Genomic DNA, 121,961 nt, shown 5'->3' on the forward strand with positions numbered 1-121,961 from the left:
AAAGAAAAAACTAAACTCATAAACTCAATAATTGTTTATAAATATGCATGTGACATATGTAGAGAAAAGTATAGAAGACTAAACACCAGACTCTTTTAACAGTGGCTTCTTTGGTGGAGGGAAATAGGGGAGAGGCACTTTTTCTTTTTACAATTATGTTAAGTTTGATTTTTCCTTCTAACAGATATGTTTCTCATTTGAAATTGAAAGATTTTTTTATTTTGAAGAGAGGGCTAGCCACATTCTGTTCACCAGAAAATGTTGACTAGTGCATTGAGAATACTCAGTGGGTTACTAAGGAAAAAGATTATTCTCTTAGTAAAACAAGACAAGTAATCTGCCTGTATTGAGGGGAGAGCTTGAAGGTGAGCTGTGTACATCAGACTCTAGATTTTATTACCAAGAGAGGATTTCCATTCATTTCTCTCCAGTCTGTTTCCCAGTCTGAGAAGAAATATCTTTACTCAGTAAAATTTTAAAACTGTGCTATTTTCCACCTGTTCAAGCTTTGGGATGTGCTTTATTATTATAGCTGCTTTTTATGGAGTTAGATGGCAGTAATCTTCTATTTCTAAAGATGCAGAAACCAAACTTAAATTTTTTATTATTATTCTGCATCAAATTATTGACAGAAACACAAGGAAAATTAAGGTATGAGTCTAAGTCCACAAAGAGGGAGCCTCAAAGGTATATCCTTTTGACTAAGGCTGAGTACTTAGTTATCTTTTATGATCTTTTCCCAAGTTACAAAAACTTTGAAATAAAATAATTATATATAAGCCATTAAGTATTTTCAGAAAATAGGAAGATACCAGCTGAACTAGTTGAACTGCTACATCTAAATGCTTTCAGTTATGCTTTGGAAAAGTGCTGTAGGATTTTATTTTGTAGTTATTGTTAGCTCTTTAGACCAGGGGTTGGCAAACTATTGGCAATGTGTCTGTCCTACCCCACACCTATCTTTGTAAATAAAATTTTACCAGAACATAGCCACACTCAGTCGTGTATGTGTTGTTTGTGGTTGTTTGCCACTCTAATGGCAATGTTGAATGGTTGCAACAGACTGTGTGACCCACAGAGCTTTAAATATTTACTGTCTGGCCCTTTACAGAAAAAGTTTGTCAACCCCTGAAATAGATTATTGAAACTTATAGAATAAAATATCATAAGGATTTATTCAAGATTTCTCTTTACTTCCATATCCATGTAATAATTTACTTATTTGACTGCTTATTTACTTATTTCTCCACTGGATTATTAAGCATTGTGAAAGCAAGAGACTCTTAAGTTTTAGGCACCATCATGTCCTAGCCCCTAGAATAATCCCTGAACATCGGTGTTCAGTAAATGTCTATTGAATAAGTGAATTACATGGAAGAAAAAATAACAATGTCATCTTTGTATCCTACAGGACAATGGCCAGTAAATACAACTTTTGCATATTTTATGGTTTGTTTAGAAATACCGTAGAAAGAGAAAGGAATACCACTGCTTCTTTATTGGTCATCTTTGCACGGTTTTTTTCCCCCAAACATACCAAATTTGAAATTGTCATCAAAAGTGCTCTGTTGCTCAGTGAAATATAAAGTTGATCCTTGAACAACTTGGGGGTTGGGGTGCCGATCCACCACGCAGTTGGAAGTCCACACATAGCTTTACAGTCAGCCCTCCATATCTGTGGTTCCACGTCCATAGGTTTAACCAACCGCGGAGCTCTTGTAGTACCTATTTATTTTAAAAAATCCGCCTGTTAGTGGACCTGCACAGTTCCAGCCTGTGTTGCTCAAGAGTCAACTGTACTCCCAAATTTTCTTGTATCCACAAATAACAAGTTTTCTTTTTTTTCTTCTAAATTTACGGAAGATTTGCCAATTAAATTTTCTAGTTTTTTTTTTTAAGGTGAGAATACCTTTAACATTTTTCTGATTATACATGTTCATTATAAAATTAAAATTTAAAAAGAAGATAATATAAAACATCCTATATTCTACCACCCAGAGTAACAACTGTTAAGATATTTTTGGTGAGCATCTTGATAATCTTTTCAATCACTTTCTAATTATCTTTGCAGTATCTCATATATGTTTAAACACCTGAGTGCTTTTACCAGCAGAATGTTATGTCAAATTATAATTTTGCCTATTTACATATCTGACATTGTCTAAAGGACGGAGCCAAATATAAATACAGAAAGAAATGCCTGTATACAATATGATATATAATAATACATAATATATTCACAGTATATGTAATGCTATGAAAGTCTTGGGAAGCCACAAAATATTTCATCGCAAAGAGTTTTTAAAGATTGAGGGACTTCCCTGGTGGCGCAGTGGTTAAGGATCCACCTGCCAATGCAGGGGACACGGGTTTGAGCCCTGGTCCAGGAAGATCCCACATGCCGCGGAGCAACTAAGCCTGTGCACCACAACTACTGAGGCTGCGCTCTAGAGCCCATGAGCCACAACTGCTGAGCCCACGTGCCACAACTACTGAAGCCCGTGCACCTAGAGCCCGTGCTCCGCAACAAGAGAAGCCACCGCAACGAGAAGCCCGCACACCACAACAAAGAGTAGCCTCCGCTCTCCGCAACTAGAGAAAGCCCGCGTGCAGCAGCAAAGACCCAATGCAACCCAAAAAATTAATTAATTAATTTTTTTAAATTAAAAAAAGAAAGATTGAAAAAAGTATCAGAGCACAAAAACAAGTCCTATGGGAAAATGCCAGGATTTCTAAAATAACTGTGAGTGACCATGTAACATTTATAATAATTTGCTTTAATTCATTTTTCCTTTTTAAATTGTGGTTTTACCACATGAGTAGTTGCAATAGAGAGAGTACTGTGGCATGTATGATTTCTGTGTTCTACTTTGTTTGTTTGTTTGTTTTTGGCTGCACTGTGTGGCTTGCAGGATCTTAGTTCCTGACCAGGGACTGAACCCCCAGGCCCTTGGCAGTGAAAGCCCAGAGTACTAACCACTGGACTGCCCGGGAGTTCCCTATTTCTGTGTTCTAGATATGGAAATAGATTCAGAGAAGTTAAATAACTTCCCAAGGTCTCACAGCAAATAAATGGTGGATTTTGAAGTAATATTCAGGTGCTTTTTTGGTAAACTTAATTTTTTCTGATTGCTTACTATCCTAAGCACATTATGTGCCCCCCCTTTTTTTTTAATTTAAATTCACATTTTCTGGTGTCCGTTCTACTATTCTTCTCTGCCTCTCGAAGAAGAAACTCTGTTTAAATGGGAAAGGAGACATTCCATATCCCTCCAGAAATATATTTTCAGTGGTCTTTATGAAAAAAAACTGGGATATGGAGGCATAATCCTGTATTTTAATTTTTTTCTTGAGGACACTGGTGTATGCTTCTTAGTGCCTTTTTATTTCCCTCTTCATTTATAGCCAGGATTTACCAGACTTTTTAGTCTCATGACTCCTTTACACTCTTAGAAATTATTGAGAACCTAACTTTTGTGTATATTTGTTATATACATTGTTATTTACCATGTAGAAATTAAAACCAAGATATTTTTAAAATCATTTTTTAAATAAAAAATGTTAATATAAGTAACATTTTTATGAAAAAACTTTTCAAAAAAATTTAGTGGCAAGAGTGGTATTGTTTTACATTTTTCAAATCTCTCTAATGTCTGGCTTAAGAAGATTGCTCTTTTCTGCTATCTGCTTCTTCATTCAATCTGTTTCAATATCTAAGTTGTGTAACCTCTGGAAAACTTCATATACTCGTGAGAGGAGAGTGAAGAAGGCAGATAACATCATTTTGGTATTATTGTGAAATAGTTTTGAACTTAAGAGCCCCTGGAAGGGTCTTAGGGTCCCTGTACCATACATTGAGAGTTGCTGCTCTAGACAGTAGGCACAGTGATGCGTGTTGAAGACACAAGGCCTAATCTGTCCTCTGGAATTAATGGGATCCAAAACCAGAAAAACAAAGGAAACAATTGATTTACAAAAGAGTCTAATACATTCATTCTATAAATTTGTAGTGAAACTGATCAAGACCCAAAAAACAGACAAGATAACTGCAAGTTTCGATAAGTGCACTTAAGAGTGCAAAGGAGAAAGAATAGAAGACCAAAGATATCTCCTTTAGACAGGGTGACCAGGAGAGGCCTCTGAAGAAGTGACACTTAAGCTGAGACCCAGCCACGTGGGGAGAGAGAGTCCTCTGAACTAGGAAGTAATTTAGAGCTGCCTTAAGTTATTTATTTCCTTGTTTATTATCTGCTCCTCCCACAAGGATATAAGCTCTCTGAGGAGAGGGTCTGTTTCTTGGTTGTCCATTGTTATATTCCCAGCACCTCGTACAGTACCTCGCACATAGATGCACAGTGCAGATTTCTGAATCAGTGAAACAAGTCCTAGAGAGCAGCAAGCAGAGGGAGAGGGGCACAAAGTAAGGCTCAGGGAGCAGTCCCACGAGGCTGTGTAGGCCATCAGAGGTTAGGGTTGTATTCCAGGCACACTGGGAACTTAGAGCAGAAGGAGGACATGTCCCACTTTGGTTTAAGGCTACTTTTTCAGCTGTATGGAAGATGGGCTGGAGGGGAGCAATAGTGGAGTGACACCACGTAGGCTTTTGCAGGACTCCAGTTGAGAAATGACAGCCTGTACTAAGAGCAGTAGTGATAGAGAAAAGGGGCAGAATCAAGGTGTATTTTGGACCTGGCACTGACAGGACTCGCTAATGGAATTAATTTGGAGAATGAGGATAGGAAGTGACGACTAGATTTACTTCTTGAACACCTGAGCAGGTGGTACCAGTGTATGGAGATGAGATGGTTCATGGGCCTAGCGTGGAGAAGGCCAGGTCAGGAGGCAAAAATCAAGGGTACTCTTATGAGTACAGTTAGTCCCCTCACTCAAGGCTTCACTTTCCGAGGTTTCAGTCACCCACAGTCAACCTTGGTCTGTAAATACAAGATGGAAAATTCCAGAAATGATCAATAAGTTTTCAATTGCACACTGTTCTGAGTAGCGTGATGACATCTTGGCCGACCTGGGACATGAATCATCCCTTTGTCCAGCGTATCTCGCCCCTTAGTCATTTAGTAGCCGTAGGGTTATCAGATTGAGTGTCACAGTATCACAGTGCTTGTGTTCAGGTCACCCTTATCTTACTTACCAATGACCCCAGAGCACACGAGGAGTGATGCTGGCAATTCATATATGCCAAAGAGAATCCATAAAGTACTTGCTTTAAGTGAAAGGGTGAAAGTTCTCGACTTAGCAAGGAAAGGGGAAAAAGTCATATGCTGAGGTTGCCACCATCTTCAGTAAAAACAAATAGGAAAAAGAAATTTGTGCTAGTTTTGCTGTCGCACCTCAAACTGCAATAGTTACGAACACAGTGAGTAGTCATGCAATATATTTTGAGAGAGACCACATTCACATAACTTTCATTACAGTATAACTGTTCTATTATTGTTGTTAATCCCTTAATTGGTAAAATAAACTTGATCATAGGCATGTATGTATAGGAAAAACCATAGTATATATAGGGTTCAGTACTATCTGTGGTTTCAGGCATCCACTGGGGGTCTTGGAACTTATCCCAGGTAAATAAGGGGTATGTTCAATTTGAGATGTTTGTTTAACACCTAAGTGGATGTGTCAGCTAGACACCGTGGATATTCAAGTCTGGAATTCGGAGTAGAGGTCAGGGCTGGAGACAAAAAGTTGGGAATCTTAACCATAAAGATATTTAAGTTCATGGGAATTGAGGCAGTCACTTAGGGAAAAAGCATAAGAGAAATGTCTCAAGGCCAAGCCTTGAGGAACCCCAGCATTTAGGTTGGATAGAGGAAAGGGAGCCAGAAGGGGGAGTGAAGAGTGGCCAATGAGGGGGGGGGGAAACCAGGAGGGCAGTTGGTGAGGATGGATGCTCTCCTCCTTCCTAGGTGTAAGAACACATATGAAGAGCAGAGAGTACATTCGGGGGCGGGGGAGAAGCCCCAGAAAGAGGCTTGGCTGGAGGTGAGCCTCTGTCCAAGTCTTAAAGGGTCTGTAGGAGTAATCCTAGCACAGACGGGGAAAGTAGGCATTTTCTAGGCAGAGAGAACAGTCCTGCAGACAAGGAGCAGGGAAATGAATATTCGAGGAAGTTACGAATTAGAACAGGAGGAGATGTTCTAATTGCGAAAGCCTCTTGAGAGGCTTGAGAATGTGGGCAGGAATCCCCATATCACAAAGGGCCTTCCATGTAATAAGGTTGGAGGACTTTTTATTCCTTATTATCAAGGTAATAAGATGCTCATTATAGAAAATATGTAAAAACAAGAAGTCAAAAAGGAAACTACTTCCCAGAGATCTTATTATCTATCTTCCTATACATTTCCTTACATAGTTGAAACTCTGTATGTTTACAGCTTTTTGTTTTTATGTTTTCCTTAAGAAGTTCTGTTAAACACTTCTCCATGACACCAAAGGCTTCATAAATATCTTTTTAAATGACTAGACACTATTTAATAACGTAATCAAAACAAATTAATTCCTTTAATGTTCTGTGTTTATTTCCAACATGTCAAACTTACACAGGATGCTTTAAAATATTTTTTTATTTTACACAAATTTCTTTTAAAAATCCTTGGTAGACGTCAAACGGCTTTCTACCGAACTTTCGCAATTTACTCTTGGCAGGCTTCTGCCTCAGATTGTTTAGAACAATCACCATGGATGCGGTGCTACGGCTGGATGGGGGCGGGCTGGGGGGTGGAGACCGGTGTGGGCCCGGTGAGAGGACCTGGGCATCCCTCAGCCCGGCTACTGGTGTGGGACGTAGCCTGGGAGCTCGTCAGAAACGCAGAACCTCAGGTCCCAGTCCAGACCTACCTAATTCGAACCTGCATGTTAACCAGATGCCCAGACTCCTCTGCCCATTCAAGTGTGAGAAGCACTGATCTAGAACAGTGGTTTCAAATTGCACACTTAGAATCACCTGGGGAGCTTTAAAAAATTCCAACGTCCCGGTTGCACCCCATTCCTATCAAATCTCCGAGAGTGAAACCAAAATACAAAACCTGTAAGTGATCCCAACGTGCAGCCAATTTTGAGAACCTGTGATCTAGGTGCGTAGGGTGGACGGAAACGTTAACAATGGCCAGTTGGGCTCAGGTGGCTGAGGAGCAGGTGTGAGAGCGAAACGTACTCTGCACCGCATAGCTCCTCTCTGCGTTTGCAATTTTGCACAACGTACACGTAGCGCCCGTGTAGAAGAACTAACAAGCGTGGGAAGGCCTAATGTCGGTACCCTGAATCAGGCGCTAAGCCAGCCAGGCCAGGGCAGGTGGCCCTTCACCTAGGGTAGCGCTCTCCACCCCCGCGCCCCGCCCCTCTGAGCGCCCGGAGGAGACTTGGGGCGCAGGCGCACTCGCCGCCGCGGCTGTGTCGGCCTCCGCTGACGTCAGGACGCCTCGCGGGTTAGTCCCCCGCCCCGGCCCCCGAGTTCCGCGCGGGCCGGGCTGGGGCGGGGCGTCAGGCCAGCTGAGCTATCCGGTCAGACCGCGCCAGTTTGAATGAAAGCTCCTCAAGATGGCGGCGGCCGGGGCCGAGGCGCGAGGAGGTGAGGGCTGGAGAGCGGCGCTCCGCACTGTCCCCCGTCCGCCGGGCAAACTTCCGAGGCCCGGGAAGCGGGGCCGGGACGCGCGGGCCGGCCGGAGCGCGACGCGGCGAAACGCCGCCTCCCGCGCCACTGACACCGCGGCCCCCAGACGCGCGCCTCGGGCTCCTCCCTGCCCCCGGCCCCTGACCCTCCTCGCGGCTCGGCCCGCCCGCTGCCCTCAGTCCCCTCCCGCGCCCGACCCCCGCGAGGCCCGGCCCGCGCGCACCGCTGCCGGCCCGCCGACCCGGCGGCCCGGCCCCCGCCGCCCGCCGCGCCCGAGCCCCCTCCCCGCGGGGCAGCCGTGCGGTGGCGTCCGGGCGGCCCCGGCGGAGCCCGGCGCGGCTCGAGGTCCGTGGGCACGCTGGGGGCGCGACTCCTTTGTGGTGGTTTGAGCGGGACGTTTGCGGTCGGGCTGGCTTCGGAACTGGGGAGCGGGAGGACCCCGTGGGGTGAGTGTGACCACAGTGTCAGAGGAGCGGAGAGAGGTCGGGGCAGAGGTGTGAAGGCTGAGTGAGGATGCACCCCGATGCGGACGCACCGGGAGGGGCGGGTCCCCGTTGCAGAGAACCCCAGTAAGTGGGTACTGGCGGCGGCAGCCCCTGGCTTACGGGAATCGGTTCCCCCCCACCCCGGTAACTTGCGAGGTATTTATGTGGACGCCGAAGAATTCGGTGCCTAACGTGTGTTTGTGCGCGCGCTGAAGGACGGGAACTTTCACTGCCTTATAGAATTGAAAGGTATTTTCCAGCGCTGCGCCTCTCTGCGTGGATTATGGATTCATTACCCCCCAACTTTTCCTCCGCTAGGGGTTAGTGTGGAACTAGTGTCAAGTTTTCGTGGTGGTCATGAAATGTTTAATCTTACCAATGAATTATTTTTCTGCCGTGGGGGCAGGGGGTTTGCAGTTTTTTATGTTCCAAGTTTTCTTATTTCCCAAAACAGCATTTCCGTGGAGGGTCGCGTCTTGAATCCTCGTGTAACTCGGACTGGGTGAAAATGGTAGGAACGGCAGACAAATCCACGCTGGGTAGATAGCCCAGAGGAACCTCCTCTGCATGTGATCAGCATAATGAGGTTACCTTTTACACAAAACATCCTGAGGTTATGTCAATACAGGGGTCTTAAGGGGTCGTTTCTATTCTGCCGCTCCCCTCCCCCCAAACCACCACTCCAAAACCAGCAGACTCGCCCCCCAGATATTTTGGGGGAAAATCCTTTTCGCTTTCTTGGTCTAGAATCATGCATCCTTTTTTGGAAGGGGTTGGGGGCACGTGTGGAAATCGTACTTGAGGGTTTCTGACCGTGAAATCCCGGTGTGAGATGGGGAGGGCGTGGGGAGATTATAGGAAGACCAGCTGTTCTCTCCTCTCTGGAAATTACCTCTAACCCAAAAGGTTATCACCACTACCTTGGAGAGCTACCAAGTAAAGCCAGCGTTTACTGATAAATTTTGTTTGGTAATCCCAGTTTACTCCAACCCTGCCATTTTTTTCAGCGAAGCTGAAACCCAGAAAGATGGAAACCTCCCTAAAATCATGCAGCTCGGTGGCCTGGCGGAGGCTGGGGCAGAGGACCTCTTGATCCTCCCTGGTGCTTCTACTAGCGCTAGCCATAAAGCCAGGTTCATTACCTGTTTCTAAATATCAGTTTGTGTTAACATACTTTAAATGCAGTATGGTAGCATACTGTTTACGGGAATTTGAGGGTAAAATCTTCCGCAGCAGAGTTAGTTATTGGCTTCTACAAGGTTGATCATGAGGACGGCTGACTTTCTTCAAGCTTGGTGTGTGGATTATGTAAATTGAATACTCTCTGTATTGTCATTCTTGGCTTTGGAAGCAATATAGGAAATGAGTAGTAACAAAACTCAATATACTCTCCGTTGTTTTATTTTAACTCCTGGGTTTATTGACCTTGATAATAATACATTGCAGCATGGGCAAAATCGGAGTTAAAATTTTATGCAACCTTCCAAAATGGGAAAAGTAGGCCATGTGATGTATGAGTATGTAACTATAGAATTAGATTTCAATTAGATTTCAGTTCTTATTGTTCAACTAAGAATCTTACATTGTTACTTTTTAACAATGTAAGATTATTTTAAAATATATTTAAGATGTATTTCTAACAATAATGAGCGTGTCCTTGAGATCTACATTTTATTAAATGAGCAATTCTGTGTAGAATACAATGAAAAAGTCAAAAATATTATCTCGACTTTTGCATCTATATATAATCTAATGCAAGCTTATAGACATGAAACATTTTGTTCAGGGGGCCTAGTAGAAATTGACATCAGTTAAACATGTAGGATAGAGACCCATGAGAAAATCCAGGAAGACCAATTTACCAAGAGAGTTCTTTAATGGTTAACTTTTTCTTAAAGACGTGTATATGGTTCCTTGTCATATGAATTTTTAGTCTTATAAAATTGCCACTTGAAGGGTGGGGATATAGAGGTCTTGAGTTTTCCCCTTCTTTTCTTTTGGTTTTTTGTTTTGTTTTATTTTAATTGAGTAGCTATTTCACTAGTAAAGAATTCTATTTTCTTATTGTAGCTTGGTGTGTGCCTTGCCTAGTTTCACTTGATACTCTTCAGGAATTATGTAGAAAAGAAAAGCTCACATGTAAATCGATTGGAATCACCAAAAGGAATCTAAACAATTATGAGGTGGAATACTTGTGTGACTACAAGGTAGAAAAGGTAAGGCAAATATCTAGACCCTTAAAAGAGACCTAATCAGACTTCAATTCAGTATTTCATATTTCTGTGACATAAAAAGAACCTTAAAAGTAAGCAGAACTCTTCTTAATGGTTAAAATTCTTGGCCATAATAAAGTTGTGTCCTATCATCTGTTTTGCCAAATAACATTGAGAGGATTTTGAAGCATAAAATGTTCTTATATTAGAATATTTCAAGGTGCTTATATCAATATCATTCTACATCCAACTCTTGATTATCTCCAGGTGGATTACCAGAGCAAATGTTTTATCTGAGATTGGCTTCTCCTGTCATTCATTTTGTTCCTGAATCATGTTTCCCCACTATCACCTGAGATGAACCTAGAAATTCAAGCCAATTTTAGTGGTACTGAATCTCCTCAAGAAGCACCACCGTTTGTATTTCCTGCCATCCTGTCAAACTCCTGCTAGCAGTGAGGTTCTGTTGTGCAATAAAATGGCCTGGAGTTCACAGTCATTTCTAGGCTTCGTCTAGAACCTCATGACTTCAGTAAAGTCATTTAACTTCTCTGGGCCTCACTTTGTTTCTGTTCCTCTACAGGGTTGTTCTTCAAGAAGCTCTTTCAATCTAAACCTTACAATGTATTTTTGAGTAATTCACCTTTCTGTAGTCTACTTCCTCTACAAGAACTCTGTTTCAATTAATTAATCTGTCCATTCTTGCAGATGAATGAATCAGGAATCCTGTTTAATTCTTTGTTTTCCTTCTTTTTCATCCTCCATATGAATTCAGTCATTAAATCCCATTCTTCCTTTGAAACAGCCATCTTCTTTTTGGTGTCACTGACTTCCCCACTCAGTGGGATTTTATGATGAAGCATTTCACCTACACTCTCAGCAGCCTTCAACCCCAAAACAACCCTGTCATCTGCCAATTCAGTTTATAAACCCTGGCCCGACCAGTCTAGCCACAGGTGTCATATAATCACACTTCTTGGTTCCGTTACATATTATTTCTATTCTTGCACTGCTCAGTTCTACTTGACAAGCTTTTTATCTTTTGCTTGCTCCTTCCATTTTTGTCATCAGTCTCCCCAAATTTTATTACTTTTCTGGACTTCTGACTGTATCCCTCACCCTCTCATATTCAGCTGCAGACTTCTGCCTCACTGGATCCTTCAAGGATGAACTTTCAAGTTACCTTCACACCAGTTATCTGTATCTTTGTTCATTCTTTCAGAGGTGTCACCATTTTTCTTTTTTCTTCCTACCCATCCCCTTTAGGACTTTGCTTAATCTCTGATGTCCTTTTTTTTTTGCGGTACGCGGGCCTCTCACTGTTTTGGCTTCTCCCGTTGCGGAACACAGGCTCCGGATGCGCAGGCTCAGCGGCCATGGCTCACGGACCCAGCAGCTCCGTGGCACGTGGGATCTTCCCGGACCGGGGCACAAACCTGTGTCCCCTGCATCGGCAGGCAGACTCTCAACCACTGCACCACCAGGGAAGCTCTCTGATGTCGTTTTTGTATCAAGCACTGTTTTTCCACTGCTTTATCTTAATCAATAAACCTATTCAGATCTTCCTTAACCTTCCGAAATCTTTCTTACGTCTTCCATCCCCACTCAAGCATTTCCTGTCTTTTCCTTCTACTTCATTTCCCATTAACTTTTTAAAAACAGCTTTATTGACATATAATTCACATACCCTACAATTCACCAATTTAAACTGTACAATTCAAAGGTTTTTGTACCCTCTCAGAATTATTCTAAAACTTTTTGTGGAGATGGTAGCACATTTTCATTACCCTAAAAAGAACCCCATACTGCTTAGCCATCACCCCCCAAACCTCCCCATCTCTTTTCCCCGCTAACCCTAGGCAACCACTAATCTACTTTCTGTCTCAATAGATTTGCCTATTTGGACATTTCATATAAATGGAATTGTACAATATTTATGTGATCCTTTATGATTGGCTTCCTGCATTTAACATAATGTTTTCAAGGTTCATTCATGCTGTAGCACGTATCAATACTTCATTTTTTTTGTTGCCAAATATTCCATTGTATGGATATATCACATTTAATGTATCCATTCATGGCTTGATGGACATTTGGGTTGTTCCTGTTTGGGGGCTATTATAAGTAATGCTGTTATGAACATTCATGTACAAGCCTTTGTGTGGGCGTGTTTTCATTTCTCCTGGATATATACCTAAGAGTTGAATTGCTGGGTTATATGGTACCTCTGTGTTTAACCATTTGAGCAGCTGTCAAACTGTTTTGCAAAGTGACCGCCCCATTTTACATTCCCCCCAGCAGCGTATGAGGGTTTCAGTTTCTGCATGTTCACCAATACTTGCTATTATCTGACTTTTGGATTATAGTTGTCCTTGTGGGTATGGAGTGTCTCATGGTTTTGATCTGCATTTCTCTGATGGCTAATGATGCTGAGCATCTTCTCAAGTGCTTATAGCTCTTGGTCCGCAGCCTGTTAGGAACCAGGCCTCACAGCAGGAGGTGAGTGGCCGGGGAGTGAGCGAGGCTTCACCTGCCGCTCCCCGTCGCTCACGTCACCGCCTGAACCATCCTCCCCCCCGCCTCCCCCACCCCAATCCATGGAAACATTGTCTTCCACGAAACCGGTCCCTGGTGCCAAAAAGGTTGGGGACTGCTGCTTGTAGCCATTTGTGTATCTTCTCCGGAGAACTGTCTATTCAGATCCTTTACCTGTTTTCTTAAATTGGGCTGTTTGTCTTTTTATATTGAGTTGTAACAGTTCTTTGTGTATTCTAGATAGTCCCTTATCAGATACACAGTTTGCAAAAAATTTCTGCTGTAGCTTGCCTTTCCACTTGTTACTGACTTTTTAACCCTCTCTGTCTGATTGACGGCTGTCAGTGGCCTCCTCAAGGCCAAACTCGAGGACCTCAGATCTTACTGTGCCACTTTGCAACACCTAACACTGTTGGCTACTCTTTTCTTCTCTGAAACTCGTGTCTTGGAGAGACTGCCTAGGTTCTGGTTCACATTCTGCTTCTACCATGTACTAGTTGCGTGACCTTCAGCACATTGCGTAGGTTCTCTCCTTCGCTGCTTCCCGTACGGGATGAGGATCTTTATAGCACCGGCTCGTGGGGTTACTGTGAGCGGAGACTGACCTGCGGCGGTCATGCCGTAGAGGGGTGTACTCTCATCATTGTTACTCACCTCTATCTCCACTTCTTTTCGCCACCAGTTTTTCTTACTGTTCTTTCTGAATCTCCTTTACAGTCTCTTCCCTGTCCTTCTCAAGTGTTAATACATAGTCTCCAAGGCTCTGTCCTTGGCCCCCTTCTCACCTCGAAGCTGCTCTGCAGACGACCTCTTTCCCAGTGGTTTCTACTTCTGTCTATTTGGCTCATGACCCTCAGATCTTCGTGAGGCATTGACTTCTTTCTGAGCTTCATTTTAAGCTGGACACCCTACAGGTACCACATTCAGCGTATTCAAAACTGTACCCATTTTCCTCCCTCAAATCTGTGTCCTGATCTAGTGTTCCCTACCTAGTTTGACAGAATCATAATACTCCCAGTTACCTAACCTTATAATTTCATACTTTTTTAATTCTTCCTTCCTCCCCACCCTCTAAATCTAATAGGTCATCAGATTATGTAGTCTCTGCCTCTCTGTCTTTTCCTGTTCATTCCTGTTATACTTTGACAGACAGAGTAAGTTACCACGGAGTCTGTGCTTACATTGAAGGAGCTGCCAGTTTTCTTTCTTATGCTACAGAATTCTGAGTATTATAGTTCAGTTTGGGTAACTTTTGCTGCTAGTTTCTCCTTCATCCTTCTCCTGTTGGTTCCTTGCTTTGGAATAAGCACGCTTTGCACACTTATGTCCTCCTACAACCCACTTATATTCCTCACTTCTTTTTTTTTTTTTTTTTTTTTTTTTTGCGGTACGCGGGCCTCTCACTGTTGTGGCCTCTCCTGCTGCGGAGCACAGGCTCAGCGGCCATGGCTCACGGGCCCAGCCGCTCCGCGGCATGTGGGATCTTCCCGGACCGGGGCACGAACCCGTGTCTCCTGCATCGGCAGGCGGACTCTCAACCACTGTGCCACCAGGGGATCCCTATTCCTCATTCTTATCCTGCCTAGCACAGATAACTGAATCTGTAAGCCAGTATTACTTGAACGTACCTCTACCTTTTCTGTCTTTCTGTCTGTCTGTCTCTCATGTTCAGGGCAGGTGAAAGATCTTAACACCCTATCCTTTTCTTATGTGTTCCCCTCCATTTAGCTCATGAAAGACACTGTCTCAGTACCATATTCTTCAAAGCCATTACAGTTGTTTCTGAAACACAGCTCTGATTGCATTAGGACCTTCCTTTAGCCCTTTAAATGGCTCCCTGGTGTCTGCCAGTCTAAGCTGAGACCCTTTGGACTAAGGCTGTTATCATCTGGCCACCAGCCCCCTTTCCAGCTTGTAACATACCCTACTTGTAACATATCCTACTTGTATGTTCTCTTGTAACATTTCCTACTTCCTTAGGCATTGATATACTTGTAAATTCTTCCATGTAGCTAAGGTTTACTGAGTATCTACTAAGAGCTGAGCACTCTTCTAAGCATTGAGAATCTAGCTAAAAAACAAACATAGCTTATATTCCAATATCTGAACACATCATGCACCTTTGTGCCCTTTTGCTTTTCTCATCCACTTCCCTCTTTGAAATATTGTTTCCCTTCTCTCCTTGCAAAATCTGCATGGCCTGCAAAGTTCAACTGAAAGGTTACCACCAACCATAGAGCCTTCTTCCCTTCCCCACCTCTAGCAAAATTAATTGCTTTATATTCAGGACTTATAAAGCACTGTTCTTGTCATTATTCTAGAGCTGTTCACATTTTGTAGCTTTGTTTCATACCTGCTGAACTGGCAACAATTTGAGGGCCAGGACTGTGTCTTACTATAGCCCCTAGTACGTAATGGATATTTAGTTCATGGTTGATGAATTGAATTGGGCTTTGCGTCAGTGATTTCTCCAGTCCTCACCGTCACTGTTAGACTAGACCTCCATAGCGTCACGCTTAAATTGTAGCAGCAATTTATTGCCTGATATCTCTGGTTTCACCTTTCTGTTGTCTCACTCAGTAAACATTTGAGTTTCTTCTGTGTGTCAGGTACTACATTAGGCAGTGGGAAAATAAAGGTTCATGAGAAACTGTCCCTAACCTTAAGGAACTCACAGCCCAGTGAAAAAGATTGACAAGTAAATCACCCAATGCAATAGTATAATAAGTGCTAGGGCAGACATCATGATGTGATCTGTGAGAGGTATGCCTGGGCTGGTCAGAGAAGGCTTCCCAGAAAAGATAATATCCAGCTGGGGCCTGATAAGATGAGTAGAGTCTTTCCTTAAGGCTTTAACATAGAGAATGGGGTGGTAGGATCTGGAAGTGGGAGACAGTGAGAGACGAGTAGAGGAACTCCAGCCGTCCTGCAGCAGTGGGGAGTCACCTGAACGGTTCTGAAAAGAGTGACGCTATCAGATGTGCAATTCAGAGAGTTTTCTCTCTGCAGTGAGGAACGTGGATTGGCAGGAAGGGGAATGACATATGTATAACTTACACATTCTGAAAGGCTGTTGCAGTAATCTGGGCAAGAAGAGATGGTGCTTGAACTAAAGTAGTAACAATAAAGATAAAGATAAGTTGGTGATATTTTGAATTATAGCGGATGTAAAATTTAAGTCTGTGGTTTAGTGGTCAGGGGGTTGGCTGGGGATCCAGCAGTGAGGGATCCACATCTAGGAAAGCTTGCCATGGCGTGGAGAGTAATACTGTTCACCAAGACCCAGGAATATAGGAAGATGAGGATTAGGATAGGAAGACTAGATTGAAGTTGGAGAAGAAGGTTGAGAGCATTTAAGTGTAAGACGACCAGTAGATAGTTGGAAATGTGGCTCCAAATCACGAGTGAGAACTAAGTGGAAGCATTGCTCTTGAAGCGATTGGCAAGAAGATGGGGATTGAAGCCCCAGGACTGGGTACAGTTACGCCTTCATTAACTCTGCAGATATTTCTCCAGTCTTCTACCATCTACCATGTCACGCACTGGGCACTAGCAATCTCAGCAGAGAATGACACAGAGGCGTGGTCCCTGATATCATGGGGTCTATCTTTCAGTGAGAGTAGAAAAACCTTAAATATCATTGTACGAAGGACTTAATTATAGTTGAGGTAAGGCTAATGTAACAGAAGGCTCTAGCTCATCCTGGAGAGAGTAGGCAGGTGTCCGTAAGGACTGATGTTTAAACTTAGTACTAAAGGGTGAAAAGATAATGGGGGAGGGTATTGAGTCAGAAGAGAGCCTGACTCCTTCAAGGAATTTGCAGTGTGAGTGGAACATAGAGGGATTGAAATGAGGCTGGAAGGATGGGGCAGGCCCCAGAAAGTGCATTTTCTTGTAGGCCAAGAAAGGAATTTTGGACTTAATCTTAAGGGCAATAGGGAAATATTTTGTAGTTTTGAGCAGGGGAGTGACCTGGGGAGAGAGGAGTGTTGAAAATATCACTCTGGCTGTTGTGCCGTGAGTGGATTGAAAGGGTAAGAGGCCATTGCAGTGATCCAAGTAAAGAAAATGGGTGAAGAGCCAGGACTGAGGAACAGTAAGTGGTACTCCCAGGAAGAACTGTCAAAGCAACGGAGAAAAACTGGCGGGAAAGGTAGGAAGAAAATCAGAAGAGTAAACACGGCAGCCTGAGGAGGAGATAATGTCAGTAAAATAGAGTCATACCCAGTGGGTCAAAGAAGTATAAAGCTCCCTCTGGATTGAGCAATGGACGGGTCATTGACCCCCTTAGAGCATTTCTGTGGTATGGATAGAAGAAGCCGAAATAGAATGAATTAAAGAATTAGTTGGAGGTGAGAAAGTAGGGTCAAGTGGTATGGGTGACTCTTTCCAGAACTCTAGCTTTGAAGAAGGGCTATGTAGGGTCTAAGGGTGTTTATAATTTTTAATTTAAAAAAAAATCCGAGTAGATAATATGATTTTAAAAATTGCATGTTATAAAGCATCTTATACTGAGACTATACCTTAGTCTCCGATCTCTGACCTTTTAGTAATTTATCATATCTTTTCAAGATCCCTTACTTATTCAAGCATTTATATCTCAAAGGAGATTTAGTTTAATTTTGCCTTTAAAAAATAAGGGAGGGCTTCCCTGGTGGCGCAGTGGTTGAGAGTCCGCCTGCCGATGCAGGGGACACGGGTTCGTGCCCCGGTCCGGGAAGATCCCACATGCCGCGGAGCGGCTGGGCCCGTGAGCCATGGCCGCTGAGCCTGCGCGTCCGGAGCCTGTGCTCCGCAACGGGAGAGGCCACAACAGTGAGAGGCCCGCGTACCACCAAAAAAAAAAAAATAAGGGAGATTCAGATGCTAGAGAGGATCAGGAGAGAGCAAGAGACTGAAGGGACAGGAGATGGGGGTAATTGACGGAGGAAGGGCCTCTCTCCTGTTGTGTCTGTGGTCCCCTTCTTGTCTAGCTCCACGCTAGGGTCACGTGCTACTAAAAATAACGGGGGAGGCGGTGGGATAGGGACTCCTGAGGGAAGTGGAGGAGGTCTGAAATAGCCAGCTCGGGAAGTGGAAAGAATGCTAGCTGGGGGAACAAGCAGGTGGTTACCGTGATGAGCTCATGTCGGGTCCAGTGGAACTCAAAGGATGTAAACTGTGGTAGTCTCACTGCTGTGTGAGTTTCCTGTGCCGTGTTCTTGCCATGTCACCCCTTCATACAGAAAAATTTCTGACAAAACTGGGTTCTCTTTATTAACATCCTCATCTCATCAGTGAAGAACACCCATGCACATCAGTGGGGCTTCTCCCTTAGGAATCAAATATTAAAGAAATACTACCCAAAGCTTTGATTTCTTAAAGTATCCAGATCATTCTGTGTCTCTAGGACTACCACTATACTGCACGGCCACATACTACCACATACTAACACGTACTACCACATACTAACAAAATAGCCACATTTAACAATAGAGTCATACTCCTAAAAGACTGATTGCACTTAAGAGTGATTTGTTAAGAACTGGAATAACAGAAATCATTAGACTAAAACCTGAATTTTAGAGACCAGGAAAGCAGAGCTCCAAGAGGGACTTCTCCAAGGTCATGTTGTTCATTTGTGTCAGCCTTGGGCCTCTAACCCAGGCCCCCAAACTCCTACCCTCTGTCAGTTACTGGTATGGAAATCTAGTGACTTTCCATTGACTGTAATAGTTCTCAAACTGTGTTCTCATGGAACACTGGGATTTTCATAATCAGATTAAGGCTGTTCTACCACTAATAGTGAATACTGTGATTACTTCAAAACTTGCAGGGGAAAAATAGCTAATGGGAAGGCAGATTTTTGTTGTTGTTCTTTTTTGTGCCCCCATATATATATGTATTTTAAAGTGTTTGTGCTAGCTACCACTTACTGGCTACAGACAGCAGATGACAGAACAAATATTGAAAAACCATGAATTGCTATCTCCAGGTTAAGTTGAGCAGCCTGTATTTCTTTTAAGGATTCATATCGTTACTGTTGTGATTTTTATATTGCATACGTGTTGGTAGTTGTATTTTTCGTTATACATTCAGAAACATTTAGTCAAAGCCTAGGATATAGTAGGGAATTGTGCTTGGTTCTGGGGCTGCAAAGAATAAGATTCTTTCCTTCCCCACAAATGGCTTATAGTTTAGATTAGAAATGGGAACACGAGTTGGCAGTAATCAGAGGGAGGGAAGACTTCACGGGAGAGATGACATTTGAGCTGAGTTTTAAAGATGAGTAGGTTTTTCTGCATATAAAAGATGAGACTGAAATAAGTGTTCAGTAGGCAAATGGAAGAAGACATTCTAATTAGAAATAACTGTGTGAACAAAGCAACAGAAAAGTATGAAAAGGCCTGGCATGTTCAGTTACTAACAGCAGTTCAGTGTGGCTGGAGGGTGGTGTGTGAATGGGGCCACATTGGAACGTTGAGTCAGGGAGGCATCAGGGACCCAGTCAAGAATGATCTTTGTTATAATAGGAAGTTTGAGCTTAATTCTTTAGGCAGTGGGCGAGCCATTAAAATTTTTAAGCAAGAAAATAACAGAATGGCTGGCACTGTGGATGTTTTGTTTTTATAAGAAAACTACACGTTAGTAGAGAAGGACAGAGTGGAGTGTTATCAGTCTGGTGGCAGGGAAACCGGTAGGAGATCAGTGTCCTAATCCAGGCAAAGCTGAAGGCTTGCAGGAACGGGCATTCTGGCGAAAGAGGTGGGCCAGAAGAAGCATGTGGAGAAACTTGGTGATGGGTTGGGTTGAGAGGAAGGAAGAGATGAGATTGACGTGGTTTGCGACTTGTGTGACTAGGTAGATGGGGATAAGGCTGCCATTGATGGCGAATACAGAGAGAAACCATTCAGGAACAACAGTGGCGAGTTCCATGTAGATAGATTGATTAAGAACCTGTGGGACAGACATCCAGTAGGCTATTGTGACTATATGGGGTTGCAGCTAAAATTTTGGGAGAATCAGCATACAGTTAAAACCATTGGAGTGAAGAGGTTGCCCAGAGAGAACATTTGGAGCAAGAATTCTTAGTCTGGAATCCACATATCCTGAATTTACCCATTGTATCATACATGTGACTTTTGATAGGGGAAGGTCTGTAGCTTTCTTCAGATTCTCAAAAGAGATGAACCCTTGTTTAGTGTGAAAAGGGGCCAAAGACAGAGCCCTGAGTGTTTGCATTGTGTAAGTGCAGTTCCTAGTAGACAAGATGGAATTAAATGTATTTACATGGAATGAAGCTCCCCACAGAAACACCATGGTTTCTAAGAATTGTAAAAACCATTGGCCTACGATAAAGTCAGGTGTTCAGAGCTGTCCGGAATTTGCTCTTGCCTTGCCGTTACCGTTCTCTCTCTTGCTTCAGTGTTCTAAACTGTAAAGCTGGCTAAGTCCATCTCTTCACTGTTTTCTGGATACTTCACGCAAATCTTAGCTCCAGGCTTCTGCTTGTGTTTTTCATCCTGCCTGCCCTGTGCCCTACCCAACAAATGCTATCAATCTTTCACAGTGTAGTTTGTTCTACTTCCTCTGTACCTTTTTCTCATTGACCTATATTGATTTCCCTCTGTGTATTTTAGTGGTATCTATTGTCTTATTTGTTTTGGCATTTAAAATTGTACCACCTTGCACTGCTACTTATTTTACATACTATTGCCTTCCTTTCCCAGCGAGATTTTGCTCCTAAAGGCTAGTATTACCTTGCATCTCATCACACCCTCTAGTGACCAAACTTTCATATGCTCATAATAGATACTAAAATATTTGAATGAATTTAACCTAAGCTAAACATAGTGGGGAAAATGTCTTGAAGAAAAAAATTAATAAGATGCATTCCAAATTATACAGGAATGATTAGCAGACCATTTTTATGACTCCACTCCATTTCTATAGGTAATCAAGAGTTGATTGCATATCTGAATAAGATACTGATATCCTATGAGACTTAAGAAATTTTTGACTTTTATTTGAAACTTTAGGGTATTGAAGTAATTGAATTTGTTAAGTCAAACTGATTTTTCTGTATAAAATTATCTTATTTTTCAAAATGGAAAGATCTTTTTTTGATTTTAAAAGTAAAACAAGGCTTATAAAATAAAAGGAGTCTACAAAGTAGAAATAAAACGTTACTAATATTTCTGTAGCACTCAGGTTTTTGAAGCATCTTTACCATCCGTAAATTAGGTAGGTACAACGTGATTAACATACCAAACTTGCAAGCGACTCATCATAAAACATTATTTTGGAAGTTGACTACAGTGGCATAGTGTTTTTAGTTTTGCTGAATGATAATTTAGCTTAATCATCTGACTTGAAGCCACCATTTCTGTTTCTTTCATTGTTTGCTGGTAACTTTGGTATAACCCAGGGCTATGGTAGGAAAAACTACAGCAGGAAAAAAAAAAAAGAGGACCAGGGTTGCATTGCTTTATTTTGGAATCAGAAACATTTTTAACTTTCATAATTAAGGGGAATCGGTAATGTTAGATACTGCCAAGTGGATCTCATTATTATTGAGCATATATCTGCCAACAGCAATCCCGAATTGTAGTAGTCACCTCAGGAGGGAGAAATCCATGTTACGTTTTAGTGAGCCAGTATGACTGACACTTCAGTATATGTCTAGGCTTTTTTTTTTCCTGGAATCATAGTATATATTTTCATAGAAGTACAGTTTTTGTGCATATGCGCACACCATAATTGAGCCACTTTTTTTAACAAAACATATTTTGACCGTTTTCACAAAGAAGCAAAGGTCTTTTAATTAACAAGCATTACTGCTTATCGGGTAGAATATAATAAAACCTCGAGATGAAGATAAGCCCTCTCACTCGTCAGGTGACCTCCTGCAAAGCTGCCTCAGTGCCCCTCCCCCAGTGGTGCCTCCACAGTGCGGCTTATACCACATTGCCTAGACCTGCCAGGCCACTTGGCGTTAATAAACTATGACTAGTAAAACATCCTTACTTTATAATAAAACCTTTATTAAAAATTTCAGGAAAAAGCAAATGTATCCCAGTTAAGTTTTTATCAATATCTATGAATTAAAATAACTAAAAACCGTAGAATGCAGTTTAATCACTTTCATATTTCAGAAGGCCTTTTACCCTAGCACTCGTGGATATATGTTCACTATTCCAGAGAACAAAGACAAAATTGAGAGACTTTACTTGAAAAATTTTTTTCTTACGTACACTAGACTACCTTTTTTAAGAGAAACTTAACATAGCATTGCCTGGCTTTAAGGGCAGAAAACGTAGCCAGTCACTGGGGTGGGAAGGCAAGATTTCAGGTACCATGGTGGCCAGCAGCAGTCTGAGGGATAAGTCAAAGTATTTGATCTTTGGTGCCTTGAGGGCCTGCCACCTAATCCAGCCGCGGGTGAGTCTAAGGTAAGAACTCTCTGGAATTATGCTGTTCAATAGAAATATAGTACAAGCTACATATGTATACAGTCGGCCCTATGTGTCCTCCGGTTCTGCACCCCAGGATTCAACTAACCCCGGATCGAAAATACTTGCAAAAGAAAAACATTCCAGAAAGTTCCAAAGCAGAACTTGAATTTGCCATGTGTTGGCAACGATTTATATAGCATTCACATTATATTAGATATTGTAAGTAATCTAGAGATGATTTAAAGTATACGAGTAGGTTATATGCAAATACTGTGCCATGTTACATATGAGACTTGAGCATCTGTGGATTTTGGGTTCCGAGAGGGGTCCTGGAACCAATCCTCTGGTGAATACCGAAGGACGACTATGATTTTAAATTTCCTTGTAACCACGTTAAACAAAATGGAAAGAAACAGGTGAAATTGCTTTGAGTAATACATTTAATTTAACCCCAAATATTATTTCAACGTGTAATCGATATTTACACATTAAGAAATATTTTTTAAAAATTAACAAATATTGTGCGTTATTTTTTTGTGCTGAGTTGTTGAAGTGCAGTGTGTATTACACTTAGAGCACATCTCAATTCAGACTAGCCACATTTCCTGTGCTCCATAGCCACATGCAGCCAGGAATGACTGTATGGAACAGTTCACTCTAGAAAATCTAGGGGATGTGTGCTCAGGACATTGAGAAAAAGAACTTCCCTCACAGCCAGTGTAAAATATGAAATTACGGACCTTAGAGGATGCCTACATCTGTGCTGGCCAAGCAAGCCACTGAGCTGGGTCATAAATTATTCATTTTGGGACAACGTATTTCCATGATCAAGATCAATATATTTTGTGTCACTTGATCACTGTTTGGTAACATTCATGACTTTCAGTACTTTTATCTTTCTCCAGGTGCGACTCTTTTGTCTCTGGTCAAACGTCATGCCACATCTAAATTCTATGCATAGTTTATGTAATATAAAGAAAAATAGTTTTATTTTTATGATTTGTATTTCATCTGCTAGTAACTTGTGACTGTGTATTCTGAACTTTATTAAGAAAAATGATAATACCTTACTCTTTAAGATATTAAATTCTTTTCAGTAATTGGGTCTGTCATAATCTGATTTGCATTTTCTTTTATATTTTAAGGATATGGAATATTATCTTGTAAAATGGAAAGGATGGCCAGATTCTACAAATACTTGGGAACCTTTGCAAAATCTCAAGTGCCCATTACTGCTTCAGCAGTTCTCTAATGACAAGCATAATTATTTATCTCAGGTAAAGAAAGGCAAAGCAATAACTCTAAAAGAAAATCACAGAGCTTTGAAACCTGCCATTGCTGAATACATTGTAAAGAAGGCTAAACAAAGGATAGCTCTGCAGAGGTGGCAGGATGAACTCAACAGAAGGAAGAATCACAAAGGAATGATTTTTGTTGAAAATACTGTGGACTTAGAGGGCCCCCCTTCAGACTTCTACTACATTAATGAATACAAACCAGCTCCTGGAATCAGCTTAGTCAATGAAGCCACCTTTGGTTGTTCGTGCACAGATTGCTTCTTTGAGAAATGTTGTCCTGCTGAAGCTGGAGTTCTTTTGGCTTATAATAAAAATCAGCAAATTAAAATCCCACCTGGCACCCCCATTTACGAATGCAACTCAAGGTGTCAGTGTGGACCCGATTGTCCCAACAGGATTGTCCAAAAAGGCACGCAGTATTCACTTTGCATCTTTCGGACCAGCAATGGCTGTGGCTGGGGCGTAAAGACCCTCGTGAAGATTAGGAGAAGGAGCTTTGTCATGGAGTATGTCGGAGAGGTACGCTCGCTTCTCTCATAGCGCACAGTGTGCGGGAGGCTCGTGCTCTTGAGGCGCCGCCTTTTACCTCAGTAACAAACACGCTTGGTACGTTTTGCTGTTACCGTTTGCAGATATGTACAGACTTCAGGTTTGAGGGAAGGGTTCACTGGCATCATGAGAAATACAAACTTGAATGTGAACAAAAAAAATTATACGCAGTGACAAATGAAGTAGAGTCGCCTTTCAACAAACACCCACTCATAGTCATTGAAACTGGCGTTTGCAACTTTGAAAATATGACCAGTATTTTTACACAAAAGTCCTAAGAAGAATATCAGATCTAAATACATCCTGACTTAGAAACACTTAAATTGTAATTTACTTCACCCATTTGACCAAATATGATTAAGTGTAGTTGGCAAAACTCAATTTTGCATCAGCATGAATGATACTGTAGAGTACATGAATGTTTTATGAGCAAGTATTGTAAAGTACACATAAAAACATTTATTGGGCTTCCCTGGTGGCGCAGTGGTTGAGAGTCCGCCTGCCGATGCAGGGGACATGGGTTCGTGCCCCGGTCCGGGAAAATCCCACATGCCGCGGAGCGGCTGGGCCCGTGAGCCATGGCCGCTGAGCCCGCGCGTCCGGAGCCTGTGCTCCGCAACGGGAGAGGCCACAGCAGTGAGAGGCCCGCGTACCGCAAAAAAAAAAAAAAAAAAAAAAAAACATTTATTGCAGCCACCGATAAGAAAAATCCAAACTCTTTGCATCTGTAACTCAGCTACAAAGACCATTCTCTAAAATACCAACTACTGAGCACATTTATTTTTATACATATAATGCTTATATACAAAAAATAGTGTTTACCACATACTATTTTAGGCATACTATTCTAAGCACCTTGCGTTTCAACTCTTACTAAATTCTCTCAACAACTCTGTGAGGTGGTAGTATTTCCTCCATTATTGTACAGCAGGAAACTGAGGCACAGAGAAATTAAGCAGCTCGCCCAAGGTCACTTAGTTAGTAGTAAAGAAGAGCCGAGGTTCAAAACCAAGGCTGCAGAATCGCTGCACTTCACCCGTACACCACACTTCCTCAAACTGAGTGGTGGGCTAAGCTGTGGCTAGAACAATGAGTGTGACTGCATGTCTGGGGTTGTCAAACCAGGTATTTTAAAAGTTGTTTGGAATTAGATCCCCTTTAATTATCTGTATTCATCCAGAATTCTGAGGTTAAACTGCATCCCTATTTTGATCCTGAAATTTTTAGATAATGGCAGATTATTATAAATCACTATTCAGAATACTAGACCTTGTATAATCAAATTGTTCTCTTCTTTTGGTTTACTGAATGTGGCAGCTAAATTTGGTTGACACCATGAATCACTTGAGCCATTTTTGGTTTCTTGAGCTGAGCGTGTGGTCAGGCTGTGTTCTTCAGAGCAGAACTGTATAGATGATGGTTGTGAGCTACAGAATTTCATGAAAACCACGTATTCTACAAAACTAAACTTTCCAAACAGTTGACCGCAAATTTAACGTACCTTCTCTCCTGTATTTGTAACAAATTTCCATTTGTAACTGTACACAGATTCGTTATAGGAAAAATATGCCTTCAGAGCCTATTTAGAGCATACCTACTTCTAAATTTAGTCCTTTACACTCTGTTATGTCTTACACAGAGCTGTAGTTGTGTAGCTTTTTTGAACATATCAAGTAAATGAGAATCGAAGGTGGGTACTGTTTCCGCTTGCTGATTGTTGGGTTGTCCTCACTCTCATTTGAACAGTCATACTTCGTTTGCGCCACCCGTTCTCCTCTCTGATTGCCCTCCTCTGTTCATCTAGCTCTTTTAGTTTATGTGACTGTTTACTTTGATGGCACTTTTACTTCTTTTTATGCACCTGAAGGCATTAATATGTTAACTAATAGATTTATGGATGGGTGTTTCTTCAGCAATAGCTATATAATATACTATAGTTTTTTCTTTTTAGGTTATCACAAGTGAAGAAGCTGAAAGACGGGGGCAGTTATATGACAACAAAGGAATCACATATCTCTTTGATCTGGACTATGAATCTGATGAATTCACAGTGGATGCAGCTCGATATGGAAATGTGTCTCATTTTGTGAATCACAGTGTAAGAGAGAAAGTATAGACAGGACTAATTAGTACTGTTTTAAAAGATTTTCCATACTTGAGGAATAATTGTCTTTAAATTATATACTCTTTTATTATCTCCAAAGTATTTTAATACAAGGGCCTCTTCTGTTAATTCCTGGTATTATTGCTGTTTTAGGAAAATTCATCGAGGTGCCTACCAAATAACATCCATTTTGCAGGACTCTTTACATATGTTACTTCATTTACACTTTCCAACAACTTTATGAGATAGGTATTGTCCTCGTATAGAGGAGGAAATTAATGAGCAGAGGAGTTAAGAGGTAAAAAGTTTAAGAATTAACACATAACTATATGGGTTACAGAAGTAAACACAGCTAAATTTAGGATACACAACTAAAGAAGGGTAGATTTGCCGTGTTCTCTTAAAATGTAAACATGTTAACATTTTTATAAAATTTAAGAATTTCTAGAGGAAGTATTTAGGGCTACTTTTCTAAATTATGAATTAGTATTCTTAATTCTTGTTTGAAAAGAACTTAGAATACACTTGGACCCTTAACTCCAGAATCTTATACTCTATAAAAACTATTTCCAAAAGTAAGGGAGGTTAGGAGTTACTGGACACCTCCTAAGTGCTAGATGGATAACATAGTATTAGGCTTGTGAGACTGACATTATCTCTATTCTATAGATTAGATGACATTATCTCCATTTCATAGATTACAAGGAAAATGTTTCTTGGAGCATAAGTTCTATAGCTGATCATATAAGGAGGTAGACCATGTTAATCTTTTGATGGATTTTATACCAAAAAACTAGTTTATGATTAGTAACGAAATGTCAGGGACCTTCTGACTCCTTTGTTTCCTGGTTTACTTACATGTTGAATTTTTTCTTAACGATAAAATTGAGATACTCTCCAAATAGATGTATTCTATTCAAGGACAATTAAATAGTTACTTTGATTTCTCAGTATGATTCACCAGATCTTTCTTGCATATGCTAGAATGTAGTGCCGAGTTCTCGAAATGCTGAGCAATTCCAAACAGAAGTTTAAGAAATGAAACCCCATGCAACATGAAATTTGAGCTCTACAGTGCTGATTTGATTTTTTTAAAAGTTACTCAAGTTCTTTAAATATGCCTTACTAGAGCATGTTTTACTTTTAATTTCAATAATTCTATTTCTATGTCTAGATGTTCTACTTGGGCATTTTTTGAATCTTTCTAGGCTCTTCAATAAATTTTGATACAGTAGTCCCTCCTTATCTGCAGTTGCACCTTCTGTGGTTTTAGTTACCGGCTGTGAAACATGCTCCAAAAATATTAAATTAAAAATTTCAGAAACAAGCAAAAAACAACAACAACAAAAAATATATATATATACCTTACTAAAATATTTACAGGTGAAATGATAATGTTATCTAACATTTGCATTAAAATTCCCCAAAAACAATTAAGAAGTTGGGACTAGATGAAACAAGATTGACAAAAATGTTAATAAGCTTTGAAGTTGCATAGTGGATATATGTGGACTTACTATATTATTTTCTCTAGTTTTATGTATGTCTGACATTTTCTGTAAGGGAACACAGTATTTTTAAATGTGCATGCCTCAAAGACCTCTAAACAATAAGCAAGTTAATTTCTAGTAGAACTTAAAACTAATACTTTGGGAAATTAAAGATTTTATATAGCATGTAGAAGAGCTCGTTCATGTCAATTTTACTTCAGTGGGTTCTCATGTTCCTTTTTAGTGTGACCCGAATCTTCAGGTGTTCAACGTTTTCATTGATAACCTCGACACCCGTCTTCCCCGAATAGCATTATTTTCCACGAGAACTATAAATGCTGGAGAAGAGCTCACTTTTGATTATCAAATGAAAGGTATGATTTTCAAATACAGTTTCTTTGGTGGAGTTTCAGTGTGAAGAATCTAATCAGAATAGGAGAAGACCTTAGAGTATCTGAACCAAACTCATGTTAAGGTTTTAAAAAATGAGGCTATAAGAGTTTGTCTTTTTGCTGAGGGCACAAAGCTAATCTGACAGAGCTAATACTAGAATCCAGGTCTGCCTGATCTTGGGCTGAGTAATGCTCTTTCTTCTACAGCATGTTGCTGCCTGCTTTTTTCAGAACTTCCATACAGAAGCTTATTTATTATAACATCTTTTCTCAATATTACTTGTATTTAAAAAATTTTAAGCCTACATTTCTGAATATTTACTGAAAGATGTATATTCGTAAGATTGAAAATATGATTTAAATCACATATGAGCTTATTCCATTCCTAACTGAATCTGGCTTTTAAAGAGAACATTTAATTCTGTTTGCTTTACTGTGACAACATGTCTTTTCTTTTCTTTGTTTTTCTAAGTATGATGCCCTTTACGTATTGTTACTACTTGACCTTGCTTTATGGCTCTTAAGCAATTTATGAAATGAATGCGTGTATACTGGATTTTACTAGTAAGTTTCATCATTTCACAAATCCATTCTCATAAATATGGACTAATAACGTACACTTTACCTCTTACTAGCCCACAGCATCCTTTCAAGACAGTTTGTAAAGATTCTGTCAATTTACAACTGAAAGAAAATTTGAAACTCATTATGAATTGTCTTAACTCTTCTGTATTTCTTTTTCTACGTATTCAGGTTCTGGAGATATATCTTCAGATTCTGTTGACCACAGCCCAGCCAAAAAGAGGGCCAGAACTGTGTGCAAATGTGGAGCTGTGACTTGCAGAGGTTACCTCAACTGAATTTTCAGGAAATAGAACTGATGATGATTATAGTTTTTTTCCTAATGTTACCATTTTTAAAAAATAAGTATTTGGGACTCTTTTCATATTATCAAGATTATACACTATGTTAATTTACAATTCGTGTTTCAGACTATTGGCCAAATGCATTACTGATGCTTCTGAAGAGAGGAACACAGGGTCACATAGACTAATTTGAAATATACATATTCAGACTGTTTACAGATCTGTGTAGAAAGAAGTCTGTGTGAATAGAGAACTGCCTCCTTCAGTGTTTAAGTGTTAAACTAATGATGTAATAGTCACTAAGATCAAATATTCGACTTGCCATACACCTTGAATTTAGAGAAATAGAGTTAATTCTTATTGGACAAATACACAAGTTCTATTTTTGTTATTGTCATTCCTGTTTACCTACTTACTACTCATTGTACTTGTATTTGAGACAAATAGGTGATACTGAATTATACTCTATTTTCTACTTTCATTAAAACATTGAGGTCTTAATGATATAGAAATTTAAGGTCTAAAATTAAATGTAAAAAAGTTTAATTACAGCTTGATTTAATATTTTGAAGCAATCTAGACCACTAGGAGCGGTGGATGTCTGAACCAGTAATTCTAAAATATTTTTTAATCCTGTAGAAGAAAAATACCCAAAATGTTCTCCCTAAAATTCTAGAATGGCTAGCTGTTATGCTTCTTTGAAAGGATGGGGCGGTTGGGACCAGGGGGGTTTTTTGGAGTGCCAGGCAGGGGGGATGCAGCACTTGATAACATGAAGTAGGCGGTCCATGCTGAGTAGCTCTGGCCTCCACAGTAAAACGAGATGCCCCCTGAGAGCGGCTGTATGTAACGATAATGTTCCTCACTATAATTAACATTACATTTTCTGAATTTTCAGGTAATTTTAACATTTCCTTTCCACCAAATTTAATTATTTTTATAATAAATAAAGGGCCTGCAGGCCCTTTTTAAGAAGTGATCTATATTTTGAACTGATACTTATTTTATACATGAATTTTTTTAATGTGATAAAGCTAAACTTGGCTTGGCCAAAGTGCGTGTCTGAATTATGACCATTTATTACTTGAACTATGAAGACTGAAATGGAATATATTCATTGTTTGGGGTTTTTTTGTTGTTTTTGTTTTTTCCTATGTAGTGAAACCTCAGTCCAGAAAAACTATATTTTCATCTCTTTCTGATCCTGGGACTTCTAATCACGGTGTCCAACATGAAGGCGAATGCAGCAGATAAGTCTAAATCTTGGTATTCTTAATTAAGTTCTGCCAGAGGTCCCTGCCCGAGGCTTTAATGACCTACAGTAAGCTTGGGTAAAGCTGAGCTGACTTTAAGAAAGCAGCACTTCACATCTTCATCCTTAACCTCTTTTTTGGGAGAAGCTACACTTTGTTATATTGCTATCACGGGATTTTGCTCTTTCATAACATAGGGTAAATTGTTTACATGTTTGGAGTCTCAGAGTATATTCTGTCTGCTCACCAAAATTTGCCGAAGGTGTCAAGGAAAAATATATATTTTTAGTGCCATTTTTTTCTTTATGAAAAAATAGTCACATGGCGTCAGTGGTAAAAAAGCATCACAGGTTTACAGGCCAAACTTGCTTTGAATTATAATTCTCACAGGTTCAAAGATGTAATTGTACCATTCTTTTTAAAAGGTCAGTGTTTTACTGTCTAGTTATTTGATCTTGTCTACTCTCTGTTAAAGAAATGTAAAGCTGGAGGACAAAGGGAGGTTGACTGTTTTCGGTAAACCCGTTTTGTCTTGTCCTTATTAATAGAAACGTAATGAACCTTTGAAATTTTTAAAAACCTGCATTACCCTTAAGTTGTTGAAAAGCTGAACTTAAGCAGTAAAATGATAGAAACTATTTAAACGAAGCTGTTCGGAGCTTTAACTGTTTTAAGTCAACATTTAGCTTCTTTAGTTCCCTAAGTTGTCAGAATTTGTTCTCTCAATATAAAGCAAATATTCAAGGGCAATATTTAGATCAAGTTTAAACTGTAAATTAATCCACTGTTCAAGTTGTATTGGTACCGTTGTTCTCGGTATCTCCAGAAGAGGATTGTGATACACAATTGGTAATCTCAGGGTTTTTTCCCCACATATGCACAAAATCTAGACTGCACTTATTTTTCTTATAGTTCAACAGTTTCTCTTTAGCAAAATAAATTTAGTTTGGCATTTGACTTTCTATTTATCATGGCTTAGCTTTATTTCTGAATATTTTACTGTCATTTCCAGTAAGGCTACAAAAAGGGCAGAAAAATATTGATGTATTCATGACTACCTGTTATTGAGATTAACCAAAGGTTTATATACCATTCCTTTAAATGTTACTTTTAAGAAAGTCTATTATTGTCATGATTCATGCATTTGAATATCAAAGTAGAATTTTACACTTAGCATAAAGTAGACGGATACTTTTTAAAAGTTTTGAGCATTACTATTAGTCACCAGGTACTTAAACATATTGTGCTAAGTACTGCCTGGAAGTACAGAGGAATTTTAGAATTAGAGCTAATAATCTCTGAGCAAGTCTTAAGCCCTTTATCCGTACTCCTGTGCTTCTCATGAGTCTGTGAGGTTGGTGCCGTCCTCCTTATAGCAGCATACTGAAAAAACAGGCTTAGACCGGCTAGGGAACGTTAACATCCCCAGGATCATAAACTAAACTTGACTACTTTTAAAATATTTGACCAACTTCAGGCAGACTGTTTTAAAAAATCCATTTCTACTGTTTGTTAGTTTAAACAAACTTCCAAGTCCTGGATTCCTCTCTAAGGCAAATGTAGCTAGCCACTGGGTTTCTTTTGTGACGTATCTTGGTATCTTGAAACTTGTTTTTCACTTCTTCATACGTCACAGTTCTTGAAGTAAAAATCAAGTAGCCACTGTAATTAACCCTGCCCACTTCTATGCTCTTTTTGAGAGGCATTAGTGCAGAGTGGTTAAGAGCATGGACTTGGGGGCCTGAAGTGCCTTGTTTGAGTCGTGGCTTCACCCCTTACGAACTACACGGACTGACCTCCCTGTGCCTTCACCTCCTCATCTGTGAGTGGGGATAGTAAGTGTACCTACCTCAAAGGGCGGTTGTGAGGAGGAGAGAGTGTGTAAGAGAATGGAGCATTGTCACAGAGTAAGTACCATATATAAGAATTAGCTGTAATTACTCTGTACTATAAACCTGTACTTTAAAATATTTGGTGGTCACTACAGGTTTTTTGATCGACGTCTGTTCTAGTGCTTAGCGCTTAAATTCGTTCAGCCAGCGTTTATTATGCCAGGCTTGCCTATGAAGCAACAATGAAAATGTGGCAGTATGGACTATTAAATTCATGGTGAGATTATAAAATGCTAAGAATATATTCAGAAGAATGTTTACAGGCATGTTTTAAACACCCACCTTGGATCATAAGCTATACTATTAAAATGAAGTCTTAAATGTCAGTGAATATATACAAATGTATGTAGTAGTGACATTTGATTATGTGATGTGTAATTATGAAGTGTAACTAGTTTTTAGAGCCTAAGATTAAAAATGAAGTCTCTGGGTTCCTGTAATAGGCCTGTTGTAGTTATGAGTATTGAACGTTTTGCAGTCCCTACCGGTTCTCTCCAGTGACTTACACATTCATCACCTTGAATTTAGGTAATGGTACTCATAGGGGAGCTGGGCAAAATGGAGTAATATATAATCCTGCCCCAGTCATACTGAGTCTGTAGAGTGTATTTCATCAGAAGCTCAGGGTAGCATCTGAGCTAGAAAGAAAGGGGTCAGTGTTCCCTTTAAACTTCACATTCTTGCTTACACACCTCTGCCCTCAGCTACCTTACTATGCTCAGACCAGTCTGTGTTGGTGTACATATTAATAAAACTTACTGTTGAGTAATTTAGGGCAGAGACACTTGCTATAAATTGTGATTCAACATATTCCTCAGAGAACAGTCAGAAAGGAGTTGCACCCTTACTCTCAGCCCTGACCCTTAATAATCGTGTCGGTTCCTTCCCCTCACCCCTCTCTGGTGCCAGTTTCTTAGCCGAAATTTGAAGTGTAGTCGCCACTGTCCAGTTTTTCTCCCATGTCAATGGACAAGGGCTAATTTATCCTTCTGCCAACATTTGGGAATGGAAAATTCCCTTCTGGACAAGTGAGAGGGCTGGCTTCCTGGGTCCACTTGACATTGGTTCCCCTGAACACCCAGTTTATCTTCCTTTCCCGCTGACTCTAAGTCTTGCAACCTTAATTAGTTTTGTGGCTCCAGTACTGATTTTTGGTTTAATTACAATGTAGCATGGTGATACTGCATTTCATTGTTTAATTGATCCGAAAATTGTTTTTTAGAGACTCTGCTTAAACTTGTTTGAAGTGAAATCTCTGCTTTTGCTTTCTTAATCTATGAAATATCAGCAAACCAAAGGGTTTATGAATATTTGCTAATAACTTTATTAAATCCACATACATAACTATGCAAAAACATAACCTATCGATGGACTTTAAGGAAGCTGAATGCCTTTTAAGTAAGTATTTTCTTTTAGGTTTTGATTTTACCACGGTATTCACATCAGTACTCTTAAGTGATGGAACACCTGAGATAGGTAAGGGGCTGACTTTCTTCTATCGCCATCAGTTTATGGTAATAGATCCAAGTTTATTCTTTAAATCTGAAGTATTTTTACAACCCAGGATATGGTCTGTCTTGGTGAACGTCGTCCTTTGTAAACTTGAGAAGCGTGTCTTCTGCTGTTGGATGAAGTGAAGTGTTCTTAGTGTCAGTTAAATCCAGTTGGTTGACGGTGCTGTTCAGTTCTTCTGTATCCTTGCTGATAGTCTGTAGACTGATTGTTACAGCTGTAATTGTGCATTAGTGTGTCTTTCTCCTTTCAGTTGTTTTTGCTTTGTATATTCCAAAGTTGTACGGTACTTTTAGGCTTCTGTCTCAGTGAACTGGATGCTTTATCACTAGTAACATAGCCACTCCATCTTTCTTTTAAGTAATGTTTACATGGTAAAGGTTTCCATCCTTTCACTGGTAAACCTACCCAAGTCTTTTGAAGTCAGCTTCCTATAGACAGAATATAGTTGGTTTATGGTTTTTCCTGTTTTGATGTAATTATTGATAGGTTTGGATTTAGTTCTCCCATATCTTGTTTCCTGTGTTTTCCCTCTATTTTTTGGTCCTCCGTTTCCCCTTTACTGCCACCTTTTAGGTTATAGGAACATTTTTAAGTATTCCATTTTAATTTATCTATTAGGATTTTGACTGTTATCTCTTGGTATAGGTTTTTTAGTGGTTGCTCTAGAATGAAGTGAGCGTTTTCCTTTTTCAACTACTATCCTCTCCCCTGTTGCCAACTTCTCATAGAAATACTGTAAATGCTCTCGTGTAGGTAGCTCGGCTTCTGGAGTGGCGGGAATTTCAAAATCAGAGGAGCTTTGTGAATCTGCGCTGCTGCTAAGATTTAGTGGCCTTTTCTCCTGAGGCATGTGCTTCCCACTGCTTAGAGTAGTTGTTTCTCCAACACTAGAGGCTATACTTACATCTTGATCTCTGCTTTTCAAATCAGAATATGTGTCCTTTGGGCAAAGTACATTTTGTTCGATCTGAGGGGCAAGAGTATTGTTGATTCCTGGCTTATAGACGCGTCTGCTCGAGGAGGTCATACCCCCATTTCTCTCTTGGGAAGATAACAGAACAGTGTCAGACTGGCTGTCCCAGCCTTGACTTCCTTGTTCTGATATGTGTGTTGACTGGGAAGACGTCTGGGAAGAGATGTGAGTTGATTCCCCATCAGAGGAGTCACTGAAAAGCTTCGGAGACTGAGAGCCCCCTGCCTCTGTGGAGGACGGGAGGTTTTCCAAACAGTCATCATCAGTGAGGTCAGCACTTCTTTTAAAGAACACTTCCCACTGTGGTACTTCCCCGTCAGCCTTCTTCTGGAGCTGTGGGACAGGACCCATGTCTCCTTGAGCTGAAGCTGGGATTTCTGATTCTTCACTTTCACTGTTGGATTCCTCACAATCTATAAAGTCTGCCCAAAGAAAAGTTGGCATACTCTCTGCTCTGAAGCATCCTGTGCTTTCTCTCTGTTTTTCAGGCTGGTTTTGTGATATCGCAGTTGTGGGAAATACCTCAGGGTGAAGAGTTTGCTGGTTTGGAATCTTGTGCCTTAAAGGTACTGGCAGAGGATCATCAAAGAGGTCACTGTCATCGTCCTCCTCTGTGGGATAAACAGAACAGGTGTGTAGGTAACACAATGCAAAAGGAACCAATTTGTGCTTCTAATTAAAAATCCAATTTGTAGCTCTTAGCTACATTTTTTAATTCATGGAATTGCAATTAGTGGGTGTTCACTCTTCTTCCAAGAGAAGTTAAAAGGCCCTGTATTCTTGGGCTATTCTGAACAATTTATCTACCAGCCTTCAACCTGTCATAAAGCCAGACTGTGCGTTGAGACTAAAGATCTGTGCTCCCCAAATAAGGCCACAGAGCCTTAATCAGTGGTTCTCCTCTGGAGAGCTTTTTAAATAAAACAGCTTTCTACATTTCATTTCACACCTAGTGAGTCCCTGAAAGTAGGACCGAATAATTTACTTTTAAAGTTAAGTTCTACAGCCGATTCTGTACGTCAGCTAGGTTTTTGAACCACCCAGACTAAGAGAGACGTTTGCAAACTCGCTGTGCTCTGCAGATAGTAGGTGCTCAAGGAGTTGGCTGATTGACCTAACATTTTCCTTCTGTGAACATTTTCTGATACCTACTTTATGCATGTTATAGGCTGAATGTCTGTGTCCTCCCAAAATTCATAATTTGAAATTCTGACTACAGTGTGATGGTGGTATGTGAAGGTGGGGCCTTTAGACGATAATTAGCTCATGGCGGGGGGGGACCCGTGTGATGGGATTTTAGTGTCCCTGTGAGAAGAGGAAGCAGATTTCTCACCTTCTCCATGCCCATGCACAGAGGAAAGGCCATGTGAGTGCACAGTGAGAAGGTGGCTGAGAGCCAGGAAGTGGGCCCCTACCAGGAACCACATCTGCCAGCACCTTGGGCTTGGACATCCCAGCAGCCGCCAGAAGTGTGAGAAGTAGCCACCCAGTCTCTGGTGATTGTTATGCAGCCCTATGCCAAGAGCACAGGCCATGAGAGACACTGGGGGACACACAGATCAAGTCAGCTTTAACCAAGACACTGAATAAGCCACATCTAGTGTCATTTTACTGTCTTAAGCATGCTGCACTAGCCTGGAGTGAGCCCCGTCCACTTACATTCTGAAAATGAGGACCTTACGTGGAGGATGAAATTTACATAAATTAAAATGACATGGCACGGAACTGGGGGGAAGACAGATACTTTCCTGCGCCCTAATGGCACCTAACCTAACCTCGAAGAAGGAAATAAAATGCTCATGAGGCTACTTACTGTAGAGGGCAGCTTATGTTCTAGTGCAGAACCTTGTGTTAAGAAGCAGGTAATTATAAGTTAACTGTTTTCCCACTGATAAAGGATGTAGCTTAAAACTGCATTTTTAAAAGCTGCTTTTAAAGGGAGGCGGATGGGGAATAGAAACCGTCATCCAGCTCCCATTTTACCAGTGAGGAGGGAGGCCCGGAGAAGATGTGTGACAGTGTGCAGTCAGGAGACCGAAGTCCAGTGTTCTGTATTACAACTACAGTTGTTTAAACAAACAGCTATTTATCTTCTTTTCTAAAGGACTTAAGGTGACTAAGATGTCTAGGGTCTATACTCGGAGTCACCCTGGTCTCCAAATTATGGCTTCATTTATGAGCCACGGATTAATTTGTTATAGCTCCTCCACTAATGTGCCAGTTACCTTTCTGTGGAACTTTTCTGTATCACCTCTAAGTTGGACAGTTTCATGTTCTTCTGGATCAGTGACTATACCAGTATCGTGGTATGTTTCAACTGTAAAAATAATCTGTCAAAACATTTTCACATTAACTCACCTGTATGTATCTGAAAAAAAAGTAAAGTTTCTATACTATTAGAAGTTTATTCTGACGACATGTATTCTTTCTGTTATGACAATATAAAATTTTGAAATTTCTCTCTATGAAAATGGGAAGGCATATAACAGAAAACATCACAATAAAGTGTTGAAATCCTTAACATTTACACAAACTGATAACACACCTAAACCTAATAAAAAAAGACAAATGTCATAATTCATAGGTACTTTCCACCATCGTGTACTGCTGATGTCTGTATAAACTGGTATAATCTACTGGAAAACAATTTGGCAATATGTATGTGTCAGGCACTGTAATTTCTACAATTTCACCCAATAATGAGAGCTGTGAAACAGACTTACATATAATGCCCTCATCACAATATTTATAAAAGTGAAAAGTTCAAAATAACCTAACATGTACAACAGATTAAATATACCATTATATAGTCACGGCATTCAAAAAATTACCACAGACGTGTACAAAGGTGGGAAAATACCCTATATAATAAGGAAAAAAGTCACAACTACCCAGAAATGATAAAATATGAGAGTAAATCTTCATTACCTTGGGTTAAGCAAGAGGTTCTTAGATATGACACCAAAAGCAAAAAAAGCACAAACTATAAAAGAAATTAAATTGGACTTCATCAAAAATTTAAAATTTTACACTTCCAAAGACATCATGAAGAAAGTAAAAAAGACAGCTTTCACAGACCAGAGCACCCTGAAAAGCGGTCTTCCAGGGAAACCCACACCTGGGACTCCAGGTCATTCTTCTTACCTGAGTCTAGGTGGATTGTTCTTGCTCTCTTCAATTTTCCAAGTGGTTTATACTTTGGCTCAGTACTTTGGGAAGATCGGCATAAAGGCTTTAAGCTGAAATGAATATGAATATTTTATTTTTCCTGTTGGGAAGTTGCTGGAATGTAAGCATCACTTTTAGAGATTATAAAAACCTAACTATGGGGGAAACCATACCACTACTTTTCAAAACTGAAAAGCATTGTTTAATAATTAAAAATTACTTCAGGGACTTCCCTGGTGGCACAGTGGTTAAGAATCCGCCTGCCAATGCAGGGGGCACGGTACGAGCCCTGGTCCAGGAAGATCCCACATGCCGCGGAACAACTAAGCCTGTGTGCCACAACTACTGAGCCTGCGCTCTACAGCCTGTGAGCCACAACTACTGAGCCCGCGTGCCACAACTGAAGCCCACGCGCCTACAGCCTGTGCTCCGCAAAAAAGAAGCCACCACAATGAGAAGCCCACACCCAGCGACAGAGTAGCTCCCTCTTGCTGCAACTAGAGAAAGCCTGCGCGCGTGCAGCAACAAACACCCAACGCAGCCAAAAATAAAATTAGGGGCTTCCCTGGTGGCGCAGTGGTTGAGAGTCCGCCTGCCGATGCAGGGGACATGGGTTCGTGCCCCGGTCTGGGAAGATCCCACATGCCGCGGAGCGGCTGGGCCCGTGAGCCATGGCCGCTGAGCCTGCGTGTCCGGAGCCTGTGCTCCGCAACGGGAAAGGCCACAACAGTGAGAGGCCCGCATACCACAAAAATAAATAAATAAATTTATTTTTTAAAAAAATTCGGTATAATAAAGTGGTAAATACAAGCACTTAAAACAACCTGGTAGATATTCATCTAATTGTAGGATTGGGGGGAAAGCAAAACTTTTATCTTTGTTCTTATGCTGCAGAAAAGCAGGTCCTATTCTAATAACCTATTAAGCAATAGAGGAACACGTTCTGGCATTCAGGGAATTCAGTATCGCAATGGCTTCCTTATGCCAGATTCCCAGAAGCGTTTAGGATTTTATGTTAACACACTCACGTGAGGAAAGCCCATATACTCCCAACCAGTACCATATTTACAGCCACACCCATTTTACATCCTTGCCCCTGGTTTCCGGCCCAAAACTTCTCTGGATCCATCCCGCCCAAAAACACAAGTCCCACAAGTAGTAACTACTCACATTTCTTGAACTTTACCCATAGTTGTGCCTAACGGAATGACATTTGGATATACATTCACAGGATAGATGTAGCTCAAGAAATCTTTAATCTGGAAGAAGGAAAATAAAATGCATCAGTTATCTCTACGGTGAAGAGCCCTGGCGTTAGAGCAGCAGATAAAGGGATGCGGGGAAAGAGAAGTAGAAGTCTCTCAAGACTGTGGTCCCAATGCCAGCTGCACATGGGGAGCACCTGGGGACCTCCTAGGAGAAGACAGACCCAACCCCAAAAGTCCCCTAACTGAGCTATGATGGGGCCTGGAGGTCAGTAGGTTTGGATGTTCTTCAGGTGATTCTGTTCCCCAGTAAGGAGTGAGGATCACTGATGAATGGGATGCAGAGGCTCCGTTTCTTCAGATGACATTAGTTCCCTCATCTAGGGTCACTCACCCGTAGTTAACCAATCCCCTTCAAGGAAGTGAGAATTCATCTGAGTATTTAAGACGCACAAGGAAACAAGGTCTTAGAGTTGCATTTCTTTCCTCCGACATAATCGTTAGCAGTACCAAGGGGAACCACATCTTTGAGACTGCTTGATTAGTTCTCAGGGTTTATTCTAATCTAAACAAGGACATGCCAAAATGTCGTGAATACCTTGATTTTCTGCAAAGCTCAGAGTGCTAAACAGGAGGGCTTCTGTCACTATTCCTCAAAACACCTCTAACAACCCAGAAGAGCTTCTGCTTTGCCACTTATTAGATCTTGGTGAGCTTGTGGTCTCGGTTAAGTTACCTAACGTCTCTGAGTCTTAGAGTCTTCATCTAAAAGTATAAATGAGATAATGTGGGTAAAGTGCTTAGCCCTGGTACCTGGCACATAGTTGAACATTCAATAAAACTGTCTATTACAAAGTTGGTAATGACAACACAAAGATTTTTATTCCCTTCTGCAAATGGGGAGACAGAGACACAAATTATTAGCACCCAACTTTTTCAAATAAAGCACCAAGTCAAAACAGGTAGGGAACCCAGGAATTATTAATAACTCTATATTCAAATAAAATGGGAACCTGAAGACAAAGGGGAAAGGCAGGAACAGATACATTCTTTGGATACTTCTCATAAACAATTTCCTTTGTACTTTCAGAGTAGGCATGCAAAAAGAAGCCATTATTTACCTTGCCCACAACCTATATGATTTGCATAATCAATCCAGAGTCGAGGCTGGTAGAAATCTGAGGCTTTTGAAGGGAATAAGAATGAAGAGAGTCTGCTCAGACCCACACCAGAAATGGCCCCTATCTACTCAGAGATGAAGTGGCCACAAGGAGACAAGAGATACCCAGGAGAGGGCATCCTCTCCCACTGGTCCACACCGATGCCCTTTCTTCAGATGCCTGCCTTAAAACTACCCATTAACACAGTCCGTTCTGGTTCTGTGCAGTAGTTCCACTCCATAAGCCACTGCAGACAGTAGACCACTGTTCCTGGGGGAAATAAATACAGTGTTTCCCTGAACCTCCAGTCACAGCGCTTTGTCAACAGATCAAGTACACAACCTTCTTTTATGTGTGCTTCTCTTTAAAGATACCGTCCGTAGAATACACTGCTGATCCATGAACACTGAGCTCATAGCCAGTGGCGCTGCAGCTCACGCCTGAAGAGAACTTATCCGACACAGGCACCGCCTCAGCAGGGCACATCTCGGCCTTCCTGGAGCTTAGGAACACTTGAGAGCACTTCAGCGCTACACTTGGAGGCTGTTTCAAACGGCAAAATCACCCCAAAAAGCACACAAATATGGAAAACGCAGCAGTAAAGAGATGGCAAAGAGGACACTCGTTTACAGCCCGGGAGCTGAAACAAGAAGGCAGGAGGCCACCGTGTGCGACCTGAGTCGGGAATGTGCGTGTCGGGCGACTCAAATCTTTTGCGGCCCTGCTGTGCACGTCTGCAAATGACCACAGAGCGCCACTCGCGCTGATGTGGGGATTCAAACAAATGTCAGTGAGCAGGCAGATTTGTAAATGAGGAATCCGCAAATAATGAGGATCAACCGTACTTGGGGAAAAAAAAAAAAAGGAAATGATCTTTAAATCTATTCACATTTGTTTTCCTTTTTTTGGGGGGTCTCGCCACGTGGCATGCGGGATCTTCCTTCCCTGACCAGGGATGGAACCCGTGCCCCCTGCAGTGGATGCGCGGAGTTCTAACTACTGGACCGCTGGGGAATGCTCCCTACTATTTACATTTTTAAATATAGTTCAGCGTGTTCTATACACAGGATATAGGCGTATTAATTAAAGCAGTTTTCCGGAAAGCCTCTCTCTTCTCACTGGACACAGTGAGAGAAGATGAGTAACCAGAGCTCAGGGTAACCCCGCCACAAGCAGGGTAACTGCTGTCATCCGAGGAGAGAGGGAAGAGAAGAAGCAGGTCAGCTGCTCCACCCCTCTACCCAAGCAGCAGGGAGATGCCTCCCCATTGGGAGCTAACTTTATAGAATCCCAGGAAGGCTGTGCTTCCCAACTTGGCTGCTAACTATACTGAAGAAGAGAAATAAGAGCAGTTTTGACTGAAAAGTTTTCCCCAATTAGAAGCCCTCCCTGTGGCTGAGACAGAAAAGGATGCTGAGGGGTAAGAGGAAGGTTGAGCAACAGTGATGCTGGGCCAGATGCCTAGCCCAGGACAAATCACCAGGAAGGGGCTTTGACAACAACCTAAAAGGATAAACTGATAAAACGTTAACTAAATTATACCATCCAGATGAATTACTTCCAGGCTACTCTCAAATAATCCATTTGCACCTGGAAGCTAAGCCCAGCTATTGAAGAGAGATGTCACTGGGATACTTTGATACCAAATAATCATTTACAGTTTTCTGGCTGACTTGAAAAGAATGCTGCTACCTGACCCCAATGTTCATAGCAGCACAATTTACAATCGCCAAAACATGAAAGCAACCTAAGTGTCCATTGACAGACGAATGGATAAAGAAGATGTGGTACATATATACAATGGGATATTACTCAGCCATAAAAAAGAATGAAATAATGCCATTTGCAGCAACATGGGCGGACCCAGAGATTATCATACTAAGTGAAGAAAGTCAGAAAAAGCCAAGTATTATATCACTTATATGTGAAATCTAAAAAGTGATACAAATGAACTTATTTACAGACATAGAAAACAAACTTATGGTTACCAAAGGGGAAAGGGGGCAGGGGAGGGATAAGTTAGGAGTTTGGGATTAACAGATACACACACTACTATATATAAAATAGATAAACAACAAGGACCTACTGTATGGCACAGGGAACTATATTCAATATTTTGTAATAACCTATAAGGGAAAAGAATCTGAAAAAGAATGTAGATAAATATATATATTTATATATATATAAATAACTGAGTCACTTTACTGTACACTAGAAACTAACAACATTGTAAACCAACCATACTTCAATAAAAAATTTTAAAAAAATGCTGCTACCTGGAGCTCTGCAAGAATCCACCTGTTCAAATCATCACCATGCCCATCCTCACTGCTGCAGAGCTATATCCATGTACCCCCAATACAAAAATAATCACTATCAGGGAAATGTGTTAAGTGCAGAAAGGGCAAAACTAAAATTATGTATGACTTAAAGTGTCATAAAAAGCCAGCTTTTATATTGCTTTTTCTCCAATACATGAAATTACTGAATCCCTGCACTTGTAAGATGCTAGCATTTACTTTGGAAATGCATGAGGATTCTGCAAATAAATTACATATGTCAGGTTCCCATTCTAGTATGTCAATTTCCTATATAAAAAGTACCATAACGGGGACTTTCCTGGCGGTCCAGTGGTTAGGACTCTCAGCTTCCACTGCAGGGGTCACGGGTTCGGTCCCTGGTCGGGGAACTAAGATCCCGCATTTCGTGTGGCACAGGCAAAAAAAAAGTACCATAACAATACCATTTTAAGCCCTCTTCAACTGAATAATTCTACTATACTATGTCCTAAGGACAGGGTCTACACCTCAGTCACCTTTGTTCTTCCTCATTGCTGAATATTCAGGACAATTTTTTAAACGGCTTTTCAGTACAATCAAATTTTGGAAGAGGCCAAGAATCTGCACAGTACCCTAAGGCTACCAATAATGAGATCTTATCTGTAGTACTCCTTCAAATAAGATTTACGATTATTTTTTTTCAATCTTCTTTTTTTCTTACTGAAGTATAGTTGATGTACAATATTATATGTAAGTTACAGGTATACAGTGCAGTGATTTACAACTTTGAAAGGTTATACTCCACATATAGTTATTACAGAATACAGGCCATATTCCCTGGCTTGTATAATGTGGGAGTATCTTCTTTTATCTTCTTAACTATTACTTCCTTGGGGAAGCTTTTTATGTTTTGCTTGTTTGCTTTTTAATTTTATTTATTAAACTATAGTTGATTTACAATATTGTGTTAGTTTCAGGTGTACAGCTTCAGATTCTTTTCCATTATAGGTCATCACAAGACACTGAATACAGTTCCAAGTGCTAAACAGTCAGATTTACGATTTTTTATGACACATGAACAGAAATGAAGTGGGGAATTTAAAATACATTTAGAAAGCAAGTTGGAAAGAAAACCTTAATCATATGTTTTCTTCAATGTTTAGGCTGAAAACAAGTGATGATAGCAATTTCCTTTAGACTTAGTAACACAGCTCATCCACTGAGATGTCTTCCCTAAATTTCTTTAGGAAAAGCCACAACCTGTCTTAAGCGGTAGAAAAAGAGATGCCCGCAGAAGCCACGAAGGGGAGTATATGAGGTCCTCTTACCTCACTGTAGGAGGAGTGAAAAGAAAAGCAGGCTCTGTACGAACTCGCTCCAGTCCTAAAGTGAGATGAAAACACAAAATTAAAGGTCACTTATCAAAACTAAGCTCAGTTCGAAATTTCAAGTCTTCTTATTCAGGCTTCTGCAGTATGAAATCACCTTACCAAAAAGAATTTCTTCCTGGGACAAGGGGGAACTCTTTCCAGAAATGTAAATTTTTGTAGACATTCTGAATGGCCAACGTTAAGGAAATTTGCTAAAACGTGGTGATCAGTATGGGACTCCTCTACTCCACCAAAGGCTTCTACTTCATACAACGTCAGTTCCTAACTCTCTGCCAGGCAAGAGGCCCTGTCTCTAACCCTCTCATCTGTCTAACTCAAGTAAACCCCAGGAAATACTGGCTAATGGTATTAGCCAATAGACAGCTTTGAAAGCCGCATCTCTTTAGTTTAAATAGAGTTTAAATTTCAGAAGTTATTTTCCACAATTATAATATATCCTCTTCTTAGGCTTAGGCTAGATTGCATTTCAACTATCGATTTACCTCAAGGCCAGGTTTCTCTCGAAAGACACTGCTTTGCTTACCTCACAATGACATTGGTTTTTCTGGCTCTTTCTCCAAACCACATAGTGGATGGCTTAATGCTGATTGTGTGGAGTGGAATTCTATTTTTGGAGGTAACGCCACAGGGTAACTTATTCCACTGAAAATATTCCTCTGCCTAAAAAAGATTTTAAAATTATAGTAAAGCAGTTTAATATTTTCAACAAATCTGTTTGTAGGCAGGGCCTCAAAAACAAATGTAGATGAGTTTTCAGACATGAAATATATATATATAGAGAGAGACATGAGGAAACAGGTAAGCCCAAATTGAGGAATGTTCCACAAAACAACTGACCTGAACTCTTCAAATATGTCAGTGTGATGAAAGAAAAGCAAAAGGTTTGAGACTTGATCTACATGAAAAGAAACTGAAGAGGCCTGAGCAAATGCAAAAGATGATTCTTAATAAAATCCTGGATGACTGTATTAAGAACAGGAGGCCCTGCTCTTCCCTCCACAAGCCATAAAGGACATGATCGGGACAACTAGGGAAATTTGAATATGGACTCCATCACATCCAGTAGGGTCGTATCAATGCTAAACTTCCTGAGTGTGGGAACTGTACTGTGGTCGTGCAGGAGAACATCCTTGTTTACGGCAAAGTGTCATGGCATCTGCAACTGACTCTCAAGTGGATTGGGGGGTGGGGGTGCTAGTTACACAGAGACAGACACAGAGTACGTCAGGGAGCAGACGTGATGGTGTTAACACACGGGAAGCCAGAGGAAGAAGACGTGGTGTTTGTATGGCCCAGTGATTCCACACCGGGTATATATCCAGAAAAAAAAAAAAAACACTAATTTGAAAAGATACATGCACCCCAATGTTCATAGCAGCATTATTTACAACTGCCAAGATATGGAATCAACTTAAGTGTCCATCAACAAATGAATGAATAAAGAAGATGTGGTTCATAAAAATATATACAATGAACTACTACTCAGCCATAAAAAAGAATAAAATTTTGCCATCTGCAACAACATGGATGGACTTGTAGGGTATTATGCTAAGTGAAATAAGTCAGACAGAGAAAGACAAATACTGTATGATACATGTAGAATCTAAAAAATACAACAAACTAGTGAATATAACAAAACTCACAGATATAGAGAATAAACTAGTGGTTATCAGTGAGGAGAGGGAAGGGGGAGGGGCAAATAAGGGCATGGGACTAAGAGCTACAAACTCTTAGATTTAAAATGAGCTACAAGGATATATGGTACAACACACGGAATAGAGCCAATATTTTATAGTAGCTATAAATGGAATACAACCTTTAAAAACTGAATCACTACATTGTACAACTGTAACATATAACATTGTACATCAACTACACTTCAATTTAAAATAAAAGAGTACATGGTGTTCTTTGTACTAGTCTAACAAATTTACTGTTTTAAATTTTTTTTTTTTTTTTTTTTTGCGGCATGCAGGCCTCTCACTGTCGTGGCCTCTCCCGTTGCGGAGCACAGGCTCCAGACGCGCAGGCTCAGCGGTCATGGCTCACGGGCCCAGCCGCTCCGCGGCATGTGGGATCCTCCCGGACCGGGGCACGAACCCGTGTCCCCTGCATCGGCAGGTGGACTCTCAACCACTGCGCCACCAGGGAAGCCCTGCTTTAAAATTTATCAAAATAAAGTTGGAGAGGAAAGTAACATGTGTTTTTAAAAGGTTGAAAACCAATGTGACTATTTTCCCAAAGACATTACATTTAGATAGGAATCCTTCGAAACCATGAACACTCCATCCAAATCAAACATCATTGGAGCACTTTTGGTGCTGTTTCCCACGAGGCTGTGGATGAGAGTGCTCCAGGGCTGTGCAGGCTGCTCTGTTGAATATTTTTAAGGCTATGTGACCTGAGGCACATACCTTAAGCTGCTAGAAGTAGTGTTTCAAGGCGAGTAGCCATGTGGGAAATGACAGGGGGTTAGTTAAGCTACTTTGTGGTTTGTGAGAAAATTTAGACCAAAAAGAAATCTGCCAATTAAAATAGTTACGGGGCATGGTAGGGGCAAAGACTACAAGTCCAAAAGAAAAAGGACAAAATAGTTTCTACTTTGTATCTACATTGTTTTTATCCATCCATTAATTCATTGCATGTGTATGTGTGTGTGTACATATACAAACAGAATGATGAAATAAATTCATGATGCAAATTATAGTATGCAGCTGACCAATCATCAAAAGTAATTTCTTACCTAGTAGCTCTCCTGCAGTGGTCTGAAATAGAATCTTCCATGCTATGGATAAGAATCGTTTTTTGTTGTTGTTGTTTTTAAATTTTGCTTTACTTTAGTGCTGAGCAAATTTACTTTAGGATTTTGGCTGATGGAGCTAATATCACTGGTTTTTTTTAATTTATTTATTTTATTTATTTTTATTTTTGGCAGTGTTGGGTCTTTGTTGCTGTGCGTGGGCTTTCTCCAGTTGCGTCAAGCGGGGGCTACTCTTCGTTGCGGTGCATGGGCTTCTCATTGCGGCGGCCTCTCTTGTTGCAGAGCATGGGCTCTAGGCATGCAAGCCTCAATAGTTGGGGCGCACGGGCTCAGTAGTTGTGGCGCACGGGTTTAGGTGCTCCATGGCATGTGAGATCTTCCTGGACCAGGGCTCGAACCCATGTCCCCTGCATTGTCAGGCGGATTCCCAACCACTGTGCCACCAGGGAAGCCCTAATATTACTGTTACAATGATTATCTAAATGTATAAATGCACTGTTTACCAAAATAAAAATTACTCAGCATATGAATGCTAAGATTAAAGATTTAGAGAACAATTAGGATCACACATACCCCTACATGTGAAGATGACTAATTAGTAGCAGTGACATTGAATGACAATATAAATTAAAATGGAAATGTTGAAGGCCAATTTAAAATTTAACACCTGGCAGGTAATAAGAGAAGGGAGTTCTATGGTGGCATCAGAAGACCAATTACCAGCGAGTTTCAAAGACACTAAAAACATTCATTTGAAATTGGACCAGCAATACATGTAACTATTTCAAAATTCAAAGCAAAGTTATATCTAGACATTTATCTCAAATGAGGAGAAGGAAAATAAAGTTTATAAATGCGCACGTGTCATGAGTCTCAGAAGTAAATCACGGGCTTTCCTGGTAGCGCAGTGGTTAAGAATCTGCCTGCCAATGCAGGGGACACAGGTTCAAGCCCTGGTCCGGGAAGATCCCACATGCCGCGGAACAACTAAGCCTGTGAGCCACAAATACTGAGCCTGTGCTCTGGAGCCTGCGAGCCACAACTACTGAGCCCACGTGCCACAACTACTGAAGCCCGCACACCTAGAGCCTGTGCTCCGCAACAAGAGAAGCCACTGCAATGAGAAGCCTGCGCCTCGCAAGGAAGAGAAGTCCCCCACTCGCCGCAACTAGAGAAAGCCTGCACAGAAACGAAGACCTAAGGCAGCCAAACATAAATAAATAAATAAATATATTTTTTTAAAAAGTAAATCACAACGGGTTGTGATTGTTTTCTTAAATTATAAGCTCTAACATGTTACTAATTTCCTTACAAATAAACTGTTCATTACATAAGTCATTACAAATAAACACGTATCAATTGTATAAATATATTTCATTAATAATTAAAAGTACTGAGACTCTGGGAGGGCTCATGCCAAGGGGTACTTCCCACAACTTCTGCTGCCAGTGTCCTTGCCCCACGGTGAGCCACAGCCCCCACCCCCCACCACCTCTGCAGGAGACCCTTCAACACTAGCAGGAACAAAAGCCTTAAGCCAAGAAAGAAAGGACACCAAACCCTGTGATCCTCATGCCACAGCTGAAGACCCATTGTGTCTCAGGAAATGGAACAGAAAAAAGAACCCAAAAAACCTACCCTTTGTAATAGAGATACACCAGAAATACATCTACATGGGAACAACTCCTACAGAACACCTACTGAACGCTGGCAGGAGACCTCAGACCTCCCAAAAGGCAAGAAACCCCCCACGTACTTGGGTAGGGCAAAAGAATAAACAGAGACAAAAGGATAGGGATGGGACCTGCACCAGTGGGAGGGAGCCATGAAGGAGGGAAGGTTTCCATACACTAGGAGCCCCTTTGCGGGCAGAGACTGCGGGTGGCGGAGGGGGGAAGCTTCGGAGCCGCGGAGGAGAGCGCAGCAACGGGGGTGTGGGGGCAAAGCGGAGAGATTCCCGCACAGAGGATCAGTGCCAATCGGCACTCACCAGCCCGAGAGGCTTGTCTGCTCCCCCGCCGGGGCGGGCGGGGCTGGGAGCTGAGGCTCGGGCTTCGGTCCGGTCCGAGCGCAGGGAGAGGACTGGGGTTGGGGGCGTGAACACAGCCTACAGGGGGTTAGTGCACCACGGCTAGCCGGGAGGGAGTCCGGGAAAAGTCTGGAGCTGCCGAAGAGGCAAGAGACTTTTTCTTCCCTCTTTGTTTCCTGGTGCGCGAGGAGAGGGGATTAAGAGCGCTGCTTAAAGGAGCTCCAGAGACGGGCGCGAGCCACGGCTAACAGCGTGGACCCCAGAGACGGGCATGAGACACTAAGGCTGCTGCTGCCGCCACCAGGAAGCCTGTGTGCGAGCACAGGTCACTCTCCACACCCCCATTCTGGGGAGCCTGTGCAGCCCGCCACTGCCAGGGTCCCGGGATCCAGGGAAAACTCCCCCGGGAGAACGCACGGCGCGCCTCAGGCTGGTGCAATGTCACGCCGGCCTCTGCCGCCGCCGCAGGCTCGCCCCGCCTCCATGCTCCTCCCTCCCCCCGGCCTGAGTGAGCCAGAGCCCCCGAAGCAGCTGCTCCTTTAACCCCGTCCTGTCTGAGCGAAGAACAGACGCCCTCCTGTGACCTACACGCAGAGGCGGGGCCAAATCCAAACCTGAACCCCGGAGCTGTGAGAACAAAGAAGAGAAAGGGAAATCTCTCCCAGCAGCCTCAGAAGCAGTGGATTAAAGCTCCACAATCAATTTGATGTACCTGCATCTGTGGAATACCTGAATAGAAAACGAATCATCCCAAATTGAGGAGGTGGGCTTCGAGAGCAAGATTTATGATTTTTTCCCCTTTTCCTGTTTTTGTGAGTGTGTATGTGTATGCTTCTGTGTGAGATTTTGTCTGTATAGCTTTGCTTCCAACATTTGTCCTTGGGTTCTATCTGTCCATGTTTTTTTTTTCTTTAAAAAAATTTTTTTCTTAATAATTATTTTTTCTTTTAATAACTGTATTTTATTTTATCTTTATATTATATTATTTTATCTCCTTCCTTCCTTCCTTCCTCCCTCCCTCCCTCCCTCCCTCTCTCTCTCTCTCTCTCTCTCTCTTTCTTTCTTTCTTTCCCCTTTTATTCTGAGCCATGGGGATGAAAGGCTCTTGGTGCTGCAGCCAGGAGTCAGTGCTGTGCCTCTGAGGTGGGAGAGCCAACTTCAGGACACTGGTGCACAAGAGACCTCCCAGCACCACATAACATCAAATGGCGAAAATCTCCCAGAGATCTCCATCTCAACACTAGCACCCAGCTCCACTCAACGACCAGCAAGCTACAGTGCTGGACACACTATGCCAAACAACTAGCAAGACAGGAACACAACCCCACCCATTAGCAGAGAGGCTGCCTAAAATCATAATAAGTCCACAGACACCCCAAAACACACCACCAGACGTGCACCTGCCCACCAGAAAGACAAGATCCAGCCTCATCCACCAGAACACAGCCACTAGTCCCCTCCACCAGGAAGCCTACACAACCCACTGAACCAACTTTACCTACTGGGGACAGACACCAAAAACAACAGGAACTACAAAGCTGCAGCCTGCAAAAAAGGAGACCCCAAACACAGTAAGATAAGCAAAATGAGAAGACAGAAAAACACACAGCAGATGAAGAAGCAAGATAAAAACCCACCAGACCTAACAAATGAAGAGTAAATAGGCAGTCTACCTGAAAAAGAATTCAGAATAATGATAGTAAAGATGATCCAAAATCTTGAAAATAGAATAGAGAAAATGCAAGAAACATTTAACAAGGACCTAGAAAAACTAAAGATGAAACAAGCAATGATGAACAACACAATAAATGAAATTAAAAATACTCTAGATGGGATCAATAGCAGAATAACTGAGGCAGAAGAACGGATAAGTGACCTGGAAGATAAAATAGTGGAAATAACTACTGCAGAGCAGAATAAAGAAAAAAGAATGAAAAGAACTGAGGACAGTCTCAGAGGCCTCTGGAACAACATTAAATGCACCAACATTCGAATTATAGGGGTTCCAGAAGAAGAAGAGAAAAAGAAAGGGACTGAGAAAATATTTGAAGAGATTAGAGTTGAAAACTTCCCTAATATGGGAAAGGAAATAGTTAATCAAGTCCAGGAAGCACAGAGAGTCCCATACAGGATAAATCCAAGGAGAAATACCCCAAGACACATATTAATCAAACTGTCAAAAATTAAATACAAAGAAAACATGTTAAAAGCAGCAAGGGAAAAACAACAAATAACACACAAGGGAATCCCCATAAGGTTAACAGCTGATCTTTCAGCAGAAACTCTGCAAGCCAGAAGGGACTGGCAAGACATATTTAAAGTGATGAAGGAGAAAAACCTGCAACCAAGATTACTCTACCCGGCAAGGATCTCATTCAGATTTGATGGAGAAATCAAAACCTTTACAGACAAGCAAAAGCTGAGAGAGTTCAGCACCACCAAACCAGCTTTACAACAAATGCTAAAGGAACTTCTCTAGGCAAGAAACACAAGAGAAGATAAAGATCTACAATAACGATCCCAAAACAATTAAGAAAATGAGAATAGGAACATACATATCGATAATTACCTTAAATGTAAATGGACTAAATGCTCCCACCAAAAGACACAGATTGGCTGAATGGATACAAAAACTAGACCCATATATATGCTGTCTACAAGAGACCCTCTTCAGACCTAGAGACACATACAGACTGAAGTAAGGGGATGGAAAAAGATATTCCATGCAAATGGAAAGCAAAAGAAAGCTGGAGTAGCAATTCTCATATCAGACAAAATAGACTTTAAAATAAAGACTATTAGAAGAGACAAAGAAGGACACTACATAATGATCAAGGGATCGATCCAAGAAGAAGATATAACAATTGTAAATATTTATGCACCCAACATAGGAGCACCTCAATACATAAGGCAAATAAGGGGAAATCGACAGTAACACATTCATAGTAGGGGACTTTAACACCCCACTTTCACCAATGGACAGATCATCCAAAATGAAAATAAATAAGGAAACACAAGCTTTAAATGATACATTAAACAAGATGGACTTAATTGATATTTACAGGACATTCCATCCAAAAACAACAGAATACACATTTTTCTCAAGTGCTCATGGAAAATTCTCCAGAATAGATCATATCTTGGGTCACAAATCAAGCCTTGGTAAATTTAAGAAAATTGAAATTGTATCAAGTATCTTTTCTGACCACAACGCTATGAGACTAGATATCAATTACAGGAAAAGATCTGTAAAAAATACAAACACATGGAGGCTAAACAATACACTCCTTAATAACGAAGTGATCACTGAAGAAATCAAACAGGAAATTAAAAAATACCTAGAAACAAATGACAATGGAGACATGATGACCCAAAACCTATGGGATGCAGCAAAAGCAGTTCTAAGAGGGAAGTTTATAGCAATACAACCCTACCTTAAGAAACAGCAAACATCTCGAATAAACAACCTAACCTTGCACCTAAAGCAATTAGAGAAAGAAGAACAAAAACCCCCAAAGTTAGCAGAAGGAAAGAAATCATAAAAATCAGATCAGAAATAAATGAAAAAGAAATGAAGGAAACGATAGCAAAGATCAATAAAACTAAAAGCTGGTTCTTTGAGAAGATAAGGAAAATTGATAAACCATTAGCCAGACTCATCAAGAAAAAAAGGGAGAAGACTCAAATCAATAGAATTAGAAATGAAAAAGGAGAAGTAACAACTGACATTACAGAAATACAAAAGATCATGAGAGATTACTACAAGCAACTCTATGCCAATAAAATGGACAACCTGGAAGAAATGGACAAATTCTTAGAAATGCACAACCTGCCAAGACTGAATCAGGAAGAAATAGAAAATATGAATAGACCAATCACAAGCATGGAAATTGAAACTGTGATTAAAAATCTTCCAACAAACAAAAGCCCAGGACCAGATGGCTTCACAGGAGAATTCTACCAAACTTTTGGAGAAGAGGTAGCACCTATCCTTCTCAAACTCTTCCAAAATATAGCAGAGGGAGGAACACTCCCAAACTCATTCTACGAGGCCACCATCACCCTGATACCAAAACCAGACAAGGATGTCACAAAGAAAGAAAACTACAGGCCAATATCACTGATGAACATAGATGCAAAAATCCTCAACAAAATACTAGCAAACAGAATCCAACAGCACATTAAATGGATCATACACCATGATCAAGTGGGGTTTATTCCAGGAATGCAAGGATTCTTCAATATACGCAAATCAATCAACGTGATACACCATATTAACAAACTGAAGGAGAAAAACCATATGATCATCTCAATAGATGCAGAAAAAGCTTTCAACAAAATTCAACACCCATTTATGATAAAAACCCTCCAGAAAGTAGGCATAGAGGGAACTTTCCTCAACATAATAAAGGCCATATATGGCAAACCCACAGCCAACATCATCCTCAATGGTGAAAAACTGAAAGCATTTCCACTAAGATCAGGAACAAGACAAGGCTGCCCACTCGCACCACTCTTATTCAACATAGTTTTGGAAGATTTAGCCACAGCAATCAGAGAAGAAAAGTAAATAAAAGGAATCCAAATTGGAAAAGAAGAAGTAAAGCTGTCACTGTTTACAGATGACATGATACTATACATAGAGAATCCTAAAGATGCTACCAGAAGACTACTAGAGGTCATCAATGAATTTGGTAAAGTAGCAGGATACAAAATTAATGCACAGAAATCTCTGGCATTCCTATACACTAATGATGAAAAATCTGAAAGTGAAATCAAGAAAACACTCCCATTTACCACTGCAACAAAAAGAATAAAATATCTAGGAATAAACCTACCTAAGGAGACAAAAGACCTGTATGCAGAAAATTATAAGACACTGATGAAAGAAATTAAAGATGATACAAATAGATGGAGAGATATACCATGTTCTTGGATTGGAAGAATCAACATTGTGAAAATGACTCTACTACCCAAAGCAATCTACAGATTCAATGCAATCCCTATCAAACTACCACTGACATTCTTCACAGAACTAGAACAAAAAATTTCACAATTTGTATGGAAACACAAAAGACCCCGAATAGGCAAAGCAATTTTGAGAAAGAAAAACGGAGCTGGAGGAATCAGGCTCCCTGACTTCAGACTATACCACAAAGCTACAGTAATCAAGACAGTATGGTACTGGCACAAAAACAGAAATATAGATCAATGGAACAGGATAGAAAGCCCAGAGATAATCCCACACACATATGGTCACCTTATCTTTGATAAAGGAGGCAGGAATGTACAGTGGAGAAAGGACAGCCTCTTGAATAAGTGGTGCTGGGAAAACTGGACAGGTACATGTAAAAGTATGAGATTAGATCACTCCCTAACACCATACACAAAAATAAGCGCAAAATGGATTAAAGACCTAAATGTAAGGCTAGAAACTATCAAACTCTTAGAGGAAAACATAGGCAGAACACTCTATGACATATATCACAGCAAGATCCTTTTTGACCCACCTCCTAGAGTAATGGAAATAAAAACAAAAATAAACAAATGGGACCTAATGAAACTTCAAAGCTTTTGCACAGCAAAGGAAACCATAAACAAGACCAAAAGACAACCCTCAGAATGGGAGAAAATATTTGCAAATGAAGCAACTGAAAAAGGATTAATCTCCAAAATTTATAAGCAGCTCATGCAGCTCAATAACAAAAAAACAAACAACCCAATCCAAAAATGGGCAGAAGACCTAAATAGACATTCCTCCAAAGAAGATATACAGACTGCCAACAAACATATGAAAGAATGCTCAACATCATTAATCATTAGAGAAATGCAAATCAAAACTACAATGAGATATCATCTCACACCAGTCAGAATGGCCATCATCAAAAAATCTAGAAACAATAAATGCTGGAGAGGGTGTGGAGAAAAGGGAACACTCTTGCACTGCTGGTGGGAATGTGAATTGGTACAGCCACTATGGAGAACAGTACGGAGGTTCCTTAAAAAACTACAAATAGAACTACCATATGACCCAGCAATCCCACTACTGGGCATATACCCTGAGAAAACCATAATTCAAAAAGAGTCATGTACCAAAATGTTCATTGCAGCTCTATTTACAATAGCCCGGAGATGGAAACAACCTAAGTGTCCATTATCGGATGAATGGATAAAGAAGATGTGGCACATATATACAATGGAATATTACTCAGCAATAAAAAGAAACGAAATTGAGCTATTTGTAATGAGGTGGATGGACCTAGAGTCTGTCATACAGAGTGAAGTAAGTCAGAAAGAGAAAGACAAATACCGTATGCTAACACATATATATGGAATTTAAGAAAAAAAAATGTCATGAAGAACCTAGGGGTAAAACAGGAATAAAGACACAGACCTACTAGAGAATGGACTTGAGGATATGGGGAGGGGGAAGGGTAAGCTGTGACAAAGCAAGAGAATGGCATGGACATATATACACTACCAAACGTAAAATAGATAGCTAGTGGGAAGCAGGTACATAGCACAGGGAGATCAGCTCGGTGCTTTGTGACCACCTAGCGGGGTGGGATAGGGAGGGTGGGAGGGAGGGAGACGCAAGAGGGAAGAGATATGGGAACATATGTATATGTATAACTGATTCACTTTGTTATAAAGCAGAAACTAACATACCATTGTAAAGCAATTATACTCCAATAAAGATGTAAAAAAAAATTAAAAGTACTGAATATCTGTGTCTGTTTCCTAATTAGGAAGTTTACGGTAATGGAATACAGTGATGTGTAGTTGCATGACCTTGATCTACGAACACGATCTCAGCCTCAGTTTTTACGTTTGTAAATTGAAGAGCCAACAAAATGGAATTTGAGATTCCTTCTGGACCTAAAATTCTGTTTTTCATGGATCACACAAACAGTAAGAGAAACACTTCACCACATACCTTTGGATGCCGACACGCATGGATCTGAGTGTCACGGTCTGTTGTGAGATGATGAAGAATGTCAGGCATGTTTCGAAACATGTCTAGTTTATTCACGTGAACCTGAGGAAAACAACACAAATAAAGCACATTATTGGAACTGTATTTCCTGTAAATAAAGTGTTCAAGGGTAATTAGGCAAGGGCAAATCATCCAGTTAAAACTAAGTCTTTCTTCTTCCTCGAAGCCTAGTTTTCAGCTATTTCAACGCAGGACGCTGAGATCCCATTTCCAGCAGTCTACGTTACCACCCGTTGTGGGTGGTAATGAAAAGTCTGGCGACTCGGCTGGTGGATTTCATTGGATCGATCCATCAAGAGTCATTCGATTCATATTTATTGTGCACCTGCTCTATGTCAAGCTTTATTCTAAATATGGGGTGTACTGCAGAGAACAATCAAGAATCACTTGCTCATGGAATTCCCTGGCGGTCCAGTGGTTAGGGCTTGGCACTTTCACTGCCGGGGCCCGGGTTTGATCCCTGGTCAGGGAACTAAGATCCCACAAGCCATGAGGCACAGCCAAAAAATAAATAAAATAAAATACTAAACAAATGAATCACTTGCTCATGAAGACACACACAACATGCTGCATACGGGCAGCTGGGGGAGAGGGAGGCCAGTGGGACGAGGAAGTGGAGACCCAGGTCCTCCCTTTCCACACACCTTTTTATTGGATGAAAAGGAGGAGGGCAGATGCAAAAAAGCAAAACAAAACAAAACAAACCTCAGCCACCGTTAGAATTTTAAAGCGAATATGTTTTAAATTGTTAAAACCCACATGTCGGTTTTACTTGAATCGTTTTCTGGGTAGTTTTGAGTAAATAGCAAATACTTAGATTAATACAAGGATAATGAAATAGCACTCCTCAAAAAAGTATGCTCATTTTGAAGTCTGGATAACAAAACACTTTAGAATAATGTTAAATCGCTGTGGTAATTAATACCAAGACAGCTATAGCAAGAACCCGAGCATGAGACTTCCCTGGTGGCGCAGTGGTTAAGAATCCGCCTGCCAATGCAGGGGACACAGGTTCGAGCCCTGGTCCTGGAAGATGCCACATGCCGCGGAGCAACTAAGCCCGTGCGCCACAACTACTGAAGCCCGCGCACCTAGAGCCCGTGAGCCACAACTACCGAGCCTGCGTACTGCAACTACTGAAGCCCACGCACCTAGAGCCTGTGCTCTGCAACAAGAGAAACCACCGCAATGAGAAGCCTGTGCACTGCAACAAAGAGCAGCTCCCGCTCGCCGCAACTAGAGGAAGCCCGCGCGCAGCAACGAAGACCCAACAGATCCAAAAATAAATAAATTAATTAAAAAAGAACCCGAGCATGACTTCTTACTTATCCTGTGAAATCCTGTAACTTATCCTTATTCCTCTCACTACCTGTTTACTAATGAGTAACAAGAAGTAACAAGGAATTGACGTTTCTGGCCTAAGAAGGATATAAAAGAGGCAAATTCTGAGATGTACAGAGAGACAGGGAGAAACTTTCATCCTCACAAAAATGAAGATGCTTGAAAAGGTTGCCATAAATCATCTCTTAGGTCCCTCTATCAAAAGACCTCACCAGGGCCTTCCCTGGTGGTCCAGTGGTTAAGACTCCACACTTCCACTGCAAGGGGGTGCAGGTTCGATCCCTGGTCGGGGAACAAAGATCCCGCATGCCGCCCGGCATGGACATAAATAAATAAATAAATAAATATTTAAATTAAAAAACCTCACTGTTCTCCCTTTTAAAATTCCTTCTCTAGAATTGTTTCTAACCCCTACAGAGGGATTAAGAGACTTGAAAGAGGGCTCACTCTGGGGTGCTTCCGGGGTCACCTTCCTAAGGCCTGCTTTCTCTTCCCCCACCCCCATCCCTGGACCCCTCCTCGGCCCAGGGTTTCTCCCTATGAGGCCTCAGAGCTGGAGGAGCTTCCAGTCTTTTCGATTTCACACACCACTAAAATTCACAAAACAAATTTGGGACTGGTAAGTGGTTGCTACCTTTATATTTTGCCAAGAGAGGACGTGAGAAAAAAAAAAAGCAAATAGTAAAATGTGTGCAACATACAACCTATTACCACTGTGATTTTAATTTAAAGGACCATTTGAACACCAAAGAACATAAGAACGACAATCTCAGAACGAAAGCAAGTCCTTCCCCAAAGAGAATTGGCAGGTTTACACCAAAAACATTTGGACACAAAAACTTAAGGAAGGAAGAAATTAAGGAAAGAAGGGCTTAGGAAGTAAGGGCTTAGGGAGGGAGGGAGGAATTTTCTAAATTGCAAATGCAGAAGCACTAGATCTTTTCAGTTTTACTAAATTACGTTGTATATAAGTGCTAAGTTCTTAGCACAAGTCTGTTAGCTGGGGGATAGATAGTAAAAGTTGACGAATGAAGTAGAATTTAAATGTCCGACTCGTTCCAGCGTTTCGTTTTGTCCAGAGTCGCCACCAAAACTCCATCTCCTCTCATGGGAAGCGGGCGCTGCAGGAAGCACTTGGCATGCTCACCCGGCTGCCCGGGGTCCCGAGAGCCCAGCGTCGAGCCACCTGGAAGGGACGGGCGAACACTGGCTCCCAGCCTGACCTGACGTGAATCGTCCATTGGGAGGAGGCTCAGTGCCTCAGGACAGCGTTCTTCACACACTTCTGACCATGACCCCCAGTAAGAAATATGTTTCCACGGCAACCGAGGATGCACACGCAGCATGTATGTAGAGACGGTCCCAACTTGGGATGCTCGACCCAGGATTATTCGGCTTTGCGATGGTGAGAAACCAATATGCATCCAGTAGAAAACGGACTTCGGATTCTGAGTTACGATCTTTTCCTGAGCTGGCGGTACGATCCTCTCTCATGATGCTGGTCAGCACCGCAGCCAGCTGCCGCCCCAGTGAGCCACGCGATCCCGCGGGTGAACGGCCACCGTCCACAAGCCGACCACCGTTCTGGACCCAGGCAACCCTTCCGGTTTTCACTTTCACTACAGCACTCAATAAATAACGCGAGACACTCCCCACTTTATTGTAAGATAGGCTTTGCATTACATGATTTTGCCCAACTGTAGGCTAATCCAAGTGTTGTGAGCGCTTTTTCTTTTTACATCTTTATTGGAGTGTAATTACGTTACAATGTCACGTTAGTTTCTGCTGTACAACAAAGTGAATCAGCTCTATGTATACATATATCCCCATATCCCCTTCCCTCTTGCGTCTCCCTCCCACCCTCCCTATCCCACCCCTCTAGGTGGTCACAAAGCACCGAGCTGATCTCCCTGTGCTATGCGGCTGCTTCCCACTAGCTATCTATTTTACATTTGGTAGTGTATATATGTCCATGCCACTCTCTCACTTCGTCCCAGCTTCCCCTTCCCCCTCCCCGTGTCCTCAAGTCTGAGCAGGTTTAAGGTAGCTGAGGCTAAGCTATGGTGTTCAGTGGGTCAGGGGTATTTAAATACATTTTGACTCAATGAGATTTTCAACTTACGATGCATTTATTGGGCCGTAGCCCTGTGGTTAAGTCGAGGAAGATCTAGATATGTACGTGTCTGATTCCCCAAATTTTCACAGGACAATGTTTATTCTGACTGTAAGCAATACACTCAGATATTTCCTAGTTCAATTTTATTCTCATTGCTGGTCACAAACACTGAATTTATTTCATGACCCACAGTTTTGAAAAACTACTTCCTTTAGGAGACTTTTCACCAAAGGGCTCTTCCCACTGTCAATTCCTCCTAAGAGGAAGCGAATAAACAAAGACGACAAAGGCTGTCACGGTTTCCAGTCTTGGGGGGGGGGGCTTTGGGGGGAAAGGGGGAAGGAGGGGAAAGGCAGAGTTGGGAGGATGGACAGGACCAAGAGGAAAGAAAGAGCCGTCAGGCACCTGGACTCCGAACTCCTCGCTGAGGTTGGTGAAGAGATACTCGTACCCGTAGGCGGCCTTGCAGCTCAGCCACACTACGTGGTATGGACTCCGCGTGATCCAGCTGCGAACCAGCTCCAGGATCCCGTGCAGACACTCCTCCTGGGCAGGAAGGTTCAAAGGCAGTTAACGCTTTTCCATTCTCAGGATTCCCAGATATTCACGCAAATGGAGATAATCACCATGCGATCTGTAATCCCACAAGCTTCCCTCTAAGAAATGCGGGCCGTGCTCCAGGGAGACGTACCCGACTAGGAATTTGGTAATATTTCGGATCGCAGAAAGTCGTGTCTAAGTACACACTCTGGATGTCTTTCACTCTGAAAACAAAAATGAAACAAGGGGTGTGACTCACCTCATGGGAAATAAAATATGGATAAAATCTAAACTCTTCGTTAGAGAGAGAAAATCTAAGACATCCAAATGGATGTTCCATTTGGAATTTTTTTTTTATTAACAACTTTGTCAGGAAATGATTTCCATATAACAAAATAACACAGATTTTGCATATGTGGTTCAGTGACTTGTGACCAATTCACGTAACTACTACCGCAGTCAGCACACGGAATGTTACCATTACCTCGTTTCAAGAGGAAAAGTTTGCTTTACTGTTACAAATATTATTATAATCGAGTTAGAGTTCTAATAGAAACAAAGGCTCATATTTGGGGGGAGGGGGGAGAACAATAAAACCTTTAAAACAGTGCAGCCTTAACATTCAAGAATTACGTAAAGCCCAGAGTACCTGCCCCCGGAGTGCAGAAGCTCCATTCGGGCAGCTTCTCCTTTTGCCAATCTGAAGTCTCCCGTGTACAAGACGGTCCCATTGTTGCCCTGAAATAAAAACCTGAAAAGGGTACAGACCTCAGTGACTTCTAAGTCTCAGACAAAATCCTAATAAAGCAAATATATACTAAATCCACAGCCCATGTTGCCTGCCAAGCACAGCCACTATGATAATGGAACTTCCACAGCACTAAACCACACCAGGCACTCAGCTGCACCTCTTCCCAAAGGGGGAAAATAATAACATGATGGAGATATCGCTGAGTTTGCAAGAAATGTCCTCTGAAATACATCAGCACCTTCCACTGTGTACTGAGATCATCCCTGCTCATGGAGAGAAAAATCCATGTGATGGGAAAATGCAAAGCCAGTGGAAAGACTGCTACTGAAGACTTCCATTGTAAGAAAGCCACGTTTCGAACGTGACCTGCACCTCAGTCCCCCAAGTTCAATTTGGAAGCAAAGATTACAGGAATTGCCATCATAAGACTCGAACCTCCCCGTACAGGTTATTTTCTAGACCCTACAAGTTTATTTCTACAAATATAATACATATCTATACAAAATAAATGGGCAAAATAGATGAGCCCCCTTACATAACTGATCCTGGGCAATGACCAGCTGGTAAGAGAGTCACAACAATCTCTTCCTTCTAAAAAGAAAATAAAAGAAGAAAATAATAATCATACAAGTTATCATTAGGACCCAGCTAAACAAAGCCCTCCTGAATACAACACACACAACTACTTCCCAAGAACGTGGTGTGCCTTTCTCCTCATTTCCCCACTCTCCAAACCCTGGAAACAAGTGGAATCCTCACCCACAAACAAATGGTTAAACGGAGAGTTACAGTGTGACACAGCAATTCCACTCTTGGGTATACACGCGAGAGACGCGAAAACTCAGGTCCACACAAAACGTGAATGTTCACCGCAGCGTTATTCACACTAGCCAGAGGAGAAGCAGCCAAAATGTCTATTGGCTGACGACTGAACCGGCAAAATGGGGTCTAGCCACACGATGGAATATTCTTTGGCCAATAAAGGAAATGAAGAACTGATACATCCTACACCATGGATAAACACTGAAAGCATTATGCAAAGTGAAAGAAGTCACGAAAGACCGCACACTGTATGAGTCCATTTAAATACGATGTCCAGAATGGGCAAATCCACAGAGACTTACACTAGACTAGCAGCGGCCAGGAGCTGGGGGGAGGGAGAAGCAGGGTCCCGTATTTCTTTCTGGGCAATGAAAATATTCTGAAATTGATGGTGGTGATGGATACACAACTCTGTGAATACACTAAAAGCCATTGAATAGTGTACTTTAACTGGGGTGAATGGTACGGTATGTGAATTATGTCTCAATAAAGCTGTTATTTAAAAAAATAAAAATAAAAAGGAATTCCCTGGCAGTCAAGTGGTTAGAACTCCACGCTTCCACTGCAAGGAGCACGGGTTCAATCCCTGGTCAGGGAACTAGGTTCCTGCAAGCCGCACGGACAGTTTAAAAAAAAAAAGTCTGATGCAGCCTGGTCCCAAGTCACCATGCAGCACGCTGTACTGTCCTGTTAGGCGGAGCCTCATGGGCACTACAGCCTCTCGGGGCTCAGTACGTGGTGGGGCAGAGCTCTGGATGCGTCAGCTCTCCACTCGACCATGGTAACTCCCCCTGGATGTCTGACATCGTTCGTTCCAAAGGCCCTTTATAAGGGGCTTTCTCGCTGGTTGGAGCTGGAGACACACAAGTCTCAGTGGGAGAGGAGAAATGGAAAGGACAAGAGCGGGGCGGCTGGACTCAGCTCACCAAGAGCCACCTGCTGCCCGGTGCCCGATTCTGAGAAAGCCTTTCACCAACACACATTACAGGCCACCGGGCACTGACAGCATATCCCCAAAAGTGTCAGCTAACTGAGCTCAGGATGGCATTTAGGAAGGTTCAGGCCATCCCTTTCCCCTCCCTCAGGACAGTAAGTCTAGAAGTACTCCAATGCCTGATCTCCTCCAGGGAGGACATGTGAAATGTCGGCCCCTGTCCCATCACAGTCACACCACCAAGGACACCCTTCAGAGTTAAACGTGTCCACAGAGCAGGTTCTAATCGGGCTACGGAACAAATATTAACTAGATTTGCCATAAGATAGGAAAACACCACCTAGCCTTAGGTATAATTTGAGATAAAAATAAATAAATACAGAAAAGGTGGGTTGGCACTCCTACTTACTATTAAAAAAGATAAATGCACAACACAAAAGTACCTGCCTCTAAATTTAAGGACAAAAAAATAAATTGGATCCACTTGGACAACGTCTTTTTCTTGAATACGAAAATGATTCAGAAAAAAAAATCACAATATACATAAATTTGCTGCAAAAACATTAAGCACGGTTTTATATCCCGAACATTATAATAAACTTAATGAATGTGACAATCACACTGTATGGTAACATCATTTCTATGGAGCTCCTATAGTTAGCATGTGACACTAAACAGAAGCAGTTCCCACATGGTCCAGTCCTTCGGATGTAGAAAACAAATACATCACAAACGTTTTTTCCCTACAAACTCACGCATTTACTATAAATTTTATTTCTGGTTACATGAGCAATCAAATCATGGAGAAAGACAAACAATCATTTAATGATCGGTATAATAATAATTTTTAAAAACACAGTATTTAATATTTAGTTACCTCGCCTGACGCTTCATCGACTAAAGATATCTGGGTAGGAGTTTCAATTTCAATGGATATCTATTAAAATAAAATAAGAGGTCATGTATACATTGCATTATACATTTTCATGGGTTTTCATGGCTTTATATGCCTTTGCCATCTCAAACACAGAAAGGGAACTAAGAGACGTTACAGACTCTCTGTGGAACAATTTCTGATTTCACTATAATAATGGTTTAACAGCCCCAAACATGATAAAGCTAATACAGTACCTTTCCTGAAGTTGATGCGGCAATATGGATTGAATGGCTTATAAACTTACACATCCTCAGACACAGCAATCCTACATCTATGAATTCAATTTTCCTCCCTTCACCTCTCCATGTATTCTATGTGTTTAGGTTTTCTGCTGCAGAACACAGTCTGCCATCAGTCCATGGTGCGTTGGCCTAATTCACAGATTTGAGCTGCTATGAAAAGGTCGGCGTGTACGTGCACATTTTACTAGAAGAGCGAGGAGCACAGAGAGGCATCCAGTAAGTAGCTGTTGAATAAACAGAATTTCCCACCTTTCTAGCCCACTGATGTCATAAGATTTACAGTGACTGAAATTCAGGTGTGAAAATATCCTTGCATTTCTGGAATAAACACACCGTATTCGTGATACACTATTTTTTAATACTGCGAGATTCAGTCAGCTATGACCTTAATTAGGATACTCACACGTGAAATGGCCCTTTTTCCCCCACTTACTATCACTATCCATTCTGCCAGTGAGGTTGAGCAGCTTATCTTTTTAGTCTCTCCTACAGCAGGGATCATTCGTTCTTTGAACATTTGGCAAAACGCACCTATAAAACCATCTGGGTGTGGGGCTTTTTTGAAGAAGAGTTCTTTGAAAACTGTTTTAATGTCTTTGACGCCTACTTCTTTATTCAAGTGGTCTACTTTTCTTCCCTCAATTTGGTATTTTCCTACTTTTCCAGTATTTATCCACTGTGTCTAAATTATTGAATATACTATCATATTAATTTTCAAGACAAGGCACTGCTATTATTAATAGGTATTTTCCTTTTTATCATTCTGTATTTTTATATGCATCTTTGTTCTTTTAATCGATCTTGGCAAGATTTATCTCTATTTCGTTTTGTTTTCTTTTGTTTGTTTTGTTTCTTTGCTTTGGCCACACTGCGCGGCATGTGGGATCTTAGTTCCCCAACCAGAAATCAAACCCGCATCCCCTGCATTGGAAGCACAGTCTTAACTGATGGACCACCAGGAAGTCCCTAAATTTACCTCTATTTCTCTAGAAACCAGCTTTTACTTTTGTTAATCTTCCCTTTTATTTTCTGTGGTAGTTAGTCTCTATATCACTAACCTGTCCTTTTCTCTCTATTATTTTCTTCTTTCACATATCCTTAGGTTTGCTTTGTTGCTCCTTTTCATTCTTCTTGAGTCAAAGACTTATTCCATTTAGTTCCAGTCTGTTTTCTAAGAAATGCATTTAATGCTCTCAATTTCCCTTCAAGTACTAACTTAGCTGTGCTCCACACACTTTGACATGTCACACTTTCATTGTCCATCAGTCCTAAGTATTGTATGTTTTTCTTTACAGTTTCCTCTTTAACCTAGAGTTGCTTGTGGTATGCATTTAGCTCCCATATGTATGGGATGATTTTAACTCTCCTTGTATGTCTGGTTTCCAACATCATTGTATTACCATTGTATTACCATCTTTTACCATTGTATTATGGTAAAAGAACAGATCACTAGGATTTCTTGAAACTTCTTTATTGACGTAGTACATGCTCAGTTTTGATAAACCTTCCAAGTTTACCCAAAGATCTCCTCTCTGTTCGGTTTAAAGCTCTGTGTTTCGTTTGGTTCGCATGTATTAATTAGGCCATTTAAATCTTCTGTACATTCACTTACTTCCTGTCTCCCTCATCTCTCAGCTTCTGAGAGTGGTCTGGGTAGCTCTCCAGCTACCCTTTCTCCCTTAGATTATGAGGTGGCCTTGAACTACATCCACTCAGCTGACCTGGAATGATCCTACAAGCCCCTTCCACGTACACTTCCAGGTTAGCAGTGGCCACAAGAAACACCTGTGTGAGATTTGGAAGGCAGACGTGAACTAGCAGCCATTTTTCAATGCTCTGAAAGGCACCAGAAATTATAACAGCCCAGGTACGCTGTTGACCTGTTGGCTTACCTCACTGACATGGGCAGTATGGCGGCAGCTCCGTCTTCCGCTGGGTATCCTCCCGAGCTTCTTGGAGCCCTGGGCCACGTGTGTGGAACTCAGTGACCAAGGAGTGGGAGGCAGACATGGGTCCCCATTTGTCCCTGTGGACTCCAGCCTATCTCTGCTCTTCTCTCCTTTTTCAGCTTTCCTTCCTGACTGCTGGCCAGATTGACCCACAGTAACTTCAGGTCTAATACCAAGGCCAAGGTTACAGCCTTGCTGTTGTGTCCCTCTGCAGAGGGGGGACGGATCCCACCCCAACTGATAGATCAGAGGCTAAGACTGAAGATGCCACACATGAACGAAGAGAGTGTGAAAACACTGCGGTATGTTCACTGTGGGACCTTCTGGGGAGAGCAGGCTGGGAGGAAGTGGTTTGTGTGACCTGAGAAAATGGGAGCAGGTGGCCCTGGTTTTTATCGTGGTTACAGGGTGGGCCTGGGCTTGCATGTTTGAAATCCATGTAGGCACCAAGGAAGGGGCAGGCTTTTTTTTTTTTTTTAATCAGTTTGCCCAGATGTGGGGCAAGTGGAGGTGGGAGTGGAAAGCTGCCAGCAATCAGACATCAAACATTCTTGGTGATGCTTGTTCAGACTTCTCTGCCAGCACCCCCAGTTCCTGACGGTTTAATCCATATCACAAACCCTGATGCTATCTGCTCCTCGTGGTTCTTCCTCTGCTCAAGCACTGGGTGGTCAGGTACTACTGCATCCAGGTTGAGGCTACTTTGTCAATTGCATTTATGTTCATATCTTCTTGATACTATTAAAAGGTTGTTCCTTTTAATAGTAAATAACATCTTCTTTGACGCTTATGATATTTTTTTTTGCCTTCAATCTCTGTATGATATAAAAGTTGCCACTCTGGCATGTTTAGCTTCTAATTGTTCATTATATTTTTTCCTTTTTATTTTTTCCCCTTTAACCTGCATTTTTCCTTTAGAGTAATTTATGTCTCTTGTAGACCAAGACTGGTGGATCTTTTTTTTTTTTTTAGCCCAAACCAAGAATTTGTCTTTTGATCCAGGGTTGAAGTAAATCCATTCATATTCATAGCAATTACTGTTATAATAGAACTTGTACCACCATCTTCGCATTCTCAACGTGCCATGCTTTTTTCTCCCCTTTACCTTCTGTTGGATAGATCCATTTTATTCTGCCACATTCAGAAGTATCCATTCTATTTTCATTCTGATTGTTATCCCTTTCTTATTATAACCCATAAATTCTGTTTGTTTTTCCTAATCTATCCCATGATCTAAATAAGAGGATTTATCAATTATGTTAATGAATGTTTTATACTTTAAAGTAATAAAACGTAACTCAGCAAGAGAGCCTGTGAGATTAGACAAAACTAAGAATCTAGGTCAACATGTTGAGGGACAAGAAAGAAAAATCAGCAGCGATAAAATGCCAACCTCTTCCAAGCTAATGAATTACAAAGGCTAACCAGCAACACTGTAATTACTGTGGGTAGATACAGTGTGGAGGAAGCGGGCTGTGAATAATGCCAATGCTTTTCTCAATACACCTCAAAACGTATTTCCCACTTGGAAGGAGAATTAGTGTCATTCAAAAAATAAAACTTACGATTCGTTTCTCCCAAAATCTGTACCTCGGGCTCGTTAACAACAGCTCTTTAGTAACAGGCGAACAGTATAAGTACACCTTCAAGCTGAAAACAAGAGACCAAAAAAATCGAGAATGAGACATCTGGGTGACTAGGAAATATGTTTCAAAGTATGTCAGTTGCCTCGAATAATTGCCTCGAATAATTCAGAGCTGGCAGGCCAATACTCCAGTGCCCACCTCAGTCCCATCGAGACTATAAAGGGACGGGCAAGAAGCAGAGGAGGGAAAATACTGTGTCCTCTGACCTCCTCAAAGGCTGGTCCTCACCATTCTCATCTTCAAGACACAGGTTTTAGACAATCAGGTATGTCTGGAGAGATACCACCCAATGGTAAACTACCTCTGCAGAAAGGGAAGTGGGACAGGAGACGGCTGCCTTTTACTTCATATAAATCTATTCTGTTTATGTTTAGTGGGCAGAAATCAACTTCATGACAATCTTTAAAAATTCAACACTCCAGTTCAGAGGTTAGGAATACAGTCTACAGCGGATCATACTTTCCAGAGATGCCCACACTGACGTATACACCCTAACCACACACCGTCTTCTTACAAAGTGGTCATGGAAATTCCCCCACTGACAGGAGGCGTCTGTGTTAACCTCCCCTTGAACCCAGACAGAGCTTTGTAACTGCCTTAGCCAACAGAATGTGATGGACATAATACAGCAGGCCTTTCGAGGCTAGATCTCCAGGCAGTGTGGCTGCTGCTGGCCCCCTCTTGGGACATACACTTTTTTTTTTTAGTTTCCATTTAAGAAGTCCTGCTATTCTGAAACCACTATGCTGAAGAGCTATTTTTTAGAGACAGAGATGCCCAAAGTGCCCCAACTGTTTGAGTCTCCCCAGCCCAGATGTCAGACATTGAATGAATGAGCCTTCAGGTAATGTCAGCCCCCATACGACACCCAGTCAGGCAGAAACCAGCCATCCCCACTGTACCCTGTCAGAACTCCTGACCCATAGAAACAGACAGAGAGAATACATGATTAGTGTTGTTTTAAGTCACTGAGTTTGGGGGTAGTTTGTTACGCAGCAATAGATAACTAATACATAGGCTCTAAAATCAGACAGACCTGGTGGGAATCCTGGTCCTGCCACTTACTGGCTGCGTGACCTTGGGCAACTAATTTAACCCTTCTGGTTCCTCAGTTTCCTCATCTGTAAGATAGAAATAATAATAGTATCTATTCAAAATATTATCAAGAGGCTCTAAGGAGAATGTCAGCTCCAAGAAGAGAGGGATTTTTGCCTATTTTCCTCACTACTGTATCTTCAACATCTAGTATGAATATATATATTTTTTCCTCTTTTTTTTTTTTTTTGCAATACGCGGGCCTCTCACTGTTGTGGCCTCTCTCGTTGTGGAGCGCAGGCTCAGTGGCCATGGCTCACGGGCCCAGCTACCCTGCGGCATGTGGGATCTTCCTGGACTGGGGCACAAACCCGTGTCCCCTGCATCGGCAGGCGGACTCTCAACCACTGCACCACCAGGGAAGCCCATGAATATATATTTTTAATAAATATTAGCTACCATTATCAAAAACACAGACTATTGATATCACTTAGCAAAGAAGCCTGCTAAGTCAAAGATCAAATAGTCAAAAAGTCAATAGGGTCCTTTCTATATACAGTTGACCCTTGAACAACATGGATTTCAACTGGGAGGGTCCACTTACGCACGGAATTTTTTTCTTCACTAAATAAGTACCATAGTACTACACAATCTGCAGTTAGTTGAACCCATAGATGCGGAACCAGGATAGGGAGGGCCAACTATAAAGTTATATGTGGATTTTTGACCTCATAGAAGGTCGGTGCCCCTAACCACTGTGTTGTTCAAGGGTCAACTGCATATATCTTGAGAATTTGGAATCTGACTTAGGCAATGACTGCAGGAAAAGAATGCAATGACTCAGCTTTAAGAAAGGATCCAACAATATTATATGACTCTTTATAAAGGAACAATCATTTACGCACACACACAGACACACTCTTACAGAAATAAAAATGAACAGACTATTACTGCACCCAATAGCATGGATGAATCATTCAAATATAACGTTAAGTAAAAGAAAACAAGTAGAAGAGTCTATTCAGTATGATTCTATTTAAATAAAGTTCAAAAACAACCAAAGCTAAACGATGATGACAAAAGTCAGAAGAGAGGTTACCTGTGGGTGGGGAAGACTGACTGGGGGAGGGACAGGGTTCTGTCCCAGGATATTGATGCTGTTCTATTTCTTGGACTGGGCAGACACTACACATGTGTTCACTTGTAAAAGTTCATCAGACTATTCCCATATGATGTGAGTACTTTTCTACGTAGATGTTACGGCTCAATTAAAATTTTTACTTAAAAAAATAGAACACACAAATAAATAGCAAAGGAAATTACCTGGGGACCTCCCTGGTGGTCCAGTGGCTAAGGCTCCGCGCTCCCAATGCAGGGGACCTGGGTTCAATCCCTGGCCAGGGAACTAGATCCCACATGCCACAACTAAGAGTCTGTATGCTGCAACTAAAGTTCCCACATGCCGCAACTAAAGATCCACATGCCACAACGAAGATCCCACATGCCACAACTAAGCCCCAGCTCAGCCCAGTAAATAATTTTAAAAAAGAAAAGAAAAGAAATTACCTGCACTCCAACCTTCTTTTCAAGGTAGGGGCTCTTAATCCTTTCATGTGATCTGAAAACAAAAGAATCAGAAATCATAAATACATTATCTTTTTCAGAGGATTCCTTGGCCCAAGGAAACTGAGCTGTCTGTTCTTTTTAGGCTTCCTTTTAAGAGAAAATAAATGAGAGGTTCACTTTGATAGGAGCACTGATTTGTATGAGCTACTGGCTCTTGCTTCTGCAGATGAAGAATCCACTGAAAATAGGAAAAGAACCACTAAAAGTTGACCATCTCTGAGCCAACAGAAGCCATTTAAAAGGAGAATGATCCTCCGCATCTTAGGGCAGAGTCTAAATCACTCAGAGTAGCCACAGGAGAATGCATGACCTCATTCAGAACTGCTTCCATCACTTTCCTTTACTCTCTTCTTTCATTTCAATCCAACCACATGCTCTCTGTGACCTCTTCAATTCCAGTCACTAAAGTTAGTCCATCTAGAAATTCAAGTTTGCTTCCATGGAATCCTTGAGAAAACCATTCAGGCTTAGGCCAGAATAAGAAGAGTTTCATTATCTTCTCAGCCTACTGTGACTGCTGTGTTGAAAGGTGGGTTATTGCTACCCACAGAGGCTTGCTCCACAGCTTGCCAAATTAACAAACACAGAAAGGTGACTTTTAAAGAAAGGTAACATTTAAACCAAATGGTACATTAAATATATAGTGCATTATAATATTACATTTTGAATCTTTAGCATGCAAAAGCCCAGATAACAAGAACCAAACATTTTGAAATTGCTTAGTTAAATCAAACCAATTCTAATTATCCTAATTCCAAATAAAACCCAAAAGAAAGCTGGAGTAACTATACTTAGACAAAACAGACTTTAAAACAAAGACTCTAATAAGAGACATTATCATATTACATATGATAATGTAATATTTACAAATGTTATATCCTCTTGTTGGGTCCATCCAACAAGAGGATATAACGTTTGTAAACATTTATGCACCCAACAGAGGAACATCTAAATACATAAAGCAAATATTAACAGACTTAAAAGGAGAAATAGACAGCAATACAGTAAGAGCAGGGGACTTTAATACTGCACTTAAGTCAATGGATGGATCATTCAGTCAGAAAATCAGTAACAAAACACTGGACCTAAACAACACATAAGATCAGATGAACTTCACAAATATATAAAGAACGCTTCATGCAAAGGCAACAGAACACACAATCTTCTCAAGTGCACATGGAACATTTTCCAGGATAGACCATATATTAGACCACAAAATGAGTCTCAATAAATTTAAGATGATTAAAATCATATCAAGCATCTTTTCCAACTACAATGGTATGAAACTAAAATTAATTACAAGAAGAAAACTGGAAAATTCACAAATAAGTGGAGATTAAACAACATGCTACTGAACAACCAATGGGTCAAAGAATAAATCAAAAGAGAAATTTTAAAATACCTTGAGACGACTGAGAATGGAAATAAAACATACCAAAATTTGTGGGTTGCAGCAAAAGCAGTTCTAAGGGGGAAGGTCAAGAGACAAATGCCTACCTCAAGAAACAAGAAAAATCTCAAATAACCAACCTAACTTTACAACCCAAGAAACTAGAAAAAGAAGAACAAACAAAGCCCAAAATTAGCAGAAGGAAGGAAATAACCAAGATTAGAACAAAAATAAATAAAAAACAGACTAAAAAGGCAACAGAGAAACTAAGTTGTGAAACTAAGAGCTGGTTCTTTGAAAAGGTAAACAAAATTGACAAGCCTTTGCTAGACTAAGCAACAAAGGAGAAGGGGGGGGAGAGAGAGAGAGAGAGAGAGAGAGGGGGGGGGGGAGGGGGGGAGGGGGGGAGGGAGGGAGGGAGAGATAGGACTCAAATAAATAAAATCAGAAATGAAACAGGAGCTATTACAACTCTTAAAACGGAAAAGAATGGGTAAGAGACTACTATGAACAATTATACACCAACAAAGTGGACAACCTAGAAGAAATGGATAAATTCTTAGAAACATACAACCTACCAAGACTGAATCATGGTAAAACAGAAAATCGGAATAGACTGATAACTAGTAAGGATACTAAATATCTCTACTAATATCAGTAACTTTAAAAATCCAACAAACAAAATTCCCGGACCAGATGGCTTTGCTAGTGAATTCTACAAACATTCAAAGAACTCAATTTATGAGGCTAGCATTACCCTGATACCAAAACCAGACAAGGACATCACACAAATTACAGACCAATATCCCTGATGAACATAGATGAAAAAAATCCTCAACAAGATATTAGCAAACAGAATTCAACAACACATTAAAAGGATCATACACCATGATTTAGTGGGATTTATTCCAGGGATGCAAATTGGTTCAACATCCACAAATCAGTCAATGTTATAATCACATGAACAAAATGAAGGACAAAAAACCATATAATCATCTCAACAGATGCACAAAAAGCACTGGACAAAACTTGACATCCATTTATGATAAAAACTCTCAATAGATCAGGTATAGAGGGAACAAACTTCAATATAATAAAGACCATATGTGACAAGCTCTCAGCAAACATCATAATCAGTGGTGAAAAGCTGAAAGCTATTTCTCTAAGATCAGAAATAAGACAAGAACACCCATTCTTGCCCTTTTATTCAACATAATATTATCAATTCCAGCCATAGGAATTAGGCAAGAAAAAGAAATAAAAAGCATGCAAAGTTGAAAGGAAGAAGTAAAACTAGCACTATTTACAGACAACATGACACATATATAGAAAATACTAAAGACTCCATCAAAAAACTGTTAGAGGAATATTGGTCAAGATGGCAGTGTGGGAAGACGCAGAGTTAGCATCTCCCCACAACTAGGGTGCCTGAAGGCCGCGGGTGGGGAACTCTGACGCCCAAGGAGACGGGAGGAACTCCAAAGTGAACCGGTAGGATGTAGGGGGACTGAGAGGGGAGGAGAAGTGGGTGCCAGACAGGATCAGTGCCCCTGAGGCCAGGGAGATCAGGAGAGGCAGGAGGGAGGGGCCCTCTGGGAAGAGCAGGAGAGGAGTGGAGGGCAATCTCCCAGCCCACTTGGGCCAGGGAGCCTGCTGAGCTCCCAAACCAGTACCTACCCCCCCAAAGCCTGATCCAGGCCACATGGGTCCTGGAGGCATAAGAGGGAGGCTGGGGAGATCAGGAGAGGCAGGTGGGAGGGGTCATCCAGGAGGAGCGGGAGAGGAGCGGAGGGTGATTGCTCCACCCACTAGAGCCCAGGAAGCCTGATGGGCTCCCAGGTGAGGTCCCCTGCCCTCTGAGACCAGGGGTGGGGGGCACGCCTGGGCCCCTTCTGTTCCTTGAGCCTAAGCCCCACCCCACACGGCCCTCAGGACCTTTTCCAGCCCTGTGGGTCCTGAGCATAGGCCCCGCCCACCACCCAAACCTCGCCCTTGCTTAGGCCCCGCCCTCCACAGCCAAGGCCTTCCCCCCTTTTTCTTCTTTTCCCTCCTCCTCTTTTTTTACTATTGTGGTACTGATGTACCTTCCAGTTGTTGATTCATCTATATTTTTATTTTTATATTCTTTCTAACATATCTGTTAGTTTCCTAGTCTAATTTTATTTTTTACTTTGTTATTGTTCTTTTTTTTTTTTTTTTTTTTTTGCCGCCCCATGCAGCTTGCGGGATCTTGGATCACAAGCCCAGGGTCGGGCCGAAGCTCCTGCAGTGGGAGCTTCAAGTCTGAACCACTGGACTAACAGAGAACCTCAGACCCCAGGGAATATTCATCAGAGTGAGGGCTCATGGCGTTCCTCATCTCAGCACCAAGATCCAGCTCCACCCAATAGCCTACAGACTCCAGTGTTGGAAGCCGCAGGCCAAACAACCAGTAAGACAAGAACACAATCCCACTCGTAAAAAAAAAAAAAAAAAAAAAAATGAGACAGCACACAAATATGTCACAGATGAAGGAGAAAGGTAAAAACCTACAAAACCAAATAAATGAAGAGGAAATAGGCAACCTACCAGAACAAGAATTCAGAGTAATGACAGTAAAGATGATCCAGAATCTTGGAAATAGAATGGAGGCATGGATCGAGAAAATACAAGAAATGTTTAACAAAGATCTAGAAGAACTAAGGAACAAACAAACAGAGATAAACAACACAATAACTGAAATGAAAAATACACTAGAAGGAATCAATAACAGAATAACGGAGGCAGAAGAACGAATAGGTGAGCTGGAAGACAAAATGGTGGAAATAACTGCTGAGGAGCAGAATAAAGAAAAAAGAATGAAAAGAATTGAGGACAATCTCAGAGACCTCTGGGACAACACTAAATGCACCAACATTCAAATTATAGGGGTCCCAGAAGAAGAAGAGAAAAAGAAAGGGTCTGAGAAAATATTTGAACAGATTATAGTTGAAAACTTCTCTAACAGGGAAAGGAAATAGTCACCCAAGTCCAGGAAGCACAGGGAGTCCCATACAGGATAAACCCTAGGAGAAACACACCAAGACACATATTAATCAAACTAACAAAAATTAAATTCAAAGAAAAAATATTAAAAGCAGCAATGGAAAAACAAAAAATAACATACAAAGGAATCCCCATGAGGTTATCAGCTGATTTTTCAGCAGAAACTCTGCAGGCAGAAGGCAGTGGCAGGATATACTTAAAGTGATGAAAGAGAAAAACCTACAACCAGGATTACTCTATCCAGCAAGGATCTCATTCAGATTCGATGGAGAAGTGAAAAGGTTTTCAGACAGGCAAAAGCTAAGAGAATTCAGCACCACCAAACCAGCTTTACAATAAATGCTAAAGAAACTTCTCTAAGCAGGAAACACAAAAGAAGAAAAAGACCCACAAAAACAAATCCAAAACAATTAAGAAAATGGTAATAGGAACATACATATTGATAATAACCTTGAATGTAAATGGATTAAATGCCCCAACCAAAAGACACAGACTGGCTGAATGGATACAAAAACAAGATCCATATATATGCTGTCTACAAGAGACCCAGTTCAGACCTAGGGACACATATGGACTGAAAGTGAAGGGATGGAAAAAGATATTGCATGCAAATGGAAATCAAAAGAAAGCTAGGGTAGCAATACTTATATCAGATAAAATAGACTTTAAAATAAAGACTGTTACAAGAGATAAGGAGGGACACTACATACTGATCAAAGGATCAATCCAAGAAGAAGACATAACAATTATAAATGTATATGCACACAACACAGGAGCACCTCAATACATAAGGCAAATGCTAACAACCATGAAAGGAGAAATAGACAGTAACAAGTTAACAGTAGGGGACTTTAACACCCCACTTACACCAATGGACAGATCATCCAAACAGAAAATAAGTAAGAAAACACAAGCTTTAAATGACACAATATATCAGATAGATCTAATTGATATTTATAGAACATTCCACCCAAAAGTGGCAGAATACACTTTCTTCTCAAGTGCACATGGAACATTCTCCAGGGTGGATCACATCTTGGGTGACAAATCAAGCCTCGGAAAACTTAAGAAAATTGAAATAGTTCAAGCATCTTTTCTGACCACAACACTATGAGATTGGAAATCAATTACAGGAAAAAAACTGTAAAAAACACAAATACATGGAGGCTAAACAGTGCACTACTAAATAACTAAGACATCACAGAAGAAATCAAAGAAGAAATTTAAAAATACATAGAAACAAATGACAGCGAAAACACAATGACCCAAAACCTATGGGACGCAGCAAAAGAAGTTCTAAGAGGGAAGTTGAGAGCAGTTCAATCTCACCTCAAGAAACAAGAAAACTCTCAAATAAATAATCTAACCCTACACTTAAAACAACTAGAGAAAGAAGAACAAGGAAAACTCAAAGTCAGTATAAGGAAAGAAATCATAAAGATCAGAGCAGAAATAATGAAATAGAAACGAAGAAAACAATAGCAAAGATCAATAAAACTAAAAGCTGGTTCTTTGAGAAGATAAAAAAAATTGAGAAACCCTTGGCCGGACTCATCAAGGAAAAAAAGGCAGAGGACGCAAATCAATAAAATTAGAAATGAAAAAGGAGAAATCACAAGTGACACTGCAGAAATACAAAGGAATATAAGAGACTACTACAAACAACTATATGCCAATAAAATGGACAAACACAAAGAAATGGACAAATTCTTGGAAAGGTACAACTTTCCAAGGCTGAAAAAGGACGAATTAGAAAATATATACAGACCTATCACAAGCAATGAAATTGAAACTGTAATTAAAAATCTTCTAACAAACAAAAGTCCAGGACCAGATGGCTTCACAGGCGAATTCTATCAAACATTTAGTGAAGAGCTAACATCCTTCTTAAACTCTTCCAAAAAGTTGCAGAGGGAGGGACACTCCCACATACATTGTACGAGGCCACCATCACCTTGATACCAAAACCAGAAGAAGATATCACAAAAAAAGAAAATTATAGACCAATATCCCTGATGAACATAGATGCAAAAATCCTGAACAAAATACTAGCAAAGAGAATCCAACAGCACATTAAGAGGATCATACACCATGATCAAGTGGGATTTATCCCAGGGATGCAAGAATTCTTCGATGTACGCAAATCAATCAATGTGATACACCACATTAACAAATTAAGGAATAAAAACCATATGATCATCTCAATAGATGCAGAGAAAGTTTTTGACAAAATTCAACACCAATTTATGATAAAAACTCTCCAGAAAGTGGGCATAGAGGGAACCTACCTCAACATAATAAACGCCACATATGACAAACCCACAGCCAACATCATACTCGATGGTGAAAAACTGAAAGCATTTCCACTAAGATCAGGAACAAGACAAGGATGTCCACTCTCACCACTCTTATTCAACATACTATTGGAATTCCTAGCCACAGCAATCAGAGAAGAAAAAGAAATAAAAGGAATACAAATTGGAAAGGAAGTAAAACTGTCACTGTTTGCCAATGACATGATACTATACATAGAAAATCCTCAAGATGCCACCAGAAAACTACTAGAACTAATCAATGAATTTGGCAAGGTTGCAGGATACAAAATTAATGCACAGAAATCTCTTGCATTCCTATACATCAACAATGAAAAATCAGAAAGAGAAATTAAGGAAACACTCCCATTTACCATTGCAACAAAAAAATAAAATACTTAGGAATAAACCTGCCTAAGGAGGCAAAAGACTTGTACTCAGAAAACTATAAACCACTGATGAAAGAAATCAAAGATGACATAAAACAGATGGAGAAAGATACCATGTTCTTGGATTGGAAGAATCAATGTTGTGAAAATGACTACACGACCCAAAGCAATCTACAGATTCAATGCAATCCCCATCAAACTACCAATGGCATTCTTCACAGAATTATAAAAAAAAAATTTACAGTTCGTATGGAAACACAAAAGACCCCAAATAGCCAAAGCAATCTTGAGAAAGAAAAATTGAGTTGGAGGAATCAGGCTCCCCGACTTCAAACTATACTACAAAGCTACAGTAATCAAGACAGTTTGGTACTGGCACAAAAACAGAAATATAGATCAATGGTACAGGATAGAATGCCCAGAGATAAACCCACACACATATGGTCACCTAATTTACGACAAAGGAAGCAAGAACATACAATGGAGAAAAGACAGCCTCTTCAATAAGTGGTGCTGGGAAAACTGGACAGCTACATGTAAAAGAGTGAAATTAGAACACTACCTAACACCATAGACAAAAATAAATTCCAAATGGATTAAAGACCTAAATGTAAGACCAGACACTACAAAACTCTTAGAGGAAGCCATAGGAAAAACACTCTTTGACATAAACCACAGCCAGATCTTTTTTGACCCACCTCTTGAGTAATGGAAATAAAAACAAAAATAAACAAATAGGACTTAATTAAACTTAAAAGCTTTTGCACAGCAAAGAAAACCATAAACAAGACATAAAGACAACCCTCAGAATGGGAGAAAATATTTGCAAATGAAAACAACAGACAAAGGATTAATCTCCAGAATATACAAACAGCTCATGGAGCTCAGTATCAAAAAAACAAACAATCCAGCTAAAAAATGGGCAGAAGACCTAAATAGACATTTCAGCAAAGAAGACATACAGATGGCCAAGAGGCACGTGAAAAGATGCTCAGCATCTCTAATTATCAGAGAAACGTAAATCAAAACTACAGTGAGGTATCCCCTCATGCTGGTCAGAATGGCCATTATCAAAAAATCTAGAAACAATAAATGCTGGAGAGGGTGTGGTGAAAAGGGAACCCTCCTGCACTGTTGGTGGGAATGTAAATTGATACAACCACTATGGAAAACAGTATGGAGGTTCCTTAAAAAACTAAAAATAGAACTACCAAACGACCCAGCAATCCCACTATTGGGTATATACCCTGAGAAAACTATAATTCAAAAACAGTCATGTACCACACTGCAGCACTATTTACAATAGCCAGGACTAGGAAGCAACCTAGGTGTCCATTGACAGACGAATGGATAAAGAAGATGTGGTACATATATACAATGGAATCTCACTCAGCCATAAAAAGAAACGAAATTGAGTTATTTGTGGTGAGGTGGATGGACCTAAGTCTGTCATACAGAGTGAAGTAAGTCAGAAAGAGGAAAACAAATACCACATGCTAACGCATATATGTGGAATCTAAAAAACCGGTACTGATGAACCTAGTGGCAGGGCAGCAATAAAGATGTAGACATAGAGAATGAACTTGAGGACATGGGGTGGGAGGGTGAAGCTGGGGCAAAGTGAGAGTAGCATCAACATATATATACTACCGAATTGGGAGATTGGGATTGACATATATACACTAATATGTATAAAATGGATAACTAATAAGAACCTGTGTAAAAAAATAAAATTCGAAAGTTAAAAAAAAAAACATATATACACTACCGAATGTAAAATAGTTAGCTAGTGGGAAGCAGCAGCATAGCACAGGGGGATCAGCTTGGTGCTTTGTGACCACCTAGAGGGGTGGGATAGGGAGGGTGGGAGGGAGACGCAAGAGGGAGGAGATATGGGGACATGTGTATGCATATGGCTGATTCGCTTTGTTGTGCAACAGAAACTAACACAATATTGTGAAGCAATTATACTCCAATAAAGATCTATTAAAAACAAAAAACTGTTAGAATAAAGGAATTCAGTAAAGTTGCAGGATATCAACATACAGAAGTCTGCTGCATTTCTACACACAAATAACCATCAGAAAGAGAAATTAAGAAAATGATCCCATTCACAGCTACATCAAAAAGAATAAAATATGTAGGAATAAATTTAACCAAGGAAGTAAAGACCGGTATATTGAAAACTACATGCATTAATAAAAGAAATTGATGACACAAATAAATGTAAAGCTATTCCATGCTCATAGATTGAAAGAATCAATACTGTTAAATTGCCCATACTACCCAAAGCAATCAACAGGTTCAGTGCAACCCATATCAAAATTCCAATGGCATTTTTCATAGGAACAGAACAAATAATCATAAAATTTGTATAGAACCACAAAAGAACCCCAAATAGCCAAAGCAATCTTGAAAAAAAAACAAAACTGGAGACATGCTCCCTGGTTACAAAATGTATTGTTTCAAATGTATAGTAATTAAAACAGTATGGTACTGGCATAAAAACACATAGATCAACAGAACAGAATAGCAAGCCCAGAAATAAAGCCACACATATAGTGTCAATTACTGAGAATATATGATAAAGAAACCAAGAATATATGATGGGGAAAGGACAGTCTCTTCAATAAATGGTGGTAGGAAAACTGGACAGCCCCATGCAAAAGAATGAAACCTAACCATTATCTTATATACCACACACAAAAATTAACTCAGGAGGGAGGGAGATGCAACAGGGAAGACATATGGGAACATATGTTTATGTATGACTGATTCACTTTGTTATAAAGCAGAAACTAACACACCATTGTAAAGCAATTATACCCCAATAAAGATGTTAAAAAAAAAAAAATTAACTCAAAATAGATTAAAGACTTGAATCTAAGATCTGAAACCATAAAATTTCTAGAAGAAAACATAGGCCGTAAGCTCCTTGACATAGGTCTTGGTGGTGATCTTTTGAATCTGACACCAAAAGCAAAACTAAGCAAATGACATCAAATTAAAAAGTTTTTGCACAGCAAAGGAAAGCATCAACGAAATGAAAAAACCTACTGAATAGGAGAAAACATTTGCAAATCATGTATCTGTTAAGGGACTAATATCCAAAATATATGAAGAACTCATAACTCAACAGCAAAAAAACAATCTGATTTTTTTAATGGGCAGATCTGAATAGACATTTTCCCCAAGACATACAGATGGCCAACGGGCACATGAAAAGATGTTCCACATCATTAATCATCAGGAAAATGCAAATCAAAACCACAATGAGATACCACCTCACACCCATTAGACTGGCTATTATCAAAAAGAAAAATAACAAATGTTGAAAAGGATGTGGAGAAATGGGAACCCTTGTGCACTGTTGGTAGGAATGTAAATTGGTGCAGCCACTATGGGAAACAGTATGGAGGTTCCTCAAAAAATTAAAAACAGAACTATCATATGATCCAGCAATTCCACGTCTGGGTACTTAACTAAAGAAAACAAAAACACTAACTCAAAAAGATATCTGCACCCCCAGGTTCACTGAAGCATTATTTACAATAGCCAAGACATGGAAACAACCTAAGTGTCCATCAGTGAATGAATGCATAAAGAAGATGTGGTATATATGCACAATGAAATATTATTCAGCCATGAAAACTGCTGTCTCACCACGAATTAACAATCTTCATTATAAGTTTTCTAAAAACTGATAAGTTTAAAGCTAATTATACAAAATTATTTTCTCTATATAACTTTTTTCCAGCTCTTTTAAGATTAATACATAAATGCTGCTGGAAAGTTAATTTTACTTAAAAAAAAAAACTATAACCAAGTAGATTATTTTGAAAGTCTTTTCCTCCTCAAATCATTTACCAAAAATGACTTTCATCTGCATTTTGATTAATTTATGTAAACACTGCCTGTTACCACCCTTGATGAAGGCAAACGGCAAAGGCAGTCCAGCTGGGTTGATGGGGAGACAATGTTAAACAGCCTAACAATAAACCACAAGAAAAAAATCTAATTATCCTAATTACCACCAACACATGTGCCCTCAAATTTGTATGTGACAATCCTTAACTCTTGAAAACAAGGCCGTCACCACACCTCAAGTGGGCGACGTTGACCAAACACGTGCCGCCACAGGACAGTCCACCTGCCCCCTCACAGTGTGCATCTCCTCAGGTCACTCCTGGTCCATGCTTTTAGGGCCAATGAGTGCATGCCAGGGCAGGACTCTCCCTTATGGGGGTTTCCAGAGAGTCTGAGTCACGGCAAACACAAGGCTGACTCAGGACTCTGCTCCAGGCTTCCAAACTACCTCAGTGCGCAGCAACCCGTCCTATCAAGACAACCCAGCCCACCACCCCAGTCAAGGGAATCTGGGGAGTTTACTTTGTGATGCTAGGACTGCACCCAGCATCTCCCTTCCAGGGCCTCTTTCCTTTTCCTCGACCAGAATAAATCATCTTAAGTGGTCTCCGGAAGGGGTCCTCCCCCACGCTGGGCCACTATCTCAGGCCACGGGTCCTCTCGTGTCCTCCAGGCCTCACTGGTGCTTAGTCAATTCTGCCCTGAGCACAGCGCTGGGTTCCAGATGGGCCATAAAGAGGCGTCAAGCGGGTCCATGGCCCACCTCAACTTCTATCAAACTGTGACGTTAACATGTTCATGTGCATTTTTTTTTAACAAGAGTCCATGGACCTTGTCAGATATTCTATATTACTCAGCTCAGGCAGGGTAGCTTAAACAGAATGTATTTCTAACAGTTCTGGAAGCTAAAGTCCAAGATCAAGGTGCCAAGGTTGGTTTCTGGCAAGGCCTCTCCTGCCTTATAAAGAGCCCCCTTCTTGCTGTGTGCTCACATGGCCTCTCCTCAGTGTGAGATCTCTCTTCCTTTTCTTCGAAGGCCACCAAGCCTATCAAATTAGGACCCCACCCCTATGACCTCATTTAACCTTAATCACCTCCTAAAAGCCCTTTCTCCAAATACAGTCACACTGGGGGTTAGGGATTCAATATATGAATTGGGGGGGGACACAATTCAGTCCATGGCACATCCAAAGAAGTCTTGTTTCCCAAAAAGGTTAAAAACCACCAGTAGGTAATGTGGCAAACCTCAGAAAGCAGAAGTTGAGTTCTCGCCCTTGATCAGTTTACCTCCTCATTGGGAAAACAGACCCACGTGGGATTAGAGCACAGGAAAAGTTAGTATACACTGCTGGACAGGAGAGAGTCTTGCTTAAGGTACAAACTAATGACGCTGCCTTCACAACTACACTTCAATTTAAAAAGTAAAATCAATAAATAATATAAATACACAAATAGAAAAACAAACGAACAAATTCCTCTAGATGAACTCATTCTCCAAACTCACTACTCCAAAACATGAAGGCCAAACCCAAATCCATTCTTTAATTGTGGCCACCACATGTGAGTTCAGAAATGCTGGCAGACTCAACACAAAAGGTAAAAATATCCTCCTCCACCAGTGGCTTCTCAATGAAAAACAAGACAAAAACAAAAATATTGTCCTCAAAAAGAAGCAGAAAGACCCTCACAGAGGCTCATGTGCTTTTTTAGCAAATTGATAGAGGAGGTCCAGATTTTCGTCATTAAAGAGAGAGAATTAGGGACTTAGAACCAGAAAGCAGAGCCATTCCCCAAAAGCAGAAATTTCAATGATTTACACCAGGTTAAAGTGAGTGATTCCACACACAACAGCTGATCTTCACACCAACTGTGTGATGAAGGGCATGTTTTGATATCTGTAATTTACTTTAAAATCACACCGTGTGATATATACGTGAATATGTATCTGAGTCACTCCTCAGAAGAGGGGTTGGGGGCATCCTGCTTAAGCTACTCTGGGAGTCCACACTCCAAGAGTAAGCTTCTAGAACGCTTCAGTTAAGCTTCATCTCTGGTCAATGCCCAAGGCCGTGCTAATTAGCACAATGAATATTAAACCTGTTTTCATAGGTAAAGTTAGTGACGTGTCAGTCAGCATACCAGACGTTAAAAATGGACAGTGGTTGTGAAGTTAGTGTTGCTCCAGCTCTGGAGACCGGCTAAAATGTTTTAGAGACGCTCCAGTCTTGCCTGGAGCATCTAGCCTCGGGACCATATCATTAGGGGGTGATGCTCCAAGCTTAAGTCCTAACCGCCTCCAGCTGTGAAATCTTGGTATTCTGGTTGCCTGACCTGGCCGTCTGTAAAGTAAACCGCATCCTGCCTCTAGACCAAAATGAACCTTTCATAGGGGAAAAGAACATCTATAAGGAGGCGGAGCTTGCACTTCGCCGAGCTTACAGACAGGATGTTTAATTTGAGTGCGTGCATGCTTGCTAATCAACGTCTGCGGGTATGGCACAATTTCATCTAAACTTGTCTTTATAACATGATCGCGAGGATATGGGGGAAGAACTAAGTAATCCTTGCCAACCTCTGACTATTGGGCCTTGGGAGAACTTCCCCCAAAATCGAATAGTTGTGCCTAGTTGTGCCTGATCAAAGTGGCTTGGGTCAGTGACAACTGGGAGTCGCTGTTCTGTCCCGCGGTACCGATGAGGAATTAAAGCGTCAGAAGGGCTGAAGAGCCCGCCGGGACAAGGCGAGTCGCTAGTCTCTCCCCTGGCCTCCCAAAGCCTGAACTCCCTCCTGAAGGACCCCGACCCCCGCCTTCCCTCCCTCCAGCCCCTGGGCGACCTCGCTGCGGGGCCCGAACCCGCGCAACCCGGCTCCCCGGGACTGGGCGGCGCGCTGCGCTCGCTCACCTTTGTGGCAGTGGGACAGGAAGTAGGCGCGGGCCCTCAGGTTCTCCCGGTCGAAGCGGTCTATGGAGATGGTTGGATACTCGGCCATCTGCCCCTCGAAGCAGCTCATTGCGTCCGCCAACCCGGCCGGACTGGCCCCCAGCCTAGAAAGCAACGGAAGCCCTAGCCGCCGCCGGCCGCGCCGCCACTTCCGGGAAGCTGCCGCCGCCTCACCATTGGCCGGCCGGGCGCAGCCACGTCCAATCATAGCAGCCCCTCGGCCCGGGGGGCGGGAGGGGGGCAGTGCCAAGGAGCTTCCAGTCAGTTCCCGCAGCCCGCGACCTGCGGGGTGAAACCAACTAATTGGGCTACCCTGCGCTCAGAGCTGGGAGGCCGGGTGGAGGAATCCAGGGTGCAGCGCGAGGAGTGAGGCTCCTCCCGGATACCTTGACACAACACGGTGTCACTCTGGTGAAGAGTTGCCCGTGTCTGTGCAGGAACGAGAACGCCAAGGGAGACAACACCCAGAACAGACGGCTCCACCCAGGGATGCGGAGCTTGGCTTTGAAATCGGATGCGTTCCACTTCCTGCTTGTCAGCTGCGATCCTGCAAGCCTTCTTTTGCTTCTCCTCCTCTTTCTTGTCCCTTCCCAATGTCTACCTTATAGGATAAATGTCAGAATTGTGTGAGAAAACGGTATCAGGCTTGTGGTAGATTCGAAAACTCTTAGTCCCTGCTTCCCTTTATACGTAATCTACAAACGGAGTAAATCCACGATCCCTGATGATCACAGCTCAGATGCATGATCTTAGGGTAGATAAGTAAAGATCCCAAGGAGAGCTGAGCTGCTAGTCTCCCCTACCTCCACCCCTTTTGACCTTTTTCTTTTTTCTAACTTTTTTTTTCTTTTGGAAGTTAGAAAGATGTATAAAAGAAAAAAGATTGGTAGGGTAATGGGCGAAGGGTCTGGAATTTTTTCACCACCAAAGCAACTTTATGAAAAGGTTTGCTAAAGTATTAACATTCACCGAATAGTCACAATGGCATTACCCGCGCCCCTTAGCAGCAAGTCTCCTTAGACACCACAGTATTATTAATCACAACTCCAATACTTGAAGTCCTACTTTGTGCACAGCACCGAACAAGCCCTGCCGTGATGACAGAGACGACTAAGATGCGCCTACGAGTCATTTTCAATCTATTTGGAGACAAGAACTTTGCAGAACGTGGTAAATAAATGCTTCCACAAGACACAAGGTAATGTAGGAATAAATTCAGTAACAATGCGTTCTAGCCAGGGAAAACAAGAATCAGAATGCCACCCTCAGAGAATATCGGCGTGTTCCCTGCAGCCACGGCAGACAGTTCTATTCAAATACAGATTCTGGTGAAATGCTAAGGAGGAAGGGGGGGGGGAGAAGAGGGAGGAGGTGTGGACACATTGTCACGAATCTGAGTAAAACACCCTGCTAGTGTACATTGCCAACACCTTTGATTTGGCATAAGATGGTTTGTCATAGGATAAAAGAAGGCTGTCGCTGTGACTAGGCTGTCTATACCTAAAACCAAATCTTGCACTGAGCCTGGTATTTGCAGAATCCAGTGTGTCTACCTCTGACAATGAAGCTCCTGGCCATACAGGTCAAGATGAGGCTCGTATTCTTATTTATTTGTCCCCCTGTTTATTCCCTCCTCTAAACAATGGATACAGGACAAGAGAATAAAGGCAAACAGAGAGTCAGGATTAAAAGATAGGGTATAAAATAGTAAAGATGGGTAAGCATAGCCCAAGCACATGTAATATTGGCTCTTGTAGAGGAAGATTCAGTCACTTACTAGACTTTGGCATCCTCACAATACAGATGAAATGGACTTTCGGAAGAAGCCCAATTACCTGGATACTAAGTCCCAGGAGAAATGCCTCTTGTGGTTGCTCGTAAAGAAAAGAGTGAAACATGATTAGTCATTGCTATGTCCTCCTTCCCCAGCTGGGAATTTCTATCCTTCTGCAATCTCAAAGCTCTTTGGACTTCCAAGTCCTCAATTTATTCTGTCCCAGAAGGACAGAAAACTGCTATTAAGTTTATGTTAAATACCTAAAAACTACTTATTGAGGTAGATACAAGTTTTTGTTAGGAACTCAGTACAGAATATCTTTTTCTTAATTTTATGTACTTATAAATCGTTGTCCATAGTGTGGAGGAAGAATGTCACTTGCCATATCAGTCAGCAGAGGATGTTTCAGCCATCGAGAAATCAGCCACTGCAGTTACCCTCCCCCTCAACAATGCACCCTGAGGGGATTAAGGATGGAGAAAAATAGGATACCAGCCCTAGATAGTTAAGGTGCAGATCAAGGGAATAATTTCAGTAAGCCCAGACTCTTGCATCCTCCCATACATAGAAACGCACTCAAGGAGATGTCTGGTTTTTCTTTAATTAGCCATAATTTTTTGATGTTTGACTACCTGATTTGTTGTTGTTTTGTTTTTTGCAGAAACTCCTATATATCCTAGCTCCTCCCTTACCTCTTTGAAACAGACCCTGAGAGCTATCTGAGAGGCTGTATCCCAGGCTTAAGTCCTCAGTCTGCCAAATAAAACATAAGTCTCAACTTTTAGGTTGTGCTTTCTTTTTTTCAGTTGACAATATAAACAACTTGCATTATAAATTTACTGTATCCTATGCTATTCTTTTATAAAAAATACAGGCTCTGGATAGCGCTGCATCTGAGCCACTACTATTTATGTGATCTTGGTTAAGGTAACCTCTGCATAACTCAGCTTTCTCATCTTAAAATGGTGGTAACAATGAAGTCCACACAACGTCCTGGAAAACTGTAAGAGCTCAATAAATATTAGCTATTATTATTTATTCGGGGTATTTACTACTATATGATCTCACTGATATGTGGACTTTAAAGAAATTGCACTCATAGAAACAAAGAACAGACTGGTGGTTGCCAGAGGTGGGGGAGGGGTGGGAGAGATGACTGAAGGTGGTCAGAAGGTACAGACTTCCAGTTATAAGATGAAAAAAATCACGGGAATTGTAATGTACAGCACAGCGACTATAGTTGACAATACTGTACTGTATACTTGACAGTGGCTGAAGTGGGTATTAAAAGTTCTCATCACAAGAAAACGAAAACTGTATGCTCTCGGGAGTGCCAGAGGACTGGGGGAAATAGAGACTTCAGTCTTCAAAGGCACACACAAAATCTCATGCACACCGGGACCTAGAGCAGAAGCTGAAATGTTTTTTATTTTTATTGGCCTGCGTTGCACGGCTTGCGGGATTTGAATTCCCCAACCAGGGATCAAACCTGGGCTCTTGGCAGTGAGAGTGCAGAGTCCTAACCACTAGACCACCAGGGAATTCCCAGAAGCTGTAATTTAATAGGAGCCTGGGTCAAACCTACCTGCTGATCTTGGACAGTCTCCCAGAGAGGCAGGAGGCGACTGCAGCTCTTCCTGGAGACACAGACACTCGGAGCCAGTTTTAGGAGCTTGCTCTACCTTGTGGACACTGGCACTGGCAAGCACCAGTACGGAACCCTTTCTCTAGCTTATGAGTCCCAGGACCCAGCCCTGCCCTGGCCCCACAGCCTACAGGGGCAAGTGCGGGGATGCCTTAGGCCAAGCAACTAACTGCATGGGCGCACGGCCCTACCTACCAGCAGACAGGCTGCCTCACTACCTCCTGAGCCCCCAGCCGCTACTGGACACAGCCCTGCCTACCAGAGGGCCCAGGACATAGCTCCACCCACCAGTGGGCGGGCACTGGCCCCATACTCCCCTGGGCCTGGCTCCAGTCTCCAGCGAGCCTGCTCTAGCCTCTAGACCATCCTCACCCACCGGGGAGCAGACACCAGTCACGAGAAAACCACAGCTCCACAGCCTGTGGACCCAGCCTGCCTACCAGGAGATCAGACCCTGCACTGGGACCAGCTGAGCCCTGGCCCTGCCCACTAGCAGGCCAATAAAAGCTTCAAGATGCCCCAGACCCTGCCTCCAGCTGTGTCAGGAACCAGCCCCACCCACCAGCAATCTGACACCAGCTCTGAGACCCCCCCCCCACCCCAACCCCGGGCCATGCAACAAGATTGCAGGAGCCAACTCTGCCTGCCAGTAGACTGGCATTAGCTCCAGGACCTGGTTTCACCCACCAGTGGGTAGCAACAGCTCCAAAGTCTTCTGGACCCGGACTCCTCCTACCAGTGAGTCAGCACTAGCCCCAGGACCACCCCTACACACAGGGTCCTGCAGTCAGCCACCTCGTGATCTGGTCCTACCAACCAGTGGCTGGCAGCCTCCATACAAGGCAGGGCCTGGCAACAAACCAGACCAGGGGCCAACCAAGCCTACCAACCTGCCTACATAGTCAGCCTGCCACAACAGAAGGACCCAACAGCCCTCATAAGAGGGAACCTATAGCTCGGGTGACAAGAGGGGAGTGTGCTGATGGGATGCACAGGATATCTCCTACAAAAGGCCAGTTCTCTAAGGTCAGGAAACAACCAATCTACCAGACACATAAAAATAAAAACAGTAACCTAGGCAAAATGAGGTGACAGAGGAACATGTTCCAAATGAAGGAACAAGATAAAATCCCAGAAGAAGAGCTAAGTGAAGTGGAGATAGGCAATCTACCCAAGAAAGAGTTCGGGGTAGTGATAGGTAAGATGGTCAAAGAACACGGGAGAAGAATGGATACACAGAGTGAGAAGTTAGAAGTTTTTAACAAAGAGTTATAAACTGTAAAGAACAACCAGAAATTAAGAATATAATAACTGAAATGAAAAATGCACTAGAAGGCATCAACAATACAAAGGAACAAATCAGCAACCTGGAAGACAGAGTAGTGAAAATCACTGATGCTGAACAGAAAAAAATAATGAAAAGAAATGAGGACAGTTTAAGAGATCTCTGGGAAAACATAAAGCATACTAATATTCACATTATAGGGGTCCCAGAAGGAGAAGAAAGAGATAAAGGGGCTGAGAACATACTTGATGATGTAGCAGCTGAAAACTTCCCTAACCTGGGAAAGGAAACAGATATCCAAGTCCAGGAAGCACAGAGAGACCCATACAGGATTTACCCAAAGAGGAACACACCAAGACACATTGTAATTAAAATGGCAAAAATTAAACATAAAGAGAGAATATTAAAAGCAGCAAGGAAAAATAACAAGTAATGTATAAGAGAACTCTGATAAGGCTATCAGATGACATTTCAGCAGATATTCTGCAAGCCAGAAGGAGTGGCACGATATATTTAAAGTGATGAAAGGGGAAAATCTACAACCAAGAATACTCTACAGCAAGGCTCTCATTCAGATTTGATGGAGAGATCAAAATCTTTACAGACAAGCAAAAGCTAAGAGTTCACCATCACCAAGCCAGCTTTACAAGAAATGTTAAAGGAACTTCTCTAAGTGAAAAAGGATAGGCCACATCTGGAAATATGAAAATTATAAAAGGAAAAAGCTCATCAGTAAAGGCAAATATACAGTAAAGGTAGTGAATCATCCACACACAAAGACAGTAGGAAAGTTAAAAGATAATATAAGTAAAATCATCTATATTCACAATATGCAGTTAAGGGATACACAAAACAGTTAGAAATTAAATATGATATCAAAAATAGTAATTGTGAGCAGAGGAGAGTATAAATGCAGAGTTAAGATGCATTTAAAATTAATCAGCAACTTAAAACAATCACACACACACATTTATTTATTTAAAAACCTCATGGTAACCACAAATCAAAAATCTATAATAGATACACATAAAAAAGGAAAAAGGAGGGCTTCCCTGGTGGCGCAGTGGTTGAGAGTCCGCCTGCAGATGCAGGGGACACGGGTTCGTGCCCCGATCCGGGAGGATCCCACATGCCGTGAAGCGGCTGGACCCGTGAGCCATGGCCGCTGAGCCTGCGCGTCCGGAGCCTGTGCTCCGCAACGGGAGAGGCCACAACAGTGAGAGGCCCGCATACTGCAAAAAAAAAAAAAGGAAAAAGGAATCCAAATATAACACTAAAGATAATCATCAAATTGCAAGAGAACAAAAGAAGGGAAAAAAAAGACCCACAAAAACAACTCCCAAACAATTAACAAAATGGCAATAAGAACATATATATATCAATAATTACCTTAAATGTAAATGGACTAAATGCTCCAATCAAAAGACATAGAGTGGCTGATTGGATACAAAAACAAGACTCATATATATGCTGCCTGTAAGAGAATCCCTTCAGACTTAAAGACACACACAGATTGAAACTGAAGGGATAGAAAAAGATATTCCATCCAAATGGAAATCAAAAGAAAGCCGGAGTAGCAATACTTATATCAGACAAAGTAAATTTAAAATAAAGGCTGTTATAAGAGACAAGGAAGGATAATACATAAGGATCAAGGGGTCTATCCAAGAAGAAATTATAACAATTGTAAGTACATAGGCACACAATATTGGAGCATCTAAATACATAAAGCAAATATTAACAGATATAAAGGGAGAAAAGACAGTAACGTAATGATAATAGGGGAATTTAACACCCCAGTTAAATTAATAGATCATCCAGACAGAAAATCAATAAGGAAACACTGGCCTTAAATGATGCACTAGACCAGATGGACTTAATTGATTTTTATAGAGCATTCCATCCCAAAGTAGCAGAATACACATTTTTTTCAAGTGCATATGGAACATTTTCCAGGATAGATCACAAGCTAGGCCACAAAACAAGCGTCAGTACATTTAAGAAAATTGAAATCATATCAAACATCTTTTCTTACCACTATGCTATGAGACTAGAAATCAACTACAAGAAAAAAACCCACAAGCACTTGGAGGCTAAACAATATGCTACTAAGCAACCAAAGGATCACTGAAGAAATCAAAGAGGAAATCAAAAAATACCTGGAGACAAATGAAAATGAAAACACAATGATCCAAAATCTATGGAATGAAGCAAAAGCAGTTCTAAGAGGGAAGTTTATAGCGATAAAAGCTTACCTCAGGAAATAAGAAAAATCTCAAATAAACAACCTATCCTTATACCTAAAAGAACCAGAAAAAGAAGAACAAACAAAACCCAAAGTTAGTAGAAGGAAAGAAATTATAAAGATCAGAGGAGAAATAAATGAAATAGAGGGCTTCCCTGGTGGGCAGTGGTTGAGAGTCTGCCTGCTGATGCAGGGGACGTGGGTTCGTGCCCTGGTCCGAGAAGATCCCACGTGCTGCGGAGCGGCTGGGCCCGTGAGCCATGGCCTCTGGGCCTGCGCGTCCGGAGCCTGTGCTCCGCGGTGGGAGAGGCCACGGCAGTGAGAGGCCCGCATACCACAAAAAAAAAAAAAAAAATGAAATAGAGACTAAAAAATATATATATATAGAAAAGATCAATGATCTGATTCTTTGAAAAGATAAGCAAAATTGACAAGTCTTTAGCCAGACTCATCAAGAAAAAAAAGCGTGAGGGCCCAAATCTATAAAATCAGAAATGAAAAATAAGAAGTTACAACTGATACCACAAAAATACCAAGGGTTATAAGAGAATACTACAAACAACTATATGCCAATAGTACGGACAACCTAGAAGGAATGGACACATTTCTAGAAATGCACAATCTTCCAAGACTGAACCAGGAAGAAATAGAAAATATGAACAGACCAACTGCCAGTAATGAAACTGAATCAGTAATAATAAAAAGGAAACTCCCCAAAAGTCCAGGGCCAGATGGCTTCACAGATGAATTCTACCAAACATTTACAAAAGAGTTAACACCTAACCTTCTCAACCTATTCCAAAAAATTGCAGAGGGAGGAATGCTTCCAAATTTATTCTACAAGGCCAGCATCACCCTGATGCCAAAATTAAAGAGATCACACACACACAAAAATTACAGACCAGTATCACTGAGGAGTATAGATGCAAAAATCCTCAACAAAATATTAACAAACTGAATCCAACATTACATTAAAAGGATCATATAGCATGATCAAGTGGAATTTATCCCAGGGATGCAAGTATTTTTCAGTATCCACAAATCAATGTGATATACCACATTAACAAATTGAAGAATAAAAATCATATAATTGTCTCAATAAAAAGCTTTTGACAAAATTCAACATCCATTTATGATAAAAACCCTCCAGAAAGTGGGCATAGAGGGAACATGCCTCAGCATAATAAAGGCCATATATAACGAGCCCACAGCTAACATCAAACTCAATGGTGAAAAGCTGAAAGCACTTCCTCTAAGAACAGGGAGAAGACAAAGTTGCCCACTCTTGCCACTTTTATTCAACATAGTATTGGGAGTCCTAGCCACAACAGTCAGACAAAAAAAAGAAATAAAAGGAATCCAAATTGGAAAGAAGCAGTAAAACTATTGCTGTTTACAGATGACATGATACTATACATAGAAAACCCTAAAGATGCCACTAGAAAACTACTAGAGCTCGTCAATGAATTTGGTAAAGTTCCAGGACATAAAATTAATAAACAGAAATCAGTTGCATTTCTGTACACTAACAATGAGCTATTGGACAGAGAAATTAAGGAAACAATCCCATTTACAATCACATCAAAAAGAATAAAATACCTAGGAATAAGCCTACTGAAGGTGGTAAAAAACCTGTACTTGGAAAACTATAAGACAGTGATGAAAGAAATTGAAGACGACACAAACAGATGGAAAGATATACCATGTTCATGGATTGGAAGAATTAATATTGTTAAAATGACCATGCTACCCAAGGCAATCTATAGATTCAAAGCATTCCCTATCAAAATATCAAGGGCATTTTTCACAGAACTATAACAAATAGTTTTAAAATTTGTATGGAAACACCAAAGACCCTGATAGCCAAAACGATCTTGAGAAAGAACAGAGCTGGAGGAATCACACTCCCTGACTTCAGACTGGACTACAAAACTACAGTAATCAAAACAGTATGATACTGGCACAAGAACAGACACATAGATCAGTGGAACAGGACAGAGAGCCCAGAAATAAACCACACATTTATGGTTAATTAATCTACAACAAAGAAGGCAAGGATATACAATGCAGAAAAGACAGTCTCTTCAATGGTGTTGTTGGGAAAACTGGACAGCTACATGTAAAAAATGAAATTAGAACACTTCTAACATCATATACAAAAATAACTCAAAATAGATTAAAGACCTAAATGTAACACCAGAAGCCATAAGATTCCTAAAAGAAAACATAGGCGTAACACTCTGACATAAATTGTCACAATGTGGGACCTCCCTGGTGGTGCAGTCGTTAAGAATCCGCCTGCCAATGCAGGGGACACGGGTTCGAGCCCTGGCCCGGGAAGATCCCACATGCCGTGGAGCAGCTAAGCCCATGCACCACAACTACTGAGCCTGTGCTCTAGAGCCTGCGAGCCACAACTACTGAGCCCACGCACCACAACTACTGAGCCCACGTGCCACAACTACTGAAGCCTGTGTGCCTAGAGCCTGTGCTCCACAACAAGAGAAGCCACTGCAATAAGAAGCCCGCGCACCACAACGAAGAGCAGCCCCCGCTCGCCGCAACAAGAGAAAGCCCGCGCGCAGCAACTTAGACCCAACGCAGCCAAATAAATAAATAAATGATAAAGTTAAAATAAAAGATTGTCACAATGTTTTTGGAGGTCTGTCTCCTAAAGCAAAGGAAATAAAAGCAAAATAAACAGATGGGACCTAATTAAGCTTAAAAACTTTTGCGCAGCTAGGAAACCATCAACAAGCCCAAAAGATAACCTACTAAATGGGAGAAAATATTTGCAAGTAATACGACCTATAAGGGGTTAATATACAAAATATTTAAACAGCTCATACAACTCAACAGCAAAAAAACAAACAATCTAATTTAAAAATGGGTAGAAGACCTGAACAGACATTTTTCCAAAGAAGACATACAGATGGCCAACAGGGACATGAAAAGATGCTCAACATCATTAATCAACAGAGAAATGCAAATTAGTACCACAATGAGATATCACCTTACACCAGAATGACTATCATCAAAAAGAACACAAATAAATATTGGTGAAGGTGTGGAGAAAAGAGATCCCTTGTACACTGTTGGGGGGAATGTAAATTGGTGCAGCCACTGTGGAAAACAGTATGGAAGTTTCTCAAAAAACTAAAAATAGAACTCTCATATGACCCAGCAATTCCACTCCGGGGTATATATCAAAAAAAAAAAAAAATCCCCACTAATTCGAAAAGATACATGCACTCCAAGGTTCATAGCAGCATTATTTACAATTACCAAGATATGGAATCAACCTAAGTGTCCATCAACAGATGAATGGGTAAATAAGAGGAGATAGATATATATATATATATATATAAAGTGAACTACTACTCAGCCATAAAAAAAGAATGAAATTTTGTCATTTGCAACAACATGGATGGACTTGGAGGGCATTATGCTAAGTGAAATAAGGTAGATAGAGAAAGACAAATACTGTATGCTATCGCTTATTTGTAGAATCTAAAAAAATTTTTAAAACTAGTGAATATAACAAAAAAGCAACAGACTCACAGATATAGAGAACAAACTAGTGGTTACCAGTAGGGAGAGGGAAGCAGGCAGGGGCAAGATAGGGGTAGGGGATTAAGAGGTACAAACTACTATGTATAAAATATACAAGCTACAAGGATATATTGTACAACACAGCGACTATAGCCAAGATTTTATAATAACCATAAGTGCAGTATAACATTTAAATATTGTGAATCACTATGTTGTACACCTGAAACTTATATAATCTTGTACATCAACTGCACACCAATAAGAAAATTATTTTAAGGAAAGGACCAGATCAAGAAGGTCTTGTACACCAAGCCAAGGAGTTGAAACTCTAACTTGAGTGACAGTGGCAAGCCAGGGTGGTTTGAAACAAGGCAGTGACAGGTGAGATTAGAGCAGTATTTCTCAAAATATGACACCTGGAAGAACATCACCAGTAGTATATTTGGAAATGGGTTAGAAATGAAAATTCTCTCCCCCAGCCCAGACCTACTGAATCAGAAACTCTGGGGATGGGCCCAACAGTCTTTTGGGGGGTTTTTTTGTTTGATTGTTTTTGTTTGTTTGGCCGTGCCACTTGGCATGTGGGGTCTTAGTTCCCCAACCATGGATGGAACCCGCACCCCCTGTGCTGGAAGCGCGGAGTCTTAACCACTGGACCACCAGGGAAGTCCCATGGCAGTCTGTTTTAACACACCTTCCCTCCAGGGGATTCTGATAGATGCTAAAGTTTGAGAACCACTGGATTCAAGTTTAGAAAGACCACTCAGTCTGGGGCTGGGTGTCTGGGTAGGAAGCTACTGCAACACTCCAGGAAATATGATAGTGAGAATTCATTTTTTCATTTAACAAATACTTGTTGACCATCTACTATGTGCTAGACACTGTTCTAGACACTAAAGATTCAGCAGTGAGCAAAGCAAAGCCCATGCGGTAATGGAGCGCACGTTCTAGTGGAAATAATATCTATTGACATCGTTTATGCAGTTCCAGATGCTGTCCTAAATACATTTAGGTGTATATTTATTTCTTCATCCTCACAACAACCCCATCAGATAGGTACAGTTTTTGTCTTCATTTTACAATTAAGGAAACTTAGTTTAAGTAGTAGAACCCAGATTCAAATCCAAGGTCATGCCCTAGATGCCAATGTCCTAGGCACCATGCTGTACCGCTTCCACAGCATCATAGTGGCAGTGGTAGTGAAAGATATTTATTCAGAATATATTGTTTTAGTACCTACTGAGTGCTAAGCACTGTTCTAGGAATTTAGTTAACAAGATCTCTCTCTTGATGGAAACTACATTCTAGTGAAAGATAAATAATAAAATTAAGAAACAAGCAATATAGGGCTTCCCTGGTGGCGCAGTGGTTGAGAGTCCGCCTGCCGATGCAGGGGACAAGTGTTCTTGCCCCGGTCTGGGAAGATCCCACGTGCCGCGGAGCGGCTGGGCCCGTGAGCCATGGCCGCTGAGCCTGCGCGTCCAGAGCCTGTGCTCCGCAACGGGAGAGCCCACAGCAGTGAGAGGCCCACGTACCGCAAAAAAAAAAAAAAAAAAAAAAGAAACAAGCAACATAAAAAAGCATTATGCTAAGAAAAGGAAAAAAAAGAAGGACGCAATATAAATAGTATATTAGAAGGCAATAAGTCTTGTGGAAAAAAGAAACACGAGAACATAGTAAGACAGATAGAGAACGTGATGGGAAGAGAGAGCTACAGGGATTGGGATGGGCAAGTTGAGATATCAACAAAGACTTAAAAACAAGGAAGTTAGCCAAGGGAATAAATGAAGACAATTCCAGGCAGAGGAAGCAGCTACATCTAAATCCTTAATGTGGGAGCAGGGCGAGGAACAGCCAGGCCAGTGTGGCTGGAGCAGAGTGATCCCCGGCTACAGAGCAAGGGAGGAGGGATCGCATGCAAATCTTGTAGGGCTTTGTTGGTTTTTACTCTGTCAAACGGGAAGCCATTGCAGGATTGGGAGAGAGAAATGACATAATCTTGTTTAGGTTTTAACAAGATCGAACCTATTGTTTTGTTGAGAATCGACTGCAGGGGACAAGAGGAGCCTGTTGGGAACTATTGCAATAACCAGAGGGGGAAAGGTGATGGTGGATTGCGCTGGATGGGATCAGTAGAGCCAACAGGTTTTGCGGATGGATGGACATTTTGCTGATGGAGGGCCAGAGAAAGTGGACTCTAGGGACCACCCACCGAAAGGGGGAGAGCGTGGAAGGGGCAGGTTTGAGGGTGGGTGCTCGGAGGGTGGTTGTTTTGGACAACCAGATAGACGTTGAATACACGTTGGTTATACAAGTCTAGAATTTGGAGAGAGATCTGGTCTAAGGAAATAAATTTGTGAGTTGTAAGTAAATAGGCAGTCTTTTAAATGATGAATAATGTAGGTAATGTTGGGAAACGATAAAGCTATAGGTGTCATTTCTCATAGGTTTACTAATTGTCAGGCACTGTGCTCGACCCAGTGGATTGGCTCATTTAATTCCAACAAAATAAGAAGAGGTGGGACAGATAGGAGGTATCTACCATCAGGGACCAGAAGCACCAATGGTCTCTGTTCTCTGACTGGCTTTTTTAGGGAATTTCGTCTGTGATTATGCAGCGGCAAGCAGTCCTCTCTCCACCTCGAAGTGGGGTTGAGAAGTTGCAAGGCTCCACCCTGCGATCGACTTTCACTCTCCAAACTGGGCCCCGCCCACGCGCTTGCGCACAAAGGCCCGTTCGCAGGGGGCGGGGCCTGAGCGAGCACAAAGGGGTCTGAACGAGTTGAGCGCTCGTGCTGCGCTGGGCGTTGCCAGGCGAAGCGAGTGTCGCCGAGGCCGCTACAGTTGGCCTCTCGCTGGCCCGGCCCAGCCCAGCCCACGGATCCCGAGTGGAGAACACGAGCACCGCCGGACTCGCTGGCGAGCTCCCAGGCGGGGCGCCCCGGCCTCTCAAGGGTGGCCGAGCGAGGGTTACCCGGGCGAGCAGGACCCACGGGTGAGTGGGCGCGTCACTGCGGGGCCGGGCCCTGCCCGCCCCGCCCCTGTGCCTGCCAGGCCCCGCCCCGAAGCCCAGGCTCCGCCCCTTCTGCCCCGCTGCTCCTTCTGGGTACCTGAGATCTGTCCACCTCGCTCCTCTTCTTACTCGTTTCCTCTTTTTTTAGGAAGGGTCTTTAATTTCGAGTCTCCGTAGTTTCCGCGCCCCCTTTGTCTTTAGGGGTCTCGATTCTGGGGGCTCCTTTCTGAGTTCCTCCTGCAGGTCAGTCATTTGATCCCCAGGGTTTAGGATACTTTCTCCATCTCAGCCTTCTCTAGGCAGATTTTACCTTACAGACGTGATTGTTGATTTCTGGAAGAAGAAAAAAATAAGTTTGAGGGACCAGAGAAGCCCCATCGGTCAGCTCGCGGGGTCCCCGAAAGGAGGGACTTTCTGCTGTGCAGATGCACACTAGCACACCTGGACCGTGGACCACCAAGGCCTGTTATGGAAACCAATTCTGTTGTTCAGCTGAACCCCCAAAAACTTTGGGAAGGGAAGTGTAAGAATTGTAGAGATAATCTAGTGAGACCTCTTCTCAGTTCAGGAAGCAGAGGCCCGAGAGAGTGAACTGACTTGGTCCAGGTTACATGCTAGTTAAAGGGCCCCTCCGCCCGTATTCTTCTGTGTCTAGGAATAGAAAAAATAAAATGGGGAAAGAAATGGAAGATTAGCCTTTCTTATAGCTCTTGGGGTTTTAATACGACTATAAAAGTAAGAGCACTTTTCAGAGCTAGAAGAAGGTGATGGATGGCTTTTTGCATAGAAGGGAGTTTGAAATTACATCAAAGGCTTCTGTTAGATTAAAACCTCAGATTGTCACGGACTTAATATTGGTGGGATTTTTAAATACCCACATAAACCCTAATACTGTTTAATAAAATTTGATTTTTGCAAACTAGAGAGTCAGGCATTGCCATTTCCTGTTTTTCCAGACACAGCTTAGTATTACAGAGGTCAAATGTATTTTATATAAATTATTTTTTGCCACAGCTGTCATTAAAGAAACCGCTAACTTTCGCAGTGCTGAAGGCTACCAGCAGAATTAGTGCTGCCAGTGAATTTCTGGAAATCACGGAAATCTTTAAGGAATTTTAAGTTGATCTTTCCTATTTTTAGTTGCATTCTGCTTTTAATAAGTAGTAAGTGGTAAGAGAGACCAAAAGAATTTACACCATCACCATATAGTATAGCCACCAGGGTTCCTCTTATGGTGAAAATACACTCATGTCCCCTTTAGATATTTTGGGAAAGCAGAGTATTGAAATGCCTGATATGTTTATTTATTTATTTGGCCGCGTGGCATGCGGGATCTTAGTTCCCCTGTGCAGGGATTGAACCTGTGCCCCCTGACGTGGAAGCACAGAGCCCTAACCACTGGACTGCCAGGGAACTCCCAAATGCCTGATATGTTTCGGGGGATGCATATTTCTACTGAGAAAAATGGCGATTTCCCCAGTAGTTAAGCTGAATGCAGCATATTTTTCTGCTCTATTAAATGTTTGAAAATGATGAAAGGTTACATAGATAACATTTAGGAGAATACTTTTTTTTTTTTTTTTTTGCGGTTCGCGGGCCTCTCACTGTTGTGGCCTCTCCCGTTGCGGAGCACAGGCTCCGGACATGCAGGCTCAGCGGCCATGGCTCACAGGCCCAGCCGCTCCGCGGCATGTGGGATCTTCCCGGACCGGGGCACGAACCCGCGTCCCCTGCATCGGCAGGCGGACTCTCAACCACTGCGCCATCAGGGAAGCCCGGAAAATACTTTTTGAATGACTTTGAGTAAATAAAAGTATTTTATTATATATCAAAAAGCCAAGCCTCAAGCAGAAATGGCTTGGGTGAAACAAAAATTAAGATAGTATCACTGCTGGGCTTCCCTGGTGGCGCAGTGGTTGTGAGTCCGCTTGCCGATGCAGGGGACACGGGTTTGTGCCCCGGTCAGGGAGGATCCCACACGCCGCGGAGCGGCTGGGCCCGTGCGCCATGGCCGTTGAGCCTGCGCGTCCGGAGCCTGGGAGAGGCCACAACTGTGAGAGGCCCGCTTACCGCAAAACACAACGACAACAACAAAACATAATAAGCATTTGTAATTATAACTGAAAAAATTCAAAACTTTGAATTCATTTACAGGATGAAACCTACTTTATTAGGTCTGATTTTAATGTATTTCAGCCAATAGAAACATATTTAAATAGAAGAATGAATTCAAGGAATCATGGTGAAAATTCTGGGCACTTTATTTTAATAAATGACTGTAACATATATTAATATATAATAATTATATAATATTAAAATATACATATATTGTATATAATAGGTATTATATAATATTACATATAATAATAAATGTTAAATGAATGATATATTTTGGTAATAAAATAAGAAGTCACCAAAAAAACAAGTTCAAGATTATGTCTTTGAAAAACTGGCTATACAAGTTTGGTGACTAGACTGTTACGTGAACTAGAGCTGAAAATTTAATTTTAAGGACTACATTGTTTTAAAGTCAGGGATCTCAGTGTCAGGACAGCCACACAGCTGTCATTGACTGTGTTAATAGTCCATCTTCTCACATCAGGACACAGTGGCCTAAGTCAGTGGACTGCAGTGACTGGCATGTTTCGAAACAGTCAAGAAAAGGAAGAGGAAGAAACCATTGCTTCCCAGTAAGAAGAAAAGGAAGAGAGTGAGAAGACTGATCTTACATTCCCTTAACGGACAAAAAGGGAGATAAAGTTTTGAATATGATTAAATGAAATGGTGGTGGGATATTTTGACAATCTCCTGAGCAGTTAAAACCAGGAGTGTGATTTCAGAAATGTATAAACTATTGTCTGAAATAGCAGAATTAGTCTGCAGCATTTAGGACAGCACTCTGTAACTCTGAATGCAATTTTATGTATCTTTCAGGGTTGATTTTATTTTATTTCCAAAATAGAACATGAATCCTTCTCACTCTTGGAATTGAATGTTTAAAAATCTAATATATTTACTGGGATTCTTAACTCTCTAATTTTTTTTAAATGCTAGTTTTGTCCATTCTTAAAGGGATTTCCCAAACTGTCACTATTATGTTATCTATTAATGTTGTTTTCACATTTTCAGAAATAACTGGTAATAAGACCTCTGTAGCCATGGCTAGTTCTGACGTGAAACCAAAATCAGTAAGTCATGCCAAAAAGTGGTCAGAAGAGATAGAAAATCTGTACAGATTTCAACACGCAGGATATCGAGATGAAATTGAATATAAACAAGTGAAGCAAGTTGCTATGGTAAGATTTATGCCTCTACAAACCTGAACTCAATATGAGTTTGTTAGGTGGTGAAAAGCACTAAAAAAAAAAAACCAAACAAAAAACCCACCACCAGGGCTTCCCTGGTGGCGCAGTGGTTGAGAATCTGCCTGCCAATGCAGGGAACACAGGTTCGAGCCCTGGTCTGGGAAGATCCCACATGCCGCGGAGCAACTGGGCCCGTGAGCCACAATTACTGAGCCTGCGCGTCTGGAGCCTGTGCTCCACAACAAGAGAGGCCACGATAGTGAGAGGCCCGCGCACCGTGATGAAGAGTGGCCCCCGCTTGCCACAGCTAGAGAAAGCCCTCGCACAGAAACGAGGACCCAACACAGCCATAAATTAATTAATTAATAAAAACAAACAAACAAACAAAAAAAACCCACCACCAACAAAGAACCAGAGAATACTAAAAGGGAATTCTACTCCAGCCTCTCGTTTTACTGATGGGGAGCTGAGGCCCAGAAGAATGATTTTCAGGAAGACTGAGGCAAGAGCTGGTTCCTCAGCACAGAAACATTAAGAATTTTCTGGCTTTTACTGACAGCTGCGCTGTGACTCTTTCACGGTAGACCATCAAAGCAGAGTCATTTTCTCTCCCCAAGGTAATTCTATTATCAGATATTCAGTTTGCTGTGGAACTATTATTTCTTTCCTGTTTCTTTTTTATTTTTACCACAAATTATAAAGGGGTTCAATTCTTCTTTAGGTGACAAAATCTCCCGACTTTGGTTGTGTATTCCAGACTTTCTTTTTTTTTTAAGAAGATGTTGGGGGTAGGAGTTTATTAATTAATTAATTTTTTTTTTGCTGTGTTGCATCTTCGTTTCTGTGCGAGGGCTTTCTCTAGTTGTGGCAAGCGGGGGCCACTCTTCATCGCGGTGTCCAGACTTTCTTGAGAGACTAGAGACATGGTTTTGCTTTTCAAAGATTATACCAAAATCTAGATACGGCCCCAGTTTATAATGTGATTTTTTAAATTCATTTATTCTACTGAATACTAGGAGGCTGAGTTCGGAAGGATATTATAGAATATAACATAGTATTCATAAATGTATTTTAATTTTTAGAGCTGAGGTTGCAACAAAGTGTTTATTATTAACTTGTTTTTTATTTTTGTTTTATGTTTTTTTTATTATTAACTCACCACTGTTCAGAGACTAATTCTTAGATGGGTTTTTCAGATCCCCATATTCTTTTTCTTCCTTCATTCTACTCTTTGATCTCTACTTAACACGTCCTAAAAAAGTAGATAGGAAAAAAGATGGAGGCAATACAGAGCTAAAATGTAATAGACTCTTTCATTTAACGGATGTTAATTCAGTAGAGATTATGAGGGGTGTTAAGGAATGAAATTAAACATACTGATCAAATGAGGGTTTGATGGCTGACTATGACTTTCACATATCCATTTCTTCATATCTACTAGCATTTTACTCTTTGGTCCCCATTACCAAAAGGGAGTTTTCATTACTCTATCATCTGTGGCTTCTAAATAGTTGTAAAACACAAGCATCAGCATTTTAATACAGTTCAAAAATAAGCTTCATACACTTGCCTTAAGATTGGGATAGGCAATGCCCCTGAAAGGTGTGTAAGACCCAGGATCATATAGGCAAGGTGATCACACAGGCGCGGATGCACCTACACCACCAACCACCCCAGAAACTGTTGTGACTGAGATCAGATAAGAGATAAGAGACTGAGATAAGATCAGATTTAAGGGAACACAAACAACATCCTTAAAGGGGAAGTCCCAAAAAGCACCTGAGGGTTGTGTATGTGTGTGTGTGTGTGTAACAGCCCGATCCACTGTATGACTTGACAGTTGTAGAGAGGTTTTGCATTTCACTTCAGTGTATATTTATTGGGTACCCGCCATGTGCAAATTTCTGTGCCAGATGCTTTAAAAAGATAAATATAAAAGCAAGTGCCTGACCTCAAGAAATTTAGAGTACAGGATTTGGAATCAGTCTGCCCAGGCTTTGCATCCTGGCTCTCCTCCTTGGCTAGGGAACCCTGAACAAGGTTCATAACCCTTACTGAGCTCAAGTGTAAAATGGCGATGCCACTGCCTGCTTTAGAAAATTGTCTCAGGAATTAAATGAAACCATGTGTTGCAAGTGCCTCCCATTGTAGTGCTCAGTAGTAGTTTGTTGAGTGAATGAATGGTGTTCAGTGAATGATAGCTTTTATTATTCCTGTATCTTGGAGTGGAAGATTAAGAGTGACGAACAATAAAAACTTATGCAAGTGAAAATATATGCCCCCCAAAATTAAAGGAAGATAAAATTTTCTTCCTTCACGGACAATCTTCCAAAAGGGCTTCATGCCCCGAGAGGCATTTGCAGTGGGCCTTAAAGGATGGACAGGAGGATAACTGAAGGCTTGCCTTGATTGGCAGTGGTCTGAAGGGTTTGGGTGATGTTCTTGTCCTTACCTAAAGCACACGTCCTTATGGGCACTATTAGTGCTTACTGATCTCCTGCCCAAGGAGCACTGACTTGAGGACCATATCACCCGCCTCCACCATTCTCTAAGGAATGAAGGTTTCCTAGGTTGAATGGGAGTGATGGGTAGAAAGCCAAGAAGAAAAAATTATGAAAGAGCAAAGGGTTATAGAAAGAAAAAATCCTAGAGGTTGATGAGGCAGAACCAGCACATCTGTTTGGAAGCCCCCCCGATTTCCTAGGGTGAGGCAGCTGGAAGCAGGACCTCAGTCCTTGTCTTCTTTGAAGAAACAATTCAGCAAAGTGACAAAGATTGTGAAGCAGATAAAGTGTTCATTGGGAGTAAAGTACGTGTTGAAGAACACACAGGCAGACTCAGAGTTGCACGCAATAGGGGTGGCTGAGATCGCTTATATGGGGGCAGTCTTCTGGGTTACCTCTGGCCAATCGTCCTGTTCGTGCCCACATTTGGCCTGACTCAGGGTCCTTCCTGGTGGGTGCACACGTATCTCTCAGCCAAGATGGATTCCAGCGTGAAGGTTTCTGGGAGGTTGGCAGGACGTATTATGGGCTGGTGGCTCCTCTCTCCTTTGGCACCTCCCGAGACTGAGGACCTTCTCTGCGCACGTGTCCAGCTGGAAAATCCCCTTTGCCACAAGAATGAGAAGAATGTGGTCACGTTGTCTTCCACCCAGTCAGGGCTCTGCTCCTGCTGGCCTCTTATCTCGAGGTGTCAGCAGGAGGCTGGTTGCAGCTGCTCAGCCTGGGCCCATCTGTCTCCTTCCTCAATCCCACATAAAGTGCTGTGGGTATTCTGAAGAAGCAGCAGTGTACTGTTTCTTCACTGAATAAGCTGGTTGGGGGACCCTACTAAATGAGAGAGCCTCTTGGCCCCAAGAGGAAGACAGCGGTAACGGTATCTTGAGAACTTCCTTTCTCTGCTGAGGGTAATGGAAGCAACAAAGGGCAGGCTTGACCTAAGTGATGGAAAGCATTGCTTTTCTCTATGATGTACATGTCAGAGAGACTGCCAAGGTTTACCAGATAGGCTGCTACCCGTTTTTGCTAACTCCTAAATAAACGAGACGACAGAAGAAAGCGAAAATATGTTGCTAGAAAATAAAGGATGTGTGTTCTTTTGTATGCGTGGCATGTTCGTGTTCCAGTTTGGAAGCTGCGATTTATAAGTGGGGGATTGGAGAATGAGTAGCTGCCTGTAGAGATGATGTTGAAGGACAGGACTTGTTTTTTATGCCGGGAACACAAAATCGAAATACTAGGGTCTTGACAGTGGTGGAGTACATGTCACACAATCCAGAAGCAACATACCTAACCACAGCAAAAATGCACTGACCTGAGCAAGAAAGTATAACGCGAATTCAGAGAGGAAGGGGAGGGAAATGTCCAAAAAGATGGAGCCGAACGATCAAGTAAGCAAACCAATGTGGCGAACGAGAGAGACTAGTGGGGAGAAGGTGAGAAGAGACTGCTAAGGACTATGTTCATGACCTCAATTTCTACGAAAAATTGAGTTTTCAGGTGTGAACTTGAAACATGGACATGAGGAAATACACGTGTATTTCTCTAGATATAGAGATTTTCTAGATGTAGAGATTTAGATATCTCTAGTCTAACTGCTTCCTTTAGTCACCCCTGTGGCCTGGGCCTAGCCCTAATTTCCTCCTTGGGTATTATTTTTAGAAGTTAGTAAGTAATAATGCTTAAAATAGTTTGTAAACATAAGGATAAAGTTTAGATTATTTTGAATGTTTTATCTTGGCTGCAGAGTAGAAATTTAAATCTAGAAATTGGGATCTGAATTAGTTGCCCTGCAGTATAAGGCTGCCACTTAACGTATGGTGTGTGTGTGTGTGTGTGTGAGTGTGTGTGTAAGATATCACTAAGAGCTCAAGTAGTTTTAAATTTAATTTTGTACTTTAATTGTTTGATGTGACTTGTGTTTTTAACTGTTTGATAGTGAAATATTATATAAAAAGAACATCAACATTACAATATTTGTACTCTGGTTTTCAATATACAGGTAGATCGTTGGCCAGAGACAGGATATGTGAAGAAACTTCAGAGACGGGACAATACTTTCTATTACTACAACAGACAGAGGGAATGTGATGACAAGGAAGTCCACAAAGTGAAAATTTATGCTTACTAGCCTTACTTCTTTGTATTACCTGTCATTATCTTTTTAAAAATCCACTGTTTGATTCTACATATGTAAGTGTCATTTTACAAAAGACTCCAAAATGCAGACTTCAATGGAATGTTTTGAGACACAAAAGCCATGAAACTTGGTCTCTAATAATCATCCCATTCTGTTCTAAAATATAACTGCAGTAGCATTCCATTGGTGCCCGCCTTGGTCTGGTTCTTCCTGTTTTAACCGTGGTAGCATAACTACAGTAAGTCCCCTACATACAAACGAGTTCTGTTCTGAGAGCGCGTTCGTAAGTCCAGTTTGTTCGTAAGTCCAACAGAGCTAGCCTAGGTACCCGACTAACACAATCGGCGATATAGTACTGTACTGTAATAGGTTTAGAATACTTTTCACACAAATAATACATAAAAAACAAACACAAAAAATAAAGAAGACATTTTTACTCTTACAGTACAGTCCCTTGAAAAGGACAGTAGTACAGCACAACAGCTGGCATCCAGGGGCTGACATCGAGTGAGCCGGCAAGAAGAGTTACTGACTGGAGGAGGGAGAGGAGGTGGGCGACGGTAGAGCTGAAGGATCGTCAGCGATAGGAGATGGAGGGCGAGCGGCAATTCCGCTCACGCCTGACACTGATGGAACGCACGTTCGCATCTTGGAAAGTTCGCAACTTGAAGGTTCGTATGCAGGAGACTTACTGTACTACGCAGGGGAAGAAAGAGCCCCACTTGAAACTATTGCAGCGGTTGTGTAGAGGTTGTGTAGAGGTTAGTCCCCCCACGCCCATCACTTTGAACTGCTAGATCTGCATTCTGTGGCCTGAGGGGCTTTCTCTTGCCTCTGGAGTCCTTTGCCTCTCACTGAGTTGAGTGAAAATGCCAAGAAATGATGGTGCCTGGGGCGGAGAGGTATCAAAGGCCCAGCCACCTGCTTCCGCAGGGAGGAATCAACCTGAGGTTAATCTTTGCTCACGTGCAGCAGTAACTCATTGGATGACGTAGGCAACTGGTTCTCTTCCATCCTTGCTCCCTTCCCCCACTCCCCTGCCAGCGGCTCTTTCCCTCCTGAATCACCTCCTGGGACTTGGAGCCTGGTCCTGGGGTCAGCTTCTGGGTCCCCTCCCCGCCACCACCACCACAGAGGACGTGTTCCAGTGCTGCCTGGCATCACTGCAGAAACTGCCCACGTGCTAACGTGCAAAGAAGACAATTAAACCCCGGGAGACTTAAGAGGTTCCCCCAGATCAGTGAGTCTTGAGGCTTTGAAATTAACTAGCTGAAAGATATCATTTTCATTATAACTTTTTTGTCACTGATAAGACTTTTTGTTCCCATTGATAAGTTCTGACCTTTAAATAGCTTTTGGGTTACGAGCTCACATATATCAATTCATTCAACTTCAGGTCCTGTTTTCCAGAACTACCCGCCCCACGAAGCTCCGTTAGTTTTTCCCAGTTCAAAACTGTGCCTTTGGGACTTCCCTGGTGGCACAGTGGTTAAGAATCCACCTGCCAAGGCAGGGGACACGGGTTCAAGCCCTGGTCCAGGAAGATCCCACATGCCACGGAACAAGTAAGCCCGTGCGCCACAACTACTGAGCCTGTGCTCTAGAGCCTGTGAGCCACAACTATTGAGCCCGTGTGCCACAACTACTGAGCCTGCGTGCCTAGAGCCCGTGCTCTGCAACAAGAGAAGCCACCGCAATGAGAAGCCCACGCACGCAACGAAGAGCAGCCCCTGCTCGCCGCAACTAGAGAAAGCCCGCGCACAAAAACAGAGACCCAATACAGCCAAAAATAAATAAATAAATATTTTTAAAAAAGAAAGAAAAGGCAAGGCACTGACTGGGAGACTAAGTCTGCAAAACATACACAAAATAAAGGACTTATGTCCACAGTATATAATGAATTCTCAATATTAAGACAAGACAATTAAAATTAGGCAAAAAAAATAAAAATAATAAAATTAGGCAAAAGATGTGAACATTTAAAAAACAAAACAAAAGTGTGCCTTTTCAGAACAAACACATCGTGGAAAGGATAAATAGATTGGTAAGCCTCTTTTATGCCTTTCCCATGCTGCCCAGGGTCATCTTATTTAGCACTTGTTTCAAGTCATTTATCTGTACCTCTATAGTCAGGATTTCTGTCACTGTCTGTCTTCCAGGTTTGGCACACCACTAGGTGCTGGGCATAGGAGGTCTTCTGAACCTGATAATGCTTTTAAAAAAAAATTACTGTGGTAGAATAATTGTCTGCAAAGGCAACCACATCCTTATTCCTGGAACCTGTGGACGTGGTACCTTATATGGCTAAAGAAACACTGCAGATGTGATTAAGAACTTGATATGTGGACATTATCCTGGAAAACCTAGGTGGACCCCATGTAATCACCCGGGACCTTAAAGAGGGGAGAAGGCAAGTCAGAGTCAGCGAAGATGTGATGAAGGAAGCAGAGGCCTGAGACGTGCAAGGAAGGAGCATAGAATACATAAAGCCCCAAGAGTCTCCAAAAGGAACACGACCCTGCTAACCCCTTGGTTTTACCAGATAAGACCCGTTTCAGACTTCTGGCTTCCAGAACTGTAACAGGATAAACTCATGTTGTTTTACACCGTTTGTGGTGATCTGTTAGAGCAGCGGTAGGAAGTGGACACTGACATGGAATAGATGAAGCCATAACTATCCGTAGTCTTGAAGTAAGCAGGAGGGTCAGCCGTGGCCTGCCGCTTTTGACATTTTGCTACAGGTTCAGATTCAATCCAAGGAAGTTTGTCAGGCAGTTTTTATCTGGAAAGCTCTCAGTAATTAGCTCGAATGTTCTAAATGCGATGGTATCTCTCTGCAGCAAGACTCACTTCAGAAACATGGCCCTTGGGACCACGAGATGCAGTTTTGGTTCGCTGAGTCCGTGTGACCAGTGCTTTCCCAATGTGCCTTATGGGGAGCATAGCGGGTGCCAATCTTTCTTAAAAAATGGGTAAGCCACTTTCCTCTCAGCTCCTTTTGGCCACTTTTCATAAGTGCTTGTGCCAGCTAACCAGTATGGTGCTGTGGAGAGCGGCATCGGCAGTCACTCATAGTAGGGTGTCTGTTCTGTATTGGGACTTGGCCCACAGGCTTTGGTCCATGATGGCAAGAGAACCCCAGTCCTGTTCCATACTAGATACTGGAGAAGAGCTGTCCTAACACGCAGTTGCCGGTTTCAGACTGAAGCAGCAAGAGGGCCAGGCTCCCCAGCTTGGCAGGACATCCCCAGTATGAGTGAGCACTTGGGGAGGACCCCTCTCTCCAGGGGATCAGAAACCTGTTTCGTTTCTGCCATTAAGTTGCACTTGATGATGCTTGTCAGGAAGCAGCTGATTACTCACTAACCATGTATTTATTCTTCCACATTCATTGGTTCTCTAGCCCGGCTGTGCACTGGAATAGCACAAGGCATTATCTAAACAATACTGATGCCTGGACCCCACCCCATTCCAGTTAAACCATAATCTCTGGGGTCAGATCATAGAAAAAAAAACTATACACACACACAGACACACACACACACACATCTGTCCACAGTTGCTAGCACAGAGTTCCTGAAACCCTTGTAACTGAAACAGTAGGGAAGGGGGCAGGGCACAACCTTTAAAAGAATGACATAGCCCGAGGACACGACATAAACTGATTAGAACCAAACAGGTCCAAGATGGTGGATGAGTCGACTTCCACTAGACCTTGAGTCTCAGTAAACGCTCACTGTAACACATCAGCAAGCTAAATGACACACCCACAGGCGCCATGACAGTTCCGAGGCTGACCGTAAAGGTCAAAAAGTGGGCGGTGGCCCAATTCCTGGAAATCCCCGCCCCTTCTCCAAAATAGCTGGAATACTCCTCCCACTCATTAGCCCGTGAAATTACCCAGCCCTATCTAAAGACAGAGAACCCCATACCCTGGTGTTGCTCTTGCCTTCTGAGATGGCCCACACTCTGTGGAGTGTGTTTCTCTCTAAATAAATCCACTTCTTACCTATCACTTTGTCTCTCACTGAATTCTTTCTGCGATGAGACATCAAGAACCTGAGCTTCATTAAGTCCTGAGACCAGGTGTGCGACCTAAGTTAGAAGAATGTGGGTTCAAGTCCCAATCTGGATGGCATGGTTTCACAACTTCCTAAGTGTGAGACCCCCCCCGCCAGAAGCATCTCTTGCTCTCATATTCATCTCTGACCCCCGTCTCTGACACAGGGCTCCTAAAATCCTTGTAAATTCCTAAGTGACAAGAGGACTGGGCGCATCTTTTGTTCCACTGAGGCGACTCTGGGTGAGCTCCTGGATGGGGGCTGGTCACCAAAAAGATCAAGCTTGGAATTTTCAGCCCTAACCCCACATCCTCCAGAGAAGGGAGAGGGGCTAGAAATGGAGCTAATGTTCCATCGTGCCTAGTGACGAAGCGTCCGCAGAATCCCAGTAGCAGAGGGTTCAGACAGCTTCCCAGGGTGTGGGACAAACATCTGTATGGAGAGGGTGTCATGCCCCAACTCCACAGGGACAGAAGCTCCCGACCTTGGGACCTTCCCAGGCCTCACCCAACTTCCACGCTGGTTTCCCAGCCTCCGCTCTCGTCCCTTCCGACCCATTATCTTCACTGCGGCCAGAGTGAGCTTTCTAAACCGCAAATCTGAAAGCTGCCTCGCTGGTAAAACTCTTGGAAGTTCCCTATCATTCTGAAAATGAAGCGTCGATGCCACCCAGTGTTCCGCATGGCCCTTCACGACTTTGTCATTGTTTAGTCCTTGGGCGTCTTCTCTGAAAGCTTCCAGCCTCCACACCTAATTGACCTGTTTTCAGACCGTTAAGGCTTCTTACTGGCCGCATGTGGCTCTCGCCACAAGCCAGCCCGATGCTTTTTTCCTGGTTGGCTTCCACTCTTCCTCTTGCTCAGCTGGGCCACATTTCAGAGGAAGACTTTCCTCACGGTCTCCACCGCCTCCAATCTGGGTGAGAGGTCCTTCCCCTGATAGAGCCCTTTTATTTCAGCACTTGTCACACTCAGTTTTCTCACGCCCCTTGTCTCCTTACAAGACGATGAAGTCAAGGAGGCAGAACTGCCCGTGTTTATCGTCTTTGTGTCACTTAGCACCGAAGACCTAGTACGGATGGGTGGGTAGATGAATGAATGAATAATACTAATACTAAACAAACTAGTAAGAATAGTACCAATGACTAGTAACTAACAAAATAGAATTCTATTGTTCCAACTGAGGTAGAACTCTAGGATATAAAGGTAGGAATAATTTATTACCAGAATAAGTTGGGTCCATTGGAAAATGGAATCCAAGTGGATTCCGAAATGGAAACTCTGGATGAATTTCTTTTTCTTTTTTTTTTTTTATTTGAAAGTGGTACACGTTCATTAAACAACATTTAGGAAATTATCCTAAGTAGAAAAAATTAAGTCACCTATGGTTTCATGCTCAAATACCAAATATATTACAATGTTGGTGTATTTCTTTCTAACCAAAAGGACTACAGCTAACATTTGAGACTCCCGAATTCTCACAGTAACCCCATATGGCACAGAGAGATTCAGTAACTGGCCCCAGGTCACAGAGCTGGTTAGATGGTAGAGTTGGGAGATGAACTTGGCATGTTGGCTTCAAAGCCCTCACTGTACCTTTCTGGTCATTCTAAACTGCAGCTACCTAGACGTTCTGCATTGAGGAAAACCTCTTTTACTTTCTCTTAGTTTATCTTGTTATTTTCTGTCTTTCACAGAATGATTTTTTAGTGGTATACAGGGTTCCTCTTGTTACCACACGTAATCTATAAAACAAAGATGAAAACTTTAATGAAAACTGCCCTAGGGCCATATGGATACTGTCCAGCATCTTTACTGTCCAGCATCTTTCGTGTGTTGCCTTATTGCCCGGAAGGTAATAGACAGTTTGTGGAAATCTTAGCATGATGCTTCTCAACAAGAACACAAATAAATCCTGTAAGTGAAAACTACCCCAAGAGGCGCATCGCAGAGAATTTTGTGACTTGCTGGTCAAAGTGCCACGTACATTAGGCTTCTCACTACTGCCATTTCTGGCATGAGAAGGGATTTCTAAAGGGGTTCTCAGAAGGCATGAGGTCAAAATGTTCTTAAATTCAGAGAAGTGGAAATTAAATTCCTCTCTACCTTTCTATCTCATGAGAAAAACAGCTTTCTTCGTTCTGATACCTATCAAGGAAGGAAAGTATTGATCTCGTTCAGCGATTTTACTGACTTTGGATTTTGTACTTAGCAAGAATAATTGCTAGAAATCAGTGGTTCCTAACTTTTTAAGGGTCATAAGTTCAGATTTCTGGATGTACTTAATCAAGATACTGGGTGACAGAAAAGGTCAAGTCCTTTCCTAAGTTAAAAATCTAGGCGTAAAAGCATGACCGACTCCTTTTTTTTTCTTTACCATTAACATATGCATAGAAAGAAAGCAGTAGAGGATGAGGAAGGAAAGAAGAGAGGGAGGAAGAGAGGGCAGGGGAGGGAGAGGTGTGGAGATAGTAAAGGAGACAGACAGACAGACAGGGCCAGGTAATGTGGAAATTTAGGGAAAGCTGCTGGCGGTGGGAGCCTGCTGGCTGTTCAACAAAGTCGCTCCTCTTAGTTAAGTGAGCTGGGGCCAGATAGCCACCTATGGCCCTAAGGAGAGTATGGACCTTTTCTAACTCAAGGAGGGCTGCCCCACCCAATAATCCTTAGCACGTGGAACTGCTAGTAGAGAAAGAGGTGAAGAAATTTTTACAGGAGGCACGGAAGCCTTCTTTGATGGGCAAGGAACTCCAGAAGAAAAGGCAGTGATGGGAGAAGGCCAAGGCCATCCTGGGGTCTAATGGTGGTGAAGGAAAGCTAGCCTGTGGCAGACTGTGCTGAGGCTGGAAGCAGCCTGAGGCCTGCCATCTTGGTCTTGTAGGTACTCTCCACGACGGACGAATGACTTGTCATCTTGGGAGTCCACCCTGGGTACCACTGTAGCTGTTGCTGACACTGCAGAGTGTCTGAGGATGTAGAGTCAGTTTTCCACTGGGAAGCCCTGAGAGTTGAAAAGCTGGGGTCCTTCGTTCAACTTGCTGGAAGTAGGAGTTGAGAAGGAGCTGGGAGAGAATGCAGCGAGGGAAGGCGCCGCACCTTCTAGAACGTGGAGAAAAGCAACAGGAGAGAAAAGGAGGCCACAGACGAGAGAAAGCTTGGCCTGTTGGAGCAGTGGCATTCCAAATCCTGGGAATAGCACCAACGACACCATCTTCCGTGCCCTGTTTTTCTTCCGAGTCAAAAGCATCTCACCCTTTCTTTTCGTGGGGCTGGGTTGAGACCCCAGGAGGAGGTACGGAGGTAGAACTGACCCGGTGGGGGTGAAGGAGCACAGGCGCATCGCATGCCATTTTCCAACTTGGCAAGTCATGAAATCGAAGAATGTCAGAACCAAAAGGCGCCTTGGAGACCACATGGCCCAGCACCCCTCCTTTCCTCGTTCATACTGTCCTCGGATCTCACACCCATCCCCTGAGGCCGTGGGGGAAATCCAGGCCCACAGAGGTGTGTGCTTTGCCACTGCCTCAGGGTGGCTGAGATGCGAGAAGTAGCCCAGACGCCTCCAGCTCCCCACAGTGGTGTCGGCTTGGGTGGAGGAGGCCGCTAAGGAAACACTGCAGATGCACCTTTCGAGAGGCCCTCGTCCGGGGAATTCCCTGGCGGTCCAGTGGTGAGGGCTCCAAGATTTCACTGCCGAGGTCGTGGGTACCATCCCTGGCTGGGGAACTAAGATCCCACAAGCCACGAGGTGCGGCCCCCCAAAAAGAAAATGTACAGTTAATCAGCCTGTTCCGGAGGCTGATTACCACGGATTACCACTCCATCCCAGCAGACTGAAAAGTCAACAGTTCTTCTGAGATCCCTAAGGGTGGGAGGCAGGGACACAGGACAAACTGCTGCCCCCAAGATTGGAGAGACAGCTTCTGGGAGCAGAGACTCACGCGTGGAAACCTCCATGGGAGCCAGCGCTCAGGCAGGAACCCCTGGACCGCAATTCACAGAGCCCTGGAGGCTACATGTGAACAAGACCCAGAGTCAGGAGCCCAGTCACAGGGTCTCCCACGCTTTTGTGAGTTCTACCCTCAGGAGCGCAGTCAGGTTCCCACAGTAGAGAGCAGAGAAAAATCCCCTCGTGCTTCTGGTAGAGGGAGGGGAAGAGGGATCATTTCTGAAAAATGCCAGACGTTCTGTGCTTCTTAACAAGGTCTGTCCTCAGCAGAAACTAGTCAACCAGAGCCTAAGCAGCTGGGCTACGGTCAGAGCTTAACTAATCTGGGGAAAAGAAATACCTGACTCCAGCCCCCGTTAGCCATCCTGTTCACATTTGTGAGCTCACGGTCCAGAGGTGCAGGATCACTGAAAGACTGAGGCCGGATCACAGGACCCCGCAATGTCTCCCGCCCCACACGCCTCACCACCGCATGACCAAAGGCCTACTTACAGCAGTTCCTTTCACCCAGGACATCATGTCTGGCTATCAAGAAAAAACTACAAGGCATTCCAAAAGGCCAAAAACACGCCTGGGAAAGATACAGCAAGCATCAGAGCCAGACGTGGCAGGGACGGTGGAATGATCGGGCATGGGATTCGAAACAACTCTGATTAATATGCTAAGGGCTCAAATGGACAAGGTAGACAGCACGTGAGAACAGACGGGCGATGTAAGCAGAGATGGAAATCCTAAGAAAGAACCGAGAAGAATCAAAAACGCTGCAACAGAAATGAAGAATGTCTTTGATGGACTTATTGGTAGACTGGACGTGGCTGAGGAAAGAATCTCTGAGCTTGAGGATACAGCAGTGGAAACCTCAGAGACCCCCCTAAACCTGAAAAGCAAAGAGAACAAAGATGGAAAAAACAGAACAGAACATCCGAGGACCGTGGGAAAACTACAGAGAGTATAACATATGTGTAATGGGAGAACCAGAAGGAGAAGAGAGGAAGAAATGGAAGAAATACTTGAAACAATAATGACTGGGGATTTCCCCAAGTCAAAAGCAGGTGCTAACCCACAGGTCCAAGAAGCTCAGAGAACACCAAACAGGATAAATGCCCCTAAAATGGCATCTTGGCAAATCATTCTCAAACTACAGAAAATCAAAGATGAAAAGAGCCGGAGAGGAAAAATTACCTTACCTGTAGAATAACAAAGGACCGAATAATAATAATAAATAATATAATAATAATAAATAATAAAATAATAAAAAATAATAATAAATAATATAATAATAAATAAGAACATCGATTTCCCTACATCTTTGCCAGCCCTGAAATATAACCATACTTTTTCATCCCCAACAATCTGAAAGGTAGAAAAAAATCTCACTGTAGATTTAATGTTCCTTTATTTAACCAGGAGTGGGGCTACATATCTTTTCATATGTTTATAGGCCATTTATATTTTTCCACAAATAGCTCATTCATATCCTTTTTCCATTATCCATCTTTTTAAAAAATGATTTGTAGGTGTCCTTTATAAAAGCATGGATAGAACCTGTCATTTATTAAGAATTTTTACTTTGGGCACTTTAATCTCATTTAATCCTCACAACAGGCCTATGAGAGATACTACCCTCTGCTTATATTCCATCGCCTAGTTTGTTGTCTATTGTTCAGACTGCAAATACCTTACTCAGTTTAGTTTTTAGCATTCAGCTTAATTTATGGTATTTTCTCCTTTATAGACACAAAATTTTTATGGGGTCTACTATTTAAAATTTTCCCTTATGGCCTTACGGCTACCTTGCTTAGAAAGTCTTCCCAAGTCCAACATTACATAAGTATCCTCCTATAACTTTTTCTCTTTTACCTTTATAACTTTTGGGAAAAAATATTTAGCTTTCTAATTCATTTAGAATAAAATGCATACAGGATGTCTACACGGGCAGACTTCATTCCCTGGTGGTCTCTTCAGCAAATATGCAACCCATTTCTCCTGAGCTGTCCACAGACAGTGGAGCATCTGAATGGGGCAAAGGAATGGTCCAGGAATCCTGCACGCCCACAGCTCCTGGGCCTGAAGTCTCTACATTTGGGAGGCATTGAACTTAAGCGGACTCTTCATTGTAAGTGCTGGTCTTTACTCTGTTTGACAACAACTCTGCCCGAGAACAAGACTTCTCCAAGCTGTATGGACAAGGCAGAGAGCCAAAAGCCAAGCCCACAGTCTGGATGGATTAGGAGAGGCACACCCCAGCCCGCGGGGCAAACAGCAGGTGTAGGAGTCTCTGGCAACTTGACTCATATTGGAGAGATTTCAGGAGAAAACACTGGATGTACTAAAGGTCACTAAGAGGGGATGCGGTGGTAGCTTTGAAGGGCAGGTTCTCAGAGAATTTGCCAATCTCATTCATGTGTCTGTAGCATGACCACGCTGCACTCTGGCAAAAATGGTCAGCTCATTAAAAAAAAAGAAAAGCTGGAGTCTTAATTATCTCCCTATAAAGTTGCACTTGTAGGTGTTTTTCTGAGACCCTCAGCCAACACTGTCCTGCTGAAATGATGTCTACACCACTGTCCAGAGTGTAGGGCCCAAGCTGCGGCAGAGGGCCCTCTTCCTGAGGGGGCTTCTTGCTCACTTTTCCTCCTAATTTCCTGGCTGCCCCATCCAAGCTTCCCTTGGATTCGATACTAGTGAATCCCGGAGCTCTGTCCTCACCCATTTTCTTGTCGCTCTTAACCTGAAACCCACTGACCCTTACGGAATCTATGGGTGGGTTTGAGAGAGGGCATCCACAACCCTCACCTCCACTCCCACAATGGGACCAGGCACCAATACAATAAATAGGCAGGGGCATTTCTTCTAGAAAGAGCGTCCGCCGTATATGTCTGATAGGGCGTGGAGTCTCTTACGCCTCCCCAGCCTCCACTCCCAGTTGAGAACACTGTTCTCAGTTCTCTCCAGGCCTTCTCATGCCCTCCCCTTGAGGCAGACAATCCCCAAATCTACTCCCAGACACTCTCCTGAGATCCAGATCCCTACAGCCAAATACTCTCTGGAAATCCCCCCACAGATGCCGCACAGATACCTTAACCTTAACAATCCGAAACTAAACACACCACCTTTCCCCCAAATCCACTTCTCCTGTTTTCTGTCTCTAGAAATGACATCACCACACACTCTGTTGCCTAAGCCAGAAAGCTGGGAGTCATCCTGTTTGGAGCTCTCCCACACTCCTCATATCTAATAAATCACCAAACTCCAGGGGTGGAAGCAGCTGTGGCACGCAATGCACAATGCAGAGTGTGGTGGCGTATACTGGGGTTTAAGAGCACAACTTCTGGAACCAGGCTATCTGGGTCTACTCCTTGCCAACATGTGTCTTTTACTCACTTAACATCTCTGTGCCTTAGTTTCTTCATTTTCAAAATGTAGATAATAATAATACCTTGGGAATTCCCCGGCAGTCCAGTGGTTAGGACTCCGTGCTTCCACTGCAGGGGGCATGGGTTCGATCCCTGGTCAGGGAACCAAGATCCCACAAGCCTCACAGTGCAGCCATAAAAACAAATAAAATAAGATAATAATATAATTTTATAATATTTTATAATAATACCTTCACCATGTGGGGGGAAGAATGTCCACATAATTGTGAAAATTAAAGACTTAATACATATTAAAAGCATGAGTGATGCCTGGCCCTTCGTAACTGTTCATTAAGTGTTTCCTAATGTTAGGATTACCCCAAGTATCATCCTTTCTCTCCTAGATCATTACAAGAGCCTCCTAACTTTCTCTTTGCCATGACCTTGTAGTCAGAGGCATCATCCTGAAAGGTGATTCTGGTCAGTGTACCTTTCCATGGATTCTCATCGTTGTTAAGATCAAGTCCCAAACCTTTCAAGTTGCTTGCTCACAAGGTCATGCACAATCTGTCTCCTACTTATATACTTGCTTGTTCTTTCACCACCTTCCCATCCATGCTCTGCCCTCCATCCATATACAAATCCACATCCTTTCAGTTTCTGAACTGACCATGCACCATCTCACTTCTGGGGCTAAGGCACCTGTTGTTCTTTCTGCCTTGTTCTCTGGCACTCCATTCTCCATGCCTTCTTTTCCACTGCCTAGCTGGTAGCTAGTCATCTTTCAGAACTTGTTTCTTCTGTGCCAGAGCCTGGCAGTGAATATTTCACATTTGAAATTATTTCAAAATCATAAGAGTAATATCTTACTAGATATGTCTCATACACACAGCATTTAACCAAATCTGACAATTTTGAATCATTCCTAGAGAATTTAGTCCATTAATATGTAATATAAAACACAGTCACTGATATTTGGGGTTTAAATCTGCTATCTTGTATTTTCTGCTTGTTTCACCTGTTCTATGATTTTCCTTACTTTTCTCCTTTCTTTCTGATTCACTAAACATTCCTCTCTTCCAGTTTGGGTAGCATATCATGTGTTTCTGTTCTTTTAAAGGCTTGCCTTAGAAATTAAAACATGCATATTTATTAATATTAATTAATTAATTAATTAATATTAATATTATCATTTTCTCAGGGTATATGCCCAGGAGTGGGATTGCTGGGTCATATGGTAGTTCTATCTGTAGTTTTTTAAGGAACCTCCATACTGTTCTCCACAGTGGCTGTATCAATTTACATTCCCACCTGCAGTGCCAAAGGGTTCCCTTTTCTCCACACCCTCTCCAGCATTTATTGTTTGTAGATTTTTTTGATGACCGGTGTGAGATGATACCTCATTGTAGTTTTGATTTGCATTTCTCTAATAGTGATGTTGAGCATCCTTTCATGTGCCTCTTGGCCATCTGTATGTCTTCTTTGCTGAAATGTCTATTTAGGTCTTCTGCCCATTTTTGGATTGGGTTGTTTGTTTTTTTGATATTGAACTTCATGGGCTGTTTGTATATTTTGGAGATTAATCTTTTGTCTGTTGCTTCATTTGCAAATATTTTCTCCCATTCTGAGGGTTGTCTTTTCATCTTGTTTACGGTTTTCTTTGCTGTGCAAAAGCTTTTAGGTTTCATTAGGTCTCATAGTTTATTTTTGTTTTTATTTTCATTACTCTAGGAGGTGGGTCAAAAAAGACCACTTGCTGTGGTTTATGTCAAAGAGTGTTTTTACTATGTTTTACTCTAAGAGTTTTATAGTGTCTGGTCTTACATTCAGGTCTTTAATCCATTTGGAGTTCATTTTTGTGTATGGTGTTAGGTAGTGTTCTAATTTCACTCTTTTACATGTAGCTGTCCAGTTTTCCCAGCACCACTTATTGAAGAGGCTGTCTTTTCTCCATTGTATGTTCTTGCCTCCTTTGTCATAAATTAGGTGACCATATGTGTGAGGGCTTATCTCTGGGCTTTCTATCCTGTACCATTGATCGATATTTCTGTTTTTGTGCCAGTACCATACTGTCTTGATTACTGTAGCTTTGTAGTCCAGTCAGGGAGTGTGATTCCTCCAGCTCTGTTCTTCTTTCTCAAGATTGTTTTGGCTATCAGGGTCTTTTGTTGTTTCCATACATATTTTTAACTTATTTGTTCTAATTCTGTGAAGAATGCCACTGGTAATTTGATAGGGATTGCATTGAATCTTTAGATTGCTTTGGGTAGTATAGTTACTTTCACAATATTGATTCTAAGCTCTCTATTCTGTTCCATTGGTCTATCTGCCTTTCTCAAAAATTTAAGGCACTCCAATGCCTTGTCCCTCTTGGCCACACTTTAAACCTGGTATTTTATTTTCCTGATACAAGCAATAAACAGCCATTCTGTTAGCACAGGCTCATGACTGGAATTTTCACTCCCCTCTTATTTTTTTTCTTCTAGGTATTCCATTTACCTTATTGTGAGCCAAACTCTGCACACATGTGACTCAGCTAGTATTTCTAAATGTTTTATAGTTGGAGAATATTTTTCAGATATTTAGTCTGCTGTACTTCGTGCTCTTTCTAGTCAGCAAATTCCAAAACTTTTCTCTCCTTACATTGACAATTGCTATTCATGTCTTTGAAACTGCTCCCATCATATTAACATAAGCTCTCTCACAGTATCACAGCATTCCTCTCGCTGTCTCTATGTATTAACTGTCTTCCTCAATCTGCAGTGCATGCCATAAGGCTTGCTGAGAGAGAAAGTCGGCTGGAAGATCCTTTTCCAAGTGACATCTACCAGATGGTTGATGAAATTGCCTGTGCTCTGCTGCCGGTCCTCCAGGGTGAAAATTTTGCATTTTTTGGCCACAGGTATTTAATCTCTGTTTTGAAAGACATTTGGGGGAGTTTCTTCCACCACAAATCTATGGTTAATGTTGTCCTTTGTGTCTTGTGGGACGCATGCCTTTGTTTTGGTTACACTGCTTCACCACTGCTTGAAAGAACGATTGATTCAATATGGTTATAGCTGTTCTCAGATGAGAAAGTCAGACCAAAAGAAGCCCTGCAGTAGGGACCAAAAAGATAGAAATGTCAGGTGGTGAGATTAACTGAAATCTGTTTTTCAGGAGTGTGTAAATCCTAGGCTCCGCTTGGTATCTTCTCCTTTGAAAACAGTCCCAGCATGTTGGGTAATTTTAACCAGCCACAGCTCTTACAAATGGCCTGTGTAGTCTTCTTACCTTTTATCCTTTTGGGAAAAAAAAAAATCAAGACTTGTAAAATCAAGACTCTAGGCAGCAACTTATATTCCATTTATTTTTAAAATTTAAAAAGGATATAAATAGTATATGTTTCTTAAGCTAAGTTATAGAATTGTACGGTTAGGTCATGAATTCTGGAGTTCTGTCTGCCTCCTACTCCGTTCGAACTTGGGCAACTTCCTTAGGCTTCTAAATTAAGTTTCCTTCTCTGTAACGCTGGAATAATAATGGTTCCCATTTGTGAGGATTAAATGGATAATAATCATAAGTTACTTGGTATTATGGTAAGGACTCAATAATTTTGGCTACTATATTATATATATTGGGTTGGCCAAAACGTGCCTTCAGTTTTTAAGTTAAAATAAAAGACACATTTTTCATTTTCACCAAGAACTTTATTGAACAACGTATTCACCCTTTTGTTCCACTACCTTCTACCATTTTTCAGGCAACTTCATAATTCCATCTTCCTAAAACTTTTTGAGCAAAGAACTGTTCCAGGTGCCTTTTACAGTCTTCCAGGGAATTGAATTTTTTTCCATTAAGAGAATTTTGTAAAGACGTAAATAAATAGAAATATGAAGGTGCGATGTCTGGTGAATACAGCAGTTGAATCAGAACTTCCCAGCCAAGCTCTAACAGTTTTTGCCTGCTCATCAAAGAAACCTGTGGTCTTGTGTTATACTAATGGAAGATTATACGTTTTCTGTTGACTAATTCTGGACGCTTTTTGTTGAGTGCTGCTTTCAGTTGATCTAACTGGGAGCAGTACTTGTTGGAATTAATGTTTGGTTTTCCGGAAGGAGCTCATAATAGAGGACTCCCTTCCAATCCCACCATATACACAACATCACCTTCTTTGGATGAAGACCGGACTTTGTTGTGGTTGGTGGTGGTTCACTTCACTTGCCCCACGATCTCTTCCGTTCCACATTATTGTACAGTAACCACTTTTCATCACTCGTCACAATTTGTTTTAAAAACGGAACGTTTTCATTACGTTTAAGGAGAGAATCGCATGAGGAACTATGGTCAAGGAGATTTTTTTCGCTTAACTTCTGTGGAACCTAAACATCGACGTGATTCACATAACTAAGCTGGTGCAAATGATTTTCAACGTTTCACTTGGGTATTTTTGAGTATGTCGGCTATCTCCTGCGTGGTATAACGTTGACTGTTCTCATTTATTGTTTCAATTTGATCGCTGTTAACTTCAACTGGTCTACCTGACTGTGGAGCATCGTCCAGCGAGAAATCTCCAGCGTGAAACCACTTTTGACACGTTCGATCAGTCACAGCACCTTCTTCATACACTGCACAAATCTTTTGGGGCGTTTCAGTTGAGCTTTTACCTTTCTTGAAATAATAAAGCATAATATGCCGAAAATATTGCTTTTTTTTTCCACCTTCAATATTAAAATGGCTAGACAAAAATTCACCAATTTTGATGTCTTTTTTAAATGCACACTGATATGACAGCTGTCACATGCAATCTAACAAGATTGTTTTTAATGAAGTTAAAGACAACCAAGTGCTGCTAGAGCCATCTTATGGGAAAAAATGAACAAACTTATTGGCTAACCCAATATTTATAGATATTTTCAAGCAAAAAATGAAAAATAAAAAGTATCCAGTATCCTAGATAAGCCTTCAGAATTGTGATGTGGCTTCATAGTATTTTTGCATAATGAGATCCTATTTTATATTTTTTCCTGATTTTTTTCCCCACTTACTATTGCTGTGGAGACCTTTTACTGCTGTCAGATTACACTGCTTCATGACTTTATCAATCCCCTTTTGTGGAGAGAAAAGTGTTTTCTGTTATGAAAGCACTTCAATTAACACTTTTGTAGAAAATTTAGTATACACCTCTTATAAATTTCCTAAGGACATATCTCCAGAATTTAGGTTATTGATATGACATTGATAAAGCTCTTGATATATATTACCAAATTACCTGCAATTTACACTCCATCAGCAGTGAACATGGGACTGAGTTTCCCTTTCTTCATCCTCCAAATATAGTTACAAAAAATTACCTCTGGCAATATTGTCTACAAAATATAACTACATAATGTCCACAGCAGTCCATAAACTTTTTGGTCCCAGCACTATTTTAATACTTCTAAAAAACATTGAGGACCTCAATGAGGTTTTATGTGTGATATATCTGTCAATATTTACCATATTAGAAATTAAAACTATGAAACTTTAAAAACACTTGAGACTTCCCTGGTAGCTCAGTGGTTAAGGATCCACCTGCCGGGCTTCCCTGGTGGCGCAGTGGTTGAGAGTCCGCCTGCCAATGCAGGGGACACGGGGTTGTGCCCCCGTCCGGGAAGATCCCACATGCCACGGAG

General features: G+C 41.7%; 3 protein-coding genes and 1 long non-coding RNA gene across 10 annotated transcripts; 3 read left to right on the plus strand and 1 right to left on the minus strand.

Annotated features, from left to right (window-relative positions):
* The first annotated feature begins 7,458 nt into the window (after nt 1-7,458).
* Nucleotides 7,459-31,203, plus strand: SUV39H2 (SUV39H2 histone lysine methyltransferase). Of its 2 annotated transcripts, XM_027121943.1 has the most exons (6): nt 7,459-7,585; nt 10,183-10,328; nt 23,440-24,111; nt 26,093-26,239; nt 27,980-28,109; nt 28,881-31,203. In XM_027121943.1, exons 1-6 carry the CDS (start codon nt 7,555-7,557, stop codon nt 28,985-28,987), a joined length of 1,233 nt encoding a protein of 410 aa, XP_026977744.1. In that variant the 5' UTR covers nt 7,459-7,554; the 3' UTR covers nt 28,988-31,203. The 2 variants fall into 2 exon arrangements, with proteins under 2 accessions (XP_026977744.1, XP_026977745.1); XM_027121944.1 differs by lacking the exon at nt 10,183-10,328.
* A 2,235-nt stretch (nt 31,204-33,438) lies between these two features.
* DCLRE1C (DNA cross-link repair 1C) lies at nt 33,439-97,312 on the minus strand. Of its 6 annotated transcripts, XM_027121939.1 has the most exons (15): nt 83,441-83,602; nt 69,496-69,547; nt 67,931-68,015; nt 66,814-66,898; nt 62,998-63,057; nt 60,900-60,955; nt 60,263-60,364; nt 59,765-59,837; nt 59,479-59,619; nt 55,557-55,658; nt 44,353-44,489; nt 43,767-43,821; nt 38,965-39,053; nt 37,771-37,865; nt 33,439-35,237 (listed from the first exon to the last, which is right to left on the minus strand). In XM_027121939.1, coding segments are annotated over exons 6-15 (1,773 nt in total). In that variant the 5' UTR covers nt 60,902-60,955; nt 62,998-63,057; nt 66,814-66,898; nt 67,931-68,015; nt 69,496-69,547; nt 83,441-83,602; the 3' UTR covers nt 33,439-34,260. The 6 variants fall into 6 exon arrangements, with proteins under 6 accessions (XP_026977740.1, XP_026977738.1, XP_026977736.1 ...); XM_027121937.1 differs by lacking the exons at nt 67,931-68,015; nt 83,441-83,602 and adding an exon at nt 97,094-97,312; XM_027121935.1 differs by lacking the exon at nt 67,931-68,015 and having other exon boundaries at nt 83,441-83,607.
* Nucleotides 35,150-37,031, plus strand: LOC113628375 (uncharacterized). The gene is made up of 2 exons (XR_003436031.1): nt 35,150-35,257; nt 36,248-37,031. It is a non-coding gene; the product is annotated as an uncharacterized LOC113628375 (long non-coding RNA).
* On the plus strand, nt 96,745-105,125 carry MEIG1 (meiosis/spermiogenesis associated 1). Its single transcript, XM_027121951.1, has 3 exons — nt 96,745-96,978; nt 100,126-100,292; nt 104,805-105,125. Exons 2-3 carry the CDS (start codon nt 100,155-100,157, stop codon nt 104,931-104,933), a joined length of 267 nt encoding a protein of 88 aa, XP_026977752.1. The 5' UTR covers nt 96,745-96,978; nt 100,126-100,154; the 3' UTR covers nt 104,934-105,125.
* Nucleotides 105,126-121,961: the final 16,836 nt, after the last annotated feature.

The sequence above is a fragment of the Aethalodelphis obliquidens genome, unplaced genomic scaffold, assembly GCF_003676395.1.
Source record: "Aethalodelphis obliquidens isolate GAN/ISIS:26980383/991018 unplaced genomic scaffold, ASM367639v1 scaffold23, whole genome shotgun sequence".
Classification (NCBI taxonomy): domain Eukaryota; kingdom Metazoa; phylum Chordata; class Mammalia; order Artiodactyla; family Delphinidae; genus Aethalodelphis; species Aethalodelphis obliquidens.

Bases quoted from the DNA above. Each gene is read 5' to 3' on its own strand.
- SUV39H2 (XM_027121943.1), top strand. From the start codon at position 7,555: ATGGCGGCGGCCGGGGCCGAGGCGCGAGGAG. The intron at 10,329-23,439 runs GTAAGGCAAATA...TTATATTTTAAG, and splicing joins GTGACTACAAGGTAGAAAAG to GATATGGAATATTATCTTGT. The intron at 28,110-28,880 runs GTATGATTTTCA...CTACGTATTCAG, and splicing joins TTTTGATTATCAAATGAAAG to GTTCTGGAGATATATCTTCA.
- DCLRE1C (XM_027121935.1), bottom strand. From the start codon at position 83,549: ATGAGCTGCTTCGAGGGGCAGATGGCCGAGTATCCAACCATCTCCATA. The intron at 66,899-69,495 runs GTAATTTCTTTT...TCTTGTTTTCAG, and splicing joins AAAAGAAGGTTGGAGTGCAG to CTTGAAGGTGTACTTATACT. The intron at 59,620-59,764 runs GTACGTCTCCCT...CTTCCTGCCCAG, and splicing joins ATTACCAAATTCCTAGTCGG to GAGGAGTGTCTGCACGGGAT.
- MEIG1 (XM_027121951.1), top strand. From the start codon at position 100,155: ATGGCTAGTTCTGACGTGAAACCAAAATCAGTAAGTCATGCCAAAAAG. The intron at 100,293-104,804 runs GTAAGATTTATG...TTCAATATACAG, and splicing joins AAGTGAAGCAAGTTGCTATG to GTAGATCGTTGGCCAGAGAC.